This window comes from Trematomus bernacchii, unplaced genomic scaffold, assembly GCF_902827165.1.
Source record: "Trematomus bernacchii unplaced genomic scaffold, fTreBer1.1, whole genome shotgun sequence".
Classification (NCBI taxonomy): Eukaryota; Metazoa; Chordata; class Actinopteri; order Perciformes; family Nototheniidae; genus Trematomus; species Trematomus bernacchii.
The window spans coordinates 5,549,046-5,657,577 of record NW_022987803.1 but is presented as its reverse complement, the minus strand read 5'-3'; the positions used below and the strand labels follow the sequence as shown (position 1 = coordinate 5,657,577).

Sequence of the window (108,532 nt, the reverse complement as noted above, 5' to 3'; positions counted from 1 at the left end):
ACAGTTACAATGGATGGTATCCTGATGAAAACAAGAGTTTATATTCAACATTTATGTTGTAACATAACGATCTTAATTGATTATAAATGACTTTACTAGCTGTGAGGCTGTAGGGCTTGAGAAGCACCTGTTGCTCAATTGTGAGTTATCTCACTGTGTGATCTAGTGACACTTTGTGGGGAAATGTGGAACTGCAACCAGGCGATTGGATGGATGGATGGATGATGGACATATCATAAACGACAATAAAGTAAAACAAAGTTCTAATCAAATAAAATACATGTATTTCTTAACAAAGAAGTTGAACAATAATTAATTCACATAAGCTCCACTTAAATAATGTCACATTTTATTATGGCTGCATACAGCTGAATCATAGGGCGTTATACATTAAATAATACATATTCATTATTTCTTCAATATCTCTTGTGTGTGCTGTATGCATACTTCCCAGGACGGACAATTATATAATTACTGTCTAGTTGTTTAGTTTAGTATTTTCTTAAATATATGAGCCATTTAAAAAAATAATATATATCCTAATGGATATTTCACGCTTGTTATGGTTGATGTTGTTTTTACTATTCAAAATCATGGTAGATAAAACAATGTGCACTTTATACCTCACAGCATGCCGTTTACTGCTGGTCCCCTAATGGAGCAGTAGAGAAAACAATCAAACAACAATATAAATGCACTCTCCAAATGTTATTGACAGCAGTGGGCTCACAATCTACACATAAACTGAAGAAAAGATTCTTAATGTGTTTCTTTTCTTCTTAATTAAAAAAGAACCACCAGTAATGATATACTATTATATTGGATTGGTTTGGTGCTGGATTGAAGTTGTAATAACCACATTTCTCCAGCAGGGGTCAGAAAGATCTTGTTATTTCAATTAGTTTTCTGTTCACTTGTTTTGGCAAATGCCATGCCATGTCCCTGGACGTACTATGATTATCCCTGTAAGGCCCACTGTTGTAATTTTACAACATTACTTTAAGCTATCCTAAAAAAGTCAGTAAATGTTTTGTTTTTTTAAAGACTACATTTACATAGTCCATAGGACCTTTTGTTCAGCCTCACAATGCTATTGGGTAGTAAATGTGTTTATAGGTCCTGCCCTCTGGCCATACACTCACAAAACTTCCGAATCTTCAAACGACCAACATCTCTTTGTTTTATTGGACTGGATTTGTCAGATTCAAGTAAGTAAAATGCCTCAAATATATTTTTTTGTGATTATTACAATGTCTAGAACATGTACATATTTAGTTTTTGTGGAATACATTCATCACATTTGATTTTGAGCAGCTTATATCTTTGTTGTAATATTACAACACTGGGTCAGTGTGGTAGTCAAAATAGCACATGCACCTGTCATGGACCCTGCCCTTCTTATATGTTCACATATGGAAATAAAACACAATTAGAAATATAATGTCTTTGATAATTCACTATAACTAAGTTCTAAATGTGTCCTCTGTTAAGATTTTGAATTAAGACCAGAATTGAATAAATTAATACATTATTTCTGATAAAAGTATGTGAAATTATATCTCTAGCAATATTTTAAACTCTACTTGTATCTTATCAGTTAATTAGTTACAACAATTCATTTAACTCTTCTCTGGTTCTGGCAGAAACAGTTCTTTCTGAAATGTGTTGGGACACTTGGATGTATCCCTTTTAGTATGATAATTAGCCTGTTATCATGAGCCAGACAGCATTGTGTGACTTGTTGAACTGGTTTACCTGCATGCGTGGGTGTAGGTATTCCTTTTATTATGATAATAGGCTAAGTCAGAAATGGCTGGAGTCCGTATGTATTGGGAGACAGACACACAGTACCCCCCTGTTTCTGATGTGATGGCACGCAACAGATTCCAATATCTGTTGACATCATTACATTTTGTAAACAACTTGACAGTGTCAGAGATGGAAAAGAAAGACAAACTCTGGAAACTCAGACCCTGGCTTGATACATTCAGAGAGAAATGCCTGCAGGTGGTACCAGAAGAACACAACTCTGTGGATGAGATGATGATTCCTTTCAAGGGGAAATTCAGCAGCATCAAGCAATACATGCGAGGCAAGCCACACCCACGGGGGTTCAAAGTGTGGGTGAGAACTGGAATATCTGGAATGATCTGTGACTTTGATGTGTACCAAGGCAGTGTCAATGGGATACGAGCCAAGTCTGAACTTGGATTGTCAGGTGATGTTGTGATGAAGCTTGCCTCCACGCTTCCAGTAGGTCAGAACTATAAGATCTACGCAGACAACTACTTCACCTGTGTCCCATTGGTAGTGAAGCTCCTTGATCGTGGGATTCATTATGTGGGAACAGCCAGGCGGGTGCGCTTACCCAACTGCAACCTTGAAGAGGAGAAGAGCTTGAATAAAAAAGGGAGAGGAAGCTTTGACATCCGAGTGGAGACCAACCACAACATCTGTGCTGTCAAATGGTATGACAGCAGAGCGGTCACACTTGTCTCATCCTTTGTTGGACCACACCCTGTGCAGAACATTCAACGCTGGGACAAAGCCAACAAAACCTACGTAGAAGTTGAGAGGCCTTCCATTGTGGCTACGTACAACAAGTACATGGGAGGTATGGATTTGTTGGACTCGTTTACGGCCAAATATAAGTTCCCCATGAAGTCCCGACGCTGGTACGTGTACATCTTCTGGCACACCATCATCCTTGCTGTGATCAACGCCTGGCTCCTCTACAAGCGGGACTGCAGAGCTCTAAAGATGCCAAAGCAGGAGATCCTGAACCAACCCGGTATCACGGCAAGACGTGAACATGTGACGATCTACCATGCTGGGAGACGTGAATATGTCACGGTTTCATCCCTTAAAACGTGACAGTTACACGGTATTGTTAACATGGCCCAACCAGTGCAGAAATACCCGGAAGTGCCTAGCAAATGGTCTACCGCGCCTATTGGTCGGTTTTTATTGTCAAAATCAGATGTTTTTAATTTATTTTTTAATCGTCACACTCGATTTCGCCGATTTTCTTGTTGCCCTAGCTGGTCGACACCTCTTTTAGCAGAAACAAAGGCTACATTAATGTATTACATCGATGTTAATCCATGTGTGTGGAGGTGAGGATGTGGAATTAACGGACGTGACGTTGTGCGATTGCGTTGCCAGGCAACGCAATTTACAAACTCTTCAACTACAACCCTAATTATATTTTAAAACATTTTAGAAGGCCTCACGAAATACTTTAATGTAAATTAAAATGTAAATGTGAAGGAATGTGTGTAATGTGGTGATTGACATTATTCACCCACGGATCTATGGGTTGGGGGTATTGTTCCGCACGGACATTTTAGTTAACCGGACTCCTGTTGATGTGAAATCCGAAAACATTTAAAAAAATAATAATAATACTTTATTCCGAGTTTGCTTGCTTTTCTCTTTGGAGGTCATCACATAACGGCATTGTAATACACGATTTGGCTGCATTAAATATGACATATCTGCCGTAGTTCTGTATTTATAGAGCCCTGATGAGAAGACTTCTGGACAAACAGGAAGCACTGCCGCCAAAACAGAAAACGTGACGTGGATCATAAATATATCAGCAATTAAACAACATCTTACATTTCTTTTCACACAATACGTCTCCTTGCAGTATCAATACTAATTCGGCTGACTTTTATATTTGATCCAATTGGTAGATAGGCTGTATTTACACCATAACGGTGCACAGCTGATAGAAAGGGACACCTACTGGTTAAAGCACGTTATTGCATTTTATTATTTTATTATTTTTCACAAAAATGAAACCATCAATAGCAAAAACAGAATTAACTGTCATTAGTAAACCACTCAAATAAAAAGATCATAAGTGGTTTTGTTTTACATATATTTTAAGGATAATAATAGCAATGTAACACTGTCTATGACACTTACTGTATAACACTGATTTGAAAAACATACAGAAAAAACTAATTCACTGCCCTTAATAAAGTATTTAAATATACATGTCAGGTGTGCTGTTTTGTTTAGATCATTAACATCTCGAGCTCTTTTAATGTCCTTTTTGATTATTGTTACACCAGGTCTTGTCAAAACCTTTATTCCATATTCAATATCCATTACTAAACAAAACAGCAATTCTTCTCCACTACCATTCAGAGGTTAACCTGGTATTTTTACTCCACTACATTTATTTTAGTTACTTTGCAGATTCTGATTAATGATGTGAAATATAAACAACCCTTAAATCAGGCTTTAGTTACACCTGAGTAAAATTCAGGGAAAGGTGATTGTCAAGTGCCAACAATAAGGAGAGATATTTGATAGTTGCTGCTTGAGAAGACTAAACATTTATCTGCAGATCCCTATAAAGTATATTCATTACTCGTTATTCTCTACTAATAGTTAATTAAAGACTGTATATAATGGCTATTTTGCATATTCCTTTCAAGATTTCAAGATTTTCTAAGGTTCATTGACATATCATATACACAACTAATTCAATAACGTGCTTCAACCACTAGGCGGTGCACACAAGGTACACACAGCCATAATAACTTTGTATTATTAGTGTAGGACACTTGTGTATGTATAACATCTGAAGATGTGTAGTTTTATTCATGTTTTCACATAATTGTACAGGATATTGCTATATTATTTCACATGTTTTACTTCTAATATCTGATTTGTAAAACATCACAGACAGAAAGGTTTATCCGTCATTTAACAGTAAGCTATTGCAATTCTGAATCCATAGATGTGTCTCCCATCACCCAAATCCCCTGACTATTCTCTCAACTCAGTATTTACATTCTTATATTCAAAGAAAATCAGTAATATCTTTAAAAACGACAAGTCCTTTTATATCAGCTGTGCACCGTTATGGTGTAAATAAAACCTATCTACCAATTGGATCAAATATAAAAGTCAGCCGAATTAGTATTGATACTGCAAGGAGACGTATTGTGTGAAAAGAAATGTAAGATGTTTAATTGCTGATATATTTATGATCCACGTCACGTTTTCAGTTTTGGCGGCAGTGCTTCTCATCAGGGGTCTATAAATACAGAACTATGGCAGATATGTCATATTTAATGCAGCCGAACCGTGTATTACAATGCCGTTATGTGATGACCTCCAAAGAGAAAAGCAAGCAAACTCGGAATAAAGTATTATTATTATTTTTTTAAATGTTTTCGGATTTCACATCAACAGGAGTCCGGTTAACTAAAATGTCCGTGCGGAACAATACCACCAACCCATAGATCCGTGGATGAATAATGTCAATCACCACATTACACACATTCCTTCACATTTACATTTTAATTTACATTAAAGTATTTCGTGAGGCCTTCTAAAATGTTTTAAAATATAATTAGGGTTGTAGTTGAAGAGTTTGTAAATTGCGTTGCCTGGCAACGCAATCGCACAACGTCACGTCCGTTAATTCCACATCCTCACCTCCACACACATGGATTAACATCGATGTAATACATTAATGTAGCCTTTGTTTCTGCTAAAAGAGGTGTCGACCAGCTAGGGCAACAAGAAAATCGGCGAAATCGAGTGTGACGATTAAAAAATAAATTAACAACATCTAATTTTGACAATAAAAACCGACCAATAGGCGCGGTAGACCATTTGCTAGGCACTTCCGGGTATTTCTCCACTGGTTGGGCCATGTTAACAATACCGTGTAACTGTCACGTTTGAAGGGACGAAACCGTGACATATTCACGTCTCCCAGCATGGTAGATCGTCACATGTTCACGTCTTGCCGTGATACCGGGTTGCCTGAACAGGAGACAGTTTCAGGCAGATCTAGCATCCTCTCTCATCCTGGTAAGAAATGCATTTCTGCTATTTGCCGTTTGTAATATTTTTTTATATTTCATATATTTTTTACTTGTATCCTAATGTATTTTTGTTCTAATCAGGTGAACACAACTCCCATGAAAACACCAAAGAGAGGACGACCATCTTCAGGCAACGGGAGCCCAGCAGCGACGGTGACATCAAGGAGCCCGTTGAATGCTCAGAAGAGACCATCCTCAGGTGATGGGAGTCCACCAAACGGGGCCATCCAAGAGATCATAACCTCCACTGGATGTACGGAAGGACCTAGTGGCACATTTTCCAGTGAAGACAAAGAGAGGACGCTACAGACACTGCAGTAAAGGGTACACAAACACACAATGCACCAAGTGTGACGTCCGTCTGTGCTTTTCTGATGACAGAAACCGTTTTTTGGACTACCGTATTCATATTTAATAAATGACTATTCATAACAAATATGACTGATGTGTGATTATTATTCATGCTATATACTGATATAGGGCTAAGTAAGCAATCCATCCTGCAAATCAACCCTTCGTTGTTAAATATATTTATTCAGACAATGTGAGTAGAAATACAGGAATTCTGCTCCCACCTAAGCCCAACGTTGCAATATTACAACATTTCCCTAAAAACTTACCAAAATGTAAAAAATGTGAAAACTCTATTTCTGCTCCAGAGGCTCCCTACAACAACATCTGAAAGGTCAAAAACATAAATTCTAATGTTTTTCTATTTTTGGGCTTTACAGGGAGGCATTATATTTATCGTTATTTTTACTTTACTGTATATGCACTTTTGTGTCACATTATAATATTAATTACTATTTATACCTTCTTGTTGCATCAAGAAATAACAAAAATGCTTCATATCACATCATATTGCTGTAATGGGCAATTCACTTGGCCATACATTGCATTCTTTTTCTTATTTAATTGGTTCAGTTACTGAAAGCAATCAAAACCTATCCCTAAAAACATTAGGAATATCTCAGAAGTGTTCCATGTGGCAGCCTCTACTGAAAAAAAGGAATTGTTTTTCCACAAACCCAACATTTCATTTAATAAACTTTCAAATAAAAATGTATTTTTCCTTATATGACAACCCTGTCTCCTCAAAATTATGTTCCCACAGAACTAAACTAAACAGTTTATATCTCAGGCGTTATATAGATCCTCCTGAGACAACACACATCCACCTGCTACACAATGCAGCAGTGGTAAAGGCTCCTCCAAAAAAACAAGTAAAAAAAGACCCTATATCTCACTGCATTATTATGCTTTAAGTTAACCAAGGCAAAGTCCTCATATGTGTAAACCTACTCTAATTCTCAGTATGTCTTAAGTGTAAAGACATATCTGACTAGAAATTAGACAATTACACTTGGCCAGACTTCAAGTTTTTGCAGTGTGCTGTCATTAACTTCCTCATCTCAGTCCACACACGTTTTCAAAATATGATCAGATCTTCAATATTAGGAGCATTAATGCAGGTGCCGTGGCTTCGTTGGTCAAAGCACCTGTCTAGAAAACAGGAGATCCTGGGTTCAAATCCCAGCAGCGCCTCATGTAAAAGAGAGCACAGTTTAACTGAAGATGCCTCTTTAGATTTGAGACAATGCTGCTCTAGATGACCCAAAAACCCGTATTCATTGTTTTTTTTATTTCAGATTGCACACTTGTTTTAAACTATAGTATATCCAATGTTTATATTATTTTATTATAGTTGTAAGTTGGTCTTTTAAATAGTATTTGTACTTGTATGCCATGTCTGCAAACCTTTTTCAAACACTCACATTTATCCTATATTAAATATTGATGTACCTCTTTGTATTTGACCTTAATTTAAATCTGAGTGAGCAGAACTTCAGCTCTGACAACAATCAGCTCTTCTTATTATTAAAGGTCCCATATCATGGCCATTTCTACTGATCATAATTCCATTGTTGAGGTATACTAGAATAGATTTACATTGGGCAATTTTCCAAACTCACATTGGTTTCTCATACAGCATCTCTGTATAGCATATGTATTCACTCTCTCTGTCCTACACGGCTTGTTGGAGGTCCTGCAGGGGCGACTCCATTTGCTTGTCTGGAGGTAAGATACTTTTTACTTGTTTTTTTCAAATGCTTTTCTGGTCAGATGTTGTCTCGCTCGCTGAAGAGAAAAGGATGACAGTCAGGAGGCGTAGCCGCCTTATATACTGTGAGCCTGCGCGCGCATTCAGGTAGGCTCCCCCTGATTGGCCGGCTACGTATATACAACTTCAGTGTGTGAACGCTCGCGTATCATTGATGAGAGTAGTACCCATAGAGTCCAGAATAGGGCGGAGCCTGTGTGAGATAGAACTGAGGCTTTGGACCGAACAGATCCAGTACCTCAGGCTTTAGACTAAACAGATCCAGTACCTGAGGCTTTAGACTAAACAGATCCAGTACCTGAGACTTTGGACAGAACAGATCCAGTACCTCAGGCTTTAGACTAAACAGATCCAGTACCTGAGGCTTTAGACTAAACAGATCCAGTACCTGAGGCTTTAGACTAAACAGATCCAGTACCTGAGACTTTGGACAGAACAGATCCAGTACCTCAGGCTTTAGACTAAACAGATCCAGTACCTGAGGCTTTAGACTAAACAGATCCAGTACCTGAGGCTTTAGACTAAACAGATCCAGTACCTGAGACTTTGGACAGAACAGATCCAGTACCTCAGGCTTTAGACTAAACAGATCCAGTACCTGAGGCTTTAGACTAAACAGATCCAGTACCTGAGGCTTTAGACTAAACAGATCCAGTACCTGAGACTTTGGACAGAACAGATCCAGTACCTCAGGCTTTAGACTAAACAGATCCAGTACCTGAGGCTTTAGACTAAACAGATCCAGTACCTGAGGCTTTAGACTAAACAGATCCAGTACCTGAGACTTTGGACAGAACAGATCCCTCCCCTGAGGCTTGGATTGAGCCTGTGTCTGATGTCTCATGCTGCCAGCTCTTGTTAGTGGTAACTTCCTCCTCTAAACCGTCATCAGTCATCTCAAGCAAGGCCTCCTGGTTTTCTTTTCTTTCTGGCAATCGGAAAATGCCTTTCATCTTAGCCAGGAAGGCTTTTAGCATATCGCAGGCATGACTGACCATAACACCAAGTCTGTTGGGGGGACACGCCTATATACTTCCTCCGAATTGTCCGCACTGGCTTTGAGTACAGAGTTGGCGCTTTCCATAACCTCCTGGACAATCATTTCGGTCAAGATTTTTGCGCTGTCGCAGTCGTCAGGGACTTTCACATCCAGGACATCAGCAACAGTCTGAGGGAATATGTTGCCCATACAGGACCGAACACACTCCTCAGAAATGCCCGTTTTTGTGACCTTAAAAATATAGCAAGGCTTCCATCACCAAATTGACACACTGCAAAACCAGCTCTGCCACAATCATTTTTACGGCATTGTCCGGTGATCCTTGATCCAGCAAATCCCACTGCTCCACATTCGTCCGTTTGCAAAAGTTAACAAACAATGGACGAATGTCGTCCACTGCGATGTCTGACATCCTAACTGACAGAGAACTTCCTGCTCTAGACATGGTAATTAATTAATAATATTAATAACTAACAAATTAATAATTGTATTAATTAATTCTATAATGCTGGATTATCTGTGGGTGCTGTCTGTACAATTGTCTGCTGCTAAATTAATAATGTTAATAACTAACAAATGAATAATGTTATTAATTAAATCTATAATGCTTGATTATCTGTGGATGCTGTCTGTAAAATTGTCTGCTGGGTAGATTACGTGCTGGCCCTCTCAGTAAATTGAGAAATAAGTGACCTTCAGAGGAACCAGGGTCTACTTGCAAACTCTGTAGTGACGTCATTCACACGCCAAAGCCATTAAAGAACTGACATCAGAGATCAGAGCCAAAGGACGTCAACAGAGCTCAAGATCTCTATTTTTTGCAGAAATCAAATAATCTTAGTTTTGAAAAAATGTATCTTTGTTTGTGAAGACAAACTTCAATATAACAGATAATAATTCAATATAACAATTACATCAATAGATAGATGGATAATTATTTATTATTTTTAGTATTTTCATTTTATATTCTATATTGTTTTTGTGAGGCATTAAAGGCTTCTGGTGCACCCAATTGACTAAATTATTAACAGTTGATTTTGAAGCAATAAGAATTTAAGTAAGCATGGAAATGTAAAGTGCTGGGGCTAAAGTGTTTATTTTGTATTTTGTTATTTTCAAAGTTTCATATGAATTCAACAACTGTTTAAAGAGACTTAAATAAAGACAAAGGTGAGGGAATTATTTGTGTGATACGACCTCTGTTCTCCTCCAGCTTTTTAAGTTCAGGCAGATATTGAGAAAAATAAATAAAAAAAGAAGCATTTTAAATACTTCAATAAAAAATATCTTGAGTAATAAAGAGGTATTTTTAGCTGCTTTGTATGTCTTGAAGTTACCTGATCAAGTTTTAAAACACACACACAAAGTACTGCTAATGACCAACATAACTCATAATATTATATTTAAAGTTAAACTGTGCATTAAATGTTCTCTGTTGTCAAAATATCCTGAATCATGCAGTATTTTCAGCCAAAAAAGTGTAACAATTAAAGTAAAAAAATAGTGTTTACATTATTGTCTAAAAGACTCCAAATGTATTTATAATAAGCTTTAAAGAGAACAACAACTGATCTGTTACCTGCAGACCACAAGATGGTAGCAGAGCTCTTAAAAAGATTAAAATATGAAGAAATATGATCTCTTGCATTGTTTAGACACAATATAAAAGCATAATTTAAGCCTTTGGCCTCAACAGAGCTTGTTTTAAAACTCAGTTTTAGCTTAAAGAGGGAGATAATGTCTGTTCCTCTTCAAATGTTAATCAGGGTCCAACCTGGTAAGAATACAAGAGAATACAACCAAAACCAATACACAAACAATGTAATATACAGGTTGAATCCTGAAATAGAAAAACTCATTCAAAACATATAAAAGAGGTGCTGTGGCTTAGTGTCTTGTAAACAGGAGGTCCTGGTTCAAATCCCAGCAGCGCCTCAGACAGCAGAGCAGCAAACATCAACTTAACTGTCGATGACGGAATGCTCTGGTTTTTGGACAAAATTAACATGGGATCACTCCCGTCACCGGACGTACTTCGTCTCACTGGAATATTAACGGCCATAGTGAATATAAAATCGTCCCCATGTATCCGGCCAATGGCGGGAGAGTTTTGAAAGAGACAAAACACTGTTCCATACATTTAAAAACACTTAACACTTAATTAAACAATGTTTACCCCAGGATTCAGGCACCTTCCCTGGCTTGTAAAGTGCAGTTATGCGCCCTGGAGGTATTGCACTATTTACAAAATGTATACCCAGGATTGAGGCACCTTCCCTGGCTTGTAAAGTGCAGTTATGCGCCATGGAGGTATTCTGCTATTTACAAAATGTAGCACTCTGTTTATTTCACACCTCCAGGGCGGAGACCGGGAAAATCACCTCTCTTTGCCCGCTCACAGAGCCCCGAAGGACGGACTAGAGACCTCCAGCACCAGTCCCTAACAGTGGGACTCTGTTTATTTCACACCTCCAGGAGAGACAAGGGGGAAATCACCTCTCTCTCTGCCCGCTCACAGAGCCCCGAAGGACGGACTAGAGACCTCCAGCACCAGTCCCTAACAGTGGGACTCTGTTTATTTCACACCTCCAGGGCGGAGACCGGGAAAACCACCTCTCTTTGCCCGCTCACAGAGCCCCGAAGGACGGACTAATGACCACCAGCATGTCCCCCTAACAGTGGCACCTCCATAACCTTGCACACCGTGAGTCCCCGGGCCCCCGCAGTTAAGCACTCCCCCACGGACTAAACCCAGATATTCACACCCTCAAGAACTTCGTGCCCCTGGTAATACTAACAAGGGGGTGGATTTTGTGGTGGTCTACCGTCCGCCCTTAAGGGTACAGCACCTCACTGTCTTACCCATAAAACAGGGCTCTGATCAGGGCTAAAGTAATGTTATAAACTGGTGAATCTGTTTAAATGCAGGCAGCAGAGTCACTGCTTTTAGCAGGGTCTCAGAGAGCCAGAGACCCAGGGTACAGCACCTCGCTGTCTTACCCATAAAACAGGGCTCGGATCAGGGCTAAAGTAATGTTATAAACTGGTGAATCTGTTTAAATGCAGGCAGCAGAGTCACTGCTTTTAGCAGGGTCTCAGAGAGCCAGAGACCCAGGGTACAGCACCTCGCTGTCTTACCCATAAAACAGGGCTCTGATCAGGGCTAAAGTAATGTTATAAACTGGTGAATCTGTTTAAATGCAGGAGACCTCCAGCACCAGTCCCTAACAGTGGGACTCTGTTTATTTCACACCTCCAGGGCGGAGACCGGGAAAACCACCTCTCTTTGCCCGCTCACAGAGCCCCGAAGGACGGACTAGAGACCTCCAGCACCAGTCCCTAACTGTGGGACTCTGTTTATTTCACACCTCCAGGGCGGAGACCGGGAAAATCACCTCTCTTTGCCCGCTCACAGAGCCCCGAAGGACGGACTAGAGACCTCCACACCAGTCCCTAACAGTGGGACTCTGTTTATTTCATACCTCCAGGGCGGAGACCGGGAAAACCACCTCTCTATGCCCGCTCACAGAGCCCCGAAGGACGGACTAGAGACCTCCAGCACCAGTCCCTAACAGTGGGACTCTGTTTATTTCACACCTCCAGGAGAGAGTCCGGGAAAATCACCTCTTTGCCCGCTCACAGAGCCCCGAAGGACGGACTAGAGACCTCCAGCACCAGTCCCTAACTGTGGGACTCTGTTTATTTCACACCTCCAGGAGAGAGACCGGGAAAATCACCTCTCTTTGCCCGCTCACAGAGCCCCGAAGGACGGACTAGAGACCTCCACACCAGTCCCTAACAGTGGGACTCTGTTTATTTCACACCTCCAGGGCGGAGACCGGGAAAATCACCTCTCTTTGCCCGCTCACAGAGCCCCGAAGGACGGACTAGAGACCTCCAGCATGTCCCCATAACAGTGGGACCTCCATAACCTTGCACACCGTGAGTCCCCGGGCCCCCGCAGTTAAGCACTCCCCCCCACGGACTAAACACAGGTATTCACACCCACCAGAACCTCGTGCCCCTGGTGACCCTACAAGGGGGGTGGTTTTTATGGTGCTTCTATGTCCGCCCATCAGCATCCATATTCGTCCTTCTTCACGGCACCACCCCCCCTTCTGTGGAGGGTATTCTCGTGCCCCTGGTGACCCTAAAGGGGGTGGATTTTGTGGTGCTTTTATGTCCGCCCATCAGCATCCAAATTCGGCCTTCTTATTGGCACCACCACCCCCCTTCTGGGCTGGAGGTTCAAACACTTTAACTTTTTTTCACCCTCCTCTGGCTTACACCTCCTCCGCCAACACTTGAGCGCTCATCACAGGGTTCAGCACCAAGGAGAGTGCCTCCCCGGTGCTGATGGAAAGTGGCACTTTATCTGCCCCTGGGAACCATCAAGGTTATTGTTTTTTTTTATTTTTTATTTTATTTGAACAAAAACCACAGTACACACAGCCTAAAACATCAACTATTTACACGTTGCAGGAACAAAAACCACAGTACACACAGCCTAAAACATCAACTATTTACACGTTGCACTACTGCTACTACAACAGTACTACTAAATGTTTTACCCCACGTTTTAAAGTGCAGTTATGCGCCCTGGAGGTGTTGCACTATTAACAAAATGTATGCCCAGGATTCAGGCACCTTCCATGGCTATTAAAGTGCAGTTATGCGCCCTGGAGGTATTGTACTATTTACAAAATGTAGCACTCTGTTTATTTCACACCTCCAGGAGAGACGAGGGGAAAATCACCTATCTTTGACCGCTCACAGACCCCCAAAGTACGGACTAATGACTTCCAGCATGGCCCCCTAACAGTGGGACTCTGTTTATTTCACACCTCCAGGAGAGAGTCCGGGAAAATCACCTCTCTTTGCCCGCTCACAGAGCCCCGAAGGACGGACTAGAGACCTCCAGCACCAGTCCCTAACAGTGGGACTCTTGCAGTTATGCGCCCTGGAGGTGTTGCACTATTTACAAAATGTATACCCAGGATTATAATAATAATTATATACACGGTATACATATTCACAATGTTTAGCCGGGTTATGGGGACCATATTAGGCGTCTAATTCGTACGGTGCACCAGGGCAAACAGGTTGAGTCCACGGCCCCTGCCCCATCATCAGGAGTGTCAACCAGCCCCGGTCCCGACTTCATTGGCCTCTTTCCCTCCCGCTTCCGCTTCCGCTGCTGCTGCCGCTCCAATGACCCATCAGGTTGCTCGTGCTCTGAAGAAGAGGTATCGTTGGGGTCTTGTCTGCTGCTCTCAGGCCCGGAGCCCTCTTCGGAGGTCTCCCCATCTGACAGTGGTAGACATCCTTCTGATGCTGATGCAGCTGCTGCCGCATCTGATGACGCCCTGAACATGGAGCGGATTCTCAATGCCTCCTTTATTCCTGGCGCATTCGCGTAGAACCGGTCCGCCGTGGTTACGTCGTGACACATAAACCTGGCGAGAATCGACCGGCTTTCTGGATCTTGGTGATGCTTGATATTGTCAGCCAGGGCAGTGCGCAGGATTGTGAAGGTGACGGCTGTTTCTAGCCCAGCATCAGCCCATGCCCTCTTCAAGTGAGCGTTCAGGTTCTTGGAGGCCCGATTCCCCCTTGTGAAAAGGAAGAATTCATTCTGAGGACCCAGCAATGCCTCTTTAATCCCCATCCACCGCATGACCCAGCTAAACTCCTCTACTGTAAGCGCCAGCTGTGCTTCGCCATATGTCTTGGCCGTCTTGTGATCCTGCACATGGATGATGTAGCCCTCAGCAGTTCCCCTTATGGCTGCCTCTAAGACCTCACTGTTTTTCATGTTTGCGTACACGCCCGTACGGTGGCCATACAGGAGGCTCCAATGGAGGGTGAGATAGCCATAGAGAAGCTTCTGGGTGGTTGAGGTCGGCTTGCCGGCCATCAGGTCGAGGAGCTCCGGGATGCGCTTCTCAGCGGCCGCCATGGCGGCGAGAAGCTCCGCCTGGCTCGGCAGACGATCCAGTTTGTTCCTCTTTACCTTAAACTGGTGTAGAGTGACTGCCTTATTCAAGTGTTTCATGTTGGCTTTCACCTCTCTCATTATGTGGGTCATATCAGACTGGGTGAGCCTGCACCCCTGGGGCTTTGACTCAGACATGTACCCCATGAACTGGTTCACATTCTTCAGGAAGAACTCTGATGTTGTGACTGCCCGGCCCGGCTTTACAATATACTTGCTCCAGCCACGGATCATCTTCATGTTTCTTAGGAACAGCCAGTCTGACAGGCGGTTAACACCATGGGCCATGTATACTATGAAGTTCTTTATTCGGCTGATCTTCGACAGAACATTGTCTTTCTGTTTTACTGTCGGAGCGACACCCAAACAATGATCCCAGTATGTCTGAAGGTACGCCTCCATGCTTCTAGGCAACGTGATTTCACGCATGGTATTCCCCCGTCCATACCCAGTGGACCAGTAATTTGAGGGAGAGGGCAAGTCCTTAGCGAGCTTAGATGCACGGGTCTTCCGGCATACAGGGTTCTCGCTACCGGAGGCTACTGGGGACTGCATGACAGTCTTCACCGGGCTCTTCACAGGGGTCTCGCTACCGGAGGCTACTGCAAACATGACAGTTTCCACCGGGCTCTTCACAGGGGTCTCGCTACCGGAGGCTACTGCAAACATGACAGTTTCCACCGGGCTCTTCACAGGGGTCTCGCTACCGGAGGCTACTGCAAACATGACAGTTTCCACCGGGCTCTTCACAGGGGTCTCGCTACCGGAGGCTACTGCAAACATGACAGTCTTCACCGGGCTCTTCACAGGGGTCTCGCTACCGGAGGAAACTGGTAATATGACAGTCTTCACTGGGCTCTTCACAGGGTTCTTTACCGGTCTCTTCCCACCGGAGGCTACTGCAAGCATGACAGTCTTCACCGGGTTCTTCACAGGGGTCTCGCTACCGGAGGTTACTGGGGACTGCATGACAGTCTTCACCGGGCTCTTCACAGGGGTCCCGCTACCGGAGGTTACTGGGGACTGCATGACAGTCTTCACCGGGCTCTTCACAGGGGTCCCGCTACCGGAGGTTACTGGGGACTGCATGACAGTCTTCACCGGGCTCTTCACAGGGGTCTCGCTACCGGAGGCTACTGCAAGCATGACAGTCTTCACCGGGCTCTTCACAGGGGTATTGCTGCCTGAGGCTACTGTGTTTATGCCGGAGGTACTTGGGATTGCCAGGCCCTTAAATCGTATACATTCGTCCTCTTCCTCAAGCACAGCAGCACTCTGCTTCCTGGGTTTTAGCTCCTTTTTCAGCCTGGAGCGCAGGGTCTTCACCTCATCATTGAGGGCATCCTTCTGAGCCCTCAATGCCACATGTTCCAGCATCACCTGCCTGCAGTCCTCGTTGTCACACTCGGTATGTGGGGAGAAGGGTGGAGGGTGCCCGGGGTATTCCTCCTCATTGTCTATATCCAATGATGTAGCCATTCCAATGATGGGGTTAGTCTCACGGAGGTCATGGAGCAACTGCAGTGCCACACTATGCTTCAGCCTTGCCATGACCCGATGTGCCTCATGTCGGGACAACTCAGGGTGGTCATATTTTACATGACGGTCCAGTCTCTTCCCAGCGTACGAACACCCAGCGATGGGACAGGGTTTGGTCCGAACATTTATCCTTCCACTGGCTATTTTCAGGAGGATTCCCCTCTCCTCCAAGTTCCGCACTGCATGCTTGTGCTTAAGGTGTTTGTACAATGCCAGATAGAAGAGTCTGCACACCGGGCATTCAGATGACATCCTTACTGAAACACACACAATGAATTTGATCAAAATGATGTTATAGTTCTCCGTTTATATGCGTTAGCGTGATCGGTGGTTGCGACACTGGGTCCGATGCATCAATTCATGGTGCATGGACCAAGGGAGGTATTGGGTTACCACCGGGTTGGATGGTCCCACCTCCGCACCAACGCGGTGCTGGTGATGGCAACATTGGGTCCGATGCATCAATACATGGTGCCCCGACCATCAGAGGGTTTGGGGTACCCCGGAACCAGGCACCACCCCAGCAGGAAACGGGTTGTATGGTCAAAGGAGGAAAGAGTGATAGAACCGGGGTAAAGCAAAGAAAGTGTCCGACAATAGTGACTTGTGAGGCGGCCAGAGAGTCTGTCATATCTCGGTCCTATCCTCCAGGCAACGCTGTGGCCAAAACTGGGCTAAAAACAAAAAAAAAAAAAAAAAAATTCATCCAGGGAAATTTGGGTGAAAATGAAAAAAAGTACCCGGAAATAGTGCCTCATGACCCCGCAGGAGTCCCCTGTCGACTCCCCTGGCTTTCCTCCATGGGCGAAATGATCAAACTCAACTTTTGTGAGAACCAGGAAAAGGGGTCAAAATGGGAAAATTGTACCCCAAAATAGTGCCTCATGACCCTGCAGGAGTCCCCTGTCGACTCCCGTGACATTCCTCCATGGGCAAAATCATCAAACTCAACTTTTGTGAGAACCAGGCAAAGGGGTGAAAATGTAAAAATTATGCCCCAAAATAGTGCTTCAAAATCGGGTAGAGTCACCTGCAAAGTGCCTTTGCATTCCTCCATGGCTCAAAATGTCAAACTTAAAGTATTTGGAGAACCAGGGAATAGGGTGAAAATGTAAAAATTGTACCCCAAAATAGTGCCTCATGACCCAGCAAGAGAGTCTGTCATCTCTCGGTCATATCCTCCAGGGTCACTAGAAGGGTCCAAGCCATCACCAGTCCGTGTTTAAATTGAGAAAATGTATCCCAAAATAGTGCCTCAAATGCGGGTAGAGTCCCCTGTCGACTGCCCTTGCATTCCTCCAGGGTCACAATAATCCAACTCAACTTTTGTGAGAACCAGGCAAAGGGGTCAAAATGTAAAAATTATGCCCCAAAATAGTGCTTCAAAATCGGGTAGAGTCACCTGCAAAGTGCCTTTGCATTCCTCCATGTCGAACTTAAAGTATTTGGAGAACCACGCTGGGGGGTCTTGAGGCACAAAATAAGGCCCACTCAGAGTGCTTGGTGAGCGGATACATTCTTCCAAGATTTGCAACAGCCGTTTTTTTTCTGAGTGCACCCAAAAACTGGGTTTCCGATTTCGTGCAGACGGTAGTCTGAAAAGTATGGATGAATCTTTTTCACAGGGTAGGGGAAATGAAGCCCAGGGACCTTTTCCCCTTCTCCGTTGCACCAACCATCGGAGAAGGGGAAAAAACGGCCCGAAGCGCCAAACAGTTGGCCCCTTCTCCTGTTGGCAATTTTTCAAAACTTCATTTTTGATTATTTTAAGATATAATTAACCGTTTTCTTCACTTTTTTTGCTTTCCACGGGTGGGGGCGCCTAGCAGGCCGCCTATGAGCACCCAAATTCGGCCTGGATCATCCAGGATTTGTGGGCTAAGCTCCATAAACTGACTAAATCACCCAGAGAGGTCACCTTTCTAGCCCAAAAATATATAATACAAATACATTTAAATAGTAAAAGGTGCAATTGTGCTCTGCATTATCCGGAATTTGATTTTCATAGCCCCATGATAGTGATTAAAAATCATTTTCATGGGAAAAAGTGTTAAAACGCCTGATTAAATTATATGCAGGACCCCAGTGAGCTCCAGACTATGTGCATTGTGTTGGGGAACCATATAAATGATAGAATAAATGCATTTAAATGCAAAAATAATGATTTAAAATCATTTTAGGGGGACAATTGTGGAGAGGAGCCTGAAAATGACTCTGCAGCACCCCGGATAACTACCAGTTCATCTGGTTTAAATGTGGTGGTGATAGTGGCATTAACTAGTACCCAGTACTGGGAGAGAACCAGGCTACAGCACATGTCTTTTCAACCCAGGAAAGAGTGCTCAAAACGTGGGTAAAGGTGTGTTGAACAGTGGGGTAACATGTTTCAAATGACAGCAGAGTGCTGCTTGTTGGCAGGCTGACTCAGTTCACTTGTCTCACACACACCCAGGGGGGCGAAAGAGGACACATTGACCCAGCAGTAAGTGCTCAAAACGTGGGTAAAGGTGTGTTGAACAGTGGGGGAACATGTTTCAAATGACAGCAGAATGATGCTTGTTGGCAGGCTGACTCAGTTCACTTGTCTCACACACACCCAGGGGGGGAAAGATAACACTTGTACCAAGGAATAAGTGTTTGAAAGGCGGGGAAAAGTTGTTTGAAATAGTATAATACCTCCAGGGCGCATAACTGCACTTTACAAGCCAGAAATAATGTTTAAATGGTCGGGGAAAGTATTTTTAAATGTCTGGAAGAGAGTTTTAGCCAGTCATTTTGCACGATATCATTTAACATTGACGCTCTCCTGAAAATGCACAGAATATGTGCATTTTCAGGAGAGCGTCAATGTTAAATGATATCGTGCAAAATGACTGACTAAAACCCCGGAATAAGTGTTTGAAAGGCGGGGAAAAGTTGTTTAAAATAGTCTGATACCTCCAGGGCGCATCACCACAAATGTACAAGCCAGGGAAGGTGCCTGAATCCCGGATACTTTAGGTCTGTCACTTAGGGTGACCGCACCACTCCGACGCTCCCGAGAGTGGACGTCCATTATTTGTAAGGCACCTAAGACAGATAAACGTCCTCTTTAGACGTGATGTTATTCTTCTCAGGATAACCAAAGTCTTTGACTATCTTGTCTCTATTTAAAAATGTACGTTCATAAAAAGAGGTGAAAGTCTCTCTTAAGTCTTACCTTAAATGTTCTTTATAGAGATCTCTAATATGCTTGTTTAAAGATTATTTATTTAACTCCTTTACCTCCTGAGAATGAAAAGTGCTGTGGCTTAGTTGGTCAAAGATGCTGGGTTCTATAACCATGATCATGTATTGTATCAGGCTGTAAATTACCACAGATTTGAGAAGATAAATATAAAAGATTTCCCAAATTGGGATCAATAAAGTATATCTTATCTTATCTAAAGAGGATTTTAACAGAGGTGCTGTGACTTAGTTAGTCTAAGCTCGATGGCAGCAGAGCTAAGATAACACTATATTAAACTGATACACAGAACCTCTGTTAAGATCCTTTACTTCTCTCATGTAAAAGCTGCGTTCATCATGAGAAAACATATTTTTAACTCCTTACTCGAACAGCAACAACATCTATATTCTCTCTAATAATTAGCACTGCTGGGATATTTGAACAGGAGTGTTTCAAGGACAGGCTATTTGTGTAACTAAAGCAAAATGCACTTTTTATTTTTAAAGGAGTTAAATCTAAAGATTCCCTGAGCCAGACATTCCCTAAGGCCAGTAGTGGAGATCTCTGAAGCAGGAATATTCAATGATAGCAAATGATGTGTTAGGAGATTTTGTCCTGTCTGTGTATGAACATTATTTGTAATTATATAAACCTGAGATGAAGACAGTTTTGGGGTCATCTTGAGCAGAATTATCTCAAATCTAAAGAGGCATCTTCAGGTTTTTCAGTTAAACTCTGCAGTCTTACATGAGGCGCTGCTGGGATTTGAACCCAGGATCTCCTGTTTACTAGACAGGTGCTTTGACCAACTAAGCCACAGCACCTCTTCTTCAGTCATCCAAAATGAACTAGAGATCGCCTTCAGAAGAAATGTAATTCCACTCAAGTTAAACTAAAACAGTTTATATCTCAGGCGTTATATAGCTCCTCCTGAGACAACACACATCCACCTGCTCAACCCTCCCAGCTAGCGGAGTAGGTTCTCACAACTTTGGCTAACATTACCTACAGGTTCTAATAATGTTTTAAAGAAACGTTTTAATCTGATGTTCAAAGAACCTTTTTAGGATGTTTATTATTTCAAATAATGTTCCTATAAGGTTTAAGGTTAACTAAGACATAACGTTTTAACTGCAACATTCAGAGGATGTTTTGAGGATGTTATTAAGGCCTGAGATGACAGAACGTTTTTTCATAAAACGTTCCTTTAATGTGATATGTTAACAAAGGTGGAACGTTTTGCCTGCAACATTCTAAGGATGTGTTTTGGACGTTGTTGGGGTAACACATTAAAGATGTTCTTTATAAAATGTTCCCTCAATGTTACATGATAACAAAAGAAGAACATTCTCCAAGAAACATTCTGAAAATGTTTTCAGGATGTTATTCTTTTTTTATAAAACGTTCCTGTGATGGCAAATATTAACACGGTCATGGTCAGATTTATTTCTAGAGCACTTTAAAAAACAAACTTGTTGCATTTGTTTGAAAAGGATGTTTTAAAAAATCTGATGTCACCATATTTTCCTTTTGAAAAAAACAAACAAGCACGTAATTCATGATAAGCTGTAAGCAGATATTGCATGTTTGCGGTGGCATGTGTGAGTTCCCAGCTAGACATTTTTGGTTCTCAAAAAATTCTGAGAATGTTACCATTCATTGTTCTAGGAATGTTTTCAGCGGGACGTTTTATTTTGGTTCCCAGAATGTTCTTCTGAAAGGTAGGATAACGTTCTTTAAAAACATTCTTGAAATGTTTGGTGATAACCTTCTTAAGATGTTTTTGATAAGCTTCTTAAGATGTTTTTGATTACATTGTTAGAACATTATGCCCTACTATTCTTAAAACGTTTTCAGGGGTGTTTTTATTTTGGTTCCCAGAATGTTCTTCTGAAAGGTAGGATAACGTTCTCTAAAAACATTCTTAACATTTTTGGTGATAACTTTCTTAAGATGTATGAGCGCATTGAGACAATGAATAGGAATAACTTGCAGCTGTAAACGTTTTAAGAATAGTAGGGCATAATGTTCTAACAATGTTATCAAAAACATCTTAAGAAGGTTATCAAAAACATCTTAAGAAGGTTATCACAAAATATTTTAAGAATGTTTTTAGAGAACGTTATCCTACCTTTCAGAAGAACATTCTGGGAACCAAAATAAAACGTCCAGCTGAAAACGTTATAAGAATAGTAGGGCATAATGTTCTAACAATGTTATCAAAAACATCTTAAGAAGGTTATCAAAAACATCTTAAGAAGGTTATCAAAAACATCTTAAGAAAGTTATCACCAAACATTTTAAGAATGTTTTTAGAGAACGTTATCCTACCTTTCAGAAGAACATTCTGGGAACCAAAATAAAACTTCCCGCTGAAAACATTCCTAGAACAGTGAATTTCTAGCTGGAGTGTCTCTGTACCCGTTTTTCATGGAGAACAACCTTCGAAGCACTTTCACAGAGACTGTCAGTCTTCTCAAGATCCTCATCACCACACCCATGACAACAGCTGAATCTGAGAGGTGCTTATCTACTTTCAAGAGGATCAAGCATGGATGTATAATAAGAACTGGATACAGCGTGGGAGGCAGGGCCTCATTCATTCCTATGAGAGTTGCTCATTCGCGCATGATGATAAAATGGCCCAACTTTTGAGAGAGCGAAACGTCACAGATTACCCGGCATGCCTGAGAAGTACCCGTATGTGCGCTCATAGTGCATGCGCAACTTTAACCATGCCCCCCAAAATGCTCATTCACATCAAGCACGTCAATTTGCGTACACGTAACAGCACCGCACGTTCGTGACAGCATGGTAATGGGTTGTTATTATGATGGATTTGATATTAACGAGGCGGCAGTTAGCAGCTAGCGGCTAGCTAGTAATTATGCTAATTTACACATCAATCGTTATGTACTTTTATATTACGCTGTAACAGGATCTAGTGATATCCAAGCAACAGAGCTTCATTTAGCATGAAAGAATTATTGCACTGTATATATATATATATATGTATATGTATGTATATATATATACATATATATACATATACATATATATTAAAAAAAAAAAGTGTTTCCGGGCCTGGCAACCAAACGGAAGTGTAGTACCCGCCGTTTGGCCACCACGAATATTTTCATCTGAGTCCGGCGCACTTCCTGGGGGCTTGGGATCTTCCTGAGAAACACCATGGCCGTGTCTCATTTCTGGGATTCCCCTCCTCGACTCCTATCCTCGTGTCTTAGTCCCGCCCACAGGAGATGCGAGCGGAGGAGCCGAGGAGGGGAGCCGAGGAGAGAGGAGGGGAAGCAGCAGGCGGTTAGAGAAATGAGAAATCCTCTCCTCTGAGCGGTCATTTTAAAGAGACGTCCATTAATGATGACAGGAGGCACAGCAGCCCTCTGTCTGATGGACAGATGTGTTCATGACGACTTTATATTTACTTTTAATTCATTCACAGTGCGGTATAATGAGACAATAACAGGCTACAGATGCGGACACACACACACACACATATATATGTATATATTTATATAAATATATACAATTTCAGAATCAAACAAGTATGAGAGCACTCTCATAATAACGTAACACTATCAGAGACTGGATATATCCCCCCCCCCTCTCTGGTCGCTACAATGAGGAAAATAAATTACGGGCCAAAAGTTTTATTTACAAGTATTAAAAGTAAGCAGAGGACACCAAACCAACTGAGACCTGTCTGTCCGCTGCATCTACGCACACACTGTACCACACACACCTACAGCTCCTAAAGCATATAATCAGGCTACAGCCGTTGTGTATTTTATTATGTGAAGCACTAAATGGTTTTAGAAAAATATCGACTCTTTGTTTGTAGATATCTACTAAACTACAGCATACAAATAAAGAGAGTAATGTAGGCCTGTTATACTGAGTGATATATATTAAACACACTGCTCTGCTTTCTGCACGGACCTCACAGCTGTTCTCTCTGTAAACATCGCGTCGCGATGAAAGCAGTTAATAAAATAATATCCAGGGGATGCATGCAGAGCTGTCATTGGCTGAGATCAGTCCGGCCGTGCGTCACGACTCTTTGAAACATCACTGTTGCCGGAAATGCATCCACGGAGGAGCCGTGGAGGACCGTGGAGGACCCATCAGTGTATCCTCGATTATAGCTCCTCCAGAGAGCCTCCTCGACGCTCGATCCTCGGTCCTCGATGTGCATTTAGAGAAATGAGATGTCCTTCAACATGGCGCGCTGAAATTCATTTCCGGGTCACTACCGGAGGACCGAGGAGTCGAGGAGTTGAGGAGGGGAAATCCCAGAAATGAGACACGGCCCATGTCACAGGATCGCCTCAATGCTCTGGCTATGCTCTCCATGGAGAATAAACTTGTCAGGGACATTCCTGACTTTAATAAGAAGGTCATTGAGAGGTTTGCCACCCAGAAGGAGAGAAGAGCAACATTCCTCTACAAATAAACTGTCTAAATAACATCCACATTTTCTCACCACAGTATTACTAATGCCATTGTTTTTAAGTTTTTGTACATAGTCCTCAGTCTCAAATGCTTAAAGCTCCCATGTCATGCTTTTCCGGTTATTACCCGTCCCCTTGTGTGTTATGAAGGTTTTTATGCATGTAAACGGTGTGCAGAGTCAAAACCCTCAAAGTACACCCTGTAGCGAGTAAAACTCTAACACAGAAAATACCTCCCCAAAACGCCTCGTTGGAGATACGTCACTGCCCATTTGATTCTTCCGGGTACCGCCTGATGTCATGCGGTACCCGGAACGAAATGGACCAATCCCGAAGAGCTATGGCCACACCAGCAGCGGCGTGTTCCTCCTCCAGAGGTTCGATGAACCGGCATTTCACAGACGAAAGCTTCCAAAAACATTGCCCAGTTTGAGGCCGGATATGCACAGCTTGTTTGGACCGTTTGGAGCAGGGGAAGATCTGGGTATACAACCTGTAAGTTTGCATTGTTATTTGTGTATTTATCAAACAAGACTGTTTAAATGTGTAAACTGTGTTGGACTGCTAAGCCATTGACACAGTGCTAACTGTGCTAACTAAGTTGCTAGAGTTTCCATATATCAACTCTAATATCAGCAGATGGCCTTGCATACATGTATCTCATAGCAGGAGAATGTCTGCATTCACACACAAAATACCTATTGACAGTATACTGCGGGTGATTTGCCGGTCAGGTCGCGAAACGTAATTACATTATAGCTGGCGTAGCGATCTAACACACGGAGCTTGAGCTAGTTTTGGTCAGAAAAACATTTTTGTGATGCTACGTTGCTAGCGTTTAAATATATCAACTACAATGTCAGCAGATGGCCTTACATGTTTGTCATGGCAGGAGAATGTCTGCAGTCACACACACGGAATACTCATACAGTATACTCCGGTTTACCGTACATTGTGACCGTACATATACTGCATGTAGCTAACGAGGCTAGCTGTATGCTAGCGCAAAACAATGTATTCATGCAAGTTACATTGTATGGTAGCAGAATACCCGTATACGATTGCAATTATAAACACGTTATTGCTAGCCTAATATGAACCACTAGCTTTTGTTCATAGTAGTTTTATTACACTGCATTATAGTTGCCTTTCCTCCAAGCTAACGTTCATATCGTGTTAGCTACCAAGGTAAACAAAGCTAGGTTAGCATATTAGCAGGCAAGCTGTTCATTACACAACTACTACTAACGAATCTAAAACAACTAAGTTTCTCTAATATTTTGTGATTTGCATTTGATTTCGTCCAGCCAGATCCTGGCGGACAATCCATGACGGGGAAGGGATTCTACTACTACTGAGGCGTCGTGCTAAAAGGCACCGCACCGCACCGGCTGTGCGCAGGCAAGAGGAGGAGGAATGGATGATATACCGTGTATATATGTATATTTATGTTCATTTTGTACATTTCTAAAAATAAAGTTTAATGGAAATACTTAGTAGGCCTATCCTTTCTTCCCTGAATTCATATATAGCAAACCATGATTTGATTTCTCATCAAACAGTAGTAGTTTATAACGGGTAAAAATAACTTACTCTTTGTTATGAGCGGCTCGTAGGCCACAACGGAAAGACAAGGAGACATACACGAGTTTACAAAACCACGGCACATTTATTGTGGTAAATGCAAAGATAGGTGGTTGAGAGGATCGCAGAGTTAGTCTTCCTGCAGCCGCTTTGGAGAGAGACTGGGGCCGTAGTGTCCGGAGGTGTCCGTGATCGTGCTGATTAGCTTCTTCAGCTCCACCCCATCGTAAGACAAAGGCCCTGGGGCCGTCACACTCTTCTATAACAACAGTTAAAAATATATATGTATATAAAATATACCGCTGTACCGACGCCATGATAAGACTGATGTTACGCTGAGAGCAGCCGGGAAAAGCACTGACATGGGCGCAGCCTCTCTGGTGGTTGACTAATCAGAACGAGTGGCCGAGCTGACCAATCGGAGCACACTAGGCTCACAGGGAGGGGGGGGCAAGAGCTCCAACGAGTCGTTTAGTGGAGAAAGTGAATACTGCTGAATACACATGCTTGACAGAGATGCTGTATGCGAAACCAATGTGAGTTTGGAAAATTGCACAGTATAAATCTATTTTAGTATACCTCAACAATGTAATTATGATCAGTGGAAATGGCCATGACATGGGCCCTTTAAATTATTTATGGAGGCATTACAATTTAAGACTGGTAAATTAACACTGAAAAGTCCTGTTTGCTGAAATTGATTGCATATGGCACAGTCCTACCTAGAAAAAAATCCACCAGCCGCCACTGATATTAGCCACATGCTAAGGCTAACCGGAAGTTGGCGACATTTACTCGCGAAAACCGGAAGTTGAGTGTGTGAACATCCGGTTTTCAGAATAAAGCCGCTTTAAATTAGAACAGTGTATTCATTTTAAGTTACGCCATATAAATATTGATTTTGTTCCTTACAATTGACACAATAACGGTGCACAGCTGATAGAAAGGGAGTTGTTAAAGATATTACTGGTTTTCTTTGAATTAAAGAGTGTAAATACTGAGATGAGAGAATAGTCAGGGGTTTTGGGTGATGGGAGACACATCTATGGAATCAGAATTTCAATAGCTTACCGTTAAATGACAAATATACCTTTCTGTATGTGATGTTTTACAAATCAGATATTAATGTGTAGTACTAAAATATGTGAAATAATATAGCAATATCCTGTAAAATTACGTGAAAACATGAATAGAACTACACATCTTCAGATGTTATATACAAGTGTCCTTCACTAATAATACAAAGTTATTGTAGTATTATGATAGTTTAGCATTTTAATTGCCAAACTATCCTACAATTTAGGATTTTCCACTAAAGATAGGTCATTAGAAATGAATAGGACAAACGACCACTAGAGGTCGAAGACTTTAAAACGTGATTATAGGTCGTAATAAGCTGCTTGAACAATCGACCTATGGTCGTATGAGTTGGAGGACTTGCTGAATAGAATAGAATAGAATCGTTTAATGTCATTATACATGTACAATGAGATACATAAATGCTTCTCCCTTTCAAGGGTGCCATCAAAACAAAAAACATCACAACATAAGACAACAAATACACGCAGCACACATACTTAGGAATAAGGAATAAAGTGCAGTAATTATTTCCAGGAGTATAAAAATTAAATCTATAATGTAATAAATAATAATAGTAGGTATGTATTTATAATAATAATAATAACAATAATAATAATGATATATATGTATATATGTAAAGAGTCACATTTATTTGACATGCAGGATGATTAAGAGGTATGACTTTCAGGTGTTAAGAGCAATGATGGCTCTTGGGAAAAAACTGTCTTTGAGTCTGTTTGTTTTGGATTTGATACACCTGTAGCGCCTGCCGGAGGGCAGCAGGTTGAACAGGTGAAAGCCGGGGTGTGCACTGTCCTTAACAATGTTTTTGGCTCTTCTGAGGCAGCGGGAGGTGTAAATGTCCAACAGGGAGGGGAGAGGGCAGCCGATGATCCTCTGTGCTGCTTTTACAACTCTCTGGAGCCTCATCCTGTCGGCCTCAGTGCAGCTGGTGTACCACACTGTGATGCAGTATGTTAATAGGCTCTCGATGGTAGAGCGGTAGAAGGTCACCAGCAGCTTAGTGGCCAAGTTGTTCTTCCTGAGCACCCTCAGGAAGTGCAGACGCTGCTGGGCCTTCTTGATGACAGCTGTGGTGTTGTCCTTCCAGGAAAGGTTGTTGGTGATGAGGACGCCGAGGAACTTGAAGGTGTGGACCCTCTCCACACACTCGCCGTTAATGTTGAGGGGAGCGAGGTCGGTAGTATTCCTCCTGAAGTCTACGATGATCTCTTTGGTTTCCTGGTAACAGACCAAACTTAAACCCAAGAGCCCAAAACAGGAGGCCTAAGGGGAAACACTTCTACTGATGTCCTTGGGGGGGAATGTGAGACACTGGGCATCCTGAGCACAGACTTGCAAGAGGCCCCACCAACTTTCTAACATAGCAGCAATAAACACATACTTTATAGTTGTTGAGCCTCTGTTGTTGCTGTGGTGTGTGTCTGTTGTTGCTATGTTTCTCTGTGAGTGACAAGTTGTCGGTAAAGGCCATGCAGGGAGGAGGCTCCTGACACTTTTAGCCTCTTTGCCTGTACCTGGTAGGCCCATTCAGTAATTCATCCGTGCCATCATATACAACCCTGTCTCCTCAAAATTACATTCTCACAGAACTAAACTGCATTCTCAATTACGTTAAGCTAGGAACCTATTTTCTCCCACATTACGTTTGTTTTGGACGTAACTCAAATACATTTATTTTTTACATATATTTGCCATGATTGTCTTGCTTTCCTACAATGCGCCCGACCACGCACGGGGCTGCTATAAATTTGAACAATCTTGCCGGCTTTATTATTATTATTAGGATACTATACATTTATACAAAGAGAAAATAATGTTACGAATTCACGTTTTATGGCCACAGTAGTTGCTTTAGATAATGTTACACCCGGAAGTAAGTATTCTCTCTAATGTCGATTGATTTTACAGTGATATCTGCATTACTCAACTCAAAAACACCAGATTATATCTGTTAATTACACAACATTGATTGGTTTAAATTGTGTACAATGCTGTTGTGTTTTTACCCTTTGATTCGGAGAAACAAATATTTTTTGCAGAGTTTAGGATGGCCGAAGACACTACACTTCCCATAAGCCTCAGCTATCGTTTGGGAAGACACCAGTCTGCTTTGCTTGACAAACCCCGTGATTATTCCTCAAGCTCTGTGATTGGATGTTGGAGTGGCAGTGCACCTTGGTTATTCCATTATGAAAAAAACGTTTCGTAAAAGATACAAATCATACTTTATTCGACTAGTGCTTGCTTTACTCTTTGAAAGTCATCACATAAATGCATTGTAATAAATGGTTCGGCTGCATTAAATATTATATATCTGCCGTAGTTCTTTATTTATCGAGAGAGATTGGGCCTCACACGGACACCGGAAACTGTATTTTTCTTTACCGTTCTGTTTTAATTTCACAATAAAGTATAGTAATTTATTTTTGATATTATTACGTTTTATTAAAGGTGGGGTATGTATTTTTGGAGAAACCAGCTTGAGTGCGCTAGAATTTGAAAATACACAACCGGAAAAAATCTGCCTCTTCCTTCAGACTTCCTTACAGAGCCCATGTTAAGAATCGTGGAAAAAGGTAGGACCCAAATGCAGACTACAAAAAAAAGGTAAAAGGAAAATACTGGAAACTGTAGATCCTGCTCAACAGGATGTATGTGTGTAACGTGTTTCCGTCGAAAGTACTGGCTTGAAACTATATGCCAGTCAATATATTTCAAAAGTATGAAAAATGGAAGCACATATTTTAATTAGGGCTGTCAAGTTAACGTGTTAATAACGCAAAAAAAAATTAACGCCACTAATTATTTTAACGCAATTAACGCATGTGTATTTTTTGTCCTCGGCCACCCCGTAGTTTCAGAGCGCATCGAGTTTAAAATACCATCTACAAGCTGATGCTGAAAGCCGCTGCCGTCCGCTTGTGGCAGACCACACTTCCACGCTCACCGGCAGGCCCGGACTGGCCATCGGGAGGACCGGGAGGGTGTGTGTATGTGTGGCGCGAGCGAGGCACACCTTAAGTGTTGTTGTTGTTGTTAGCATCTGGTGCTAGCTAGCTGCGCTAATGGATATAAGGAGCTGTTTCAATGAAAACAGAGGAGCGACATTTCGCCGACAACTGCGCCGAGCACTTGACTTTATGCAGGTAGCCAGACAGTGGGACTTTGTACGAAAAGTCAGCTCACTCAGCACGGATAGTGCGCGCAACATGATTGCAGCGTCCAGGCAGCTCCCGTTCGAGCATATATGCCTTGAGCTGCACATAGCTCCAACGATCCATCACAGTGTCTCCACATTCACACGAACGCACGCACGCACGCACGCACGCACGCACGCACGCACGCACGCACGCACGCACGCACGCACGCACGCACAGAGACGAAGAGGGACGGCAGGAACCGAAGAGAGACGGTGGGAAATGGAGAGAGACGAAGATATACGAAGACAGGCGGCGGGGGACGAAGAGAGAAGGCGATTGAAGTAAAGTGACAGACAAACATTGAGAATTTAGATATAGTTAGATAGATTTAGAGTTTTGAAGATTCAACTATGATGAAGAGAACTCTGAACGTGAGTCAAGCTATAAGCTTGTTTTCTGACATGGAGGAGGAGGAGGAGGAGCCTGTGATGTTGCCCTCTGTGTCGTAGTTGACAGAAACTGCTTTGAAGCGTGGCACAGATAAAGACAGAAAAAACAGATTTTTGTACATAATGTGTATATATATATATTTGTATTATATTTATAACTAGAGAATGCAATTCCTGAAGAAATTGCTAGTGGGAATGCTTTATGCTGAAAAGCTGACGCTAAACTGCTATGCTGAAATGTAATGTGTAAGAAGAAAATGAAGAATTTAGATTGAAATGATACATGAACACTGGGGGCTTGAATGTGTGATGAGTGAAGAAAAGAAAGTAAAAAGACTTGGAAAAGCAGCAGAATATTTGAACTGCAAACTTTTGAACTAACTTGATGGTGAATGATCTGTCGCCATGGCAACGGCATTTGATGACACCCCATAATACGCTTAAATGCGTTGATGGCTGCATCGTTACCAAACCTGTGAAGTTTTGGGCCGTTTGGAACATTTTCACTGAAGTTATGAGAAAACCGTGTTTCATGGCGAGCATTGTGTTGCCATGGCAACGGCATTTGAAGAAACCCCATAATTGACGTAGAGCTGTTGAGGGCTGGACCGGTAATATACAAGCGAAGTTTGGGGGACGATCGGACTGTTTCCATTGGACTTACAGCGACATCGTGCTTCATGGCGTGTGGTCTGTCGCCATGGCAACGGCATTTGATGACACCCCATAATACGCTTAGATGCGTTGATGGCTGCATCGTTACCAAACCTGTGAAGTTTTGGGCCGTTTGGAACATTTTCACTGAAGTTATGAGAAAACCGTGTTTCATGGCGAGCATTGTGTTGCCATGGCAACGGCATTTGAAGAAACCCCATAATTGACGTAGAGCTGTTGAGGGCTGGACCGGTAATATACAAGCGAAGTTTGGGGGGACGATCGGACTGTTTCCATTGGACTTACAGCGACATCGTGCTTCATGGCGTGTGGTCTGTCGCCATGGCAACGGCATTTGATGACACCCCATAATACGCTTAGATGCGTTGATGGCTGCATCGTTACCAAACCTGTGAAGTTTTGGGCCGTTTGGAACATTTTCACTGAAGTTATGAGAAAACCGTGTTTCATGGCGAGCATTGTGTTGCCATGGCAACAGCATTTGAAGAAACCCCATAATTGACGTAGAGCTGTTGAGGGCTGGACCGGTGATATACAAGCGAAGTTTGGGGGACGATCGGACCGTTTCCATTGGACTTACAGCGACATCGTGCTTCATGGCGAGCATTGTCTTGCTATGGCAACGGCATTTGAGAGAGAGAGAGAGAGAGAGAGAGAGTGTGTGTGTGTGTGTGTGAGTATGAAATGAACAGTTAGAACTGACTGCTGTCAGTTGGAGTGATGACATCATCGTGTTCCATTACACAGGTGTTTATAGTTGAGCTAACGAGCTCTGTAGAGATCAAAGGTTTGCATTGTTCTGAATGAGAGATAAACCTCTTGCATGTGAACATTTTGTGGAAGAACCACGTGAAGCATGTCAAGGAAGTTGACGCCGACATGCCCAGACTGCCAGATGATCCTGCGGCTCACACGAGAGCATTGTGGGCAGCACTTCCTGGCGAGGGCTACCCTGCAGGAGGAGTCGGAGGTTCTGGAGCTTGACGTCGTGGACGTGGGCGATTCGGGGAGCGAGGAGACGTCGTTCCGGTTCTCCCTTCCATGGGACCAGGCGGGCTCGGTTCCGATGGAGGACGAGGAGGACGCCTCGCTGACCGGAGGTCCAACTCTCAGGTCTGCGTGGATGGATTTCCCGGCGGTGATGACTCTGGCGGCGGAGCGTGTAGACCACCGCTGCCACCGAGGCCTGTAAACCGCCTGAGATCGGGGTTTTACGGCCCGGTGCGTCCGCGACCTTCGTTTGGCCCCAGCTGCCAGAGGTATGGCGGTGTGTGGAGGCGACATGGCAGCAGCCATTAAAAACGAAGGCCCCGATAGCCGCCATGGCGGGTATCATTAAGGTGGTGGATCGCTCGGACACGACATGTCCAGGTGTGCCCCCCCCCGATGAGAGCCTGGCGGCCCATCTGCTTCCGCGGGCGGCTGTTTGGGCGGAGGGTAAACGTCCTCTGCCCCCGCTGCCCCGGGACCGAGACACCCTGGAATATCTGGATAAGATGTTCAAGCTCGGTACGCAGATGGCTCTTTCTCCTCGTCTGTGCTTCCTGGGGCAACACAGGATTTGTAGGGGGTGGGGGGGTTGTGGGTCAGTTGGCATCTGACCCCCTCCCCGGACGTGATGTGCCTTCGCCTTTCCTGGGCCCTCTGAGAGTCCCGGGATAGGAAAGGGACGCGCTGGCCCGTTATGGGGCGGAGGGGCTGCCCCCCTCCTGCCAGGAGACATATTAGTCCTCTCACACTCTGCACGGGGTCAGTGCTTGAGTGTGAGGCATGGGCACTGGCGCTCTCCCTGTTATCCTTAGGGATTCAGGAAGGCAGGTGCGTAGTAAGCCCATACGGGGCCGAGGGGGCTCTCCCCATCCGTCTATGGGCGGGGGGGGGTCCCCCGGCACTGTTTTTTGAGCACACTTTCTGCGAGGTAGGGTGTGCTCTGTCAGCCGCAGCCCAGATTTCTCCTCGGTCACAACCGGGTTAAAGGAGAATGTGGGGCAGCAGCTGCTGACCAGAAAAGCCGGTCAGGGGCAGTAGGGTGGAATGGTGTTGGACGACAGTGCGCGTATACATCAGGGCTCCACCCACTGTACCCATAGAGTCCAGTAGAGGGCGGAGCCTGTGAGAGATATAACGTTGGGTTACGTATTGTAACCCTTGTTATATTAGCACAGGCGGAGCCCTCTACTCTGGGCACTGTCTGTCCTATTCCGCTCGCTGAAGAGAGGTATAGGATGATAGTCAGGAGGCGAGGCCTCCTTTTATACGGTGTGATGCGCGCGCATTCAGGTAGGCCCGCCCTATAGAAGTCTCAGTGGGAGAATGCAAGCAGGATAAGGTAGTACCCATTAGGGATGGGAATTTGAAAGCAAATGTATATTCGAATATTCGACCCCCCAAAAAACGGTTAACCGGTTAACCGAAATGTACATATCCTATAAAAAAAAAAATTGGGTCAAAAAAAAGTTTCTAACATTTTCTTTCAAAAGAATTGTTTCAATAATTTTTGGAAATAAATAAATACATGTTCAAATAAGTATAGAAACCAAGTCGAATTTGTCAAATGTATTGAACTGGTGATCACAGTTTGACAGCTATAGGCCTACAGCTTTCATGTGCGGAGGCGATTCACAATCAGGCCAGCTTTAGAGAAGACCCTCTCAGCTGGAACGGAGGTTGCGGGTATAGCAAGGTATAGTATGTATATATATAAGTTTAATTTGGCATAGTTTGCACTCTACACCGCACTCATTAACCTGGTCGAAATATTTCCACACATTACTCCTTTTTGACGCCATGTCTGTTGTGTAGGACTCTTTTCAGAGTGTAAATAATTACCGGACTATGACTGGTAAAATATGTTGAATACCGGCAAAACTAAATCTCTCCTGTCAAAATGTCTATGTACTTTGCCGCCACACACGGTTGCCAAGCAGTGCTTATTGTTGTTTAGGCTGGCCACTCATGTGTCGCGAGTGTTGACAGGGGGCGGGGGAGCACGCTCATGAACTGGTAGCGCCGGAACCTCGCAACGGCTGCGGAGCGCATTTGCGCCGCATTTGGGCATAAGATGAGGTTTGAGTCTGCGTGATCTGCGTGTAGGCAGGGGCAGCAGCCATATCATTAGCTAGAACTAGCTAGATCTGATGGATTTGGACATAAACGCAAGTGAAGTACCGGACGCGAGAGAGAGAGAGATCAGCACCTGCAGCTCTGCCCGCTGTGAGGGACCGGTGAGCGGAGCAAAACACACCTTTAGACGTCACCTAACACATTTAGCTATGGCACTGTCGTATACATTGAATTATTCAATTTGATAATATGTAATCAACTTAGGCATCCCTCCCAAAAAAAAAAAAAAATATTCATAACTCATATTCGAATACCTGAATAATTATTCGAATACCTGAATAATTTCGAATATTCGATTAATCGTTCCCATCCCTAGTACCCATAGAGTCCAGTAGAGGGCTCCGCCTGTGCTAATATAACAAGGGTTACAATACGTAACCCAACGTTTCCGGTATTGTTTATGACAGATGTATTTTGTTATACACACATTCCTTCACATTTAATTTGACTTCAAAATATTTTGTGAGGCCTAATTTTTTTTAAATATATTTAGGGTTCTAGTTGAAGAGTTTGTAAATGAACATGAACCCAAGCTGTTGTCTGGCAACGCAAATCTGTTGATAATTATGGCTGATAAGGCTTATTACTTATTGGCTTATTATTACTGTTTAGATATTTTAAACCCCAAACCGATGGAAAAACCCCACAGCAACATAGAAAAGACGGTCATAACATGACCCGGCGCTCTAGTTAATAGACAAAATAATTTCATACATAATATTATTAATGACTTTATTTTGAAATAAAGGGGTGCTAGTGGAGCCTCGCAGCGGCAAAACTGTGGCGCGCTTAGAATGTAGGTGCGCCGCATTTGCTCTTCAGATGAGGCTCCCTCTGCAAAATGAAGAACCCTCCGCAAGATGAGGCCCCCTCCGCGAGGTGAGGCCCCACGCAGTCTGCGTTTTCGGCCTGTAGGGAGGGGTGGCCCTGAATCTTATGTACTGCAACAATCCAAAATCCAATGGAAGAATCCTATTGGTTTTTTGTTGAGGGAGCCTTGCGATGCCAACTTTTGTGTCAGCCTACGAATATTATATGTCATCATTGCACCACTCTATTGGCTGTGCTTTACCTACTTGTAGTGTTTTGCTCTCTTTTTCCTGTTTCCCCAACAATATCCTGTTTTTACATGTGTTCCAAAAAATTCAACTTTCCCTAATAACTGAGGAAACGTGCGGCCCTGCAGGTTTTTTGGCCCAGTGAACGTCAGCTCTGCAGCATGAGTGAGCAGCAGTATTGGTCAGGTCATATATATCCAATGCTCCAATGACCTTAACTCACACTTTCTCGTGGATTGTCCCTTCCTATGATGTCATCCGCCTGAGTCACTGACCCACTTATACTCACTTTTCCCTCATCAGCAAAAACAAAGTAGCACATTTCCCTTTATCTCTCCCCGCTCTGTGTCCACTCTCTTCCCCACCACGTGCAGGACAGATGGTGCTCCACTCTTTTATCGGCTGTGGCTATTTGCAGTAACATCGTCTGAGGCTATGAGAACGCCAGCTTGTGCATGTGCAGACTGTTTACTAACGGCCGAGCTGACGCGTTGTGTCTGGATATGTGGACAGCAGGGCGGGAATTGGAAGGATGACAGGATGACTGTGTAGCTGGCTCAGGACGCCATGTTTGATCCACTGACACATATGGGAGAGGTCACCCAGTTCATACTTGATATCAGGTTGATAGAAAAGTCCAGATAAATCTAGTTCGAAGTCTTAATATTTACATGCAAAATATGGACCATTTAACTGTTCGGTAAAACTGACATTTTTGGTCAGAAAACTGTTCCAGCGAATTAAAATACTTTATATGAAAAGGGATAGTAGTATTACAAAAAAACACAGGCCATTTGTAAACCTGAACTTTACACCAAAGGATCACACACTTATTATCTTAATCATGACTTTGCAGTTTCTAACAACATAAGTCCACAAAGAATTGCCTAATGCTGTTGTCTGGGGAAGCTGAATGAAAGTGATCCCTAATGGAACAGCTCGTTAGAAAGCAGGCTGATGACTCGTCACATTCTGACTCCTGACTTGTCAAAAAACAGCAGCTTGGTCTATGGTGTCATGTCTGATTTGCTTCTAAGGCTATGGTTCCTCTGTTCCATTTTCAGTTATTTCCTGTAAACGTACCTTTAACTAAAGACCATCACAATTTTGGGGACTAAGGTTGACAAACAAAATCATAAAGCTGAAATTAAATTGGTTTAACATGTACTTCGTATATGTCATTCTTTATTTTAAAATGTCCTCCTGCCTTTTTTTTGTTTAAATGTGCCAGTAATCTGATTACATCTTTCCTTATGTAGGGCCCAAGGAACTGTAAGGGAATACATACTTTATTGTGATCTAATTAGGTAATCCAGTTACATTTTCCGTTGCTTTTACCCTACCAAAATGACCCTCATTCAGCTGAGAGTGTGACCAATGGTGTACTCATATTGTAAACCTAAAAGTAGCAATAGTAAATACAAATGTGCTTCAAGTAAATGTTCTGCATTCAAAATCTTACTTAAAGGTGGGGTAGGTAATTTTGGAGAAACCAGCTCGAGTGCGCTAGGATTTGAAAATACACAACCGGAAAAAATCTGCCACTTCCTTACAGAGCCCCTCCTCCAACACACACGAACGCGCACATGACCAATGAGGGCACGAGATAAGTTTGTGCACAGATGGAAGGCTGACAGGCAGATAGGCCATCCAGTTATTTTAGCCGGGCCGGCTAAAATGATTGGTCGTGCTTTTTACAGTACTACGGCTTCCACAGATGACATTTTTTTATGGATATTTTGTCAAAGCACTTAAGATATTCATTGCTATCGGGATGTTAAGAGCATTCCATGGAATATAACAAAAAGTGTATCTCGAGCCGGTTTCTCAAACTTACCTACCCCACCTTTAAGTAAAGTATGAAAGTATTGGCATGACATATACTAAAAGTACCAACATTAAAAGTGTTCGTTTTGCATATTGGCCCATTTTAAATTCAGTAAATTAATATTTCACATCTTAAATTACTGCATTATGCTTTTTGATGCATAACTGTGATCATCAGTTGGTAATTACTTAGCTTACTGCTATCTTAACGTGTAATTACATAATTATTGAAATTATAGTTTATTTATAACAATAATTTTACCAAAATGTAGTGGAGTAGAAATATAGAAGAAGAAGCATACAATTAAAATACTCAGGTAAAGTACAATTACCTCCAAATTGTAGTCTGTTACGTAATTGTACTTTAATACATTCCACCAGTGAGTGTGAGAGGTTCGGGTCTGGAGGGTGTTCGGCTCGGTTTGGACCACTGTCTAACGGTACAACATGGGAGGTTCTGTCTCTCGAACCGGGCTCACCTGCATGAACAACCCCCCATCCCCCGCAGCTCCCTCCCTGTACGGGCTTCAAACACACGTGCAACCTTTCTAAAGAGCTGCGATTGGCTGCAACGCCTCTCTAAATCCCGCCCCTGCCTGCCTACGTCAGCGCGGCAGTGAGAGGCGCTCCGCAGCGGTGAAGCAGAGCCGCACTGCACACTGAACCAGCCTGGACGGGGCGAGGCGGCGATCACACTGTGGCCCTCATCCATCATCGCTATGGGAATTACCACAGCGTTCTTCCTGAACCAAGCCCTGATCCCGTACTACCTGAAACCGGTCCACCTGGAGACCCGGACTATAAAACACTGCAGTTGAGAGCAGCACAGAGCCCGGCTCAGTCTCTCCTCCGGTCCACTGAGGGAGGGGATCATGATGATGACAAGCATCTAGAGATGAGCAGTGGTTTCTCTCAGCAGACAACTTGACATAGGAAGTTTGCTCATCTGTATTTTGTATCTCACACGATGTCTGCCCTGTGTGTGTCCGCAGTGGTGAGTAGCATTCCGTTTCACTCACTGCTTGTTCTTATTCTTTATTCTAAGGACTCCTCCAGCAGGTTCTCCATTTAAAGGGACAGTGCCTGTTTTTTCCGTCCCACTCAGAACTTTAAGTCAAGTTATTTCCAACTTTGACTGTCAATTCATATTTTTCTATTTGTATTAAATACAGCAGTGTGTCACTCATTCCCACAGTGGAATGATGGAGAAAGAAAAGGCACTCAGCAGTCTATTGTTTACCCTGTAACACCCTGTGTCGCACAAACAACTGGGACACAGTGTCAGTCAATTGACTTTAATCCGGAAACTTAACAAAGACATGCTTTGATTTCATGTCAACAAGAAAGGAAATCAAGTGATTACATGGAATGATTGGGCAATTTAAATTAAATTTTCATTAAAAAAATAAAAAAATGTTATGATGCAGACAGGATTCCCCTTCTTCACATGGTGGAGGTGTCCCTTGGTTATGCCAGTGATGTGCTGAATGTAGTTGGATCTGCAGCTGCTGTTTATGCAAGGTCTCCTCATCCTCAGTGAGTCAGATGAAGCACCAGCACAAAGACTTTGCCTTTGTCTCCACTCAGAGCTGTCATGATCATTACATTCAGAGGGGTGCATTTGGAGGATGTTGCTAGGATGGTGGAACAGATTTGATATTATCACTAGATGTTCAAGGGAAGAAATGTGAATTCAGTTTAAAGCAGCAACAAAGCTTACGTATACCAAGGTTTAGCTTTTTTGGCAATTCATTTGACATTTGATCAATCTAATTACTTAAATGTATAGTTTGTTAAGAGCCTTGTGTTCTCTTTTACCAACTTAAGGACTAAGCGTTTTAAAAAGCCAAATAAAAAAATACAAAATAAGAACATTTGAGTAAGCTATATACTGTGTGAACACGTCTGCTTATGCAAACATCCATTGTATTACAAACAAAAAAGATTTTTGGACTTTATTCAACATGGAGAGTTCTTCTTTTGATGTTGTTGTTTTTTGGGATTTTAAGAAATGGTTACAGAGCATATTTAACAAAATGAATTACAGTTTAAACTAAATACATAAAACAACAATCCAGTTCCTGATAAATCATATAAAAACGTTTGAACAATTAGAGGTATTCTACAAACAGAGTCGCTCAGGTGTTGCCTGTGTTGTTGCATTAAGCTATCAGCTATGGCCAGGTGCTGTTTGTATCTTTATGTATGGATTTTCTTTTGTTTTTATACTTTCTCTCTTTGACAACGCCACATTTCCATATGTATCATGTGTCGTTATTATAAAGAATGTTAATATGGGCTATATATCAGGAGGCCAATGTTTGTTACTGACAGAACCCTGGCCAATGAAGATTTGTTTTAAAGCTAACTAGTGTATTTGTGGTAGGACTAAGAAAACAGATGGTGATGCCTTATTAAGATGCAGACACAACATCAGAAGCACTTGGAATGGATGGAACTGGATTCAAATAGAAAAAGTGCTCTTCAAGCACTGCATCATGAAGAACCTCATAACATTACTGGCATTAATTGGTTCTTCTATACCTCACATATACATTTTAATTGAAGTTAAACCACCTGTATTGCCACTGAACACTGATTCTAAATTAGTTGCATTATTGTTTCCAATCATGCTAACTATTCCAACAGGCTACTATCGTGTCATTCAGAGTGACTTTTGTTTACAGGTTATAGATTGGTGCAGGAATGAGTTCTAAAACCCGGAAATTAGTTAGCATTTTACCACTTCTTGTTCTCTAGTCTCAAATGCAACGTGTTTTGGTTGGATGCCATGTGTTTAACACAAACTGAAGAGATATTCACGTTTTATTCTGGAATACGTCACTAAACAGCCCACACATGAATGTCCTAAACTTATATGTGTCACAAAAACACTGGTTGCTAACAAGTGACTAAAAACATTACTAAACCTCATCACGTCAAACATTAGCTGGCGTTAGCTTAGCGGTGGTAAAACGCAGACCGGGATGTAGTTTGTTTATAGCCTAACGTTAACATTTAGATTCTGTTAATTGCAACTGTGCTTAAAAAATCACACTACTGGACAAATGATCAGCTCAGTTGTTGCAGTGCTTCCTGCTTCAGTCATCTGCAGTAAACTGAAATATCAACACAAAAATAATCATCGCCGGCTTTTGTCAGTGATAAATTCAGCTCGACTGAGTCCAAACAGAGCCTCTTTCTCTGGGCTGGAATGAGCGTGACTGTAGAGCTGGAGGACACAGGGACACACAGCAACAGGTGCCGCTGTGGGGGGGAACATGTGTGTGAGCGTGCCTGTTGGTTGGGGGAGGGCAGTGAGTAATAGTGAATGAATGAGTGCAGTAGCTCGTGTGTGTGTCTGTGTGTGTTCATGGTGGGCCTTACTTAAATTGGTTAGTAATTACAGCTTAATGTCTTCTGCCACACACAAACACAAACATACCACCCACACCCACATATTTGTACACACGCATATTATTATGTAACAATTGTGGTCCAACACACCTATGCATGCACACACACACACACACACACACACACACACACACACACACACACACACACACACACACACACACACACACACACACACACACACACACACACACACACACACACACACACACACACACACACACACACACACACACACACACACACACACACACACCAGCTCAGTCTGTAGGGGCTTAGCTTGACCGCTTCAAATTCCAGAATGGACAAAGTAAGGACAGTGGACTGGTACTTTTAGAGGTGCCAGCTAGCCTTCTGGGAACTGCTGAGGCGCTCTTGAGCAAGACACTAGACAGCCTGCCAGTCGCTGTATAATAGCTGCCCACTCCCTTCTAAGTACTAGGAGGGGTTAAAGGCAGAGTATACATTTCACTGTGTGTGGTGTTGTGTACATGTACTGTGATCAAAGAGGAATTCATTACAAAATCCTCCATTTAATATATTCTGCACAAACACACTGTAGCTTATTTGTTTTCTGCATTGACCCAGTTAATAAAGTAATTCCTGAAAATGTGCACACATTTCTTAAAGATGACAATGTTGAGCATGCTGAAACTCCACAGAGTTGGTCTACTTCCTGCTCTGTGGTTTAGTTTGTTGCTGCTCAGCGTAAATCCCCGTCACAGTCTGAGTTCAGTGTGTGCTGCAGACAGACGGACAGCTCTTCCTCATTCTTTACAGACCGTACAAGTCTCTCCACATGCAGTTAACTTTGTATTATTGGGATGTTGTTAAAATATGACACTCCTATCTGATGTTCATTTTAAGCTTAATGGGTGGGTTCATTTTCCCTTTATGTTGAAGCCATGGGGCAAGTCACAAAAAATGCTGCATATATCAATATACATTAACAATCTTTTTATTTCAACAGTAGGTTAACTGTCTTTTCCAAACAAACATGCCAGGTGTATTCATTTCTCACAACAGCAGATAGTAGAAAGAATGAATAGACCGTTTCTATACGGTAAGGGTTATAGTACATTATCCGATTAAACACACTTGGTATCCTCCTTAGAAAGGTTAAATAAAACACGATGAAGAAGCATTCTCGGTGTTAGACAAAATATGTTGTAGGAACATTTGGTTTCATTTTATTAACAGCCCAACCCAAAACACCTGGCTAAATGCAAAAAAAACTAAGCAAAACTCATCATAGGGCTACTCGACACGTTGTATTTCACTTTCACAAAGAGGGGGAACTTGCAAGACACAGATACAAAAATTAAAAAACCGTTTTCAAAATGAAAGTGACAGTAGAGTTTTAGGATTTAAAGTCCTTTATATGGATCACGCTACATTGTATACTACATTTTGTTGGTGTCTTTTGTCGGAGGGGCACAGATTACACATTCTCCACCCCCAGCTTTCTGTTCAAAATGTCACTACACATGTGTTGCTGAGATAAACCCTCATGACATCACTATGACACCATCGGGGCTATTTATTTTAGACTTTACAAAGCTCCTGCAAAGATGCAGATGTTTTGCTAACAGTATTGAAATCAATGGAAAAAAATACTTTGTTCTGGTATTACAATGTCAGCACACTTATCCACTAAAATGGGACCTTGAGAGGCTTTAGTTTAATTTAGGTACTTAATTTAACAAGTAATACTGGAATTAAAGAAGGGCACTTTTGAGTAATTCAGCTTAAGTGACAGGTGTTTCTCACTTTTAATTGTGGTGGATTTAATCAGACTCTACTCTAAACTTACTGAAATGGAATGTTGTGGTTAAAGTACTTAAATACCAGAATCATAATGTCAACCCAGAAACTTACCAGTGACGTCACATATTTTTTTGTACAATTCACATCAATTTCTCAGTAATGAGACATTGGGTGTTTACTGTAATTCTACTGAGGTATTACATCAATAATGCATTGATTTTTCAGAATGCTCTAGGCCAGTGGTTCTCAACTGGTGGGTCGCGACCCAAAAGTGGGTCGCAGATGTGTGAGTTTTTTCTTTTTTCAGAAAAATTTCAAACTTATTTTTGAAGGCCCGTTTTCTAATGCTGTGCATTCAGTAGGCGTTGGACTGGAAGTACCGGAGATCATAAACGGCTTTGAAAACTTCTGTCACGTAGTGATCATCTTCTCAATAAAACATCCTTGCTGATGTTTTTTTCAGTCTTCTGGCCAATCAGAATCAAGATTGTTGCCGGAAGTCCCCACGGAGAATAACTTTGCGGTAGAACCAGAGCCCTATAATAGAAGAGTTGCGACAGCGGAAGTCCAAAATGCTTGATCGTCACGTGGTTCATGGAGACTCAGATAGTTCCCGGAAGTTCGTGGCGGGCCATTTTACTGCATTAATAACAGGAGATAGAACTGCGATTTTTGGTAATTAGTGGTCAATAAAGGTTTTGATTTGCAATATTTATACAACATATCAATATGTGTATGTAGTTACATCAATATGTTTTAAAAAAAAAGTCAAATTCGCTAATATTTGAGGATTAAGATAAGATAAGAAGTACTTTATTGATACCAATTTGGGAAATGTTTGCATTGCAGCAGCAAAAGACAAGGCATTGTACATTAGAGAAGGTAAAATACTAGAAATAAACAATCCAAAATGTAAACATCTCAAATAGAATTAAAATAGCATTACAAAAAGTAGAACATATACATAGATAGTGTGAACAGCTATCTTGCCTGCCTTGTTGACATATACATGTTAGGCTAACGTTGCCTTGGTTAAAGAGCCTGTTGCTGTTGTGTATTGCTTTGAATTCTTTAAAACAAATATTATCTTCTTAAACTTGTATGGTAGTCAGAAGCATCACATCCTAATGTTTATTGATATATTTAGAGGGAGGGGATGGGAAGGAAGGTTTCAAAATTCTGATTAGATTAATTTCTACCATTTTAATTCATGGTGGTTTCAGTAATCCCATGGTAATTGAGGACATAAGTAATATAAATGACTAATGTAATATGTATGACTTCCAGAAAGGACAGGAGACCGACAGGTGCCTATCAATGATTGTCAACTGACAGCACAATGAGTCAAAGGACTAGCAGCAGCAGCATGATGATGTTAAATGTGTTGTTTTAGGAACATTACATTACATTACATGTTACTTATTAGACGCTTTTATCCAAAGCGACTTACATACTCAATATTGTGGGCAATCCCCACAGGAGCAATTTGGGGTGAAGTGTCTCAGGGACACAACGACATGCTGACTGCAGTGGGGTTTGAACCTGTGACCACCTGATCCGAACACCTACGGATAACCCACTATGCCACACGCCCCCATTGTAAATAAATGGAATTCAATAAACATTAAATAGGATGTCATGCAGTTTGTCTGTGCCTTTTCCTCCGTGTTGTCCTGGCATATAGTCTCCTCCATGGTTTGCTGTGCTGCCTGGGGATGCTCCAATCGCTCAGAGAAAGGAGTACAAATGTAAAGTTTCCCCACTGACACAGAGAGGAGGAAAGAATGGCTGGCTCAAGTCAGCAGGAGCAATTTAACTATCACAAAAGACAACAACAGCAACAAAATTATGTGAGGTAATCATATTTTTCACAAAACGAAGATCACACCATTGGGAAGCTTAATGTCCGTTTAATACAAATAAGGAACAGGGAGAGGGTTGCAAAACTCTGGGAGTTGAGACTCAGGTGCAGGGTGAGGGTCTCATTGCAGGTCTTCAGGCTCCATTGAATCCCCCTGAGGTTCTTGTGCTGAAAGAGGGAGACAAAGACAGGAGAAAGGGTTAGATACATCTAGCAACCTATAGGATGGGAAATTGCTAACCTATTTTAAAGTCGACCTATTATGCTATATTTGAAAAAGATATTGTACTGTATACCTATATAAAACATGTCTGTGAAGTCTTTTTTTCAAAATACCAAACAGATCACCCATTGTAGCCATGCCTCATACTGCTCAAACCCCTCTTTTGAAGCCATGTTAGAGAAACGCAGATTTTGGGTCCTTAGCTTGAAAAAAATTAATAAGAGGAGGCGGAGCTAATGCCTGATCAGAATTCTACCGGAGATAAAGTTAAATTCGGTTGTGATATTTCGCCATCCTGTTTAAACCACGTCAAGGATTATTTCTGAAATAGTATGGAGCTCAAATGCTTTTTCTCTTGCAGGTTTATCACAAGGTGAGTTCTTTTTTTATTTCCTGCTTTTTAAACACATGTGCTCTACAGTACAGGTTAGCTCTGAGTGTTAGCGAATGTAAACAAAGACGTCCAAAACACGTCAGGCATTGTTTTCTGATAGCAACTTTCTGTGGGTCCGCCGCCGATTCAACGTCAGATCGGATGGAATCTGTATCCGCTCGCTGTACACCCGTTTTTAAAAGATTTGGGTACGGAGGAAAAGAGAGAGGGTTTTATTTTCTGACGCTGCGTGAGTTCCCCGACGCACCGGGGACACATATTTATGTATAAAAGACATCACAAAGTGCATTTGCATGATAGGTCCCCTTTAAACTTACCTTGTGTTTTCACTCTCACTTAAGTCCCTCTCCCTTTGCAACATAATATAGGCAGGTAATAATCAACAGAATCACAAAGACAATATGGCTCTGCTAAAAACACTCACTCATAAGTTACGTTTTTGTTTACTGTTTAGAAGTCTCAAATATGCACTCTAAATCCATATCAATAGCGATGTATCGCAAAAATAGCTCTCTTCCTTATTATTATGTAACGTTAACTATAATATACTAGCTTGAACTCCAAAATGGATATCCTCATTTCACCACCTCCACCCACTACAATCACACGCCCCAATGTTATATTTAACTAATATTTAACTCCCTCCACCCCGCATAAAATCACATTTAGAAGCCCCTTTTCTCTAATTCCACAACGTTGGACGAAATGACATTAAGAGAACGGAATTTACAATTAAAAGGCTGATCATGGTTAACGTGTGTTGCTAACTTTATCCGGTATCCTAGCCTAATCTGTTATCGTTCCCTAAATCTACTCATTTAGAGGGGGATAATCCACTAACATGCTTTAATTCACATGTTAATTTGATTCAGATGTGCTGATAATATCCGCAATATAAATCTTTAAACGTCTTACCTTTGAAAGTCCATCACAAACGGTCTATTATGCTGCAACTATACTGCGCTGCTAGCTTTGCCGCTAACTTCCGGGAACTATTGAGGAGGCTCCACGATCCGCCATTGCTGTAAGAAAATTGTCCATTGGAGTGAACGGAGATGTCGCAACTCTTCTATTATAGGGCTCTGGGTAGAACTATTCTTTATACATCCATGGGTACAACTTCAGATAAAAATGAACACATAATGAAATATGACCCCCAGTTTGACGATTGACAGGTCACAGAACAATGGGAGCTGTCTACCCTTACCCACAATTTAAAGTAATTCACACAGACTATTACTCTTCTCTCTGTGTAGAGCAGCAAGTGAAAAACAAACAATGGCATAAAATATTATTAATATGTCGGGTAGTAATAGATTTATTTCTTTTCTTTTCAGAGTGTACCAGAATGCGTAGTTTATATGTTAGTATTTCTAAAAATCTCCTGGGGGACAATCCCCCCAGACCCCCCTTCTGGGGTTGGGTTTTCAGCATGTCACATTTTTCACGTGTGGTAAATTTGCAGGATTGGCTCCAAGTCTGCCTTTTTATTGATACAAGTGTGCCTTTTTATATTATACAGTTCAGCTATGATTCTAGAAACTTGATGACCATCATCTCATTAAACCTTTTTTTAAAGCATACTTTAGTTCTGTGAAGGGATTTATGCACTGTACTTCACTTTAATTAATATTGTATGCTGAAAAGCATATATATTACAGCACGATTTTTTGTTGAATAGATTTGAGTGGTTCAAAATGTTGGGTCGCGATTTATTGACAAAGGAAAAAAGTGGGTTCCGAGGCCTGACCAGCTGAGAACCACTGCTCTAGGCAGCACATGCGCAAAGAGGTGGGACATATTGTTCTTGAATATGATACTGTGTGTGTGACACAGAGACATCACCCATGTTAACACACCCTCATCCACTAATAGGGCTGTGGCAATTTGACAAATATATATAATTCAAACGAGAATACATTTTTATAATTCTCTATTATCACTTTTTAGGCTAGACGTACATTCATTTATTTCCCCTATTATTTCATTCAAAACTGTTTTGTTCATTTTGAACTAAAGTTCTTAGAATCTAAAAAATATTTCAAGTCAAGTAATTCAAACACAAGATTACAAAAATGGGTTTTAAATATTGGTTATTTATATTTATTTAATTACCAGAAAACACACTTTATTGTGACATTTATTGTTTTTGAGATATGAAATGACCTATATCTGGATAGATGATTTTGTCTATATCACCGAGCCTTATCCTCTGCTTTATTAGTGTCTCGTCTTAACTCTTATACCAGTGTAAACAAACAGTGTCTGATCAAGTATGTGTGCAGACATGACCAATCACATGCCAAACATGTGCAGACTGCTCACACACAAGAACAGGGAAGAGGTTCAGGTTTAACTACCTCTCACCTAAAAAAAGATGTACCCTCTCACTTTTGCTTCTGCTCCACTGCCTTCCGGGCCAATTGGGTCCTGGGCGTGTCTCTGATTGGCCGGCTGCTCCTGGGGGTAGAGTTACAGGGTGTTCTGCTCAGACAGACAGTCAGCGGGCAGGGAGTCACACAGTTGGCTGGTTGTTTCATTTGTGTGTGTGTGTGTGTGTGTGTGTGTGTGTGTTGTATTATGGAATTGTGTGTTTCACAGGAACCTGCTCTGCAGTGCAGTGGTGCCACAATGTTTCCTCTGATGTAAACAAGAGCTGCCTGAGGACTCCACCCACTGTGTTTTGCTTCACTCTGTCAGTGCGTCACAGAGGCATCAGCTGAGAGGTCCACTAATGGATCAAACCTCAGCATACAGCATAGTCAAAGTCCTTTAAATTGAGTTGCACCAGCAAGCATAGATCCTAACTAATTTAGAAAAAATGACTATTACCGCTAGTTACAAAATCATACACCATATACTGTTTGAGGGAGCGTAGTAACAATGAAATCACCCATCTATTTGTGGACTACCATTTTGAAGCCACAAGTTTGGCATTTAGTTTTTAGTCATCGTTATCTTGGATTGCTTTATCAGAAGTAACACCAGGTGTTTAGTACCAAACACTGAATAGGACACACCAATTTTTTTATTAACTTTAATAAAAAACAATTGACGAAAACACGGATGATGCAAAAGCCTGTCAATCACAAGGTAGCCACACCCTAAAGCACACCAGCTTTATTGTGTATTTTACTTAACATGGGACCATTATATACACTATGAACATCATGCTGTTTCCAGAATCACAGAACATCTTTACAGGCTGATAACTATTTGTAAAGTTAGTTGAATAACTGTACATTGAGAACAGGGGAAGAAGATGTTAAGAAAAGTCTTGGTCGTGCCTTCCGCAAACATATTGTAGTGTCTACTGGGTGGAAGGTCATCAGCATTGTTAGCAGATACAAGGAAATCTGTGAAGTCTTCAGTTTGTAGAAATCTTTCTGTGATTCTGGTGAAGCTTTGCAAAGTCTGAGAAAATAACTGGTGATGTCATAGTGATGTCATTAGGGTTACATTTGTTGTGAAGCCAGGGGTCAAAGAGGTGAAGCCAAAAGTCCCTTAAACCTGTTTTCTTTCCAACATCCAGGAAGGGGTTCTATTTCCATAAAAGTCTATGAGAAAATGAACCTACTGCTCACTTGATTTGATACCTCAATGTCTTTATTTGTTCCTTTTATGTCTCAAGTATAATCGGGCCTGGGACTAAAGATTTTCATAGCCAATATTTACTCTGTAGCTGTTATGCGTATGACAATACATCCTCTGAATCTTGAATATTTTAAAGACTGCAGTGCATAAGGAGCTGGACAAACCTATGTGGGAGTAAAAATGGATTAGAAGAGCCCAGATCTCCTCATCTCCCTGTGTCTGGCGTCTGATTGGCTGTCCGGCCTATGCACCAGGTGATGTAGTTTATAGGCAGTGCGGCAAGCTGTAGAGACAAAGTTGGCATAATAAGAGGAAGGCTGGCAGCACTCAGACTGAAATTGATTCATGCTTTGCTGAACTGCAGAGGTGGCTGTGTAGAGAGCCTGTCTGCTATCTGTGTGTGTGCATGTGTGAAGTCTGTGTTAGCAGGGATGTACTGACAAAGTGCCAGCACTGCACTTTGTCTCCTCTTCTGCTTTTTGTGTCTTTGTTGGCATTTGATTTTCTTAGTGCCAGTAAGTAGGGTGACAAAAGAGTGTTTGCTTGTGTCTGATAGTAGGGAGTGGTAGTTATAGAGAGTACAGAAAGACACACACACTGACCAAATGTAAGCATCTCATTTGCTCATTGGTCATTAGTTTGCTGCACTTTCCCTGTCATGTTAAATAGCAGTTATTGCAGTAATTATCCTCATTGGCTGATTTACTGTAAGTGCTCACAGAACCTCATCATCTGGGTCAGTCAAGAGCATATGACCAGTCTTCCATTGACTTCAATACATTTCATTTTATGATATAGTTGAGAGCATATGCATGTAAAACTCTATATTTACTTTACATTAATGCAGAGTGACATAAGTCACCATGGTACAGTATATAAACACGTTGCAAAGTAAATAGGTGTGACAAGGTACTGTAAATATTTCTTAACTCTATATAAAATGTATGGTTAATAATTAACATCTACAGTATGTTTAGTGTTTCATATGTGGTTTCTGTAGCTCACTTGCAAATATTAAAATGCATGTCAAGTAGTCGATATCTGCGATACATTTGGCATTTTGCCATCCAATACAAAATAAATGTAAATGTTTTTATGAAGAGATAAAACGAGATAAAATGAGTGGGTAAAATGAAATTGGGAACTTACAACCCACTTAAAACGAACTTAACTTTGAAGCAGACTGTAGTGGTTAAACACAAAACAACATTCTTAGAAAAACAAATTAAACTTGGCCTTGCACTTTTTGAGCGTAAAGTTTTTCAACATTTTTAACAGAAGACATTTGACGTATCACAGCAAGAAAAGCACAGGTGTAAATAAAAATATGTAATGAAAAACTATTTTGGGGGGGGGGGCGCAATAGGTGGTAATTCAAGTTTAAAAGTCTCAAAAATGCTACAACTACTGTCACAAACTGGATGAATGTGAAGTATGTTGTTAAAGGAGGATGAAAGCGTAATCAAGGAGCACTATTGGAGTGACTTTGATGGTTATTGGACTCAGGATTAATTCATTTGGATTCCCGCTGTATGAAGAAATTAAAGGACGGCGCAAGTAGAAACAATTCACAAAGAGATTAAACTGTTTAAAACACATGCTCAAAGTAAGCTGGATTATGGCGATGTGTTTATGTGGATTCAATAGTCGTAAATAATCTACAAAATGGAGGAGACCGATCTGATAGGAGCAACTGTGACAAATAATCTGAAACCGGCATGGACAATGACTATGTTTTAAAAATACGCTTATCCAGAAAAGCCTGGTTTGGACACTTTACGGGCAGAAGAAACATTTCTATTAAAGAAAGAATTATACATTTCTGTCTTTTTATGCCTATAATAGCTACTAACTTGAATTTTTATTCAAATTAATTAATCAATTATTTTTTATATTTTATTGTAATGTAGAGACAAGGCTTTTAGTGACAATCATGTATTGCGTTTTAATTATATGTAAAAAAAAAAAAAAGTCTAAATATGATATTTGGCCTCAAATCATCTGAGGCCTGGCGCCCCCCCTGCGATCTTTGGCCCCCCCCAAGGGGGGCGCGCCCCCCAGGTTGGGAACCACTGATCTATATCATTGATACCTTACATTTTTTTATCAAGCTCCTTTTCTTGACTCTCAGGAATTGCCTGGTATTTCTTAATGAGCCTGCTTCCCCAGACAAAAATCGGCATCACAGTTTCCGGCATGAAAACTATGAGCGTCCTTTACTAAGCCAACACACAGTTCTTGTTTTTTACGGGCATGCCCTCAGTTATGGTATTGTTCAGGGCATGCTGCTTCTCAAATAAATCTCTAAAAACCAGCAGAAAGAGCCACGGGGGGGCCGTGTCTCGTAACAAGCAACATTTTCTCTTCCTGCGTCTTACATTGATGTGAATGAATGCATTGATGTTCTACTGACGAAACAGAGTTATGAGCAGCACGTCGAGAACACGCTCTGATGTTTATGGATGAGGTTCTGGGAATGAACACAAAGAGCAGAATGGGTGGTGTGGTTAAAAGGGCAATGGAGCGCTGAAAGAATGGACTGCTTTATTCTTATTAGCACTAATCACAAAATCAGTTTGTCTTCCTTGACATTTTCATTAAGAGACGTTTGTGGGAAATGACTTTTTGTAGCCCTCATTCCTTCTTGATGTCTTAGAATAAGTCTAAAGTCTTAGACTAAAATAAATAGATTTTTTCCAATTTTCTCAATAGTAGATCCAATTAAAGATGTCCAAATACTTTAAACAACATGTATGAATTGTATGGATAAAGTGAATTGGCCTCTAACCTCTTCACTTTTAAAGGAACCTTAAGGCAATGATACTACACTGAAGAAACTGAAACATTGACCTTAATTAAATGAATTTGGTCAACATATTTCACATAACTATATTAGGTTAGTTGAAAGCAATAATATTAATTTTAAATAAAAAATATTACGTCAAACTTAATATTATTGCTTTCAACTAACCAAATGCAGTTATGTGAAATCTAATATAATTTAAAAAAAAAAATGTCTTGCAATCTTGCACAAGATTACCAACAAATGAGACACAGTAATATCACAATAAGAAAACATAAAATGCAAGTTGAATCAAATAGATTTGAATGAGCATTAGTTTAAAGAAATCCAATATCTTACATAATGAAAAATAGACCAAAATGCATTCAACTTTAAACATTATTGACATTGATTCTTGTTTTTTCCCATTGCAATCTTGGAAATAATCCAATCTAACCTAAATCGGCCCCCTCCCCCAAATGCATAGTGCAACATTATAAATCTTCTGCCCCCTATGACCCCACCACTTTTCAACCCAAAGTGACGCCCTTGGGTATGACCCTAAACAAAGTGTTTGTTCAGTCCTAACAGATGACCAACAGTAATGTAAGATAAGATGGACCTTTGTTTATCCCTGTGGGGAAATTCAGGAGTTAAAGCAGCAACAGAGTGAGAGTGAAGAACAGGACAGTTCAGATTCACACAAGGTACTGTGCGTCATCAGCAGAATTCTCCCCTCACTGCATCACTGCTATCCCACCAGAACTGTTTGTTCTGCATGCACACACAAGGGTTGCTAATCGTTGTCTGAAAACACACTCTCAGCAGGGAAGAACACACTGACACACACACTGTCACTGTGTATCCTCCTGTTTGGCTTCTGTGTCAGATCAGAGTCATCATTCTTGCCGGGAGTGCATTGGTGATTGAGAGGATGGTGCCAAGGTCAAGACATTTTGTCTCTCTCAATTGAGTAGAAAGAGGGTTAAAATACGATGATTGAAAAATACAATACAAGCACAAGTTAAATCCAACATGAGTTGAACTACAATTACAATACATTTCTAAATAACTTTCACTAAGAATGTTTAATTTTTCCACAAAGGAAACAAGAGACAGTACAACACTGTCAGCCCTCGAGCATTATGTAATAGGAGGCTGCCTGATGGTATTCCTCCAACATGACTCAGTCCTTTAGACATGTGTGGGTTATTCCCCTAAACCCAGTGAGCTGTCAGCTTCCCAGCAGAGGTGAGAGTAAAGCCAGAGTTATGTTGCATGTCTTCAAACCCCCCCCCCCCCTGCACTGCCGGGCACTTAATTTAAGAGGGACAGAATGAGTCAAGGGACTGAGAACATACAGTGACCCTGCATTAAATGGGTTTTCAAAGAGATGTTTTCCTACAAATCTCATCAAAGAAACACCATCCATTGGGAAGCTAAATGGTAGCTCCGGAAATTGGACTTTCCTGAGTCCATGTAACCCTAAACACATTCATGTCTGCTGCCTGTGATGTTTCCAACCAAATATTGTAATGATAAATCTTTGCATGGCTTACTCACTGTTTGTCAGGAGACTATTTTGGATTGGGCAACAACATGCTTTAGTTGTGTGGGTCTTATTCGATGTGTTCAAACCAATATAAAAAATGCATCTTAATGGAAAAGGAGTCTCAATTATGTTGGAATGAGCGCTTTGGGTTCTTTTGTGTCAGTGAGCTGTCCATCTGTCGGTCCATTTATCTGTTAAATCCCTTTAATCCGGAACAAGATAGATAAACCTCTGATCACTAATAAATATGTGGGTATTCATGGTCTGTGGATGACAATCCTAAATGGTGATGGTCTCTTACTAATAATAAGAGACTAATATAACACTGGCAACTGCATAAATAATGCTTTAGCGCTAGGCCTGTCATAACATCAGATTGACATGATTTTTTGATAAGAATTGAAATGATCCTAAGATCTAAAGAAAACTTGAACACATTTAATAAATTATGCTATCATTTAAACCCAACTTTAATGTCTTTTTTGGCAAATGAATAACACTAATTTGTGTGTTTGAAGGAGGAGACAAAGAGAGAACGGAAAGAAACTGAAATTAATTAAGAAGCACTGAATTATTATAAATGTATTATTAGTATCAGTATTTCATTTTAAAATATCACGTTTATTGCGTATGTCGGTTTATTGTAAGAACTCTGTTTAGTGCCACAAGCTTTGCCAGCTTTTTTTCAAAATCTTAACATTTACAAAGGAAAACTGACAACCATTTTGTAATGTTCCCATTAGGTATACACCTTTGTGAGTATGGTTGTATTTTAGCCTTTTGGCATATTATCACAGCTAAAAGCACTCATATCTTGTGACTTGTACTTGTTTATCGTTCTATATGACTGCTGTATCTGTAAATAGGCAACATGTCACATTTAAAGGTGATGATATGTCAATGTTGTCTTCAGAACTTGTTTTTGCTGTCGCCAGCTGGCCAGATTAATAAGTTATTTCAGAAATGTTACTCTAAGTAGTGTGGGATGTAATAAACATGTGGCTTTAATCTTGTTGCATAAAATACAATTTTATTGATTTCTCCTAAACTTCCCCTCTTTCTTCTCTTCCTTCTCCTTAGCTCTTTTGTTCCGTGGTGGTTGGCATCTCGGCCCGGGTTTTAAACACTACCAGCCCCGCCGACCCAGCCCTCCTCTCCCCCCGACAGTATCAGCACACGGACCCCGACTCGGGCACCCAGCTGGACTGTGACAAGTGCCCGGCAGGAACCCACGTGTCGCTCCACTGCTCCGTCACAGCCGTGAGGGAGTGCAGCCGCTGCCCTGAAGGCACCTTCACACGGGGGGAGAACGGGCTGCAGAAATGCCATCCCTGCCGGGGTCCATGTCCAGGGGGTTTCGTTGAGAAAGCAACCTGCAAGCCCACCCAGGACCGAGTCTGCACATGTCCCACCAACAGCTTCCTGTCTGGGGCTGGGGGCACAGAGTGTAAGCCCCACTCGCTGTGCCCACCAGGGACCAGGGTTAGGAGGCGGGGCAGTGAAACAGACGATGTGGTGTGTAAGCAGTGCACCAAGGGAACTTTCTCAGACTCCAGTTCGCTGAAGTGCCGAACCCACACGATCTGCCATGCTCAGGGGCTGCTCACACCGGGGACTAGAGAGACAGATAATGTATGTCGGCCCCTTTCTACCTCTTCAGCCAAGTCTTTCACCACAACCCCCTTACCGGGGCCTGCAAAAGCTGTGCTTCTACAGGAACCTTCATCAACAACGCCTCCATCAGCACTGGAAGGTCAGAGACCCTCCTCATAAGCATTTCCAATTCCTGTATCCGAGTGACTGTGAATATAGGTCCTTTTACTCAACTCAATTAGTAGAGTTACAGTAAGCAGCATCAAATAGTGGCCTTATGATAAATATGCCTTCTTTAGATAGGCTAGCCCCGAAATGCAATGTTGGCTAATAGAAGCTTACTAATACACTTTCACCATAGCCTGGATCTTGGCTGAAGAAATAAACGTATTAACAGTTTAAGCTCAAACTACTTCTTGAAGAAGAACAGCAAATCCATTTAGCGGGTTCTTCTGTGCATCATATCTAGGTTGCTAGCCCAAGGTTTGGAAAAATAGTTGCAACACATAACTCTCCCTAAAACCACAAACTATCATTTTTTTTAATTACTGTTTGGATATAAGGATTGAATGAAGACTTTAACATTTAGGGATATTAAGAAGTCTTATCTTTTTACGGTTATTACCTCTGCGTTTAGTCATCAATTAAGCTAGGCTAATTGCCTTTCTGCTCCACTATATATGACATAGATTTATACTTTCTTCCCTTTAAAAACAGTTTGATAAAACATTATTTCACCTCCTATCCTGCAAAATGGTGCCTTAAACTAAAATAGATTGAATGTGTAGAGTTAATGAAAATGTCTTTACATTAACTAGAGTAAACTGTTACTTTGTAATGAGACTCCATTGGACTCATATTCTGTGTCTCAATGTGGACACTTCCCTTAGTTCACTGCATATCTTACACTGTGAGCACTTAAGCACTGTGTACAAATCAACCATGTGGTGTTGTCTTAAATTGCAAACTTTTGCCTTGCCCTCGACTGAAGTGACCATTACTGCTGTTATCTAATTAGCTAGCTAATCATTCACTGTCGCAAATCATTACAGATTGCTCAATCAACCCAATTAATTTAACATTAGCTTCTTTTCAACACCAGTGGATGGTACATTTATTAAAGAGTAAAATAAATACACTGCATACTACCATATTTTGGTATTGGGACACACGTGCACTAGGGATGCCAGAAACTGACCATGATCAAATTCGAAAATCGGACAGCCCTGGCGAATATTAATCGATTATTCGCCTTCACATAAATAATAAGTATAGTTGAGTATGCACTCAAAATAGCACATGTAAGTACAGAAGTACACACATTTAGACACAGTAATTAGGATCTAAATATGTTTTATATCATGTTCTGATGTTTGTGTAGAGAGTATTATCACACAGTATTGCTCAAGTTGCCTGTTGCAGCATCATTTCATCAATAATTCTGTTGGAATTCCTAAAGAGGACATTCGTAGGCATGGAAACAAATAGGTAGCATCTCAGGAATGTTAGAGTTGTTGTCAGGAGGAGTTATTGGTATTTCAGTCTTCCTCAACTGCCATCCTTTCTTCCTGCTCCTTTCCTCCTATTAGAGGGGAGAATGTGAAACATCCTTCTCTTTGTCTTTATATGTTGCTCTCCTCTCTCCTTCTTATTCCTTGATACTGTTTTTACATCATTCTTGTCTCAATGAGAGGGTCATTACTCAAAATGTACCACCCATACCCATAGCCAGTATACCCCGACCCACACAAAGCCCCCCACACCTTTAACACTGTCACTTCTCTTAGTGTTGGAATGTGATCGATGGCCTCTCAGTCTCACCTACTATCAGTAGAGAGGATGGAAAAGAAGCAGAGCAATAATGTCTTTAACTCTTTTACGTAGCAATAACAGTAGTGATAAATATTTCACTTTGTATAATTCACTCAATGTAAATAGGGGTTGAAGTTACATCACAAATATCCTAGTGTTATGATATTAGGGTCATGCAGAGTGAGATGAGATCGCTGTCCCTTTAAGAGAGAGAGAGAGGGGTGTGGCGCGTGCATGTGTGTGTGTGGTAGAGCGAGAGTGAGCGAGCGAGCGTGTGTATGTTTCTGGAAGTGAAACGAGGCAGCAGAAAAACAGAGGTCTGTGATGTATTTTGTGAAACAGAAGAACAACTAAATAAATGCAACAGCCTCCCAAGAAGAGCTCGCCTCTCTCCAGTCATTTAAGCTAAAGTGGGTTATTGAACCTGAAGCTTGTTGCTTCTGCCCTGGGAGACGACAGAGAGTCATCCCCCCGTTTCCTCGACTACGGTCTGGGAGCCAACAGGAAAGTTCAACAGTAGCAACCGCAGATGTCCAGCAGAAAATGTTCTGTCAATATATATGAACGGGGGTCCAAGAAAAGAGATACTTTTACATGAAAAAACAGCCCCATGTCAGTAAATGTGCTTCATAACAGAAGGTGAGGGAAGAAGTTAGTCGTATTGAAGCTGTAAAGGAGACGGGGTCTCCAGGAAATTGGCTTAGAGATGGCACGGTGTGGATGAGTGTGTCCCAGTAAAAGAACACGGAGAACAGACTTTCCCAGTTTAGTGGTCTTTAATGATACTTGTTCTTGCTGTTAGCCATGTGTGTGGTATGTAACAATAGTACAAACAATGAATGGCATTAATAATAATCACAATATATCTATAATAAACAATTATATAATCAATACAAATGAATTAAACAATTGAGTGAAATACACAAATACAAAGAAGTTAGTAACTAAGCTACCACTATCATCCAGCACCGCTAACAAACTAGAGACATTACTGCCTCCTAAAATATATACTAATATGACTATTTACTACATATAAACACTGACAAGTTTACATTGCACAAATAGACACTCACCCTTATACATTTACGCGCAACACTTAACAGTATAAAGGCAAAGGCAATGTTGAGGAAAAACGGGAGGAAAAGGCACTGTCGTCTCATAAACGAAACTGAAAGTAAACATCATTATTATAACTGGATGCTTGAAGCCTACCCCTGTGTCCCTCTTGCCAGTCCTCGCGGGAATAGCTCCGGCCGGCCTCCGACGGGAGGCTGCCACCCTCGCCCTGGCCAGGAAAGCCCAAAAGCATGACTGGCACATCCTCTAAGTAGGCTCAAGTCCCGCCTCCCCTTCAACAAGGCAGCACAAGAGATTCTCAATTCCACCTCTGAGGACCTCTCCAGAGATGCATGGTTGGCGGCTGCTTGGAGGCAGGAGTGGGAGCTAGCCGGGCCCTCCCGCATCCATCGCTACATCTGGGACCCAGGAGATGGCGCCATAGGAGGAGACGACCTACCACGCCGGCAATGGACCACACTAAACCGTCTACGAACTGGGGTCGGTCGCTTCAAAACATAGATGAAGAAGTGGGGCCTGGCAGACAGTGCTGCATGCGAGTGCGGTGACCCTGAACAGACTGCCGAACACGTAATCACCACCTGCCCTTTATATAGACCACCCTCAGAAGCCAGCCTCTTCGACTTAGGACCAGAGATGCGGGCATGGCTACACGACACCGAGTTGGACCTCTGACGTTACACGAAAGAAGAAGAAGAAGATGTGTGTAGGGACACAAGTTAGCAGGGGAGGTAACCATAGAAACAAAACTTAACAACTTGTTTCCGCGCAACCTTTCGCTGAGCAATGAGCGTAACATGTGAAAGCAGCAGTGGCGGCGCCAGGGTATGGCTGGGGTAGGCTACAGCCAGGGGCGTGGGCCGGTCGAGAGTCCCGGGATGATTTGTAGTCCCAGTCCGCCCCTGGCTACAGCCATACCAAGAAATGGCTTATCCCCACCTTAGCCCACACCATGAAAAATTATGTTAAAGTAAGCAAATTAAATTAAATAATAAGCAAAATGCTAAATGTTGAGAACACAGATTGCGAAAATATACGGGTCGTGTCCACAACACACAAACTGATCCTGCTGTAACAATAAGTGCACGTTACTGATGCAATATGGTTGAGACCATTCGGGCTTATGCTAGAAGAGGGGTGCAAGGAATAGTCTAAGTAGTGGGGGAGTTTTATACACTAAAGGTGTGGAAATTCTCTCGCGCTATAATATCAGCGCGGCCGTGGTCAGATCAAAATATAGGGAGAAGAAGCCTTGAACCTACGGCACAACACGTGTTGTGCACACACACACATAGGAATCATTTAGAAACGATAACGGACTGCGACTTTTAACAACGCTTCTCACCTTTTACGGACTTACCTATGCCAGCGGTAACCAGGTGGTTGTTCCTGAGAAAGTGAACGCCGTGCTGGGGAAGAACGTCACTCTGGGCTGCAGAATAGAGGTGGGCTCAGCCTCAAACTTCACGCAAAGCTCCTGGCAACGCAGTCTCCCTTCAGGCAACATTACCTTGGCAGTGTTCAACCCCGAGCTTGGAACCTCCATCTCTCCAGACTACGCCAAGCACATCTCGTTTGTTTCCCCCTCCGTGCGAAATGCTACCATCACGATTGAAGGAGCAGTCTTAGCAGATGTCGGGACCTACACCTGCACAGTGGTTACATTTCCTGAGGGCGACACACAAGCATCAACCAAAGTAAATGTTTTAGTGGCGCCAAAGGTCTATGTGTCTGCGGGCCCAGCAGCTCTGCTGGATGGTGGCAAGGAGTCGCTGGTGGCGACCTGCATCGCAGAGCGCGGCCGTCCCGTTGCGGTGGTCTTCTGGCATACGGACCTCATCTGGCTGTATGGACGAAATGACGGGGAGAGTCAGGAGGAGCCCAACGGCACCTTCACCATACATGTGCGCTACATGTGGAACCCGCAGAGCTACTCCCATGGGAAGCTGCTCATCTGCGTGGTGCGCCACCCGGCCCTGCAGACAGAGTTCCGCATACCCTACAAACTGAATGTGCAGTTCTCACCAGTGGTGGGGATAAACGGAATTGACAAAATGTGGAATGTGGGACAAGAGAATGTGAAGTTCACCTGTGGAGCCAAGGCCAACTCACCTGCCCGTCTCTTCACATGGACTAGGTTGGATGGAGTGATGCCAGAGGGTGTTGAGATATCAAACAATAGCTTTTCTATCACTCGCCCTTTGGAGCGCAATGACTCTGGAGTGTACCGCTGCGAAGTGATCAACGACATCGGCCTCTGCATTCAAGATGTAACCCTCTGGGTACAAGTGGCGCCAAAGGTCTATGTGTCTGCGGGCCCAGCGGCTCTGCTGGATGGTGGCAACGAGTCGCTGGTGGCGACCTGCATCGCAGAGCACGGCCGCCCCGCTGCAGTGGTCTTCTGGGAGACGGAGCTGTATGAACGAAGTGAGAGGGAGAGTCAGGGGGAGCCCAACGGCTTCTCCACCGTACGTGTGCGCTACATGTGGAACCCGCAGATTCACGCCCAGGGGAAGCTGCTCACCTGCGTGGTGCACCACCCGGTCCTGCAGAGAAAGTTCCGCATACCCTACATACTGAATGTGCAGTTCTCACCAGTGGTGTCGATTGACAAAAATTGGTATGTGGGACAAGAGAATGTGAAGTTCACCTGTGGAGCCGTGGCCAACCCACCTGCCCGTCTCTTCAAATGGACCAGGTTGGATGGAGTGATGCCAGAGGGTGTTGAGATATCAAACAATAGCTTTTCTATCACTCGCCCTTTGGAGTGCAATGACTCTGGAGTGTACCGCTGCGAAGTGATCAACGACATCGGCCTCCGCAGTCAAGATGTAACCCTCTGGGTACAAGAACCCCCCCCTACCACGGCAGCACCACCTCCCCCACCCTGGCCTCCTTACCTGACTGCAGCCTGGGTACCATCGTGGGCGGGGCTGTGGGCGGAGTCTTGTTCCTGATCCTCTTGCTGATTCTGGGCGGGGCCTGCTTCATGCGGTCGCGCCGGACCTTCAGAGGAGACTACTACACCAAACAGTACCTGGGACCCTCCGACATGCAGAAGGAGGCCCCACGAGCTGCAGGAGGTCTACGGGGATAAGACCAGCAAAGGCAGCCAGGATCTGAAACCCAAACTGGGCGGGGACATCATTTACCCCGACTACACCCTCTTTGAACATTACTGCTCTGCCTTGATTGTAACCACTTAACCTTAATGACGCCTATTTGGATTACAAAGAAAACCCTTGCAAACCTATGGTTATGTTATTTAGTGGCTTTTTCAAACTCAAAGTGTCTTCAGTAAATTATTGTTGAAAAGGTGAGCCGTCACCTGACAGAGAGAAAGGATATTCCCTGTGGAAGTACTTTAACTTCCAGCTTCAGTTCAGTTAAAGTTGTAAGATTTCAGTCCTGGTTCCCGTAGTAACAGCAAACATTCCCTGAGCAGCTACTTTACAAAAGGACAACTTGTGTAATTAAAAATGGTCTGCTGACAAAGAAAAAGAGCAGAAAATTACAGTTATCTTTTTTTGTAGGCACCTTTTTGATAACCAAAATTGCTGAGTACTAACCTCAGTGACAACATCTTTCCGTTTCCTGCGGGTGCTTCACAATAAAAGCTGGATTACATGCAAAAGAATAAATAAATAAAATGCCTCCGAATGCAATTTGAATAGACCTACAGCCAATCAGAGCAACGAAACTTTGGGTCTGCGTCATGCCTTACCGCTTGAGATCAATCGGAACCGCCATTCTGTATCCCCATTGGATCTTCAACGTGTACTATCATACGTAACGTTCACAGTGATCCCTTTTTATTTACTACAAGACAAATGTGCCGTTTTATTTCATACAGTTCAATTTTGATTGAGACAGGGAACTAATCAAAACCTCACGCGTGGCGTTTCACTGTCAAGGGGGGCGATATAGCGTGTATGTAATTACATTGCAAATACTGACTTGAGCCCCACTACTGTATGGGTTAGCCCTACCATAGATTACCCAACAAAAATACTCTGGTGCCGCCACTGGAAAGCAGCCTAAATTATAAAAATGCACATGTAAAAGTTTCTACACAGTTGAAAAATTCAATATGAGCGAATAGTCAACACATAAGATAAAGATTTTGGAGTATATACCAGATGATGCACCCTCCAATCAGCCTTAAAGGAGACATGTCATGGCCATTTCCACTGATCATAATTCCATTGTTGAGGTCTACTAGAATAGATTTATATTGTGCAATTTTCCAAACTCACATTGGTTGGGCTTCCGGTTTCGCTATGAGTGGTCGCATTTTCGGGAGCTCCCGCTTTGGAGGTTATTCCTCACGATTTTTTACATATTTCATCCTCCTGACAATATGGATTATGGACTCCTACCTCAACTCATCAATGAGGCAACATCACTTAGAGAAGGAGAGTAGTGAAAGCAGGGATAAAATGAACCACAATGACTTTTACCTTCTCAACGGCTGGGAAAGGAAACACCTCGCTTTTGGAAGTGCAAGCATTCATGCATTATTAACTGCAAACCCGACGCGAAAGTACTTACCCCCGTCAGGCAAACTAGACCGAAGAAGTATGATCGTCTTGGTCTTATTGTTAGCGGGAGACATCCATCTGAATCCGGGCCCGGTGCAGACAAGAAGCCATTCCTGCATGCTCGAGGAGCTAGCATCACAACTAGCATCACAACTAGCATCTCTTCCGCTACAGCAACAACTACGCGACGACAACAGAGACCATGGAGACAGCGGAGACCGAGGAATCAACGGAGACTTCGACATTCCCCCGGGGACGCCTCGGCAGACAGACACGCATGAGGCAGTGACGAGAGGAAGAGAACCGAGATCCGAGGGAACAAATATCCACCATGTTGTTAGCCACCCTGCTAGCATATCGACGGCTAAAGCTACAACGGAGCCTCCCTCCCCCCACCACCCCACCGCTCCAAGCACCACGGCAGGCCGCAAGCCGTTTGCTGTAACGGACAAAGACAAATATCTTCAAGCTGACGACATTATGCATTTAAACAACAAAAATGGACTACATATTTTTCATCTGAACACTAACAGCCTGAGACACAAACTGGCTGAACTCAGGCAACTGTTCATGAACGGTAAGGCAAGCATATTATGCTTTTCTGAGACCAAATTGGACAATTCCATTACAGATTCAGAGATTGAAATTGAAGATTATCTTGTAGTGAGAAGGGACAGGAACGTGAATGGAGGTGGTGTCTGCATGTACATACATAAAGACACCAATTTCAAAAACCGTACTGACCTGCATCATGAAAATATTGAATCTGTGTGGGTTGAAATTCTTTTTGACAATGCTAAATCTGTAATAGTCGGGACAATCTATAGACCACCGGAACAGAGTGACTTTTATGATACATTAGATGGGTGTTTGGCTGATGTGGGGGATGTAGAGACAATTATTATTGGAGACTGGAACACGGATATGCAACGTAAAGACACGTCCGTCTTCAAGTCCTTCAGTAGGATTTGTGATCTGCACGGCCTCAGCCAGTTAATCACCCAACCCACCCGGGTATGTGAAACAACACAAACTACCATTGATCTCATTCTGACCTCTGACAGGTCCAGGATCTCCAGTAAAGGGGTTATAGCATGCGGTTTAAGTGATCATTATATGATATTCTGTACCCGCAAAAAGCTAAAACAAAAGGCCGGCTGTCACAAAACAGTCATATCTAGAGACCTCAAAAACTACTCTAGCGAGGCCTTTAACCTAGAACTGGAGAGCCTGGACTGGTCAGATGAGCTCAGTGGTACACAAGTTGAAGAAACATGGCTTGGTTTCAAAAACAAATTCTCTGCAATACTCAATGATTTGGCCCCCCTAAGAACAACCAGGGTAAAAAATCGCGCTGAGCCGTGGATGCACTCCGGCATACTGACCGCCATGAAAACCAGAGACAAAAAATGCTCTGAGTTTCATAAAAGTCAGTCAATGCTTTCCAAAAGCACGAGCAGTGAACTCCAGGCCCACGTGACTGAACTAAAAATTGAAAGAAACAGACTAAGAAATGACGTAAGCTCCATGATCAAAACTGCCAAAAAGAATTTCATCAATGACAAAACTGAGGAAAACAAAAATAAACCCCGTGAACTTTGGAAATTACTCAATAACCAGCTTGGCTGCAGTAAAAAACTCAAAACGAGATTTTCAAACGTAAACATAAAGACAGATAACAGGCTCATCACAGACAAACTGGATGTGGCCAAGTACTTGAACATTTTTTTCACAAACATAGCCACAACTCTTGTAAATAAATTACCCTCCCACTCAGGGCTTTTTGGAGTAGATCACATCATGACCTACTACAAAAACCTAGGGGTACGCAAAGATGATTTCAGTCTAGCAAGGGTAACAACAGCAGAGGTACTCATTAAACTGAGCGCCCTCAAACCTAACAAGGCCACTGGCCACGACAATATCCCCTCCAAATTCCTCAGAGACACAGCAACCGCCATCTCACCAGTCATAGCTCACATAATTAACCTCTCCATAAAACAGGGAAAAGTACCCAAAGACTTCAAAATTGCAAGAGTAACCCCCCTGCACAAAAAGGGCAGCAAATTGGACCCAGGCAACTACCGCCCTGTTTCTATACTTACCTCCATCTCGAAAGTCATGGAAAAAATAGTATATGAACAGGTCGAAAAGTACCTCGCAGAAAAGAAACTAATCTATGAATTTCAATCTGGCTTTAGAACATCCCACTCCACTGACACATGCCTTCTTTATTTGAACGACCACATCAAACAAGAGGTGGACGAGGGTAAATACTGCGGCATGGTGATGCTGGACCTACAAAAGGCTTTCGACACTGTCAATCACCCCATTCTGATTGACAAGCTAAAAGCAATTGGTTTTGATAAACTATCGGTGAGCTGGATGCAATCCTACCTGGAGGGGAGAGAACAGATGGTGGAGGTAAACGGTACTCTGTCCCCCCCCCTCCCAGTGAGCTGTGGTGTTCCACAAGGAAGCATATTAGGTCCGTTACTGTTCCTAATTTATGCAAATGACATGTCATCAGCATGTGACTGCAACTTGTTCCTGTTCGCGGACGACTCAGCCCTGCTGGTCTCTGACAGGAGCAGATTGCAGGTTGAAAAAACCCTCAGCTCCGAGCTCGGCAGAATCTGCACCTGGCTCGCCGATAATAAATTATCATTACACCTGGGTAAAACAGAGTCCATTCTCTTCGGTTCGAAACATAATCTCAGCAAATCCGACGACTTCTCAGTTGCAGTGGGTGACATTATTGTCACAAGTAAGAAGGAAATTACATACCTAGGATCTATTCTTGAGGCAAACCTCTCCTGTGACAAAATGGCATCCAATGTAATAAAAAAAGTCAATCAAAGAACTAGATTCCTATACCGGATCTCCTCTCTGGTAAACAAAAACACCCTGAAAACTCTGGCAGGAGCACTCATTCAAGGGTACTATGACTATGCTTGCACGTCATGGTACCATAGCACCTCCAAGGCGCTAAAAATAAAACTTCAAACATCGCAAAATAAACTGGTCAGACTACTGCTTGACCTTTCATCTAGAACCCACCTCACCTCTGCCCACTTTGACAACCTAGGATGGCTTAGAGTAGATGACAGAGTACAGCTACTTGCAATGGGCCTGGTCTACAAGATCCACTACACCTCTATGGTACCCATGTACATGTCAAAATTCTTCCCAAAGGTCAAGGAATACCATGATCATAACACCAGAGGGAGCTCCACAAATCATGTAAAACCCAGATTTGGCACAAAAAAAGGGGAATACACGTTTCGCAATTATGCCACATCAAGGTGGAACGCTCTTCCCACAACTGTAAAGGAAAGTAAAACTATACTTACCTTCAAAACCTCTCTTAAAGAGCACCTTCGGGGGAAAGCATTGCAAAACTGGCCCCGGTAATGGTACAAATCTCAACCTGTCGTACAATGGACAGCTTCCCCCCCCCCATCTATGTATATACTCGCATTTTAGACTCTGTTACTAACTGTATATCTGTAGACTTGGTATGTCTTAAATGTCCGGTTAGGATGTATTAGAACGAAATCTAAAATGAAAATTGTAAATAAGCCATCTGTATGTAAAAAACCACCTGTATGTAAATTGTAAATAAGCCATCTGTATGTCAAATATGTCTTATATGTCTTAAATGATATGATGAATTGGAAATGGGGGACCCTGATGTAAACAAGACGAAAGTCTTTCTCTGGTCTGCATCCCCTTAACAATTGTATGTTTTGAGCTGTACTGTACTGTACCCAATATACAAGCTGTTAATAAACTTTTCAATCAATCAATCAATCAGGTTTCTCATACAGCATCTCTGTAAACTACGTGTATTCACTGATTTCACTCTCTGCCTTTAACAGCTCGTTGTAGCTCCAATAGCTCCAGCCCCCACCCTCCCTGTGAGCACAGTGTGCTCTGATTGGTCGGGACGTTGTGAATCGCGCTGAGCTCCGTGGAGGTGTTGTTTCCTTGTTTAGCATACATAGCGAAACACAGCCAAACTCATCCTGAGCACACACAAACTCACAGTCGAAGTAAAAACAATAAGTGTGGCTTGATATTGAGTAAGAAAAAGGTTGATAAACGCTGTGAGAATGGGTCTGCAGAGAGAATTTCGCCGCGATCCCAACTGTCTGTTATCAGCCTGCAGCCAGGGAGGAGAAATCAGCAGAGCTGCCTGCACTGTGTGTGTTTGTGAGGAAGTCCGTGGATTGGTCAATTTGGACCAATCAGCGGGGGCTTAACGTAACGGCTCCGCGGATGTAACGTAACGGCTCCACGGATTGGTCCATTTGGTTCCGGGTACCGCATGACCGTATCGCGTCATAGCTCTGGGCGTGGCTACTGGGTATCCAGACGTCACGATGCCCAGGAAGAACATGAGAAATCTCCAACGAGGCGTTTTGGGGAGGTCTTTTCTGTGTTAGAGTTTTACTCGCTACAGGGTGTACTTTGAGGGTTTTGACTCTGCACACCGTTTACATGCATAAAAACCTTCATAACACACAAGGGGACGGGTAATAACCGGAAAAGCATGACATGTGTCCTTTAAGACAATAAGTAATAATTGTAGGGAACATTTTATTAGTTTGAGTCATAAGTCATTTTAAGACCAGTACATTTTGCATATAAGATTCCACATATCCACCATACTGTTCAAAAACTCCCTAAAGTATTCTGTATTAAAAAATAAAATAAAAAAGGTTGACATGTTGAAGAATCAGCCTAACTTTTGGATTAGACCTGCACCTGTGTACCTGTTTTAGAGGGACAATCCTAAAAACATTCAGCAGCCTATCTATGATATAATGTCATGTAACACCCATCCCACTGGCAGCAGCACACAGGCACAGAGCAGCAGCAGTGATGGCGGCCACATCGATAATCAATAAAGGTTAATGACGCACTTAGAAAGACTGACCATTACAGTTTGTTACTATGTTCCAAACACTGTCCCTGTGTTGTGTTTGTCAAACAGAACAGTTGTTACTTTTACATTTCAACAGATTACAGAGGTTTGCTCTGGTGTCAATTGTAAGCCCATCCCAATCCTCTCTCTTTTTTTTTGTTATTTTTCAATATTTCCTGCAATGGAATGCTACATCTCAGAAGATTTGCCAACAGTTAAGCTTTCAAGGGACAGCCTGTGGGGTGAGCAATTTACAGCTTGTCTTCTGAGAGATTAGGAGGTGGAGCACAGCTGGGCCTCTGTGTGGTGGAAGGAATACAGGATTGTGCATAGGGTATTCAACAAGATTTTCCCTCATAACTCTGACAAACAAATAGATGAAACAAACAAAACATATCTCTTTGTGCCATTTGTTTTGCAATTCACCCAATTGCACCCAGTTAGACCCAATAAGCAGCACTAGTTGCTCATAATATTCACATAACAGGTGTTGATAGAAACTGTAATTAATTAATTTAGCCAGATTTGGGAAATGATGTTACTATATTTGGATGGAAACCTATTGATGACAAAGTAAGATGGATGAATAGTACTTTATTTATCCCAAATTGGGAAATTATTTTGATGCAGCAGCAGTCAACAGTATGTACATATCTAAAGTATAAAGGGCATAAACCACTAGAATGCTCAATATACAATGTTCTAGATAATTTAGACTGCTCCACAATATATTACAGTATAGCAGAACACATAAATACATATGGGTACTGTAGTATATAAATTACAATTGTGTAAGTAGCAGGTGTTCATGGTTGTTCATGGTACTGGAGGGGAGGAACCAAACTATGTAGCAGTGAGTTCTCTGCCAGCCAGAGGAATACAGAGTTATGGCTGTTGGCAGGAATTCCTTCCTGTATCTGTCCCTGTGACAGCGGAGCTGGAGCAGTCTGTTGGAGAAGGAGCTCCGCTGTCTGTCCAGCTCTAGGTGGAGAGGATGGGTGGGGTTATCCATCATGGACAAGTAACTTTTCATTGAGCATGTGGCATCAGGCATCTGTTCTGAAATTAGAAATATCAAGTCTTACTTGAATGAGTACGCTCTTTGGCAGTGCTGCCAGCATGCAAGGTAGTGCAAACCTCTGCATGTGGTTCAAACATATTTAGGATATACTTTTTGTATATACTGCTTGTATAAATAATGATACCACCTGCAGTTGTATTCATGTTTTCCTTAGCCATGATCAAGCAATATATTCATTCTGTCTTTAAAACAGCTTGAATCCCTACTTCTTTTAAATGTAAGATTCCCTTATATCCTCTTTGACTTTATCTCAGAAAGCACACATTCTTGTTCCCCATCCATTTCTAATAATTGATTCAGGTGTAATTCCAAAATGTAGCTATTTGGGACTTGCCAAAAATAAACCATAATGTGAATTGTGTAATAATGTTAGATACAAAAAAGGCTGATTAAAAACATTCCTGGGAAATATTTATTAAGACCTCAAAACTCAAATATCAGTTGCAATATACAGTAGTGTGCAGTGGGTGGGTACCCAAGGATGGATGAAGTAATCAATCCAGGAAGCAGATGACTGGGAGCAGAGGGGGAGGTTATTCCTCCTTCTGAGTGTTTGCTAGATTGCTTGCATGGATTAAAGTGTTTTCATTGTCTGGGTTAAGCAAGTTAGTGAATTTAATTTCTTCTTTCTCTCCGTGTGTTGTCTCCCATCTCTTACTTCTGTACTATCTTGTCTCGTTGCTCTCTTTGTTGTCCCTCATCTTTCTACTTCTTACTTGTTCTATCTCCATACATCAATCCATCTGTCTCTTTTCCCAGGCACCTACAGCCAATCAGCAGCCATTCAACTAAGGGGAGTCCCGAGTGGGGAAGACCACCATGCAGAGGGGCCACTCCTCAACCAGCTTAGCGCTTCCACCCCAACAAATCGCCCACGGACTCACGGGCAACTCATGGAACTGGAGCACCAACGGGGGCAACCCAATTCTGACCCTGTGACGAACCCAAACAAGAAAGGGGTTGAGGGTCCGGAGGGTGCTGATGTAATCAGGGTTTGGCCGGGTATCAGCAAGGTAGCAGGACAGGGCGGTGGGAGTGGGGTCCAAAGCTACTACAGGCCAACTCGAAGGGGTTCCCCAAGACCGAGCACCCACGATCACTTCGACATCAACGAGCACCTCCCCTGGATGATAGTGCTGCTGCTCCTGCTGGTGCTGGTGGTGATCGTGATCTGCAGTGTGAAGCGGAGCTCTCGTGTGCTGAAGAAGGGGCCGGTGCAGGACCCCAGCAGCATCATCGAGAAGGCAATCCAGAAGAAACCATCGGCGCCTCAATCGCAGGTCAAAGAGAAGTGGATCTACTACTCCAACGGACAGGGTAAGTCTTTGATTCCAACAAGAGTGGTTCTGATGGAAGATTGTTGGAGGCTACTTTGGAATATAAATAGGAGACAAGTTAAAGAAAAATACAAAATGAAGTGTCTTGGACCTCCACTAGCATCCAGAACAGCTTCAATGCTTCAAGATTCTCGAAGTCTTTATACTTCTGTCTGTTCCTTCAGATTTACCCATGAGAACGTTTTATTTCCTAATAGAGTGACGTGTTAAACCATGCTCATCCACTGTAGATGATTCTATGCTTTCCCATTCACACATACAGTATAAGTATTCTTAGGAGACAGTGGGTAAGATAAAGATAATCAAAAACTTTATTTTATGGATGCTTTAACAACTTTTTTGATATGATAGTTTCTTAAATGTGTAGTGATAAAAGCTACATTGTACATGTCTGAATGACAACCATCGTTATCACACCTCTAGAAACATCTTGACAATCAGAAACAGAAATCATTTTTCCGTCTCATGGGGAGGAAATCTAACAGCAAAGGGACAGTGTGGTGAAAGACCAAAAATAAAATATGTAAACTAACATAATGAAAAGAAGAAGCAAAATAAAATGACATGGCCATGCCTTCGATATACATTTTAGTTTCTTACATTATTTTCTAAATGACTTCAAAACTCCAGTAAAGATTCCAAGTTTGTGACAACGGCAATTTGTGTGTGACGTCCTATACTGCAATACGCCCTCAGAGAAAATGTCTTATCAAAGCTCTGCCATGGTGTTGTAATCTAACGACATGTGTTTCTACATGATATGCAGCCAGCATTGGGGGTCATGAACTTGCGTACTGGATGTCCCAGTCTGGTGTGATGGCATAAAGTCAGCTCCTGAACCGTGTAGAACCATGTGATGATGTGATCTAATCAATTCTGCCCTGCAGCACATGGTGTGGAGGAAAGTGGTTATACAAGCAAGACCCTGACCCTGTTGTACCCTCCTGCTGTCACTGTCCACCCCCAACACACACTCAGGTTGCATTCTCCTATTGGTGTCTCCTTCCCGTCTCATCTATCTTGTTTTTCCTTTTTGTTCTCAGGTGCATAGCTTTGTATTTCGTCACTTCTCTCCATCTTTCTTTGGCTGATTTTCTGTCAGTTTTTCATTCTTTCTCTAGCTTTCCTATCTCCTGTGAATACATCATCCTTTATTTGCCTTTATTTGGCTTTATAGTATCTCCAGTTTCCTCTTCCCCCTTTCCCACATGGTTCCCATGCTTGCATGAAATCCTTTAAAACACCACATTCAAATTCAAGTGTTTTTGAAATGTGCTTGGATTTTGAATAAAGTGTGCTTAAAACCTGGGGACATATTTAAAAACATGATACATTTTTTTGTGTTTCTTTAATTTCCCACCCATACAGTATATAGAATGTTGTCAGAAACCATAATTTGGGTCCTTTATTGCCCATTCATATCTAATATTACAAGTTCTATATTGAGTACTTGTACTATATTCAAATATGTAATTTGCTGGAAAAGCTTGAAAATGCTTGGAAAGTATTTGAATTTGACTTTTGAAAAGGTGGGGGCACCTTGTTTCTAGTGCTCTCCTCATTTCATTTCCTTATTCTTGTTTAAATGTGAGATTTCAGTGTGTGTGTGTGCGTGTGTGCGTGCGTGCGTGTGTGTGTGTGTGTGTTGTGATAAAGCCGAGCCACCCGCCACCCTCACTCTGCTCCCTCAGTGCCTTACCACAGAGAACTGGAGTAATCTGGTTTCAGCTGCATCAGCGTTGTTGTTTGGTTGGCAAGGAACATTAGTGGGTCAATCTGGTCTCTTACAGGGCGACAAAGAGTTATATAGGCAGAAGGAAATGGGGAGAGTGATGGTGCAGCGTGTGTGTGTGTGTGTGTGTGTGTGTGTGTGTGTGTGTGTGTGTGTGTGTGTGTGTGTGTGTGTGTGTGTGTGTGTGTGTGTGTGTGTGTAAATGTAAATGTTATATCTGACCATTGTTGGCTAACCACCCTGGGGTTTCCCTGCCGTTACCTAGCAGCCCTTGTTAATGAACAGATAATGTATATCATGGGTCTTTAACATAAGGTCCTTGTCTTTTGGGGGTCTTCAGAGTTACTGCAGAGGGGCCAGCAAAGTATTGCTTGTTTTTGTTAAATATGTTTTAAAATACAATCAATCCAACATATTAGCAACGATAAATCTACTTTTCGTAAAACCAACCCATTTATTTTCCACAGTGATGACAGTCTTATGTTACCCATGAATCCCCGTACAACCAAGTGAGCTAGCTAACCTATGCTAAATCGCCATAACGGCTAACTACATGTAATTAGCTATGACATAGTTTTATTATTTAAATAGCTTATTATTGTACGCAATAATAAGGTATTAATAAATGGAACTAGCCCCCCCCACAAAGTTGTCCACCCAGTATCAAGTTTATTTATTTGGGGGTCCACATTCCCTTCTTTAGCAAGGGGTCCTCAGCCTGAAAATGTTGGAGACCACTGCTTTAGTTCCCTGACAGAGAAAAGCATGGATTTAAAAATAGACAAGTAACTTTCAAGGAACTTATTTGACATCATAAAAGATTTATGCGGGAGGCGTGTGGTGCACTGGGTTGAGCGTTGGTGTTCGGATCAGGGGGTCACAGGTTCAAACCCCACTGCAGTCAGCATGTCGTTGTGTCCCTGGGCAAGACACTTCACCCCAAATTGCTCCTGTGGGGATTGCCCACAGTATTGAGTATGTAAGTCGCTTTCGATAAAAGCGTCTAACAAGTAACATGTAATGTAATTTATCAGAATCAGAACTGGTTTGTTGCTTGGTAAGTTTACACATACAATGATTTTACTTTGGTTTATAATGAAAGAATAAACAGTCAGAGAAATTAAAATTGAAAACTAGAGGATGGTGAATGTAACGCAAAGTGCTTGGCTAACTTTACAGCTATGGTTTGGTTAAGCTTTGGCTACTGAAATGGATTAAAACATATTGGTCATGATTAAAACAAATCCAACATTGCCTGCTGGTAGGAGATAGAACACAAATAGCAGTTTTGTGCAGACGGTACATATTTCTCTTACAATTTAAGCAATTTGTTGTCCTAATTGCTTGGGCTTATTACTTATTGGCCATAATACTACTGCCATTGCTAGAAATGACCTTCACAAAAGATATTTCCTGGAAAATAATTCAAGATATTTGGTCCTTATGGTCACTATTGGTGACCTATCTCTGTGACTATCTGTGGTGAAGCCTTTAATGCATTCAAAAACAGATTAAAAAAAGTGTATGTGTGTGTTTTGTGTGCATATGTTTTCTCCAGATTGGATGAGCAATTCTGTGCACATATGAATGTATTTACATGGAGATGTATGTATGCACATCAAACCCAAATAGCCCTTTACACCGCTGTTTACTCTCTACAACATAAAACAAAACAGCTTCTTAATCCTTCCAAGGTGCGTGGCTGGCTCCCCTTCAAGATGGTAATGCCCCTTTACTAGAGCAGTTAAAACATTCAGGCAATAAAGGAAAAAAATAAGGGAAACGTCAAAGCACAGATCACACACATACATTACTTGGCATTTGCTCAAAGCCGGTCAGGAAGTAGTGAAAACTGCTACTCCTCCACAGCAGGCCTGCGTGGAGCTTTCCAGGGCCACGGGCCAGATTTTTATTGCACAGGATCTGAATAACCTATTTGTTTATCTGAAACATGGGTGCAGCAGTCAAATTAAGTAAAAGGGAATCACAAACATTTTGTATAGGGTTAGCTTAAGGCTACAGTAAACTGAGCTTGCAGTTATACCATATTGCCCTGAATGTTTGCCCTCTATACAAACAAATGCTTTTTTTCTCTTCAGTGTATATTATGTGGCTGTTTCTTAATACAATAGACAACCCTGCAATTGTGCCTAGTTGCATTGCCAGGTGTGCAAAGGTGAGAAGGTAGGCATGATATGGGTTCTTTTTTTAACAATTTATTTTTCCACAACCCAAGTATGATACTACAAAAACCTTCTCGGAGACACTGCCCAAAACTGTGTTTTCTAATCCACATTTATTCATTGTGTCTGGACTACAAAAATACACAAAAACACATCATTGTTGGAGAGAGATTGAGGAGGCAACAGAGTTGTGCGATGATGACGTAATTTGTAGGCTGACTCGGAATTTGTCATCGCAAGGGCTCCCAGGACAAAGAGAGTTGGGATGTTCCCATTGGATTTTGGTAATTTGCAGAAAATAAGCTTTGTTTTAACATGTTTGTCATTTTTTAAGCTTTAATGCAATCGCAAGCTTCTGACATATTTTATGTTGTAGAACAAAATGTGAAATCTCTTTCTTACCTTTGTGTTGAACACAGATCTTATATCAGGCCTCCAACTATAAACAAGTTCAAAAACCATTCACTTCATGACGAGGAAACCGGAAGTAGTAAAATGCTAACTAATTTCTGGGTTTTACTCACTCATTGCTACTCCACTCTTTAAGATGCACCGATTGGAAGTTACCATCACAAGGTTTTCCCACTTCCTCTGAAGTGGCTACTCAGAACAGATTTGCTCACCCTCTTTGTGGGCCATGCTGGTGGTTTTACATGTTTCAGTCTCAGGTCAAAACCCATCAGTGAACTTTAAATTGCCAAACATTTTCTGTCAAATATACTTTTGTAGGTTGGCAATACCATAGCAAGCAGGAACTGACCGTAATGGTGTGTTCAGGAGCAATTGGAAATGTGATATTTTAAAATTAACTGCCAATAGGTATTGAATTTACTAAGTAAAGGCCACTGAGTAAAGGTAGACATGGTTAGAATTTTTCCAATTCTCAAAAAGCAGCTTGTTGGCAGCTCAATTAAATAATAGATATCAGAATATCAGATCACCTTTGAATTCGGCTTAATGAAACAAGGTTAACAAACAGCAATTAAATAAATGATATTCTTTATAAAGTTTTAAAATGTCTCCAAGTCAGTCAGTCTTGAAGTTAGAAAATAAATCCCAAAAAATCAGTATAGTGTAGGCAGCGTGTACTGAACAGAAACATTGTAATGGTCCTTTAAGAGAACATCAAATAGAGGCAGGTTGCTTGGTGTGGTCACCAGGCATATTATTTACAACATATATTTCCAAAGTCAGACGCAGATTGTAGAGGAAAACATGAAGGAAAACAACATTCTACCTGCCCACCATCCTCCCTCGTTAAACATCTACACTGTTAATAATGCCAAGTCCCACATCCAAGCCCAGCGGGGCGCGATGTGTTAGAACGGACTGTGCTGTGCAGTACCAGGGTGGGCCGAGGTAGTTCTCACTTCTGCCTGGGTGTGATTGTGAAGAGCAGAGTTTGGGGGGGGGGGCTGTAGCCTGGTTGGAAGTATACTGCGCTTGTTGTGCTCCCACACATTTCATCAATTCAATGTGTTCAGAATTTGGAATGAACGGGCTACGTGATGTGATAAACGGAATGGTGTTTGTTAAGACGCTGATGCACACAGCACCCTGCTTGACATCATATTGCACATAATAACAGTGTGCTGATGTTGCACCATTTGTTGGAAACATATGTTTCAGATCTGCAGTGTGTCAGACATTTAAGATTATGATATAGTCATCAGCAATTCATGTTTCATCTCTGTTCCCACCATTTTCATTTATTTCTTCACATTTCTATTCATATAATGTATTGGACAGTTATGCTACATCACCCATAATCCACAGCTGTAGCTCTAAAGAAAAAATCAACCCAGAGCAGTGAAATCAGATGCCATGCACGATCTCCCATAAAGAATTTGCTTCGAATCTGCTGTCACCTGGATACACAGCGGCAAATGTGTTTCTATGCAACACAAGTCAAGTACGGGAAACAAACCAAAGCTCCACTTGTGTAATGTTGGCGTTCATTGTATCCTAGATCGGCTGTAGCCGTTAAGAAAGAGACGAAGTTTGGGTAATAACCAAAAAAAGAGTAGTCAAATTTCTGCTACTTCCTGTTGAATGGAGCCACTCTAGGTGGTGTCTGCTTTAGGATGCCTTCTGGGCAGCACCTTGGGAAGATTTTTTCTTGCACGTCCAACAAGTAAAGCCGAACAACAACATGCTGGATGGATTACATATATAATCTGTCCTGGGAACACATTCTTCATAAAGTTATGGAAGCTGTGGCTAGGGTTAGGGTTCTAGGAAGAAGGATGGCTAGGTAACCTAACTTAGCCTTCTGCTAACGAATCCAGATAAGCAGAGGTAGGCAGATCAGGTCATTCCTACAGAGATGTGAAGAAACAACAACCACAGGCTATGCTGCATGTCTGGACCTGTCTAAGAACTGGGACCCTGCTCATGGTACAACATTATAGGAAGTTGCCAGGATAAGCGGCCCTCATCCGCAACACACCAGACCCTTCTTTAAACATGAAACCCTTCTTCTTTATGGCATGGCTTTAGGGCTGGTTGGTCACCACTCTTTCTCAAACTGAAATATCTTCAAATATCTATTTGACAGATTGGCAAAACCTTTGGTACCTTTTTCACAAGTTCTACCATGGTATTTCAAAATTGTTTTTGTCCGGTACATTGGTCTAGGAGGCACTTGGTGAGTGAACGTTTAGCACTCTTACATCAAAGGACCAGAAACTTTTGATAGTTACTTTGCAACAGAAGTAACGAAAAACACTGCTTCCCTCTGTTTGCTCTCTTTAGTTTTACTGGGCTGAAGGAAAAGTAATTAGTGAAACAACAGGAGTCATTATCACCTACACTGCCAAATGAGATGAGTCAGCACCTCTCTAGAAAAGGAGATGACACTTTAGTCTTAATTTCTAAAGCAACAAATTGTTGACAAAAACAGTGTCTCATTTGTGCTGTAATATCTTCAATAATGACACCCGTGTGAAGTGATGCATCATTGGGATAACTTGTATTGTCCCCGCCAGGCAGTTGTATCATGCTTTATGAAGACAGTTTGGCAAAACATGTCAGTTTGGATAAATTCGAGCAACTAGCGGCAAGTAGCTGCTGTTGGACATTTCAGTACACACACTCTAATAATACACCAAAAGCAGCGAAGAAGACCCCCCCGAGCATGGTTGCCATGGTTGTGGTAGAGGAGCTGTAGATTTTGCACTAACATCTGTAGCATGGTCAGACGTAGCTACTGACCATGCTACAGCAGTGAGCAGCAGAGGTGGGGAGAGACTTTTTAAGCCAAGTTAGGACACTTTTAGGTAGTTTTCAAAGGGTCGGTTTAGGATTTGGGCTTCTGTTTTGGGTTATTTAGTTCTAGGGTGAATGGTAAGGTTAGTTAAGCTTGGGTTGAGGGTTAAAATTAGGTTGGTAAAGGAGAATTTAAAAGGAAGTGTGGCATGTCAGGGTGTCTGTGTAAGCATGTCGGAAGGCTTCACATATCTATTTATACTTGTCTCCCGGCTTGTATGTGCTTGCAATTCTCTGTGTGTATGTACAGTATGTATGTTCATGTGAATATATATGTGTCGAATGACTACCACTGGCTTTCATCCATTTATTTGATCTGAATCATCCTGGATTTAAACGTTCAGTATGTTTACTACAGACAACATTAATAATGGATATACCTATACTTCTGAAAAGTTATGACATTCATTCGGTGATGATGACTTTGAAGTGTTTGCACCATGTAGAACATAAACCTTCAATGTTTAAAATATGGTTTACTGCATTGGTCTTCAACAGGGGATTTGTGAAGTTTACATAATCACAACAATTAAGATACAGCTAATTAAGCCAACAAACAAATGCTAATGGTTAAGGGTTGGAATGCATTGGACAGTATTAAAAGGCACATTTTCCCCTTTATAAAGTTATACAAAAAATTGTATGTAGTGTCACATAGAAAGGCTGTTGCAATAAACTGCATTCCACTAGATTGGGTTTTCTTTTTACATCTGGCTTTTTTATTCGGATAGTCTTCAAAGTTTCAAATTGTAAAAATAGGTGGGGGCCAGATTCATAGTGACATAGCATGGAATATCCGTGCATGAGCATCCTTTATCAAGTATAATAAATACTGTTTAGTCCTTTATTGGGCGGCGGTAACTCAGCCTGTGGGGACTTTAAGTCGGTCTAAGTCCTGTTTGGACCGAAACATATGGAGTGTGGACTGGTAGCTGGAGAGGTGTCAGCTCTCACTGCCGAGGTGCCGTTGAGCAAGGAACCGAAACCTTCAACAAGGGAAGAACTGCATTTTCCCTCTGGGATTTATAAAGGTGATCGTAATCTTATCTCCAAAATGTATAACAAGCCTATAATCATTACAGCAGTTCCACATGGATACATGCAGGGACGTGCACAGGTACAGGCTATTGTTGCCCGGGCAACGGCCCGTTTCCCCTTTTTGGCTGACCTGCCCCTCTGGAGAGAACGAGAGGTTTTTTTTTCTTTCTGTTGTGGTCGAATCAACATGATAAGCCCACAATTAGTATTGTAGTGTCTCGCTGCGGGAAACACACCAGCTTCATTTTTCTTCTTCTTCTTCTTCTCCTTCTTCTTACATGTAATTGCCCGCATGGTAAACTCCCTCGATGCGGCCGCTCGCTCTCTTCTCTTGATCGCCCTCTCTCAGAGAACACTTCACTGTCCGCTTCATTGTAGGATTTCTGCCGTGTCTCTACTTTAATTTGACCATCTCTGTTATTAAGTTATGGAATACTAAATAAATAAGTAATTAGATACCTTACACATTACTGTGCTCATAAAGAATGATAAGAATAAGAATAATGCGTATTGAACTGGTTTCATTAATTAGTGAGTTTAAGGTAGGCTAATTATAGAAGCCCTATTTTATCAGAATGTCTGTAATGGTCAAACTACATTGAATTGTCCCCATTTTTTCTTTAGTAGTTTCTAACATTAGATATTTTAATGAGATATGGACCGCAAAACAAAAAATGTCCCTGGTTTTCATTTAAAAAATCAAGTCACCTAATGCAAGTAGTTGCCTTAGCATATTTTGTTATGAGATGATGATGTGAATTACTGTTCAAATTAGTTAATGTAATAATCGTTTTGGTCTTATATATTTTTTCGGGGGGAGGCCCTTTTTCCAGTTTAGAGCAATAGCCCCTCCAAATGTCTGTGCACGTCCCTGGATACATGGATACTAGATGTGTGTACTGTATCCTGTTAAACCTGTTTACATGCAAGGTTAGGGTTGGGCTCAATAATAGCTCTGCTAATGCATACACATGCATATTGACATTGCCTTTGCTTCACAGAACAGCTGAGGTACTTTATTTTTGCTTGACCAACAGATGAGTCAGCATTTATATTTCCAGCCAAGTTATTGTCAAGTCACGTAACAGTCAGCGAGGAAGTGGAGCAGAGAGTGTCTGAACAGGCAGCATCTGAGGGGAGAGATGCTCACCAAATATCAGCATTCTGTTCATGTCTAAAGATAAACGCCAATGGTGATGTGTGTGTGTCACGAGAGGGATTATGAATGTGAAGTGTGAAGGTAATTGAGATGCACACATTTACTGGAGCACAATGAGAGGGGGGATAATAGAACAATAATTTCTAGCCATTCTGTACAATGTGCACAGCTGTGACTAGGTTGACAAAACCAATCGAGCGTCTCTAAAAAACACAGCTATTCCTAACTTTAGATAACACCAGTTTCTGTTATCAATTTCCTGGATAAACACAACACTATCGGATGCATGTTTTTCTCTGATATATTAGACTTCTTAGTTAAGAAATGTGGTTCTGAGTAACCTAAAAATATGCATGAACTAAGTACCACTAAGGGTAGGGATTCTACTGTAAAATGTTATATAGGTTTATGTGCATGTAAATGGTCTGCAAAGGCTAAAATCCCTGTGTTCCCTCCAAAGGGAGTTTCTCTCCCACACACTCCCCCCCCCCCCCCCCTGCCTGAAACGCCTCCATTGTACTCCTTTGTTTACTTCTGTAACGTAGTGACATCACTATGTAACACTCACGCTTCAACTGGCTAGCACTCCAACACATTGTACTTGATAGGCTAAGGGGCGGGACATCTCTAAGCGGTTAAACAATCACAACAGAGCCGGCCAGCTAACCGATCAGAGCAGACTGGGCTCTGGTTTCAGACAGAGGGTGAAAAGAGGTGCTGCAGCACAGGCAGTATGAGAAAAATAAAGAGCTTTTTGAACATTAAAGCATGGAGACATGTCCCAGTAGAGGCAGAACATACAAATATGAACCTGAAAATGACTACAATAGAATGAATTAGAAAACTCAAAATAACTCTCAGCTGGAACGTCTTTCGGACAACCTAGATTTCACTTTAATTATGTTTTGTTAAATATGAGAATAAACCCAGCCAGGACGCAAATAACAGCAGAAAGACCTTTAAAGGTCGTACAGTATGCAGTTGTAACAATTGTTCCATGTAGACGTATGAGCATGACTAGATAGATATCCAATGTCCTCAGATTTCTATCCGTCATGAAAAAATGATTAAAGAGTAATTTGAACTCTCCTCGTGTTTGCATTTCTTCACTTCAGAAGTATGAGCACCAGATAAATAACAAGTGTTGACAGGTCCAATATGTATTTTAACCGCTCATGTTCTGCACCTTCTGTACACAACACAACACTTCTGAGTCCATGTCACCTCTGTTTACAGGACCTGGTTTTCCTTTAAAGACAGTGGTGTGAACATAAAATAACCAAATATAAAATGTTGTAAAACTTGCTTGCGTGCTTGATTGATCCATGCCTATGTGCTTAGTGGAATCAGAAAATCATTTTGAGATCTGATCCCTTTCTAACAGAAGCAGCATCGGCTCAGCACCTACTTGTCTTCTTTGGAACATTAACGAGAGCAGTTACAGTTGTGTGTCTACATACTATAAAAGGAGATTGCCCCCACTGATCCAGGGAGATTCAACATGAATGACATGTTGCTTATTGCATCGTCCTGTGTTTGTATACAAGTGGTTGTTGAGGGGGATCTGTTTTCCTAAGTAGAATCTTTGAGTTGAGTTCCACTGGCCTTAGATCAACAACAGACGAGGCAAGCAATATGTCGTAATGTCTATCAAGGATGGACTTCTGCAGCGGTGGACATGTTCCTCCTGAATTTCCACTGCATGGTATGGCTCAACTTGACACAACACTCTTGGTACCGAATACTTGTCTTGGTTTTGTTTTCCACTGCAGATCGTTACCCTTAATGCAGTCAGGATTCTTACCTGATCCTTTTAGTGACGCCAAATGACACTGCATTGAGATCATGGTGGGGGTGAAACAGTGTCTGATCGATTTGCAGGGCTTGCAGCTCGGTTCAGAGTGGTTTCCTTACCAGCAAGTGAAGTTTACTTTAAGGACGCTTCGGTAGTTCCGGAGTTGAAATTCCTTTGTTTTTGAGGGAATACCTGGGATTGTTTTAAAGCCTCTAAGGGATATAGTTATTTCTCATCTCACACATTCCTATTCCAGCGTAATGCAGTGGTACCATTATCTCTTTTAGTTCAACATTAGAAGTAAGATTTTCTAATAAGCAGTAAATGCAAAGTACAACTGAGTCCGATGAAAATTCGATGTACAGTTCAGTTCATCCTGAGGGGATCGTGAATGTCTGAATTTAATTGAATGGTTCAATCCATCCTATACTTTTGAAAACATTTCACATACTCTGAATCTCTTTAGTAGTACTCTCAAACTTGTAAAAGCTCCTTTAGAAGCACATTATATAACTGTGTTCACAAGCTAAGAAGTACTTCTTCACCTGGAAACTTGACCTTGACATTGATAGCAAGAAAACAATGATCTTTTGTGTGGGGCAAAGCACGAGGTCTCCGTTATTGAGATAAAAAGGAATTGTTTTCGACTGGATCTTGACCAGCTTAACTTCTGGTCTACACTCTTTAATTGAGAGGAAGTCCAGCATCATCTGTCTTGTTTACTTTGCTTTTTTGTTAAAAAATTACAGAGGTAGTGGAGTACAAATACTTCGTTACTGTACTTAAGTACATTTTTCTGGTATCAGTACTTTACTCCACTACTTGTTTTCTGACAACTTTTTACTTTTACTTCTTACATTTTGAACACAAATACCTGTACTTTCTACTTCTTACATTTTCAGAACAGGTTTGTTCCTTTAGTTTGAATCTGTGTTTGGTGGCGTGATCATTATTATTTAGAGTCATTGCGTGCCTATTGATTTGAACACGATCCGTGTATCCATCATTTCCTGGTCTTCTCTAAAGAAGAGGGACCAATGAAAACGTTGTCATGTTGCCGTTGTTCAGCATGGAAACATTCATTAGCTAACAATGACATTATTGTTCTATTAATATAAAGGGAGGTCAGGTACTCTTTAAAACAGCTGGTAGTTATGGGTACTTTTTAATTAAAGGTGGGGTAGGTAATTTTGGAGAAACCAGCTCGAGTGCGCTAGAATTTGAAAATACACAACCAGAGAAAATCTGCCACTTCCTTACAGAGCCCCTCCTCCAACACACACGAACGTGCACATGACCAATGAGGGCACGAGATAAGTTTGTGCACAGGAAGGCCGGGCCGGCTAAAATGATTGGTCGTGCTTTTTACAGCGCGACGGCTTCCACAGATGATATTTTTTAATGGATTTTTTGTCTCAAGATATTCATTGCTATCGGGATGTTAAGAGCATTCCATGGAATATAACAAAAAGTGTATCTCGAGCCGGTTTCTCAAACGTACCTACCCCACCTTTAAGTACATTTCAAAGCCCATACTTCTTTACTTTTACTTGAGTAAAGAAGTTTAGTCAGTACTTCTACTTTGACCAGAGTATTTTTAAACACGAGTATCTGTACTTCTACTTGAGTAAAGGATGTGTGTACTTTTGCCATCTCTGAACAATTGTTAAAAAATGTTTATCACAAGTCTTCTTTATTGAATTTTTGTCTTGAGTTCTCAAACTTTTCTTTCTTCTTTTCTGCTCAGGGGTGGATATCCTAAAGCTGGTGGCGGCCCACGTTGGCACCCAGTGGATCGACATCTATCAGTCGCTGGCGAACGCAACAGAGAGGGAAGTAGCTGCCTTCTCCAATGGATACTCGTCAGACCACGAGCGGGCGTACGCAGCGCTGCAGCACTGGACCATCCGGGACAGCGACGCCAACCTGGCCAAGCTGATCAACGCCTTGCACCGACAGCGGCGCATCGACGTGGTGGAGAAGATCCGCTGTGTCATGGAGGACAACCCACAGGTAGGCTGCATGGAAGACTTCAACACCTGAGTTCCTCTGTTCATTCAGAAGCGTAGGAAATACTCTTTGGTTCTGGAGTTATCACTGGCACACGCTGTAGTATACACTGTTCTTTGAGTCTCTCTCACTGAAATGTAATCTGTGAGGAAAGCTGTCTGGTGTGTCCTATTGGAGCCAGTCCCTGTGGTTATGCTGCATTCCTCACATTAAAGCAACAGTTCACTGATGTGCTGCAGAACATATTCCTGTCCTCTGTTAGAAGCTGGAGGTGACGGATAAAGATGATTGAGAGTTCACAGTCCGTCACGAACAAATTATTAACATACTGTATTTGCGTTTGTAGCTAAAGGGGGGAAAGGGGGCGGGGCATCATAAGTATATGTGATAAGATGTAGAAAATTGTCTAGAAAGTAATTTTAGTCATTCTCAATGGATAGAAGCGGAGAGAGGAATTTATATTTTTTGAGGGCTTAGTCCAGCAAACTGAATGTCTGCGCAATGATCGCATCGCAATGATATCAAATTATGAAAATCAAATTCTCCCAAATACTAGCCTGATCATCATCATCAATGTCAGCAAGTGATGTTGCTGGGTAGTCATTGCAATTTCAGTCAAGTTAACAATTTAGACATGGATTACATTTAGTTTGCACTTTTTTTTAATATTGCTTTCTCGTATGGAAAAAGGAAATGTTAAATTGTTTTCATTTTTTGGAAGGCAGAGTAAAGTAATAATGTTTCGCCTTGTTCTATTTAATATACCAAATGTGAGTGTTAGGGTGTCCAAACTGAAATTAAGGGTTAATTATTTTTTGTTGAATAGTGGTTGAACACAAACCACTACTCTTTATTTCTGTTCAATTAAACATATATATATATATATATATATATATATATATACATACATATACACACTTGCTCCTCTATTAATGGTGCAATGTGTTGTTTTGAGCTACCTGCTCCAAACTATTTGAGGGGTTAGTCAGTTAACAGCTTATTTGAGTGGCTTTAAGGTTCAAAAAGCTCTTTATTTTTCTCATACTGCCTGTGCTGCAGCACCTCTTTTCACCCTCTGGGTGTTTCTCAATGTTGAGGACGCTTCCTTGGTAGGACATGTCTTCCGAGTCAGGTCCTTCAGAAGCGAGGCAAGAATCCTTCCTCGCCTCGGAAAACGAAGAATGGTCGGAACAGGCTAACAGGTGTGCAGGTGTGCGTGATATGCAAGGCCCCGCCTTAAATGGAGACTCATAACTGATTTGCGAAGATCGAAGATGTACTTGAGTAACTGTATTTGGTAAAATGATCATCTCTCCAGGACAGAACCACTAAACTAACATAAAACGTTCTCCTTCTGTTTGCAGCCTTAAAAAAGTCCTGGAGGATAAGCAGCCATAAGAAAATAGTAAAAATAACCATCACCAATCAATAATAAAATGTGTATTTCCTTTCATTTTTCATTTCCATCTTTATTTCGAACAGAGGAAAAAAACAAATAAAAAATAACAAATGTGAAAAACAGAATACCGTATTGTTAGAATAAATTATCAATATTCGTAATAATATTTATATATTCAACAAAAATATTAATAATAATAATAATAATAATAAATCATATGTGTCCGGGAGGGAGCCGGAGGAAGCAAATGCTTATAATTCCCACCTCTTACTTACTGTTGATCAATGATTATCCTTTAAATCATTTCTGCAAGTTATTCCTGTACTGCCGATTCAGCCATTTTCCGCCAAAGATTTTACAAATTGGTCCGTGCGCAAAGCATTGTGGGGGTTTTCAGACCACGGAAGATACACATGTGCAGCCTAGAAATTTCCCGCAACGAAGGACGCCGGCCTCGGTAGAATTCCAAGGATCCTGGACATTGGAACAGTCCTTCGGCGGGACTCGATGACGTAGCATCCTTGAAATAGTGGCTCTGGAGGAGCCTTCCTCGACATTGAGAAACACCCCCTGTCTGAAACCAGAGCCCAGTCTGCTCTGATTGGTTAGCTGGCTGGCTCTGTTGGGAATGGTCAGCCTCTTAGAGATGTCCCACCTCTTAGCCAATCACGTAAAATGTTTTGGAGCGCTAGCCATTAGAAGCACGAGTATAACATAGATATGTCACTATGTTACAGAAGTAAGCAAAGGAGTACAATGGAGGCGTTTCAGGCAATCTCTTTGAGATGTTAGCACAGTAATGCTATACTGTAACACACTATAGGAAAAGAAAACCCCAGAAACATAATAAGGCCACTTTAAAGTTAGATTTTCTGGTAGATCTTACACATTGTACCTTTTATTGCCATATTTGTAGATGAGAAATCTCAGAGAAATACACCTGATCTTCATGCACACATGTTTTTAACTGATGCATCCTGGTGCATGCATTCACCAGGATGACTGATATTAAACAACTCACATGTCCCACCTTACTCAGGGGACTTCTGGTATGAGCCCCATACTGTAATCTCTGAACACAAATCAACAGAAAGCCGTAAACACAGAGGAACACAGAATCCTTCATCACTGTTCACTTTCCTGCCTCATACTCTCTCTTCACTTCACAGTGAATTGTACGAGTGCCCTTGACTGCACTCTCCAATGTCAGCGCTGTACAGTTAAAGCCTTGTTCTTGTGTTAAAGACACATTGGTCGTCTCAGTGTCTCAGCTCTCTAGTCGTCTGTTGTTATTAGGCCTTTCATTAAAGTTTAATAATGACCAGGAATCTTTTTTCGGCTATATTACCGGATTGATCGTGGATAAGATATCAAATAATGAAATTGTTTGGTGAGCGGGTGGCAAGGTCATTTTGGAAAGTTTGGAAAAGGACCACAAGATGTTGGAGCTTTTCTGTTGAAACAACTTGATTATCCTTATGTTAGAATGACACACTAAATGGCCAAACTTATTTGGACAACCCTTAGGAAACCATGTTGTGTGCTTATGGTTTGAGGGTAGCTTAAATGGTTTATGGTTGTCATGTTTGAACAATGCCCACATGCACAAAGCTATCTCTATAAAGGAAGTGTTAATGACAGAATTATGGAGTAACTACTGTCCTGATTTTCATGAAAATTGGTGAAAGTAGCATTAGGCAAGGAAAAACCTACTACAATTTAAAGTGGATCTCAATCATGGGAAGGATGTACGAAAGAAATTAATTGAATATGACAGATTTAGGCTCAGATGTAGACTTGTCACAAAAGTACAAAAGGTATGAAGTCTTGGTTAAAGTACAACAAAGTCAAACGTGGCTCTAGTTTGACATGAAATACATTCTTTATTTGAAATAAAGCTGACTCTCTTGACTAGACTTGGAACAAAACAAATTGGCAAAATACAAAAAGAAGAGGGTTATATATAGGAGAGTTAATAGGACACAGGTGGCAACAATAGAGGGTGGGGAAGACAATCAAACTGGCAGGAAAACCCCCATTGACAGGAAATCAATGGCTCTGACACAAGAAGGAAATATAAGTACAACATAAAACAGGAAATGCATGACAAGACTAGACATAGGGACTATCATTTAACAAGTGAACAATGAGACATGAGTAAACATTAATGACTAATTCTAAAGAATTGTACACTTTGAGAATTATTTGCACAAGATCAAATGTACAATCAGGAGGACTGTTCACACTTTTGGGGTGTATTTCTGGTGACCTAAGTGGTGCAGTTTGGACATGCGACAAGTTTAATATTAGTAATAATGGAAGATATTTACAGTGTGTAAGAGCCATTTAGGCACATTATTTTATGGTAATGAATTATGGTTTGGTGAGCCAATTGAATATTATTTAATTTAACCTAAATGAGCTGAATAACTATGAATTATTATTATACGGTTTTTGTTATGTTTTATCTTGCTTACGGACAGCTCTAGTTTTATGTTTTGTTAATATTTATAGACAGCAGATTGTAGTAGCATGCTCAGGTATAAATGACGCTGCCAGCATGACACAGCAGGAAGTCTAGAGAGGAAGTTGGAAAAAGTTTTTGACCGCACACATCCGTAGGACTGGGATTTGTTTATTTATATGTTTAAATACCGTGCAAAAGTTGCACGTCGGCATTGGGCCGCCAGCTGATCCATTGAACCTCCTAATAAAGCACTTGAATGGAACGAGCAAGGTATTTGGATTTCTTGAACATACGCGACTCAATACTCGAATTCGCCTCCTAGACTAAGTGGCCTTTGAACATTCCTTCTTTGGACAATTGGCCACTACACAGTGACAGTGGTCTCCACTCTTTTCAGGATCTTAAAGGATGTTATGACCTTCCAGGAACCTCTTTCTTTTTTTATCTACAGCTTAGGTCAGCCCTTAAGGCTTATGGGGTCCCGTGGGATCAACAATTAGCACGGAATCCATTCCACATACTCATCACTGATAGAAGAACCTCCAGGGGTTTTGTCTCTATGTTTTATACTCACCTACTTGAGTCCTCTTATGGTGACCTTCCCTTAGATAGACTTTGGAGGAAGGATGACCCAGAATTGAGACCTGATTTTAATTGGGATTGAGTCTGGGCTAACATTCGTCAGGCGTCTCGCAATCCCGACCACCAACAAATCCGCCTGAACTATGCGCATAGAACTTACCTGACACCCAGACGGCTGCATATAATGGGTCTTCTGGCAGATGCTCGGTGTACCCTGTGCTCCATGGGGGCTCCTGGTACATTTCTCCATATGTTCTGGGAATGCCCGCCTGTTGCTCGCTTTTGGAACGGGGTCTCCTAAGTTGTCCGACATATTTTCTTTGACTGTACCTGTATCTGTGTCTGTTTTTCTTTTGACTGACTTATCTGAGCCGCCGGCTACTGGGTACCAGAAAAGACCTCTCTATGCTGGCCTTACGGCTGCCAAGAAATTGGTTGCTATGAGGTGGAAACAACCCGACAAGCTCTCAGTTACCTGCTGGTTACTAACGTTTCTTGACGTAGTCTACATGGAACTGTCCACTGTGATTGGAGTTAAGGAGTCCAATATCGGTTTATGGGTGTCGACAGCTGAAAAATTGAAGGAGTAGATCTAGCAATCTTAAAGGGTATAGTTGTTTGCAGTCATTGGTCCTGAGAGGTCCTGGGATTGGGGGTGGGAGGGTTTATTTATTTATTTATTTTTCCTTAGTTTTTTCCTCTTGTCTGATTGTTGTTATTGTTTGTTTTTTCTGTATTTTTTATAATTTGTGTTGTATTGGTTGTGATTGTACATTGTATTTCTCTAAATGTGTATGAATAAAAACATTTGATCAAAAAGAATATATATTAGTAATAATTTAATAGCGAATAACTCTGCAGCAGCGTCGCATAGTTGCACTACTACTAAAATATTGTAAGTATATGTATATATGTATATTTTGTTTGCGGGGGGCGCTTAATGCAGTAGTGGTTTTTTAAATCAGAAATAAAGGGTCCCCACCACTTTTTCTAACAAAGTGATGCCCATGCTCAAAAGGGTCAAGAAACAATAGACCAGCCCAAAAACATCACATTGTGTTTTTGCTTATTGGTCAATGCTTCCTCTCAGCCAGCTTCTTATTTTACAAGAATTTGGTATATTTTAAGATAGGTAACAATCTAATGTCAGACTATATAAAGACAGATACACAATCTAAAACTTAGCTATCTCTAGAGTTATTTTTGTTCTGTGTCAGATCTGCTGATGGATCAGAGTGAACGCTTTTCTTCATGTTTACATTTTCATGCTCGACGAACAGGTGTATTGATAAAGTGTTGGCTTTTTACGCGCCCTTGCTCTGACCAATACCACCTTAAACTCAATCTCCATTTTGATCAAACATCCGTAAAGTTTAGTGACTTCATTTTACATTGTAAAAACCCTATTTCAATCCAGAAATCATTCCACAGACAGATTCTGTTTGCGTGTTTCAGTAAGCAGGTATTTACCACACTTTGACTTTCAATCTGTTGAAGTCTGACATTGAAATCGCATCTGGCGATTTTTGGGGGAAACGCTCTTGCAACACTCGAGTTGATTTGGATCAATATCGAAAATCTGTTAAGATCAAAAGGCTGAGTGATGCTTGAAGAGAAACCCAGCTCATAAACCAACTTTTTGATGCTTTTTTTGAAGAACTGGAGAATAGTTTTCAATGGTTAGATTACACACAGACACAGTCATAAACCTTGTTCTCTAATCTGCGTTTAAGTGTTCCCTGCAAAGGTAATGCACAAAGAACTACCCCACACAGTAGTCATTATCCCTTCCTGCCACAATGATGCACAATCAAGTGTAATTTCTTCCATAATTAGGTGTTTATGACTCAGGTCCTATTAGAGGCCTTTCAGCCCCTTCTAAAAAGAGCCCCACAAGATGATAAAATGAAACCACAAAAAAGAGAAAAAAGAGAAAAAAAAGATTTCCCAGAAACTGCATTGATTTATTTAAAAGGTAATTCTGAGGGATTATCTGCATGTGTTTGTGGGTTTGTTTGACATTAAGTATGCCTTAATGCAGTCTGTCATAGATGTATTAGTGGTAAAGTCTGAACGTTCCTTGTAGTTAGGAGTTCCTTAATATTCGTGCCAAGTTCCTATTTCTGCTGCGTCTTAGTTAATGGCTCATCTCTTTAGGGTAATTACAGCTGGGAGACTTTTTTTGCTGTATCCTTTTTTATCTAATGAATCAAAGTATCCCTAGTGTCTGTTTCTGTCCCCTGTGCCTTTTATACAGTCTACCAACTCTGGCTATCTGTGTGTATGTGTCTGGAGAGCAGAGCAGGGAGGACCCAAGAGCAGGACACCAAGTAACTTTAAAGAAATGTCCTTTATTGAAAGTTGTCCAAGAATAAACAGAGTTTAGCAAAAGCAAGGCCAAAAACTCAAGAACAATACACGTAAAGGATTCAACAACAACTAAAAGAAAACCAGAACTTAAAGGGGACCTATCATGCAAAATGCACTTTTGTACGTCTTTTATACATGAATATGTGTCCCCGGTGTTCCAGGGAACTCACCAAGTGTCAGAAAACACAACCCTCTCTATTTTCCTCTATACCCAAATCTCTAAAAAAGGGGCTGCAACGGATCTGATAAAAACTGATCCAGATTTGAACACTGTCCTGACGTCAGGACAGTGGCGCTACGGCTATTGGGCCAACTCCACCAATCAGGAGGAGACAGCCACGGCCATTGCCGTTCGAAAGCGCTGGAGACGCTGTAGTACATATGCCAGGCCTGTAAGTGGCACTGTAGTCTGCCACAAAAGCAGCGAAGAAGACTTCCCGCCCATAGTTACCATGGTTACCCTTCTGTTTATTCTCCGCTGTGGCTTTTTTTCTCCCCCCCCGAGGCAAGCGTTTGCTCCCGCTGCTTTAACACTAGAACCGCCAATCGGGTCAATTTGACCCAGAGCTGTTTTTTATTGTGTGTAACTTTTTTTCAATAAAATATTAAAGTCTTCCAGTCTGTGACTTTTCCTGAAAGTGTGTTATGTAGCACCCTATGTTGTTAAAAATTGTCAATATGAAGTCAGATTGAAGAAATCGCCCAAAAGATTGCCATTTATACCTATTTCCGCCCAGCGGGTCATATTGACCCCACCCCTTTTCATATAAACATGACGTGTTGCTATAGCAACGCCTTTTGTCTACTGCGGTTCCTTATATATTGAGTGATAGATTGAGAGAGAGAGAGATAGATGGATGGATAGATATATTGATAGATATTTATAGAGAGAGAGAGAGAGAGATAGAGACAGTCTGTAGTGAAGGAGTGCGCTCCCGCTCACGGGAGACTGCTCGCGCTGCGCTCCGCAGCAAACAGCTGTGGGGCGAGTTGAAAGTACGTTATGCTGGCCGCGGTGTCTAAATAATGCTTCCGGGCCAGCGGGCCATTTATAATGTCGAGCCCTGAGAGTCCACAGATTATATTGGTATACGTTTCATCCCTGTGCGATCAAAACTCTCTGTTCAATAAAAGAACATTTTACCTTGAAAATCAATGCATTCTAATAGCGGGTCAATTTGACCCAGGTGGCGGTTTTAGGTATAACAAATCTCTGGCGGTTCTAGTGTTAATTCAATGCAATCCCTCCCCGTCGAGGCAAGCACTGTAATTCTCTCTGGTTAGTCCACCAGCAGATGACAAACACCCACCTCTCCGCCTATTCCAAGGAACGAGGGGACCGTGCGGCAGAGTTTCAGTTTCAATTTGTTTCGTCGGTCAAGATGTCCGTTAAAGTTTAAATCTTCCGGACAAAATTTGAAAAGTGCCGGTCAAAGGTCTTCTTTGTTATTTATTGAGCTTTAAAACAAATGAATAACGACTCTATATAATAAAACACGGAGGACGGAGATCTCTTTTTCTCCCCCTCTTCTGACAGCCCAGCAGCTGATCAGAGCACGTCTCCCCTCTCCTGCAGGGGGGAGTGGTCAGCAGAATCAGACCCGTAGACAGCAAACGGCACATAGAGCGAAATAAGGCATGGCTAAAATGCATAATCTGTTTGGTATTTTGAAAACAGAAACGTATAAATATACCTTATATAGGTATGGCCCTACTATATCATTTAAATATAGCATGATAGGTCCACTTTAAGTACTGTACATGCAAGACTAATCATAAGGACAAGACACAGTTGGGGAGGGAATGGAGGGAGTAAATACAGCGGCAAGCTTTGGGACAAACTCCCCTCTCTCCGGCAGAAACAGGAAATGCCGTAACTGTATGTAACAACGGTTTCAAATCAGCATCTCTTGGACAAAAAATTCAAATTAATAACTAAAATAAAACTCCAAACATCTTTAATTGTGTTACTTTTTTGTAAAGCTCTTTTAGTTTTAAACCAGATTTTTAATAAGCTTCTTAGTTTTTGCATCAGTCTGTAAATATACACAACTTTATATAACTTTACCTTTTTCTAGACTAAACACAGGTATACGATCCTAAGTAAAAAAAATATGAGGTTATCATGAGGTTGTTAACATCGCAATTTATCAGTGGATGTTTGCTGGAACTGTTTGTAAACAGCGTGTTTCCTGACGGACACACACAGCGTTGAGACCGGTCAGGCAGTGCAGCAGGTGAAGTCAGCACCGATGCAGACTCGCTATTTGAGGGCTTGATAACCCACTCCCCCTCCACACTCGTTTGGAACAGCCCTTAATATGGCGGACCCTCCGCGCAAACGGAGGGGTAGTGTGTAGGGGTAGGGTGTAGGGGGTGGATTGGAATTGGGCCAATGTCTCAGTTGCCTTGATATCAACTCAGCTTGATTCCTTATTCTTGCTCACACAGATTAGGCGTTGCTGTTACCAGCATTGTAATAACTGCGATGACGAACAGTGCTGCTGATCCAGTTCGTCCCTAAGTAGCACAGCACTGTGGCTTGAGAGGCTCTCAGAGTGGTAGACACATGCAAAGTACCATACCTGGGTTAAGCTGCATTGACATGATAGGCGATTTGCTCTTTGCTCACCACTACTGTAGGTAGAGCGCAGAGCCTTGCGGTGAATAAAGCTAGTTTAGTCGTAAATCTATGGCTACCTTTCCTGCTAGCTTGCGGCACTGCTGTGTATGTATGAGACAAATAAAAGACCATTTGAACATTAAAGCATGGAGACATGTCACAGTAGAGACACAAAATACACATATGAACCTGAAAATGAGCATAATAGGGCCCTTTATAAACATATTTTCATATAGTTGCACCTGCCGTTTATTTATTATCAATATAATGGACTAAACCAACAAAGTACATTCAATAAATTAAATACATTTCTTAAGAACCTCATACATTTTAATCTGTGTCACAAGGTAGAATATCAGATTATATAAATTGCCAATGATGTGTGACTTGTTCACAAACTTCCTGTCCCCTGAGGCTGCTAAATGTGTCATCCCCCATTGTTGTCTGTGTTTTCCCTCTGTATCTTCATTTAAAAAAAAAAATTTCTAGTTAAAGTACTGCTTTGTGAAAGTCAGCATGACTTCGTCATGGTGTGTGTGTGTGTGTGTGTGTGTGTGTGTGTGTGTGTGTGTGTGTGTGTGTGTGTGTGTGTGTGTGTGTGTGTGTGTGTGTGTGTGTGTGTGTGTGTGTGTGTGTGTGTGTGTGTGTGTGTGTGTGTGTGTGTGTGTGTGTGTGTGTGCTTCTGCTCATGTATGCATGCCTTTGTGAGCGAGACAGAGCGTGTTTGTTCCATCAGAATCACATAAGTTGTGTCACGCTGCAGCCCAGCGATCCAGATATTATGAAATAGATAAAGAATCACAATAGAAAGAGAACAGTGCTGCTGTTCACTGTCACTGCTGTCAGGGAACATACATCCATCACAAAGGATTACATCAACCACTGCATGAACATTTATTTTCATTCAAAGAAAATACAATTTATTTTGCAGTCTGTTTGCTGGTTGTCTGGTTGGCCCACATCTCCATTTTCCATTTCCAGTGTGTGCTCAGCTTATGACCTCTGATGCTGCAACCTTTAGGCCGACTGGGCTGTGAAAAACAAGACGTGCTAGCATGATCTCATCCCCAAACCAGTCACTACTGGTTCAAACCACAGGTTCATTACCACACCAAAGAGAGGCAGGGGTGAGAGGAGGGGGTTGCAAGGATAGAGGAAGGACAGAAGCGAAACGAGATGAGACAGGGAAAGAGGAGGAAGAGGGAACAGAAGGAGGAGAAAAGATGAGGCAGAAAATATAAAGAGGTGAACACACGAAAACATTATAGGGATAGAGAAGATGAATTTAAGGTGAATGGAAAGAGAGAAATGATGAATGGGTGAGAAAAGGTTCAACTGGAAAGAGTGAAATAGAAGCAAAGATGAGGCAGCTTAATACATACAGAAAGGAACAAAAGTGAAAATAGAAAATATGTTTTTTAAAAGGCATGAAGAGGAGATGTCCAGTTGCGTTTTAGAACCATTATAAGTTAAAAACAAAATAGTAAGTTACGTAAATGCGGCAAAAATAGTTATAACGTTGAATGGGTAAGGAAAGGTTAAAGGGAAACATATTAATTTAAAGCATGAAGAAGAAAATATGTCCGATAGCCTGTACGAATAAGCAATACTTTGAAATGCAAACGTCTGTGTGTGTGTGTGTGTGTGTGTGTGTGTGTGTGTGTGTGTGTGTGTGCGCGCGTGCGCGTGTGCGTGCGTGTGTGTGTGTGTACGAGAGTCTCTTTAATAAATGTTTTCAACTCGAGGGTCAAATTCGCGTGACGCGTTCTCGTGGTAGCCAATCAGCGGTGAGGATCTCAGCCTGCTGTCACTGACGTTGAATCAGAAAACATCAGCCGTTAGCTGTTAGCACACAGAGCTCACAGCTCCTCATATCTGTTCAGAAACTGGACAAAAGTTAAACATGAACAAAACACAGACTTTCTGTGTCATGGCAAATACAGTCACTGTTGTATCTGTGTCTGTATCATGTTGTTGTGAGTTTGGACGGAGCAGCTACAACGTTAGTTTAACCTGATCGATCCGATCTCCATTCATAAAACACGCATTTTAAAAGGTTTTTCGCCTGCCGTCTTGTCTGCAGACTTGTCAAAGCATTAATTCATGGTTTTTACAAACCGGTATCAGTATGTTGTTACTTCGGCATCATTTTGAAACGTGTATTACAATTAAATCATGGTAAAATATGTTCATTTTGTTGTAGTTGGTTTTTACCACAGCATTTACATGGAGATAAGCCCCGCCCCCTCTCCAGCACGTCCTGTTTGAATGACAGGAGTAAACACAGCTGACAGCCGCGGTGAGACTAGAGCGATTAGAGCGTCCGGTGTGAACGCAGCATAATGCAGTTCAGAGACCAGACCACTGTTCTGACGCTTTTAAAGCAACTTCGAGATTTTAACAGTGTGAGGAGCACAAAGGCCATGGTGGCCGTAGGACGTACAATTATTTTCGGGGCTTAACGGCCAGACCGAGGGCCAAGGACGGCCATGGCCGTCATGGCCGCCGTGAAAATCCTACCCTGATCAGCAGTGTGAAAATACTTGTGACTTGATCCCATAATCACCAAATTATCATAAGCATCCAGATATTGAAGAGACCTATTCAGAAAGAAAGCAACATGCTGATTTGAATGAGGTGTGAGCTTTTGTCAGGATCTATAATAGACAGATACACAAAAACTCCTTATCCTGTGTTTGGCATGCCCTGTTTACTGAAGTTGATCCAGTCCTGCAAAATAAAGCAATGTGGTTCCTTCACAACAATAAAAAACACACATTCTTCAAGATTTTACCTCTCAAATCTTTAACCATCAGAGAATATTCAAGTTTTTGTATATACCAACAATGGATATACCTACATTCTGTCATAAGTTTAGAAGTTATAATGCAAAATACTAATTTAAAAAAGCTCAATATGTGCGCATTGAAGGCATTTATTATTAGGAGGAACACAAAGGTATGGGCGTTAGCTTTTAACAATTGTTTTCTGTTCTTCCTCTGGCACATTTAAAGCTTTTTATTTAACACAATAATCTCTAAAACAATATTCAAGAACAGCAGTGATTGGAACACATTTCCATCGGCCTGCCCTCTTCATACCATCCAATCCATCCCAAATCTTTTCAGTGTTATTACAGCCCCGTTTTGGAAGGTCACTGTTTTTGAAGGTTTCCAAGAAAAATGTCATCAGAGGAGAAGAGAGACTTGGTGTAGTTTGCTGTGGTTCTTTTAGGGTTGTGATTATGTTCATTTCAGGTTCTATACTGTCCAATAATATATGTAAACTTACTATTTAAAAATAAGGCAATCGACAAGACATTTAACAAACGCAACGATGCGTCCTTGCTGATAGACCACTGTATGATTTCTGCTTTTGAGCATTGATTTTCGTCACTCATGTTTTTATTTTCTTCTTGCTCCTCCTTGTTACCCTCCTCCTCCCCTTTCCTCACTCTCCACTCTACAGTTTGACATCAACCAGCTGATGACCTCAGTGAATGTAAGCCAAAACCTCAGTCCCATCCACAAGCCGCTCGACTCTCCCAGCAGCAATGGCAGCGATCGCAACAGCAACGGCGGTGCTAGCGTGGGCGGAGCCAGCGTGGGCGGGGCCAGTGTGGGCGGGGCCAGCGGCGTGGGCATGGAGCAGTCGCCGGTGGACCGCGCCAAGTGCTTTTTCCCCGACGAGTCTGAGCCCCTGCTTCGCTGTGACTCCACCTCCAGCAAAGACTCTGCCCTCAGCAGGAACGGCTGCTTCATTACCAAAGGTATGTGAGTTAGCTGCACTGTTAGCATGCTGGACGGAGTTTAAAGTGAACACTATTTGACCTAGTCAACACGTACATGTGTTTTTATTTTAATTGTATATGTGCTTTGGCATTTTTCGTCCAGAACTATGTGCAAAACTCCTGCTGCCATCAAGATTTTCAGAAACTCTGTGTGTAGTGGCCGATTATGCATAATAGAATGTGCATAGGCCACTTAAAGGGGACCTATCATGCAAAATGCATTTTTGTACGTCTTTTATACATGAATATGTGTCCCCGGTGTTCCAGGGAACTCACCAAGTGTCAGAAAACACAACCCTCTCTATTTTCCTCCATACCCAAATCTCTAAAAAAGGGGCTGCAACAGATCTGATAAAAACTGATCCAGATTTGAACACTTTACTGACGTCAGTAAAGTGGCGCTACGGCTATTGGGCCAACTCTCCACCTATCAGGGGAATGTGGGGTTGGGCCACGGCCGGCCATTGCCGCTCGAAAGCGCTGGAGACGCTGTAGTACATATGCCAGGCCTGTAAGTGGCGCTGTAGTCTGCCACAAAAGCAGCGAAGAAGACTTCCCGCCCATAGTTACCATGGTTACCCTTCTGTTTATTCTCCGCTGTGGCTTTTTTTCTCCCTCCCCGAGGCAAGTGTTTGCTCCCGCTGCTTTAATTCAATGCAATCCCTCCCCGTCGAGGCAAGCACTGTAATTCTCTCCGGTTAGTCCACCAGCAGATGACAAACACCCACCTCTCCGCCTCTTCCAAGGAACGAGGGGACCGTGCGGCAGAGTTTCAGTTTCAGTTTCTTTCGCCGGTCAAGATGTCCGTTAAAGTTTAAATCTTCCGGACAAAATTAGAAAAGTGCCGGTCAAAGGTCTTCTTTGTTATTTATTGAGCTTTAAAACAAATGAATAACGACTCTATAGGCCAGGGGTCTCCAACCTTTCTTCATCTGAGAGCTACTTTCAAAAAATGAAAGTGGCCAAGAGCTACTTGCATCACATCGCTTACATTTATTCACATAGCCCTCATCAGTTGAATTAAGCTATACTTTTGTACACGTGTGAAATTGCAATACCTAAAGCTTATCAAAAATAAGGTCCAAGAAAACGAAGATTTCTCACATATTATTATGGCCCACATAATAAGTACATCACTGAACATTCACATAAGTGTCCTTAATCACCACCTTACAAGCATTTCACTCTGTTGTTAGTGAGATGAATGGCACTGCATGCAGTCCACCATAGAGGTGTATGCTGGACCCACTTAGGTTCACTTAATAGAGTCATTTAAATGTTCATCAGTCGGTCTTGTTCTGTATTTAGATTTCATTCATGTCAGAAAAAGCTGCTTCACAAAGGTATGTAGAACAGAACCAAATAAAGCAGACATTTTCAGTGCTGCTTGGTGAATGTTCTTATAGTTTTCTGGGTCTACAAGGCTCCAGAAATGTTGTGAGTTTTGCTGAGACTTAAGCTGAACATGATTTTGGAGATCTCCACAGGATTGACACTGAACAGTTGTTCAGCCATCTTTTTCTTCTTCTTCTTCGTCTTGACATTAAATTATAAACCATAATAAATCAATTGTATAGGTCTAGCCTCCCTATATCTGTGTGTGAAAATGGTTCCATTCTCAAAAACAAAAAACGAATACTTCTGCAGTCTAGCTGCAGCTTCTAGCTACGGTCTTCTGTTAAAAAAAAGACACTGAATGTCTTGAATGTGGCATCACACACATGACTTGAGTCTGAAAACAGCAGGAGTATTTACAATAGCATTATAAAAACAAAAATAGTGCATGTGGGTGCACACTTACATTATCTGTCTTACTGTTACATAAATCCCATGAATGTATGAGATTAAGTTAGCTTCATCATATCTCAATCAGTGATTAAGTGAATAATAAAGTTTCTATCGGGTCACTATCAGCCTGTCACTCATTATTTTCAGGGAGGGGGCGGGGTTTGGAGGAACGGAGAGGAGACGGTGATCGCGGAAGCTTTCCTCCTGCCTTCACAAACTTTACACAAGTATTTATCAACTGAAAATAGCAAGAGGACATTCATACTCTGCAATCCAAGACTTGATTAAATCCACCAAAAACCTGACATGACGATAACGAGTGTTTTTCAAAAAACACAAATCCCTCCCTATGTGTCTCTGAGGCGCAGCGACAGGGCCTGATTCAGAGCGGGTCATTCTGCTGTTGGTTCTGGACTGGTGTTGGTGGAGAAAGCAGACTGCTCCGTGTGTGATGTCGCTGTGCTGCTGTCACGTCTGTTCCTTGATCTCTGCGTCACCGACCATTTGATATTCATGTGACAGAAAAAATTCTAAAATAAAAAAACGTTATGGTCCAGCCGCGGCCGAAAAATCAATAAGCAACCTTACTACACTATAATCGATAATCGAGCGGCGAGCTACTGAAAAGCTGCCCGCGAGCTACCGGTAGCTCGCGATCGACGTGTTGGAGAGCCCTGCTATAGGCCTATAATAATATAATAAAACACGGAGGACAGAGATCTTTTTTTCTCCCCCTCTTGACTTGATCAGAACACGGTTCCCCTCTCCTGCAGGGGGGCGTGGTCAGCTGCAACTCACAGAATCAGCCCCGTAGACAGCAAACAGCACATAGAGCGAAATGAGGCATGGCTAAAATGCATGATCTGTTTGGTATTTTGAAAACAGAAACGTATAAATATACCTTATATAGGTATGGCCCTACAATATATACCATTTAAATATAGCATGATAGGTGTCCTTTAAAGAAATCCAGATACCTTGCATCGTTCCATTCAAGTGCTTTATTCGAAAGTTCAATGGATCAGTGGGATCAGAGGGAGGTGTGTGGCGTAGTGGGTTGTCCATAGGTGTTCGGATCTGGGGGTCACAGGTTCAAACCCCACTGCAGTCAGCATGTCGTTGTGTCCCTGGGCAAGACACTTCACCCCAAATTGCTCCTGTGGGGATTGCCCACAGTATTGAGTATGTAAGTCGCTTTGGATAAAAGCGTCTAACAAGTAACATGTAATGTAATCAGTTGGCGGCCCACTACCGACTTGCAACATATGCAAGGCATTTAAATAAAAGAAACAAACAAAACCAACAGGCGTGCGGTCAAAAACTTTTCCCGACTTCCCCTATAGACTTCCTGCTGTGTCACGCTATAGTGTACGCCATTATCTCCTTAGAGAGCCCACTAATGTGGAGACATTTTGGATGGGATGGGATCTTTTGAAAAGTAAGGATGTAAAATTCAGTTTTTAAACATACCTGTGTATGTGGGCCCTAGGCCTATCCATGGGGAGCCCTCCGACTTTAGTCCAAATGGTCATCAATGAAAAAGGAATGGAGCATCTTTCACTTTTACATATCAAGGCATCATGCAAGACTGACTGTGCTAAGAGGCTCCTGGACAAAATTAGGTTCTGCAAGCATGGTTGTCATGGTTGCCCTTCTGTTTATTCTCCGCGGTGGGGGCCGAGGCAAACGGGCAGAGTTTTTCGCCGGTCAACGTGTGTTAAAGTTTAAATCTTCCGGACAAAATTATAAAAGTGCCGGTCAAAGGTCTTCTTTGTTATTTATTGAGCTTTAACACAAATGAATAACGACTCTATATAATAATATAATAATAAAATACACAGAGCCTCCCTCTCTTCTGACAGTGTCAGTGTCTGTCTCATGCAGCAGCTGATCCAGTAATGAGTGACCCGACAGTAAAAATAAACATATTTATAACTAGTTTAGGCAGTTTGAGAGGTAATTAAAATAGCTGAGGGTGATGATCTGACTTGAAGTGTGTGTTTTGCTCCGTTCACCGCTGCATCACAGCGGGAGGAGCTGCAGGTGAACAGAGCTGCGTGTCTCCGTCCTGTCAGATTAGACTTCACTCGCGTTTATGTCCATATCGAGAGAAAGATAAATAATCTGAATTCAGTGTGCAGTTTACTTTGAAGCGGGGGTGAGCAGCAGAGGTGGGGAGAGGCGGGGCTATTGCGTCATCATAATCAGAAAATGATCATATAGGGGCGATTACACGGAGCCGTTTGAGCCCCCAGAGCGCTCCGTTTGCAGATCTATCCATCTTGGGACCCGTTATCGTTTGCGGGGTTTAGTTACGGCCTCGTGTGGCAAAAAGGGCTATACGCAAGAGAAATATGCGGATACAACCCGTTTTCGTCCTCATGGGGCACCAGCCTGAATGAAACTCGGCAGCTCTCAGGTGATCAGCTGTGTGTGACTCTCTTTGTTTACACACCTAATGGCCCATCAGCCACAGCTCTCTCTCCCCCCTGTGATCTCTCTTCTCCAGCAGTAAAGTTTAACTGTAGGTTTGGGTTTGCATATTTATGTAGACAGTGATCTGTCTCTTTCTCTCTGCCGCAGACAGCTGAGCGCTGTCAGACCGGACCATGGCTGGTTCCCCCTCGACACATTGTCCATGTCTGATTGGCTTAGAGCTTTCACAAACATTTTTAAACAAACAATCATTGACCATACCGTTCACCAGCCCCAACAAGCTGAGAAGTCAACCACTACTGTCAGGCAACATACTGTGTGAACCAAGGCCTAAACAAAGAGCAAAGGTTACCCAGTTAGCTGTCTTTTTGTATTGCAACCAGCTGCAGTGGATCATGAAATAAACAGCTGATTCCTGACACACACAGTCCCACTGTCACGGATATAATCATATTCTGCATTGAATAAGATACATTTAAAAAAAATCATATTTCGTTTCTATTTAACGAAATAAATGTGTTCATCCATTCAATGTGGCAGGCATCTGCTATAATGGGGTTAATGTATGATATTACTTATACAACACAATATAACACATGATAATGTATAAGTTGATTTACTTCGATCTACTGTACTGTGTAAAAACACCACAACAATATTACAAAAAATATACTGCATATTAAAGCAAACTATTGTAAAGGTAAAAGTATGAGCATAAAAAATAAAGAAGTGTAAACATTTACATTATTATTATGATTATTTAATATATAAAGACTATATATTATTGAATTACAATTAAGATAATAAGATTAGATATACTTTATTTGATCTAAAATATTGATGTTTTTTTGTTATAGTAGCCGGTGAAAACCATAACTAATAACATTACTGAAGTACTGAAAGTCCATGAAACAAACTGAAGACCAAAGTTCACCCAGTTATCTTTGTGTATTTGTGAATGACGCGCCATCTCATGGTTAAATCCTGAAATTGAACAAATGGGGACATCTGGCAACGCCCTCTCAGGAAATAGTGGGAGGGCTTTAAAATCCCAGCCACTGGTAAACGCTGGGTTTTTGGTTGGAATCCGCTGGGTGGAGTCCTTTCTAGAGTGCTACATATGTATGCTATTGCCTAAAAATAGCATGATAGGTGACCTTTAAACAAAAATCTGCTTGATAAGAAATACCTCAAATGACAACCATGAGAAAAATGTAATCAATGTGTACTTTGAAATTTGTATTGTGCCAATGGTCCATCCGCTAACATGGACATTTATAATATATATCATTGGTAAACTTTTTTATTAAAGGTCCACTTGTGAATTTTATACAATGTCACTGGTCCGGATCAATGCCAGTAAAGCGCCCCCCCCCCCCCTCCGGAGCGGAGAAACGTAACTGACATTAAGAAGCAGTTTCTTACGGCGTGCTATGCATGGGGCCCCCTTGAGGGGGTTTCCCGACATGTCGTTGCAGTAAATTAAAGGGTGTATCATGTTGTCGTTGCTGTGGACCTTCTTAATCTACCTTCTTTGGGGGCCCCCTTCTGGTCCAAGCACTTGCCTGCCTTGCCGGTCGGCAAACGGCGCCCCTGTATACACACACACACATTCAATACATACATACAGCATGGTGGCTTTAACTAGTGGGAGAAATGGCACTGTTTGTCTGTAGTCAATGCCTTGAAGCATTAGAAAGTCAAGGTAAACTTGCGGTTAACTTGCGGTCTGCAATGCGTGTCACGCTCGCGCACACAAGTAAATATATATGCACGTTCATTCTCACAACGCGTCAGACACAAGAAAATATACATTAATTTACATCAGAATCAGAAAGTTTTTACTTTTTTATTTTGTATGATTTTTTTTATAATGGGACACAGGGTTTCGGTCCGGATTGATTTGCAGTTCCGGAGTTTGAGAAGCCCTGATATATATAATGCCGCCAGTCACCAGCGAGTGTATTATATGCTGCGGGTTCACTATAGGAGCTGTCATGTCGTCCATCTTAATAGTCTATGGTTCCATGCCACAAGCAACCCCCTTTCACATATATGTTGTTAATATATAAATATTGATTGGAGAAGCTGTATATTAATTGCTTCCCTTCTCCATTTCGCCTCCAGAGAAGAAAGACACCGTTCTGCGGCAGGTGCGTCTCGACCCCTGCGACCTGCAGCCCATCTTCGACGACATGCTGCACATCCTGAACCCAGAAGAGCTGCACATCATCGAGGAGATCCCAGCCGCCGAGGACAAGCTGGACCAGCTGTTTGAGATTGCGGGGGTCAAGAGTCAAGAGGCCAGCCAGACGCTTCTGGACTCGGTCTACAGCCACCTCCCTGACCTGTTATAAAGTAGGAAGGAACCACACAGATTGACAGAGAATTGGCATGGAAATGAAAAAAAGCTGGCTCAGTGGGAAGGATGACTCAGATCTGGCACTGTTCTGATTAAGCATGGGATGATATAAGATCTCAGTATTGTATTGCAGTATCTGAGTATGATGTGTTATGTCACATTGTCACAAGATTTGAGCTAGGCGTAGTTGTAATCTATTCCCTAAAAAGACTCTTTCCAAACTTCACTGATAGTTTAATGCTCTTACCCTCCAATGTGCTTCAGTGGTCTTGTGTGTCTACCATGATATAGGGTCAACGCTCAATGTTCTTCTGTCACACCAGGGAGCACTTTTTCATTTTTCTAAAGTATGTTTAGCCTTGTTAAAGGTGGCCTTTGAGTGTTGTGACCTTAGAAATGAGGCTAAAGAGTCTCCAAGCTGGTTTGAAGAAAAAACATATAAAGCACTTTTTTTTCACAACTAGCCAACGCCTTCACTTTTAAAGGGTAATTCCGCAGTTCTGCGTAGGTTCTACCAATCTTCCAGGCTTTCCCTTTGCCTTTAACAAGATGTCAGTGTTAATTTAACATGGTGGTTATTGCTTACTGATTGACAACAAGAGAAACTACATAAGCTATAACTCTAAATGACACTGGTATTATTCTTAGAATTAGTCTGAAACCACATTCATATATATTTTGGCCAGGTATGAATTGACTTGTAAGTTGTGTGCCTGAGCTTTTCTCAGCCCTTCTTTTCTTTTTTCCAACCGCTCCAGTTGCCTGTACCTGGAACAGATCATTGTTTGGTTTTAGCATAATAGCTTGTAAGCACTGCGCCAGCCAGTTAGATGAGAGGGCTGATCTGCTCCAGAACCAAAGCCATATATCAAAAATACTGGATTAAACATAATAAACAAGCAAATATTGCAATATTGGAGTACCATTAACCCAAAACCTAATCTAATATTATGATATATGGCTTTGTCTTTGAAAAGTTGTTGGAAAAAGGGTTCAAAACAAAAAATGAACTGAACAGGAAGTGTGCAGTGTTTACTGACTCTGCCTGCTTCTATTGAACCAAAGCAATATTTCTGAAATGTTTTAGATATGTTGCTTTGCTCTAGTACAGTTGGACTCATGGACAGTAGGGTATAAGCACGTCTACTAGTACGCACACTCAAATCTCTGGTAGTTAACCTTGTTTGCCTCAACAAATGTAGCGTTGATAAAGTGATACATTTCGGAGCTTCACGTGTGAGTGTTACATTGTTATACTACAATTAAAAGAATACAAGTGATGTTTTTCATGCAGTGGTATGTTGCTACATGATCTATGAAGTTGATAGAAATGTAATAATGATGCACTAATTATATTTTCTATTGGAGAGGTAGACATGTATTTTCATTTTCCTGCATTTTATTTAATTTAAAAATGCTGTTCACTAACATTTGTTTTGGTCCTAATGTTTTCTACATTTAGTTTGATTTATTATGTTTCTGTAGCATCTCATATTGACTTCTTTGTATCTCATATTGTCATGGGCATTCAGATGTATTCCCCCCCGACTGCTTGGCGTGACAAGAAGACCTGGCTGGGATGTAAGATATGCATACTCCATACTCTACTTGAAGTCTACTTATTTTAATTGAGGAAGAAATAATGTACTCTTTCAGTTACTTCCAAGTTCTTAAAATAAGGAAAAACCGAAAAAGACCCACCAAAAACTCATCAACGTTGGGAATTATAAGGCACCATGAGAGCAACAACTGATGGACTCTGTTTTTTTGGTGCTAGATGTGAACTCTCACCGGTTGGCCTGACACTGGGCTCCTTCAGCCCAGACTTATGACTATTTCAAGTATTCCAGACTAAATGAAGAAGATAAAGGGTTGTGCTGCTGCGAAATGTGGGATGTTGTCGGTGATGATGAGGATGAGAATGTGTGACGCTTTGGTGTGAGTTTTTCTAAGGAAGTTTGACAGGATGAAGGTGAGATGTGAAACGCACATGTGGCTCGAGTGGATGATTTCAACAAACTTCACGTGTGTAACCAGTATGTTTACTACTCTGTAACCTCTTAAAATCAACCAATAAAGCTTGAAGCATTTCTTATACTTTGTGTGAAGTTGTCACTAATTCAACATTTGTGTACGTGCTATTTTTATTTAGTAACACTAATACATTGATCATGTTCACATTTTTCTTGACGACATAGCTTGTTCAACCATGTAAGGGCCCTATTATGATTTCCTGTGGTGTGTTATACAGGTTTTAGTGCATGTAAATGGTCTGCAAAGGCTAACATTGTTCTCCCACACACTCCCCCCCTGCCTGAAACGCCTCCATTGGACTCTTTTGTTTACTTCTGGAACATAATGACATCACTATGTAACTCTCACACTTCTATTGGCTAGTGATCCAACACATTGAAGGTTTCTCAATTCTCTAATTCCCCTCCTTAGCCGCGTTCACACCGGAGTACTTTTCACCGTACTTTTCGCGTTTAGTTCCGTTAGTACCCCTTATGTCGCGTTCACACCAAAAAGAGTACTTAATCTCGGGAACTTTTACCCCCATTTTTAGTGCCCGCTGAGAGATCGTACTTTCCTGTGGGAAAAAAGTGCCCCAGTGCTGATTGGCTGGGCGAATTGCAAACCACGCCCCGTACAACTGTGAAATGTTGTGTAGAGCCGCCATTGTTTTTCCTCGCTACAAAAACCCAGCGCATCGACGGAGAGTAGTTTGTTTTTGAAAGCAGTTATGGCAAGCATCAAGAAATCATCGGAGCGGTGGAGTGATGAGGAGGTGTCGGCGCTTCTGGAGATCTACGCCGAGGACGCGACCCAGGGAATGCTACTGAAGCCAGTTCAGTAGCTTTCACTCGACCTAGGAATCGTGCACAGCGCCACGGCATACCGGCTAAAAATAAAGAAACTCAGGCAGGACTACAAACAAATTAAAGACTATTATAACAAGAGTGGTAACGACCGGAAGACCAGTAAATGGTACGAGCGCTTGGATGCTCTGCTAGGCCACAGACCTTTTCTCCCGGACAGCATTGACCGATGGTGTGGGAGGCCGCTCAAACGGCGGATTCAGTGGCCAACGATGACGACCACGACGAAGGTAAAATCAACTACTTTTATTTGCTCAGTAGATCAAGCTAGCCATGCTAGGCTGAACTGGCTAACACCGGCCCCGAGCTAGCTAATAACATCTAGCGAGCTAGATATTCTCGGCCGCTATGAAAACGTTTTGACTTGTGAATAACTGTGCAGTGTTTCTGTAATTTGCTTCACTAACTCATGGCACTAATCGTGTGTTTCAGGCAAGGATGGACAACTCTCGGGATTGGAAACAAGCGAGCTTTGCCTTCTAGATCACAGCGCTTGGTCGTCCCCCTTACCAGCAACCAAACGCAAAGGTACACGCACTGTAACTTTGTCTTGAAAGAACTTTACGCATCGAACTGATGTTCACAATCATGTTTATTTCCTTCTTGGTACAATTATGAAACAGCGTGAAAACGTATTCGCCTAGCCCGGCATTTACAAATGTTCGCGCCTTTTTACTCTCTCACAAACATTGTAAACATCCGGGCTAGAGGTCACATGACTTCCGGTAAGAAAACTTGCCTCAACAACATTAAACAAAGTTCAAGCATACATGAAGCACTCTTCAAAAATACAAAACAATAAAGAAGGGCACTTTGAGCGGCAGCTACACACACACACACACACACACACACACACTGTGTGTGTGTGTGTGTAGCTGCTGCTCAATGTTCGCCGAATTGACATGAAATCACTGACAAATATGAATATACTGTATTCAACTTCATTAAAATGTTATTAACGTGCCTAAACTCAGTAATTCACTAAAAATATTTATATTTTAATGGAGCCTTGTCAGGCAGATCAAGATCCCGACGCGTAGCGGAGGGTGTTATTTTTCCCCATAATGACCAAGTCGCTGCAAATTATCCCACTTATTACATGGCCACATTCTCAACAAAGTAACGACATGACTCCCAATATTAATTGAAATGCTTTTATGGATTTAGAAAATGTTTTTATTGATTTAAAAAATAGTTGTATGTATTGATTTAAATTGACATGCATCCGCTAAGAAAAATAGTCCGTTGTTACCGTTTTTTAAACAGTCAGAATGAAACGGCAGCTCTCAGCTGTGTGTTTACACACCTAATGGCCCATCAGCCACAGCTCTCTCCCCCCCTGATCTTTCTTTTCCAACAGTTAAGTTAACTGTAGGTTACTCTGAGTGACAAGCTTACAGTTAGTGAAGTAACACTTTTTTTTTGTGAGTCACGACCTGGATGTTTCATTCTAACATAACGCTCCAAATATGACTGTTTCCACTCGGACTTCAATACAGCAACACCATTGTTTGGTTTCCATGGTAGCGTGTCTCTTTAGTAGCGTGCACTCCTTTCCTGTAAATTACAGGTCCAGCCAGGCAAAACAGTGCACTTCTCTTTCCCGCACTACTGTGACAGACCATGGGGCTGGGTCAGCCACTAACATATTCATATTTCTCTTCTCAAAAAGAGAAATATGAACGTTAGTTTTTAACTGAAATGATCAAATCAAGTCAAAATGTCACAGTGTTTACAAACATTGACCATACCGTTCACCAGCCCCCACCCCCCTATGTTGAGTATACTCTTTGTTTAAAACCAATTGGCCATCGGAATGTGTGTGTCCCAATCCCCCCCTGTGATATCTCTTCTCCAGCAGTCTGTAGGTTTGTGTTCGCATATTTATGCTGTCGCAGTTCCTGTTGTTTCTATCGCGCATTGCTGGTATGAAAGGGTCTGTGCCGGAAATATCAAACATTTCATAAAAGTGAAAAACAATGAACAAGACTTAACGTATTAATAATAATTAATTATATTTATTCCGTTTGGATGTACAATTTTTGACTTTGTTTAGAGCAGTGATCTTCTCTTCCTCTCTGCAGCAGAGAGCTAAGCGCTGTCAGACCGGACCTAACCCTAACCCTGAAAAGTATTATCATCTGAAAGTAAAATGAATCATTATGTTATTAGTATTAAATACATATAAGTATTTTTACAACTTGTATTTAGAAATAATATTAAAGCAAACGATTGTAAAGGTAAAAGTATGAGCATCAAATCAAATCAATTAAAGTGACTGAGGCTTTTTAACATAGACTTTTCAGTGTCCCACATCCTGGGGATTGTGTTTACAAACATTGACCATACCGTTCACCATCCCCCACCCCCCTACTGTATGTTGATTTTTGACTTTGTTTAGAGCAGTGAATTCTCTTTCTCTCTGCAGCAGAGAGCTAAGCGCTGTCAGGCCGGACCTAACCCTAACCCTGAAAAGTATTATCATCTGAAAGTAAAATGAATCATTATGTTATTAGTATTAAATACATATAAGTATTTTTACAACTTGTATTTAGAAATACTCTGTTGTAATTATTGATGCATAAATGTGTTCATCCATTCAATGTGGCATCTGCTATAATGGGGTTAATATATGATATTACTTAATAATACAATACACTATATAATATATGATATGATAATTACATTTTAATTTGATTCATTTCTTATTTCATAGTTTCTCTTCATTATTATAACAGTTCTGTTTCATATGAGTGTTGAGAGCTGTATCCATAAATCTCTTAATTTTGCCCTCAAAGTGCACCAGATTGATGCATTTAACTTCAATATAAAGAAAAACATCTTCTGTTGTAACAACAATAACATTATAAATAGTAACATAGCTGAACATGGTATTGCACATTTAGCTTTGAGTGTTACTGACCTGAGATACTGAAATTAAATGTATTCTGTAGATTTTGGGGATTCATTAATGCATTTATTGCCATCACCATGCTTTTTCAAGACTCTTTTAAATTCTATCATTTTATAAGGACTTTGCAGATGTCTGTCAAGTCGCTGCAAATTACGGTAACTCCTTCTGACGTCATAGCTACCCACGTATAATATATAAACAAAGTCTTGGCTTTCAGAATATGAAACTTTTATTTCCAAAATCACACGATAAATACATTTGTGAAGCTTGTAAAGGGAAGATGACAGGCATCTCACTCGCAATCTGCTCCCTCGGCCCCCACCACGTTGAATAAACAGAAGGCTGCTTTTGTGGAGGAAGTTACAGCGCTACGTACAGGCTCGGCATATGCAGCTTTTTCCAGCGGTATCCATAAATCTCTTAATTTTGACCTCAAAGTGCACCAGATTGATGCATTTAACTTCAATATAAAGAAAAACATCTTCTGTTGTAACAACAATAACATTATAAATAGTAACATAGCTGAACATGGTATTGCACTTTTAGCTTTCAGTGTTACTGACCTGAGATGTTTTTATTACATGAATTAAGGTGACTGAGGCTTTTTAACATAGACTTTTCAGTGTCCC

The 108,532-nt window shown here is 41.7% G+C and overlaps 1 protein-coding gene, 1 long non-coding RNA gene and 2 other non-coding genes across 4 annotated transcripts; 2 read left to right on the top strand and 2 right to left on the bottom strand.

The window, feature by feature from the left end:
- The first annotated feature begins 7,326 nt into the window (after positions 1-7,326).
- trnas-aga lies at positions 7,327-7,400 on the top strand. Its single transcript has one exon. It is a non-coding gene; the product is annotated as a tRNA-Ser (tRNA).
- A 13,069-nt stretch (positions 7,401-20,469) lies between these two features.
- trnat-agu lies at positions 20,470-20,543 on the bottom strand. Its single transcript has one exon. It is a non-coding gene; the product is annotated as a tRNA-Thr (tRNA).
- A 17,253-nt stretch (positions 20,544-37,796) lies between these two features.
- tnfrsf21 (tumor necrosis factor receptor superfamily, member 21) lies at positions 37,797-104,207 on the top strand. The gene is made up of 6 exons (XM_034150412.1): positions 37,797-38,142; positions 53,819-54,491; positions 68,532-69,089; positions 82,031-82,296; positions 95,203-95,503; positions 101,876-104,207. Exons 1-6 carry the CDS (start codon positions 38,116-38,118, stop codon positions 102,103-102,105), a joined length of 2,055 nt encoding a protein of 684 aa, XP_034006303.1. The 5' UTR covers positions 37,797-38,115; the 3' UTR covers positions 102,106-104,207.
- Positions 47,196-57,464, bottom strand: LOC117498371. The gene is made up of 3 exons (XR_004557576.1): positions 57,356-57,464; positions 48,569-48,687; positions 47,196-47,270 (listed from the first exon to the last, which is right to left on the bottom strand). It is a non-coding gene; the product is annotated as an uncharacterized LOC117498371 (long non-coding RNA).
- Positions 104,208-108,532: the final 4,325 nt, after the last annotated feature.

Coding starts and splice junctions, on each gene's coding strand:
- tnfrsf21 (XM_034150412.1), top strand. CDS start 38,116: ATGTCTGCCCTGTGTGTGTCCGCAGTG. Junction 69,090..82,030: donor CTACTACTCCAACGGACAGG/GTAAGTCTTTGA, acceptor TTTTCTGCTCAG/GGGTGGATATCCTAAAGCTG. Junction 82,297..95,202: donor TCATGGAGGACAACCCACAG/GTAGGCTGCATG, acceptor TCCACTCTACAG/TTTGACATCAACCAGCTGAT.